At 37.2% G+C, this 144179-nt stretch overlaps 3 protein-coding genes and 1 long non-coding RNA gene across 8 annotated transcripts; 2 read left to right on the top strand and 2 right to left on the bottom strand.

Annotated features, from left to right (window-relative positions):
- The first annotated feature begins 8802 nt into the window (after positions 1-8802).
- On the top strand, positions 8803-31377 carry LOC147389040 (glyoxylase I 4-like). 3 transcript variants are annotated; one of them, XM_086417536.1, is made up of 4 exons: positions 8803-8947; positions 9050-9221; positions 9484-9589; positions 30963-31377. In XM_086417536.1, exons 2-4 carry the CDS (start codon positions 9064-9066, stop codon positions 31272-31274), a joined length of 576 nt encoding a protein of 191 aa, XP_086273662.1. In that variant the 5' UTR covers positions 8803-8947; positions 9050-9063; the 3' UTR covers positions 31275-31377. The 3 variants fall into 3 exon arrangements, with proteins under 3 accessions (XP_086273662.1, XP_086273663.1, XP_086273664.1); XM_086417537.1 differs by having other exon boundaries at positions 8890-8947; positions 9056-9221; XM_086417538.1 differs by having other exon boundaries at positions 8904-8947; positions 9050-9147.
- Positions 31378-41204: 9827 nt separating this feature from the next.
- Positions 41205-44257, bottom strand: HY5 (Basic-leucine zipper (bZIP) transcription factor family protein). The gene is made up of 4 exons (XM_086419603.1): positions 44079-44257; positions 43450-43621; positions 43185-43341; positions 41205-41488 (listed from the first exon to the last, which is right to left on the bottom strand). The coding sequence occupies exons 1-4, from the start codon at positions 44173-44175 to the stop codon at positions 41426-41428; spliced, it is 489 nt and encodes a 162-aa protein (XP_086275729.1). The 5' UTR covers positions 44176-44257; the 3' UTR covers positions 41205-41425.
- A 7155-nt stretch (positions 44258-51412) lies between these two features.
- On the top strand, positions 51413-92607 carry LOC147389042 (uncharacterized). Of its 3 annotated transcripts, none has more exons than XR_015170733.1 (3): positions 51750-51946; positions 52240-52905; positions 92128-92607. It is a non-coding gene; the product is annotated as an uncharacterized LOC147389042 (long non-coding RNA). The 3 variants fall into 3 exon arrangements; XR_015170732.1 differs by lacking the exon at positions 92128-92607 and adding an exon at positions 53218-54269 and having other exon boundaries at positions 51751-51946; XR_015170731.1 differs by lacking the exon at positions 92128-92607 and having other exon boundaries at positions 51413-51946; positions 52240-54269.
- Positions 92608-128297: 35690 nt separating this feature from the next.
- On the bottom strand, positions 128298-130544 carry LOC147389043 (uncharacterized). The gene is made up of 5 exons (XM_086417545.1): positions 129676-130544; positions 129206-129595; positions 128947-129126; positions 128794-128853; positions 128298-128710 (listed from the first exon to the last, which is right to left on the bottom strand). The coding sequence occupies exons 1-5, from the start codon at positions 129793-129795 to the stop codon at positions 128507-128509; spliced, it is 954 nt and encodes a 317-aa protein (XP_086273671.1). The 5' UTR covers positions 129796-130544; the 3' UTR covers positions 128298-128506.
- Between the last annotated feature and the right edge of the window lie 13635 nt (positions 130545-144179).

Below are 144179 nucleotides of genomic sequence, written 5' to 3' on the forward strand. Positions count from 1 at the left end.
GCGAGGGAGACGACCAAGAATGGAACAGACGGCGACGAGGTTTCAAGAGAGAGAGAGAGAGACCTCTGTGTTTTCCGACAAGGTGAGCGAAGGAGACGACCGAAAATGGAACAGACGGCGGCGAGATTTCAAGAGAGAGACCTTTATGTTTTCCGATGAAGTAAGTGAGGGAGACGACAGAGAACACGGCGGCTAGGTTTTGCGATTTTCAGACTTCCCCCAACTTCTATTCGATGGAGAAAGAGAAATAAAGAAAAGAATTGTTTTTTTAAAATCATTATATATATAATTATATATATATATATATATATATATATATATATATATTGGTTCGGATTTCGGATTGGTTCGGTTTGTTATATTCTTAATCCGGAAAGGAACCAAATTAACCGGATTTTTTTTTCGATCCGTACCCGAACCATGGGTGTGTTTAATCCGAACCAATCCAATCCAAAAGCTTCGGATTGGTTCAGTTCTCGGATTTACCCAATCTAATGTGCACCCCTAGGCATAGTGGATACTCCCCTTCTTATTGGGTTAAGCAAGTACGTCTCAATGTACGTGCGGATGGACTTTTCGACCCCTTATCCATCTAGCAGTTATATGGGCAACTAAAGGACTTTTATGCTGGATTTTGTGCTATTTACTAAGGACTTGAGGGGCCAGTTTACTAAGGTAGGGTTCGGAACGTTTTTGAGAACCCCATATTTCAGATTGGACAGGCCAATTTTTGTCGTGATGATGGAGCGGTGGTTCCCGGCCAAGCATACATTTCATACGCTTGAGACGGAGATTGGCACCAGGCCATCTGATGTCGTTGCTATCATCGGGATTTCGATTGAGGGTGAAGTTATTTTTCCTCACATGCTTCCGTTGGACGAGATTGCTAAGCTAATCAGAACTCCTTTTATCCCAGCTGCCAAGGTCAGCAAGCTACATAGGCAAGGCATGAGATTTTTGTGGTCTATCCTAGGCCAACGTGGTTGTACCATTAGACAGGGAGATGCCGATTTTACTGTCATTTTCCACCTCAGCTTTTTTACTTTTGTTGGGGAGCTATTTTTTCTTGGAGGATGACTCCACGGTGATGACTTGGTTTCTTCCCTTCCTCTGGAACATTCATCGAGTAACTATCTATGATTGGGGGAGTCTGATCTATGGCACCATCCTTCGTGGCCTGGATCACATTGTAGATGTCATTACTTCCCCATGAGGTAGGGGGATTTCTGCCAGGTTCTTTTGGCCTTTCATTAAGGTATTTTTCATTTCAAGTCTTGTGTTTTTGGCCCTTTGCTTTCCTTGATCGATTGATCTGATTTTGTTGTTTTCTCTATTTTTTCAGCTTTTTGTCTATGTACATTTTCTTTACTATCTCCCCACTATGCGCCACCCGAACGAGGATTATCCTCTTGGTGCTTTCTAGGCAACGCAAGATGGGCGCACTATCAAGAGCAACACTCGCAGTTTTTGGGCCCACTTCGATAGGTGTAGGCTTCATGAGGGGAGCAACTTTATTTTTCTTTGTAGAATTAGAGTTTTCTTCTGGCGTTTGGGATCTCATTGTTTTCTGTTATGCAGATATTCTCAATCACCTTCCCAGATCTTCCTCATTCTGTTCAGGAGTGCCGAAAGGTGTGGGCAGCCTTTGATCGAGACATGTGGCGAGACATCTATCGATCTATTCATGTTTCATCAGTAGTCTCTTCTATATATATTATTTCGGGGAACGGCTGTTCTTTCAACATGATCGATCTCTCAGTATCCTGACAGCTCCAATGATGCCTTCTTCAATGGATCTATTGGCTGAGGAGTACTTGGCCTAGGTCAGTGGGGTACTAGTGCGAGGGCTTCTAGTAGAGGGCGACTATATCATGTAAAATATTCAAGTTTGAGAGCCCCAAAGGCGAACAAAACATATTAGGGAACAAAAGAAAAAAAAATTTATCAAAATTTTCTTTTGTTCATTACATGGTGCTGTCGGCGTAGTCGTCAGGGGCGCCATAAAACACCGTCGAAACCGATGGCGCCTCCTTCAACTCCAAAAGGTGCCCAAAAAAAAATTTGTGTTTATTTTGGTTTTCGCATGTTTTCAACATGCAAAAAAACATTACCTACCCCATAACTCTTTAAATTAAGCTAGAAAAAAAATAAATAAAATTTTGTCAAAATATAAAATTTTCGAAAATTTGAAAGAGAGGCAACGAGTTGAAATTTAGAAAGTGAAGTGATAGAAGCTCGAAAATGAACTTAGGGGAGGTCTAGAAACCCAAATCTACCAATAATCCCAAGTTTGAGAGGGTTCAAGCATCTGAGAAAATGCTCGAAGACATAGTGCTAAAAAAAGACGTAAAAAATATTTTCACCCAAAAGAGGTCATAACCTCAAGTTTGTCTATAAAAACATAAAGTGAGTCTAAGTACTCAAATATTTACCAATTTTGGCTTAAATTTGGTGGACTAAATGAGTTCTGTGGTGCACACGAGCATCCGATCAATTTTTGACCCGGAGCAAAGATGCTTGAAATCCTCGAATATACCAATAAATGCACAAAAATGATTTTCACTCAAAATTTACAAGGTTGGTGCTAAAATCGAGAGTCAAAGATTGTCCAACATGTGTATGTTTAATTGGACAATGGTTGATGGGTAACAAGGAGGTTCCATCATATCCTTAAATGGTCTCATTTTAATAATAGTATGAGGATACATATATCCAAATTTACCAATAAACAACATGTTCTTGAAATAAGATAGATTTATGAACAACGTGGCCATAAGAAATTCACCGAAATGAGGTCTGAACCTCAAATATACTAATAAAAATACGTATACTCAAGAGTCTCAAACTCAAACTAAATTTTATGTCTAGGAGCAAAAAGTCTTTTCATTCCTCGAATGAGTCTATTTTAGAACAAATATGGGTCTACAATCCCAAATTTACCTATATGAACTTGGTTGAACAATAAAACATGATTTTGGAAAAATAACAAATATTGCTCAACTCAAATTTACCAATTTGGATCAACTTATGAGTTTTTTAGAGTCAGGAGTGGATGTCTCCAATAACTGTGAAGTTTTGGCATGAGAGACAGGGACAACGATGGGGAAGAGATCGAAAACACTTCTTCATCATTTGTCCTCGAATCATTAGAACCTATGTCCTTCGTTGGTTGATCATCAACCACAATATTGATGGACTATTGAATGGAGTTGGTTCTCTGATTGATGACTCGATAAAGACAACTATGAATATATCAACATATAGTTTTCCTATTTCTCAAATCAACCTTTCCCATGTTTTCATGGTCTCTAAAAATTATAAAATTTGTTGTTAAAGACCTCAAAAAACTTGACATTGGGAGAAAAACTATTCCACAGTTCATCGGTTGTTAATCAATCCTGATCTAATATATACAAATGGATAAGGTATCAGACAGTGCTTACAACCTTGACTAAAAAATCTTACTATGAAATATAACGAGCCATTTCCTGCAAAACAGAGTTGATCTTCTTAGCAACTCCATAATGCTAAGGGATTTATAGAGATGAGAATTTATGTTAGATCCTGTGATTTTAACAGAATTTAGTAAATTGACTATTCTCAAACTTTCCACCATGATCACTTCAGATCCATTCAACAATGGACTCTATTTTTTGTTTGAAATTGCTTAATAATATTCTTGAAACCATCAAATGTATCTACTTTTTTCTTTTAAGAATACAATCAAATAGAATCTGGAGTGGTCATCACAATTACAAAATGTTTCTCACTTCTTAGAATTTGAACTCTTATGGGATCCACAAGATCTATGTGAAATAATGCTAGAAGATTTTAGGTAGCTAGAATGTTTATTTTTTGTGGGTGCTACAAACTTATTTACCAATATGGCACTTCCCACGGATATTTCTAGCTTTATTGCCCAGCTTGGGCAACCCTCTTACTAATGCTTTTTGAAGCATGGTGAGACAAGTTCTTGTAGTAAACATGGTCAATATGTTGATGCCACAACTGGACTTCGTCAACTTGAACCACATTGCTTACACACGAAATGGTGGTTTTTTCGGTGTCTTTGATAACAAAAAGTTATCGGATGTGCGGAAGCCTCTCATGATCAATTTTCCTATTAATATCTAAGATCTCACACACCTCACGATTGAAGCTCATTTATTGTTCTCTACAGCATATTTGAGATATGCTGAGGAGGATATATTTCAAACCATCCATACGGAGGACACTTTCAACCTTGGGTTTTCCTGCTCTACTAACCGTGTCACGCCCAACAGTCCTAGTGATACAACTATCACTAAGGGTGATATAGCCTCCATTAAACTCTACTAAGTAACTAAATTAGTTTTGGTCACTAGTCTTGTATCTTGGGATAACCGCTATCCAAATACCATTGTGTGAAGTTTCTCACCTTAAGAAGGGTGTGAATCACGAGGTACTGGTTATCCCTAGATTTAACTTTTTAGTTTAAAACTGATTTGTGGGATAGAAGATTGTTTTTAGGAAGAGAAGGAATTTACCTAAAAATTTCATATTTCTCCTTTTTTGGTGAGTTTAAATTTAGGGACCTACTTTCCTTTGGTGATTTTGATCTTGAATAAGTCCCTCACAAAATTGTCCACTTTAAGAAGTGATGAATTCCTCACTTCCTTGGACATGGATTACTTTTCTTTCTCTACAAATGATTCATCTTTTTGTAAAAGAACCTATCTTAACCCATGCAACTTTTACTCTACCACTGAAGATATACCAATAGATATTAAGGTGGTTCTAGAGTAAATGGCCTTGTGTTAAATTTTAATGTGACTGATTTATCCATAGAAGTTGCAGGTGCCTACCTAATTCTTCTCATCAGAAAAAGAAGCTACTTGTGGGAAGATTAATTTACCAATACCTACTTATCCTCAACTTCATCCATAAAAGGGATGGATACCGTGGTGGATGCCATATAGATCCTGAGGTGTTACAATCTTTAAAATTTGAAAGTACTTATTCAACACCCTCTGACTCATTTGAGTCAACCCACATAGTTTGTGCAACCAGTTGTTCTGTTGAACCTAGATATTTGAAAATCGATTGTTCTAGGCTTCAAGAAATAAACTATAGAAAAATGGTCAATGCCTTCACAATGTTAGCATTCAGTATTATCCTTTGACATATATGGAAGTTTACTAATGGATTGTTTTTCTTCATCAAGATAACTCATTTTACTGAAGCTATGTGATCCTCTCTTCATATAGATAAAATTTGTCCCCATCAAAGTCATATCCTCAATATCTAGGTCACTCTCACTATTTTCCTCAAGAATAGTTTTACTATGAGTTTGGAAGAAGGAATGAGATGACATGGAATTTATCTATTTAGAAGATGGCATTAAAGAAGAGAATCAAGACTACTGTCTACCCCTTTTAGGGAGGACCTTTAAGATAGAACTCAACCATGGTGAGCAATCCAATGAGTTCTTCAACACTCATGGTTCACATCTTGAAACTACATTCGAGGTCGCAATGGGAACAAACCTTTTAAGAAGGGAATTAAGAATTTTCGTGTAAATTCTTCCTTACGGAACAAGTTATCCTAGGAAGTACATGGAAATACAATAGTCTTTAAGTTTTATATAAAGTTCTCAGACAAAATTATTTTATTCCATCGAAATGTTCTTAAAACAATTTGTTAACATTTGAAGTTTGAAGTTTTGACAACGTAGGTTTCTAAGGAAGCTAAACTTGTTTAGCCGACCGATATGTGACAATATGTTTGAGTTTACTTGGAGCAATGCCAACGTGTATAGAATTTAGTATTCTCATATTATGAAAACTATCAGTTTTTAATTGTTTGGGTGGCTCATACCCTTCCTCTACTAAGAACCAAAATCACAACTTAAGAGAATTGATGAAGATCATCATCCTCATTTACACATATGCATAATTGAGCTGATGGATAGATGAATGTTTAGAGGATGACCATTGTTGGACTTAGACATGGTTCAAAGACTTGGGATTAACTTTAGGATATTAAGCCAATCAAGAGTAACCAGATCTCATGACAATTGAAAATTTCAGACTTCGTACCATGTCTAGTCCTAGAGATGGGGTGAGTAAGATAATTAAAATTTATTTCAATTTATCCAATTTTAACTTAGATTGATCATTTGACTGTGTTCTAAGTAATTCACCTAGCCTTGATTTTGCATTCATGTCTCTAATTTGCATTTAATAAAAATACACTTGGAATTTAAACGTTCATTTAACTATGTCATTCAATGGCACATTCATATATGATTTACCAATTCAGTATTCATGGCATCTTATGAGATTCAAAACATTCAAGTGTAAATTGTAAAATTATTAAAATATGCACAAGACATAAGATATCTAATGGATTGGCAATATGCCTACATGCATTCTCATGACTAATCTCTAGTTTGCAATGCAATTGAAGTTCACTTAGAATCTAAACATTCATGGCATAACATAAATAACATAGTGTTCATTCATAACATGCATTCATCTAACTATAAATTGATAATGATATTTTGACAAACACGAGACAAACATTTTATAGTGGTTCGACAATGTGCCTATATCCATTCCTAAGATTCCTACCTAGGAACTTGGTGTTCACTATTAAAGAGGTTTATGGTTCACCCCGAACCTTTTAAATAGAATTTTTATACATAGGTTAAATTCTAAAATCTTAAGATCGAGAGAAACATATTCTCTCAAAATGTTGTGAGTTTTATACCTCAGAAACTCACGAACCTCTACTCTTATTGAGAATATTTGATTCCAAGAAGAACTTGATTTTTTAGGACTAAATCGAGTAACCTCATACATATATTTTTTAAATTAAAAAAAAAAATTAAAGACTCACTCAACTTTATAAGGTATGCCAATGACGATCTTGAGTTCTTCGAGTCCTTGAGCTCACAAGTACGTCTCGATGGTTGGATCTTCCAATTAAGCTTTCGAGTTTGTCGGCTTATTGTGATTATTTTACCATCATCTCCTTCTACTCCTTGTTCCATGAATATACCAATGTGTGTGCTAGGTGAGGTTTGATGGTTGAAGAGGGATCAAATGAGAAGTATAGGAAGGTTGAAAGGGTTCACCTAAGCTAGACTCTCATGAGAGTAGATAAGACTCTCAAAATGTGGAGATAGGAGAGGTAATTTTCACTAGAGATTGATCCAACGGAAGAGCATGGGTTGAGAGGATTTTCAATTAAGTTTGAGGCCTTCCATTATTAGAGAGAAGGTTAAAAGTGTTTGGAAATGAGAGACTTTCTTCTTTCTAACTTCAACCAACCCAGAGAAGTGAAGAGGAATGAGTTTTAAAAAGAAAGGATCAATTTCATGCCTCAACGGTCAAAAATATGATGGTTGAGCACTTGTTGATGGTGGTGCCGTCAGAAGCAAAAGAGGCACATTAGTAAATTACAAAAATACCCTTGGTTAGTATTTTGGCCATAACTTTCAAACGGAAGTTCCATTTCGCATGCTGTTCGAGGAGCAGATAGATATTACTATTTGTAACATTTCAAAACTACCACAAATGGGTAGGCCACGATAAAAATGGGTGAAATGATCAAAATACCATTTTTGCCATTTTTTTATCAAAACAAGCTTTCGGGAAGTCCGGCATCGAAACGATTCGAAGGTGTGCTAGATTTTACTTATATAATGACAGTAAAAAAATACCAATGATAGAAAATGATTTTAGGGTGGTCAAATCTTTAATGTCCCCTCTATGTCCATATTTGATTCTCGAAAGGTTCGATGAGCGAACAAGTCGAGGAAAGAGTTTTCCTAATTACTACAGGTCAACCTATCAATCATCTAAGTATTAGGAAATTGTCTTAGGTGGTCTCATTACCTGTTAGGCTTTGTGCACACACATAGGGGCTTTTTGTCAAGACTAGTGTGGTTGAGTAGCTTTCTGGAGTCTTCATATGTTTTCAATGACAAATCGATCTGACACTCAACATATGTCTCAAGATTGACAAAATATGAAACTTACAAGAATACATAATCAAATTATTCAATTTAAGTTAAAATTAGATAAATCGAAAGAAATTTTAATTATCCTATTTACCCCCCTTTAAAACTAGACACGATACGAAGCCTGGAAATTTCAATAACGCCATGTGTCGTCATTTGGTTCATCACAAAAAACATCCTCTACAGTAAACTTATAATATATAAATTTCAAGAACAAGATATGATTTTTATAAAAAGTGCAAAGTTGATGGATTTTAGTGTAAAAGCCAAAAACATAATTTTTATATTTCCTAAAATTTTCTCGATTTATTTATGAATATTTTTTAAAAATTTATCTAAATTAATGGAATTGAACCTTGCCCAATAATTGCCGAATTTGAACTTTGTTACTACATTTGGTAAGGCTCCTGGAGTCAACTTGTGAGTTGGGTGCAAAACCCGTTAACCCACGTTCTACTCTACTTGTTAATAACCCTTCCTTGGCTAGCCAATAAAATTAACAAATTAAAAAATTTGAAGAAAAAAATTAATGTTTCTAGCATTTTTAATTTTTTATTTGGGAAATTTCAAGGGAAAACCATTTGTACTCGTATCAAAAAACATATAGAGATTACCCATTAAGCTGATTTTTGGAATGTAGGTCCAACAAAGAAAGTTTCTGAACATCAAACTTTGCTATCTAATAGGGAGAGCAAAGTCTTTTACTCTAATGAAAACGGCAAAAATGTAAGACAGCGAAGTTGATAGAACCGAGGCTGTGGGCCGCCTCAGCAGGTCTGGCATCTACGTGTCGAAGGCATCCTTCGAGACTGGAACGTGGCGGAATAAGTGGGCAATCTACAAAGGAACCCTCCATAAATACGGCATCTTACGATCACCAAAGAGTGCCGTAAGGATCTCTAGCACTTTGTTTCGATTTCGATTGTTCAAAGATATTAAAAGGTGAATATCATTTTGATTTGGATTCTAAGTTTTCTATAATATATCATACTTCTTGTTGTATCTTTAGTCATGGTTTTTTATTTATCTAATATAAATTTTCAGATTCAGATTGGAGAATGGTGGGGAATATGGGGGGAGGTCCATTGCATCTTACATCACTGAATCATATCTCTCTAGTTTGTAAATCAGTGGAGGAATCGGTAAAGTTTTATCAAAATGTTCTTGGGTTCTTTCCAATCTGGAGGCCTGGATCTTTTGATTTTGATGGAGCATGGTAATTCTATTTTAAAAATAAAACTCATTTTCAAAATCAAATTAAAAAGATACCATTCTAGTTTTTTTTGGTTGTTTCTTATAATATTATCATAATATTCTTTGGTTTTTCCCAACCACTAGGCCTGGGTTTCTGATTTTAAGGGGCATGGTAACTTTAAAAAATAAAAATCCATATATTAAAAATCAAATTTAAGAGATATTATATAACTTTAAAAAAAAATTTGTTTTGGAGTTGATTTTTAATTTCTTGTTTAATTTAGGTTGTTTAATTATGGAATGGGCATACATCTCTTGCAATCTGAGGACCCTGAGAACATGTCTAAGCAAACTGAGATTAATCCCAAAGATAATCACATGTCTTTTCAGGTAATTTATCATTCAAATTCTTGGTGCCATCACTCATAATGTAATTAGGGTTTAACAAAGATCATATTTTTTTCTTCTTAATTTATTTTGAGTTGTACATTGGGAAACTCCCTTTTTAATTTGAAAAAGTATTTTAAGAGAACATCCATGAAAAACATCTACGATTCTATGAACACCTCCACATTAGCTATGTGTCTAAGTCAGTGTCCTACAGCTGGAGTCATTCTAGGAAATTTTTTTTTTTTCTTCTTTTCAAGTAAGGTTATGTCACTCCGGACGCCTATTTAATTTTATTGATTAGGTTTTTATAAACAAAAATATAATAAACAATTATTTTTTTTTATGATTTTTATAAAATTTATTTTTGACACTCAAAGCTGCCAATTACGTTTGTGTAATGGTGACGTTTAACAATTGTTTCTTTGTCACACGTGTTTTTATCTATGAAGTGAGCACTATCTGATAAAAAAGAAAATGAAAAAATGCAACTCAATTTCACAAACTGATCCCATGTCCTTGCCCTTAGGGACATTTAACTATTTCTAGTAGGTTTTTTTACTCCCCCCATGTTTAACTTCCTCTGGTCCCCAACTCATGACTTTTTCACCTCCTCAGGTTAGGTATATACCTAAAAGAAAATTGATCTTAGCTGCAATTTATTGTAGAGAGATTTAGCTGGCGGACCAATCAGTTGTAATTTTAGTACAAAAACTCCCTTATGTTATAAGTTTTTTACTTGAACAAATCTTACTTATTTTATAAGTTTTTTTGCTTGAACAAATCTTACTTTATAAATCATGCTACCATTAGTTACTGTGTAAGATTTCAAATCTTACTAAGGATCGTTGGACATGTAGACACCCCAATTTGAACGAGCCCTCATTCGAAAGGGCCCAAAAATATTAGTTTTTCAATAAACTTGGTCGACGGGCCTCGAAGGCCCGAATCATTGAAATGTGGCACTTTTGTTAAAATCGAGACCCCTAAGACCTCCTCGTGGTCTAACGGGCCCACATGGAAAGACCCGACATATTCCCATCTACTCCGCTCCACTCAAAACATCGATTCTTTGACAAAATTGGCCAACGGGCTTCAAAGGCCTAAATCACTAAAAAGTGACGTTTTAATCGAACCGAGGCCCCTAAGACCTCCCAATGGTCTAAGGGACCCACCAAAGGGGTTTGACCTATCTTACACTTGTCAAAACCTCACCGTTCCGCTCTTGCATAAAAAATACCCGATTTTCAATCAAATCCTCCAACAGGCCTAAAAAGTCCGATTTGCCAACACGTGGTATTTTTTATCAAACAAATAATTGCAAAAATCTCAAAAAAATTAATAATTTAAAAAAACGTAATACTTGGGACGCCTACCCCTCCTCTACTACCACCGCTCCGCCTCCGAATCCGCAAATACCCTAAACCCACCTAAGGCCCACAAGCCCTCAACTCTTTCCTAAATTCATTTCTTACCTTACCCCTAACCTAAAATTAATTCCATATCACCTAAACCTTAACACCTACCCTCCCTAAAAAATCCAACCTAAAACAAATCATAATCAATCCAAAATAACCCAAAATCATTTCTAAATCCCAAGCCCAACACTAAAAGCCCATAAGACTCTACCTATATCGAATTTATTATCCAACCCACAACCCTAACCCATAAACCATCACCCACATCAAACCAGTCACCAATCTAACACCAAAAGATGACACATGTCATCATCATTACTCACCTCCTTCATCTAATCACATACTCCCATCATCATTCTCTAAACAATTCATCACTTCTCTTCAAAATCACCTCAACCCATACCCTACCCTAACCTAACCTATCCCCATTCATCAACCACCCACATCACAACCCATATCCTACATACCCTAATCTATCCCCATTCTCTAACTCCATCAACCACCCACATCACAACCCATATCTCCTACATCTCACCCCATCTCTTTCCTTTAAAACACTCCAACAAAATCACCTCAACCCATACTTCCCACCATCATCATCAAATTAATCCATACCCTTATCTCTAATTAACCAACCACCATCACTAATCAACCAATCTCATCATCTCCCTATTTGCCACATGTCATCATCCCCCCAATCATCTGAAAAACTAATCAACCAACCTCTTACACTACCCATCCCCCCAAATCTAATACCTTGCATCTTCCATCAACCCAACACTCAATCAAACACTTAACACCTTACACCCTCATTCTCTCCATCAATCATCACTCATCTCATTTCACCAAACACTCTACCCAAATGGATTTGGGTAGGATCCAACCCATTTGGATCTAAACCTCACCTATTTCCACTCATTATACAATTACACTCACCTATACTCTAAATTTCATACCCTTCACTTCTAAAACCCATGGCATTCTCTATTATCCCAACTCTTCACCCCATTATACCCCTAAATATCTTCCAAACATTTATAAATACCCCTCTCCTCATCCCAAAATGGTTACCCACTATCACCAAGAAAAATCCTACCAATTCTTTTTACCAAGTCTTGCTAAAAAAAAAAATCAACTTTCTCTCCTCATCTCTTCTCCAATCTCACACTAATCTTCTAAAAAAAAAAATACACTTTCTCATATTCTACCAAGAACTCAAGAAGACTCAAAGAAGAAGAAGGAAGGAGAGAAAATAGGAAGCATCAAGGTGGGTGCAACAAATACCCCCTCTCTCCCTCTCTACCCTCTCATCCTCCCTCTTCTTCTATCCCTTCTCCCCTCCATTTTGTTTTAGATGAATTTAGGATGAATGGACCTCAAGGCTAAGGATCTATAAGGGTCATCTACATCAATGAGATAACCCTATGATCAAGCCAAAAATAAATCCATACTTAGGGTACAAATGCACACACATGGCACTTTATTTTCATTTCTTTTAAATCAAAATGATCGAGTTCTTTGAGGTTACTGTCACTTGACGGAGAGAAAATGGTGCCTAACACCTTCTATTTTCTCTAACTGAATCGTTTTCCCCGATCCTTAGGTTCGATTAGTTCCTTTATCCATTGCGAGACACTATAAGCCAAAAATATCATTTTTTGGAAAATGTACACCAGGTGACCATTCACACCTACTTATAACATGAATGGTGGAGACTCCAAACTATAGTAGGTGTGGCCGTTGTAATGATGAAAACCACGTATCTACAGCTGGCGAATCCACTAGGAGTCATGGTTCACCCCTTGTGACAACTCGGTTATTTTGAAAAAAAAAAAGATTTTTATTTACTAACGTTGTTCGTTTGTTGTTTCCTATGTTTCTTTTTTTTATTTTCTCACGTGACTACATTGTAATAGTTATTTACTTTCGTTGCTTGGATTGTATATTTGTAAGGAGGTCGATGAAAAGAAATGAAAAAAAAAAGAAAAAAATGGCACGTGCATTTGCGAGCATATCCCACTTCACAAGCCACCCCACCCTTAGTATACTTAGCCCCGATGCTTAGTAGTTTCACGGCTTGAGATCGTTATTTCAAGTGTCGGAAATGAACACATCAAACCCGATCATCAACCAACGACGTGCGTACTTAGGTATGCATCGAGGTTTGAAGATCGGATAGCTATGAAATCACCTACTAGCCGCTTGCATGTGCCCGATTAAACAATGACAGGACACACAAGTTTCAAGTCCACATCGACCCCCAAAGCTAAGTTGTATTTGTTTAGTTGCTATCGGGCCTCGAAGCCCAAGTAGTAAGCCTACGAGGCCAAGCTGTATAGGTTGGGTGTAATTTTCTTTATTTGCTTATTCCCTTGGAAAAGAGGGGAAAAACCAGCTTTTTTATTTATCATGCATATCATGAAAAATAAAAAATAAATAATAAATCAAAACAAAAAAATTGGAAAAATGAAAAAATGCAACTTTTTTTTTGCCCAAGCCAAAAACCAGAGGCAATGTGTCTCAAGTTGGATTAACAAACATTAAAAAAAAATTAGCCAAAATTTCGTACTGGTCCGTATTTTAAGTACGTTTCGGCGTATTTTATGCCCATCTGTATTTGAAATACACATTACAAAAAAAACAAATTTTTTTTGCTCATTTTGTTCCCGATATCAGTCTTGACAACTTTTGTCTCGGGATTATTTTTCTTTTGATGTTTAAGGCTTGAAAATGCTTAAATGAATTATTTTTAATTAAACTTAGGGCCTACTCCTCGTCGTTTTTCTTTGATTGATCAAAACAGAACTCGCAAATATTTTATCGATCAAAGTTGATCCTACCTTATGTGGTATATTATCAACCTCGCCTATAATCAAATTTGTTATCGTCTATCACCAATCATCAAAAATGGGTCCACGACCCATTTCCATTTAAATGGGTCAACGACCCGCACCACTCAGACTGGGTCCATGACCTAAATCCATGCAAATTGGGTCCACGATCTAGATCCATCTCAACTAGGCCCTCGATCCAAATCCATTTTAACTGGGTCCTCGACCCAGATCCACTTAAATTGGGTTCACAATCTAGATCCCATTTCAACTAGGTCTACGACCCAGATCCATCTACAACTGGGTCCATTACCCAGATCCATTCAAATTGGGTCCACGACCCAGGTCCATTCAAACTGGGTTTACGACCCAAATCCATTTCAACTGGGTCCATGACCTAGATCCACTACGACTGGATCCACGACCTAGACCCATTTTCAAACTGGGTCTACGACCCAAATCCATTTCAAACTGGGTCCAAGACCCAGATCCATATCCATTTTAATGGGATCCACGACCCAGATCCATTGTACACTGGGTCACAACCCAGATCCATACCCATCCAACTGGGTCCATGACCCAGATCCATACCCATTTCAACTAGGTTTATGACCCAGATCCAAATCCATTCAACTGGGTTTAGGACCCAGATCCAAATCCATTACAACTGGGTCTATGACCCAGATTCATTACAACTGGGACCACAACCCAGATCCGTTTCAACTGGGTCCATGACCCAGATCCATTTTCAACTGGGTCCACGACCCAGATCCATTTTCAATTGGGTCAACTAGGTTCACGGCCCAGATCCAAATTCATTTCAATTGGGTTTATGACCCAAATCCATTTCAACTGGGTCCATGACCTAGTTCAATTTTCAACTAGGTTTATGACCCAGATCCATTCAAACAAGGTCCACGACTCAAATCCATTCAAATAGGGTCCACGACCCAGATCCAGTTCAACTGGGTTCGCAAGCTAGATCCAAACCCATTTCAGTTGGGTTTAAGACCCAGATCCACTACAAACTGGATCCATATCAAATTTCAAACCAAGTTCATGATCTAACAAAGATAACAACCGATCTATTGACTCAAATGCATTCAACTTTCTCAACAAAAAAAAAATAAAAAAGATTTTAAAAAGTGCCAATTGCAGTCATTGATCAAAGTCGATGTCTAGAAAGATCTTATCCTATTGATATGAGGGGGATAGACTACGTCTATTCAGGGAATGAGGTGATTTAAGAGTGCCATTGTGCGCCTCCTCTTCCTTGGAGATCTGCCTGGCCGGTGTTGATTTCATAGAACTGAGTTGGAGGCTACCAAAAACATGGTTTATTCTAACTCGATTTATCTCAGAAACTGCTCTTTCAAAATATTTTATCGATTCCATGTCGATGCCAGCTCCGTGCTGATAAAACTATTTTTTCAAAATATTTTTCCAACTCCGTGTTGATGCCAGCTCTGTGCTGATGAAATTACTTTTTCAAAATGTGTTACTGACTCTGTGTCAATGCCAGCTCCATGCTGATGAAATTACTTTGTCAAAATATTTTCCCAACTTCGTGTCGATGGTAGCTCCGTGCTGAGAAAATTACCTTTGTCAAAATATTTTTCCAACTCCGTGTCGATGCCAGCTTCGTGCTGATGAAATTAATTTTTCAAAATGTTTCCCGACTCCGTGTCTATGTCAGTTCCGTGCGGATAAAACAACTTTTTCAAAAATATTTTTCCAACTCCGTGTCGATGCCAGCTCCGTGCCGATGAAATTATTTTTTCAAAATGTTTTCCCGATTCTGTGTCGATGCCAGCTCCTTGCTGATGAAATTACCTTTTCAAAATACTTCGTCGACTCCGTGTCGATGCCAGCTCCGTGCTAATGAAACTACTTTTTCAAAATGTTCTCCCAACTCCATGTCGATGCCAACTCCAAGCTGATGATAAATCTTTTTCAAAATATTTTCCTGACTCCGTGTCGATGCCAGTTCCGTGATGATGAAATTACCTTTTTTCAAAATGTTTTTTCGACTCCGTGTCGATGCCAGCCCCGTGTTGACGAAATTACCTTTTACAAAATATTTTATCGACTCCGTGTCGATGCCAGCTCCGTGCTGATGTAACTCATTTTAAAAAAAAAATTTACCAACGTCGTGTCGATGCTGACTCCGCGTTGATGCTAGTTCCATGTTGATGAAACTACCTTTTTCAAAATATTTTTCCAACTCCGCGTCGATACCAGCTAGTTACCTTTTTCAAAATGTTTTCCCGACTCCGCGTCGATGTCGGCTCTGTGGTGATGAAACTACCTTTTTCAAAATATTTTCCCGACTCCGTGTCAATGCCAGCTCCGTGCTGATGAAATTACTTTTTCAACAATGTTTTACCTACTCCATGTCGATGCCAACTCCGTGGTGAGATAACTTTATTTTCAAAAATGTGTTACTGACTCCAAGTCGATGCCAGCTCCGTGCTGATGCCAACTCCGTGTTGATGCCAACTCCATGTCGATGCTAGCTCCATGCTGAGATAATTCCGTTTTCAAAGCATTTTACCAACCCCGTGTTAATTCCGACTTTGTGTCGATGCTAGCTCCGTGTTGATGTAATTCTTTTAAAAAAAATAATTTACCAACTCCGTGTTGATGCTGGCTCTACGCCGAGAAATTACTTTTCCTTTAAAACTCATAATAAACAACTTTACCCGACCTAATAAAAGCATCATGCATCTTCATTTTTGTAAACAAGATAGTAACGCTTGGTCTTTTGTACCCATAGGTGGCCAAACGAAAGAAATATAAACAGCCAGAGGTACCTCCCTATTTTCTTAGATCATCTATAGTCACCATGAGTTGTTTCGAACAGGCACATCCCCCAGTGGCCGAAACGTCGGGTATCGATTCACAAATAGCAGCATTATTGAAATAATTGAGAGACAAGAAAAGATAGTCAATATTTTGTTAGTCAACACCAGCATCATACAAGCCCAAACAATACAACAACACGCGTCCGGATCAAATCAGGATTTACCCGAGCAACCTCCACAGGAACCACGGACCACCATGCCACCTGCAATGCCTGAATACCAAGGACCCCCGTTCTATATTCCCCAGAATCGACCACCCCCTGTGGTCATTTCTGATGACGAATGCGAGTATAGGGCCACAGAGGCCAAAAGTGCAACAGATAAAAAATTAGCTTAGCAAATCGAGTCTTTGCAGGAAGAGATGAGAAGAATGAAGGGCCTCAACACGATGAGTGAAACTTGATTCAAAGACCTCTATTTCTATCCCAATGCTCAACTACCGGTCAAGTTCAAGTATTTGGAGTTCGAAAAGTATAATGGAGTAGGGTGCCCACTATCGCATCTAAAGTTATACTGTGGATCCATGTGCCAATATGGCAAGGATGACAGGTTATTAGTACAATTGTTTCAGAGAAGTTTGACGAGGCCGGCACTCAAATGATTTTCTAGATTGGATCACTCACTCATTAAGAAATGGCAAGACCTAGCTGAGATGTTCTGGCAAAATTATCGGTTCAATACAGATGTTGGTCTAGATCGGAACGATATGGTCAAGATGACAAGAAAGCAATGGGAAACTGTGAAAGAGTATGCACAGAGAAGGCGAGAGTCAGCTTTACAAGTAAGGCCAGCAATAACCAAGCAATAGATGAACACCACGTTTATCTCGACACTAGGGCACGCCTTCTATACTCATCTTCAAATCTGGTACAGGTAGCAGATCGGGTCGAAGACGGGATCCGAACTGGTCTGATATTTGATTTTACAAGTTTAGGGGTGACAGCAGGAATCCCTTATCAGAGAAAGCCAATGCCTCCGGGAAAGAAGAGGGAAGAAACACAGGTCAACAACGTACAACCAAATCGACCCCTCTTCATCCCTTCACCTGCACCAAAATCACAAGCGCCATCAACTTCATGGGCACCTCCGCCAGTCTGGACCCCTGCACCTCAGAACCAATTTCGGGCAAACCCTCCACCTATTGTACCACAAGCACCATAGTACGGGTAGGGTCAGCAAGCGCGCCTTAACAGAGTTAACAGGGTGTTTACCAGGTTACCCATGTCGTTGTCAGAGTTGCTTCCAATACTACTCAGGGGAGAGTATCTCATGAAAAAACCACCAAATCCAAAGGTTGCAAGGGTACCAGGGTATAATCCTAGTTTGTTTTGTGAATTCCATATGGGTGCACCAGGGCATTCTATAGACCAGTGTTGGAACCTCAAGCATCAGGTACAAAACCCGATAGACAGGAAGGCTCTCATACTGGATGGACCATCGAACCCTACTCAACAATAGAACATCAACCAAAATCCCTTACCTACTCACAATAGAGAGGGAAATGGGCATAGAGTGAATGCCATTCTCGAAAAACCAAACTTTAATCCATCAGCTCTGATAGTTCCTGTTGGGTTAAAGATTAGAATCCAGTTTATCTAAGGACCAGAAACACCAATAATCAATACTGTCAACCAATACGCGCCCAACTAATCTCAACATTCACATCTACCACTCAGAATGGCTAATCTCACCATCCATCCTACTCATCAAAATACTGCTACCCGACCACCTTTAGTTATACCTTACGGATCATCAAACCATCAAAATTCGACCCGACTTCCTCTTGTTATACCTTACATACTACCAAATTCTCAAGGTTCAACCCGACCCCCCTTCATATACCATACACTTCATCCACTCGATCACCATTCATCAACCCCTATACTTCATTAACTCCTTCCATCATCATTACATCCAAATCATCACCACCACCCCTCATTCTCAATGTAAAACTAGATCCACCGCCAATGACCATACGTTCACCTAAACCATTCCCCTATACCTCCAACCAAGCCGTCCCTTGGAGTTACAAAACCATTATCACCACGACCACGGGGGTTGAGACCATAAAGAAAATAATGGTGGCTGATATAGACCATATGACAAGGATAGAGAGATGTCAAAAATACCAGAAAATGGGATAAGCATGAGGGAAGGAACAAGAGAAATCGCAAAAGAGACGACAGATGAAGAAAGGGAAGGAATAAAGAAGGCCACAAAAGAAGTGACAAATGAAGAAAAAAGGAAGACAAAGGGAAAGGGTAAGTTGTATAAAGATGACAAGACAGAAGAGAATGTGAAAGTTACAAACAAGGAGACTGCAGATTTTAGTAAGCTCGTTCGCAAAAGTGAGCATAATATAGTGGACTAATTGAACAAACAACCAGCTCAAATCAATATCCTGGGCCTGATGCAAAAATCAGAGGAACACTAAGAGGCATTACTGAGAGTTCTGGGGAAATCGCATGTACCTACAACTACCTCACTGGCACAAGTAGAGCAAACTGTTGGCCAGATCATGGCCTCCAATCCCATTATCTTCACAGAGAGTGAATTTGGACCTGAAGGGCGGAGGCCTATGGAACTGTTAAACATCATGGTCATGTGCAAGGGCATGATGGTGGCTAGGGTGTTAATCGATAATGGTTCAGCTCTCAATGTCTGTCCTCTTAAAACCTTCCGAAAACTTAACGCAGATAGGTCACATGTCCAGCCCAACAATAAGGTTGTCCGAGGCTTCGACAGTTCAAGAAGAGATTCTTTGGAAGAGGTGGACTTACCGATCACAATAGGCCCATGTATGTTCGAAGTAACGTTTGAGGTCATGAAAATACCGACGACATTCAACGTATTGCTGGGCAGGCCATGGATCCATATAGCAGGGGTTGTACCGTCCTCATTGCACCAAAGAGTCAAATTGGGGCAGAGGATGATATCAGTATTGGCAGAAAATCTTATTCCAGTCGGTAGAGCTTCAGATGTGCCGTTTATAGATATCGAAATGACAAAAACAAAGTGTTATACCATTCCTATCGATTTGCTGCTGTTAACCACTTGGAAAAAGGGAAGGAGAGAGTAAAGGCAGAACTATCAAGAACAAACCTGATGATTGGTCGGGTTTTGAAAAAAATCAGGTTACCAACCTGGACAAGGTTGGGAGCGGGAGGAAAGGGGAGAGCTACACCGATTGAAGCAAAAAAACACAATCCTTATTTTGGTCTAGGGTTTAGGCCCACGAAAAAGGATATAGCAGAAATAAACGACAAGAAGAAAGAACTTCAACTAGCGAGAAAGCAAAACCTGGAACCAAATGTCTAGAATCTGGGCAAAGTTCCTTACATCAGTGTTAGCTTTTCGAAGTCTCAAACTAGACCCAACAGTTTATTAGAACTGCTGCAACAAAATCAGTAAAGATGTCAAAAGTGGTAAATTTTAAACCTGTGCACATTCATGAAGACTCAGTTGTTGAGTCCCAGTCATCCTTCATAGAAGGCATTGATGTTTTATTCAATGGGAACTCCAACGAAAGTCTATCAGAGACTACCCAAGAGCCTGCAAAAGTGGAAATCACTACAAGTCAAGGAAAAGAATAACCCTTTCCCACTGGCATTGACTGGGCATCAGTCGTCATCCTACTGAGTTTGGAAAGGACTATGCCCCAATCTGACAAAGATCAATCAGAGATAATGGTTATCTCCGAACCATCGACCAAATCACCCAACAAATCACTCTCTCATCTCATCCACCCCCTCAGAAAAAGGGACGTTCTAAACAATTAAGAGGAATTCCCGTCAACCTTTAAAACTATTGAGGCATAAAAAAAATGCCATTAGTTGAATCTAGTTTGCCCGAGGATCATAACGAGCCCTTGTCATTGGGTAAAGACTGTTTTGTGGGCTCCCTATCTTTATTAACGAATTTGCATGGTTGTTTTTCTTATTTCGGGTATCCAAAAAAATAACAAAAAAGTAAATATTCCTCAAAAATCAAAAATTTCTCAAAAGACAAAAAATTAAAAAGCTTTCAAAATTGTAAAAAAATAGATATTTTTCAAAAACCAAAAAAAGAGTTTTCAAGGGATCTGTCTCCATCAAATGAGTACCTAGATAAAACAGAGTTTGAAAGGAACGAGTATGATTTCGATCTTGAACTTGACTTCGACCTCTTGGGAATCGAGGAAGAATCTAAAGATGAAATGGAATACCCACCTAAAGAAATCAAAGACTTGGTAGAACGTCACGAGAAAGGTGTTCAGCCAAACATTGAAGATACAGATTCAATCAATCATGGTACCGAAGAGGACCCACGAATTATCAAGATCGGAACCTTATTAACGTCGTAACAGAAAGAAGAAATGGTCGAACTCTTATGAAACTATCAGGATATCTTCGCATGGTCATACAAAGATATGTCGGGATTAGATACGGATCTCGTTGTACACAAGCTACCAATTGCCTCAGGAAGTAAACCGATCAAGCAAAAATTGAGAAGGCTAAAACCAGAATAGACTTTCAAGGTCAAAGATGAGGTCATGAAGCAATTCGAAGCAGGATTTCTCGCCGTCTCTACGTACCCTGAGTGGTTAGCTAACGTCGTCCCAATACCTAAGAAAGATGGAAAGGTACGCATGTGTGTTGACTATTGAGACTTGAACAAGATTAGTCCTAAAGATGATTTTCCACTTCCGCACATCGACACTCTAGTTGATAGTACAGAAGGGCACGACATGTTCTCGTTCATGGATGGCTTCTTAGGCTGTAATCAGATAAAATTGACAGAAGAAGACTAGGAAAAGACTGCATTCATCACACCATGGGGTACTTTCCACTACAAAGTTATGCCATTCGGGCTGAAAAACGCAGGGGCAACTTACCAACGGGTAATGACCGCATAATTCTACGATATGATCCATAAGGAAATGGAGGTCTACGTAGACGACATGATTGCTAAATCCAGTATTGAAGAAGACCATCTGGTGAATCTAAAGAAGTTGTTCAACAGGCTGAAGAAGTACAATTTAAGGTTAAATCAGATAAAATACGTATTTGGGGCAACATCAGGCAAGTTACTAGGGTTCATTGTTAGTTGAAGAGGCATTGAGATAGATTCGGCAAAAATCAAGTACATCATCGAGATGAAAGCACCCATTTCAAAGAGAGATGTTCGGGCATTTTTGGGAAGAATACAATACATTAGCCATTTCATCCCTCAACTCACGCATATCTGCGAATCAATTTTCAAGCTACTCAAGAAGTACACGCTAAAGAAGTAGAACAAGGACTGTCAGGAAACATTCGATAAGATCAAGAAATATCTGATCAATCCACCAGCCATAGTCCCTCCTACTCTAGGGCGACCGATGTACATCTCAATGCAAAAAACGTCAATGGGGTGTGTGCTAGGGCAACACGATGAATCAAGACGGAAGGAATAGGCTATCTACTATCTCAATAAGAAAATTACTTAGTATAAGGCAAAATATTCGACACTTGAGAAGACTTGCTATGCACTAGTCTGGGCATCTCAACGACTACGTCATTATTTGCTTAGTTACTCAACTATGCTTATAGCCAGGATGGACCCCCTAAAGTACATATTCGAAAAATCAACATTAACAGGTCATACAACGAAATAGTAATTATTATTATCTGAGTTTGACATCACCTATGTCACTCAAAAATCCATCAAAGGGCATCCCCGATCACTTAGCCGAGCACCCATTACCTGATTACGAGCCATTAAAGACAAACTTCCCGGATGAAGCCATACTATTTACCGAGATTAAGGATGATGACGACAAACCAGGCTGAAAAATGTACTTCGACGGAGCAGCCAATCATAAAGGAAATGGAATATGAGTAGTTTTAATCAAACTAAATGGGTCTCACGTGCCAATTGTAATTAGATTGAAGTTCTAATGTTCTAACAACGAAGTTGAATACGAAGCATGCATAGTAGGATTGAAAGTTGAGGTAGATGAGATCGATGTTTTCGGAGATTCAAGTTTAGTAGTCTATCAGATGACTGGAGAATGGAAGACCCGAGAGTAGAGACTGGTCCCTTACCACGAATATCTAGAGGAACTAAGCTCACGCTTTGACAAGATCTCATTCACATACATGCCAAGAGCTAAGAATCAGTTCACAGATGCACTAACTACGCTTTCTTCCATGATTAGTATTTCAAAAGATGGGATACTATTGGTCGACAATGGAGAGTGACTACTATCAGCATGTTTGCAAATGCCATCTATGCCAGATTTATGCCAACAAGATCAATGCTCCACCTTCAGAACTACATAATATGACTACTTCTTGGCCTTTCTCTCTCTGGGGCATGGACGTCATAGGTCAGACCTTGTCAAAAGCTGCTAATGGACACCGCTTCATTCTAGTGGCTATCGATTACTTCACCAAGTGAGTAGAAGCTGCATCCTATGCTAACTCACGAAAAAAAAATGTCTTGAAGTTTGTCAAGAATAACATTATCTGCAGATATGGGCTCTCCAGCGAACTAGTGACTGAGAATGCTAAGAATTTCAAGAACAAGGATATGATCAAAATGTGTGAAGACTTCCAGATCACTCATCACAACTCTGTACCCTATAGACCTAAAATAAACGGAGCAGTTGAGGCAGCCAACAAGAATATCAAGAAAATTATCAAGAAGATGGCAGTTACGTACAAAGACTAGTACGACATATTGCCTTTTGCACTCCACGCCTATCGAACCTCATTCAGGACCTCAACTGGGGCAACTCCGTATTCATTAGTCTATAGAATGGAAGCAGTCTTACCCGTAGAGGTCTGGATCTTAAAAGAAACAGAGTTGGATGAAATTGAATGGATTCAAGCTCGGTTTGATCAGCTGAATCTGATTGAAGAGAAACGCCTCGCAGCCATTTGCCATGGACATATCCATCAACGACGAATAGCTCGTGCCTATAACAAGAAGGTTAAGCCTAGAGATTTCTCACTAGGAAACCTTGTATTGAAGAAGATCCTAGCAATCCAAGAAGATGCCAGAGGAGAGTTTCGACCGAACTATGAGGGACCATTTATCGTGCAGAAGGTAAAGACAGGAGGAGCTCTGATCCTTACAGAAATCGACGGACAAGTCTTCCCGCAATCAATCAATGCTGACAAGGTCAAGAAGTACTATGCTTAAGAACTGGTCCTGAGATGACGAAAGGCCATCTTTGTTATCCCAAACTAACTATCATACCCTAGTTAACCTTTTTGAGCCATCACGTTCATTTTTTAACCTAAGACTGGGACAAGTCAACAACTACAAAACAATACAAAAAAAAAGAACAAAAAAAAAAAAGGTGACAAAAGAAAAGAAAATCAGAAAAATCAAAAGTATCAAATTACTTCTGGCCCACATGAGGATAAATTGTGAACGGCTAAAACTACAAAAAAAATAAAAAAAAATCAAAAACTCGGACACTTGATCTGAGCTTGACCCAAATCTCTATCCTAAACAAATTCAAGGGACGCTGGGAGGAGACACAGATCACATTTTCGAAACAAAAAGAGACGAACCCCATGTTTAATCCATTTTAGATAAACCCAGACCTTAACCTTTTTGTATCTTGCCATTACCATAAGCCTAAGCCAATGTTTCGTCCTACTAAAAGTCATTTTTGATAAGGGAATGTTCTAGGGTAACACAATGACAATGGCAGCACCAATGATCTTGCGACTTGGTCCGGACCTCAAAGTCTTGTTAGTCGTTGGAAGACTGGAGAGGGGAATCCAGGTCGGATATTAAAAAAAAAAGAGTACTCGAAGTGTAGAGTAGCCGATCTCGGGCTCAACTTGAGTTGTCGAACCACGAATAGTCGTCAGCAAACTCGAGAGGGGAATCTAGATCTGTTACTTAAGAAAGAGTGCCATTATAAGAGTAGAGTCGCCGATCTCGCAGCTCAACTTGAGTCACCAAGCCACAAAGACACAGAAACTCCGAGCAGAACTATAATGTAAAAATCTGAAAATACAAGTGTAGTATGAAAGGGCATAGTAAAAACCTGAAAGGGCGCTATGAGTAAAAGAATCAAACTATGACAAGATCAAAGCTACCAGCACGATGAAAATCCCAAAAAGGACGTCGATGCGTAAAATGTGGAAATCGGATCTGGTGAAAATCGTAATTGGCACTAGGAGGCAATAAGGAAAAAAAAAAACAAAAAAAAAAAAAAAACAAAAGAACTCCTGGCCCACAAGAGTATAAACTGTGAACGGTGAAATCTTTTTAAAATCCCAAGACCCAAACAGATAATAATCTTCCAATACCAGGGCACTGGGGATGACTCTAAAGGAACCAAAAGATAATTGGCGCTTGTATCCCCTGTGTTTGGCAAAAACACTGAAACCGTCACAACCAAAGATTTTACAAACTCTGAATTTATCATACTCATTTGATAAAGACATTTCACAAAATTTTAAAAACTACTATTTTGGCGGATGATGACAAATCTAGGACTTATTCAACAAAACTTCGTGTTTTCAAGAACAATAGATATACCTGAGGCCATGTAAGTACAAAACATATTTTCTTTGCATTAATCTTTCAACATTTTGCATATATTCAGGTAATGAAAAGAAAATACAAAAAAAGTGAATACAACGCAGTCAATCAAACATCATGATGAGAAATGAAAAAGAGTCAAGGCGTTTCTCCAAAGCACGGATCCAGATAGCCTGACTCATCATCACTTTCTCGGCATCGAAAACATCGCGACTCACCAAATATGCTGCAAAGTCTTCAAAATGAGGACACTTTACAAGTCGATCCCTCAACTCAGCGACTTTAGCTCGAAGCCTAGCCACTTCACCACTATCACTACATCCAGATTGGGTAAGGGCAGATGTCAACCTAGCAATCTCTTTCTGCATCTTCTTCTCGGATTTGAGTCAGATAGCCTGAATTCGACGATGATCAATTTGAGACTCCTTCACTCGATCTCGATAATCAAATAAAGATGAAGCACCCGGACGTGTTCGGGGAACTATTGACACCGGGGTCTCCCAGAAATGAGTTCTCGAATCCAATGTAAGTACGTCGGGAATAAGTGTGCTACGAAGATGGGTCGACTCAAAACCTCAACTCGATTCCATTCTTTCACGAGTTGACTCAGAAGTACAGTCGATAAAGGACCAGTTAACTCATCAAAATTCTCGGGGATGAGCACACCCTGATCATAACCAAATTGAAGAAGAACCCAAAGTGGTATGTAATGAGTCGCCCGGTGAAGACTAATCAAAACGAGAAAACGGGCACCATCAATACAATCACGGGAAACCCCAGAGGCTGGAACGGACCTACCCACCTCACTTATTCATCATTGAGGTTACCGATAAAGGAATACTACTCTTCTTTGCCATCTGAGACGAGGGGAACAACTCGTCTCGACATCATAAGTATGAGATCGGCGTTAACGCAAAATGGGCGATTAACAACTTCAGTTGAAGCCAGATGATCCATAAACCAAAGCTACAATAACAGGAGCATTCTAAACTTTAGAAACTAGTAAATTTAAGTTTAAATTTAAAACTAAGCTAAGTTTGGAATTTACCTGCAGAGGGGAGCACATCCTCAAAAAATTCGATCACGATCGAAGGAACAAGCTGTGAGAGATTGGAACATCTCGTTCAAAAGCATTGGGGCCAACCGACATCCCTCCTAGACTTATTGAATCACGTGAATGAGAGAAAGGTCCATGATATCTCCACTACCCGGAAATAAGAGTTGACTCACCACCATCAAAGTGAGGGCAATAAAATGAACCAACGATTTCGAGGGATCCGTAAAATGCTCAACCAAGAAGGATCTAGACATCGTCTTCAAGACCAATCTACCACCCGGAATCCTCAAAAACTTACGATACCCGACATCTCGAGACCTAATAATATTTCAATCTCCTTAATAGTGAGAATCATTCCATGCTCTTCAAATCGAAAAAGGTTGAGTTCGAGAACCCAACACGTTAACATAGCCTCGATTAAGCCTCATTGCAGCGAGACCTTAGGCAAAGAAAGTGTGAACACCAGCTTGTTTAAACCCCATTAAACCTTCTAAAAAAAATCAAACCCAAAACAAATCCTAATCAATCCAAAATAACTCAAAATCATTTCTAAATCCCAAGCCTAACACTAAAAGCCCATAAGATCCTACCCATATCCAATTCATTATCCAACTCACAACCCTAACCCATAAACCATCACCCACATCAAATCAATAACCAATATAACACCAAAAGATGACATATGTTGTCATCCTCACTCACCTCCCTTATCTAATCACCTACTCCTATCATCATTCTTTAAACAATTCATCTAACCCACATTACTTCTCTCCAAAATCACCTCAAACCATACCTTACCCTAACCTAACCTATCCCCATTCATCAATCACCCACATCACAACCCATATCCTACATACCCTAACCTATCCCCATTCTCTAACACCATCAAACACCCACATCACAACCCATATCTCCTACACCTCACCCATCACTTTCCCTTAAAACACTCCAACAAAATCACCTCAACCCATACCTCCTACCATCATCATCAAACTAACCCATACATTTCTCTCTAATTAACCAACCACCATCATCAATCAACCAATCTCATCATCTCCCCATTTGTCAGATGTCATCATCCCCCCAATCCTCCCAAAATCTAATCAAATAAACCTCTTACACTACCCATCACCCCAAATCTAATACCTTACATCTTCCATCAACCCAATACTCAATCAAACACTTAACACCTTACACCCCCATTCTCTCCATCAACCATCACTCATTTCATCTCATCAAATACTTTACACAAATGGATTTGGGTAGGATCCAACCCATTTGGATCTAAACCTCACCCATTTCCACTCATTACACAATTACCCTCACTTACACTCCAAATTTCATACCCTTTACTTCTAAAACCCATGCCATTTTCTATTATCCAAACTCTTCACCCCATTATACCCCTAAATATCTTTTAAACATCTGTAAATACCCCTCTCCTCATCCCAAATATGGTTACCCACTATCACCAAGAAAAATCTAACCAATTATCTTTACCAAGTCTTGCTAAAAAAAGAAAAAATCTACTTCCTCTCCTCATCTCTTCTCCAATCTCATACTAATCTTCTTCAAAAAAATACACTCTCTCATATTTTACCAAGAACTCAAGAAGACTCAAAGAATAAAAAGGAAAGAAAGAAAATAGGAAGCATCAAGGTGGGTGAAATAAATACCCCCCTCTCCCTCTCTACCCTCTCATCCTTCCTCTTCTACTATCCCCTCTCCTTTCCATTTTGTTTTAGATGAACTTAGGATGAATGGACCTCAAGACTAAGGATCTATAAGGGTCATCTCCATTAACGAGATGACCCTATGATCAAATAAAAAATAAATCCCTATTAGGGTACAAATGCACACACATGACACTTTATTTTCATTTAAAAAAAAAATCAAAATGACTGAGTTCTTTGAGGTTACCCCAACTTGACTGGGAAAAAAGGGTGCCTAATACCTTCCCTTTTATCTAATCGAGCCGCTTACCCCGATCCCTAGGTTCGATTAGTTCATTTATCCATTGTAGTCACTATAAGCCAAAAATATCATTTTTTGGAAAATGTACACCGGGTGACTATTCATACTCACTTACAACATGAATGGTGGCGACTCCAAACCATAATAGGTGTGGCCGTTGTAATGATGAAAACCATGTATCTACAGGACATATATGAATAATCAAAATATAAATCCAACAACATAGTCTTTGGAAAACTTTGGATTCAAAATAAAAAATTAGAAAAAAAAAAATCTTTTTTGAGCTTGATCATAGGTGTTGAAAATGGATGATTATCGAACTCCCAAATTTACAATTAACATTCAATGGTGAAAATTGACATTTTCTTTTTAAATTTTTTTTTTCTGAAAGTTCTTAATAGTTTTGTCCTTTATAACCCTAACACATCAGATCATGTTTTTGGATGCAACAATTTGATGGAGTTAGAATCCACTCTAAGGTATGTTAAGTAGTAAATTAACAACATAAATTTGAATTTTATGATGTGGATCTCCACTCTAGGGTTTGCTCGATAACAAATTTGATTAAGTGGGGTTTGGTGCTTTATAAATTTCATAAAGTAAGGCTCTCTTAAAATTGTCAAAACTCCGAGGGAAATTTTGTAATAAAAATACAACAGTTGGATCTGTCGGGTAAATCTCTCTTTATTATAAGTTCGAGAAAAAGATTAGAATTCAGCAATACAAGTACCAATGAAGTTGATTTTTAGTGTGTAGGTCTCCAATATCAGATATTGAAGGTGCCACTTAGTTAAATGGTAAAGGCTTGAGGTTAGTTGATCCCAAATCTTTTTCACCTCCATTAACTGCTATTGCATTGCTTGCTTGGCAAAAAATAAAAATAAAACGATCCCCAAAATATAAAGTGGATTTATGGTGTGTACTCATGGGATAATGAAGGGGCTGAAAAGTGCCCCAATTGGCACAATTGGGATGATGGGGATCTCAAAACTATGAAGTCAATGGAAAGATTGGAGATCCTGATGAGAGATCTTGTACTCTAAGGGGTTATGTTGCAACATGATCCCAGTCTCCTTTGGAGACCCACCAACTACGAATGTTAAACTCACCTTTATTAGAGCAACTCCAAGGTACCCTTCCCTCTACCCATCAACTCCCAACTGCCGACATGGGTAATAGAGACTGAAAATTTCAACTCCAAAATAGGACCCATCCCTCACTATTTTTTGGGTCTAGATATTTTCGCTATCAAAATAAAGTATTCCCTCGCTATTTTTTGGGTCTAGATATTTTTTGAGACTCCTCCACTCGATCTCGATAATCAAATAAAGATGAAGCACCCGGGCATGTTCGGGGAACTATTGACACCGGGGGTCTCCCAGAAACGAGTTCTCGAATCCAATGTAAGTACGCTGGGAATAAGTGTGTTGCGAAGATAGGTCGACTCAGAACCTCAACTCAATTCCATTCTTTCATGAGTCGATTCAGAAGTGCAATCGATAAAGGACCAGTTAAATCGAAATTCTCTGGGATGAGCACACCCTGATCATAACCAAATTAACGAAGAACCCGAAGTGGTATGTAATGAGTATCCCCGTGAAGACTAATCAAAACGAGAAAATCGGCACTATCAATACAATCATGAGAAACCCCAAAGGCCGGAACGCACCTACCCACCTCACTTCTTCATCATCGAGGTTGCCGATAAAGGAATACTACTCTTCTTTGTAACCTGAGACGAGGGGAGCATCTCGTCTCAACATCATAAGTACGAGATCGGCGTTAACGCAAAATGGGCGATTAACAACTTCAGTTGAAGCTAGATGATCCATAAATCAAAGCTACAATAATAGGAACATTCTAAACTTTAGAAACTAGTAAATTTAAGTTTAAATTTAAAACTAAGCTAAGTTTGGAATTTACTTGCAGGAGGGGAGCACATACTCTAAAAATTAGATCAAGACCGGAGGAACAAGCTGTGAGAGATTGGAACATCTCGCTCAAAAGCATCGGGGCCAACAGACGTCCCTCCTAAACTTATTGAATCACGTGAATGAGAGAAAGGTCCATGATATCTCCACTACCCAGAAATAAGAGTTGACTCACCACCATCAAAGTGAGGGTATTAAAATGAACCAGCAGTTTCGAGGATCTGTAAAATGTTCAACCAAAATAAAGTATTCCCACTTGGTTACTCATCTTTTTTAGGAGGAAAAAATCCAAGTACTTATGTTTAAAAAAAAAGTTAATTTTAGAAAATTTTAAATTTGAATTAAATTAAAAAATTATTAAATCATTTAAGAATAACACTGATGGATAACACGGCTGGAATGCATATCATATGGATACCCATAATTATTATCCACAATACCTAAAAGAATTACTATCCAGAATACGTAAAAGACTCATTTATGAGTATGGGTATGGGTAGAGGTTGTTGCGTTGGAGATGCTCTTAGAAACGTATATAAAAAATTAGCTCAATTGGTGATTTCATCCCATCCGCTTTAGTCATTTTATTTGGTAGGCATTATTATCAGTTACATGGGTGAATTTTAAGGTCATTATGAAAATAATCCTCAATCCAAGAGTTAAAAAACCATTAATCAAGCCAAACATTAGGTGGTAATGAGCCAAAAATTATGACAGCTTTCAAGTATAAAACAGGCGTCAGTTTGAAATGACCAAAAATGCCCTTTTGCAGTGTGAGAGCATGGTTGCAGTGGAGAAGCAGCTGAAGGAGATGGGAATTGAGTATGTGCAGAGGGCAGTAGTGGAGGAAGGCGGGATCCTTGTGGATCAACTGTTTTTCCATGACCCAGATGGTTTCATGATCGAGATATGCAATTGTGACAACCTACCAGTGATACCATTGGCAGGGAAACCTATTGGAGCCTGCATGCGAATCAATTTCAAGCAGCAGCAACAACAGCAACAACAACAACGAGAAGAAGATATTGTGCAACGAATTTCTCCTCTACATGTCCAGCAGGAAGACTACTTTCCTTGTGCTTGATAAAGGATCTCTGGTCCAAACTCTAAAGTTTTGTTTGGTGTAGTACATTTGCTTGTAATAAGGACCTTTTAAGAAGTAAAATGTGAAATAGTCATTCCAAACATTTTGACACTCTTGATGTACTTGGTACATGGTTAAATTAGCCTATTGCGTCTATAATCATGGATTGTTACTGGAACGTATTAGACCCAAAATCAAATTCAATAAACAATGACTATAATTTAAAATTTTATGAAATTATTCTAAGAGGAATCCAAGCAATCATAAATAGATCATTAAAAAAAAATAATCAATATTATAAAACACAAAATATAAAACTAAACCCATCTAGAATATGATTACATCAAGCACAATATTTGGGATAATTGGTTTCGGATTGAAAATTTTGCTATTATATTAGTGTTGTAATCATTCTAAAATAGTAGAGAAACTCGGTCATCTCTCCTATTGCATACATCATTACATTTAGGGATCCCAACTCGCACAAGGCCACCATAAGAGAAAATTAGAATCAAACAATCATAACTCAATGATCTTTCCTATTTTTTGTCCAAAAAAATAATAAAGACCCCATATAATAAGTTTTCAAATAAATTATAGATCAGCTTCAATCCAAAAATCTAATCCATTAGCAATCCTAACAACAAAACTTTCAACCATACCCAAAATCAAAGAACTAAAGAACTAGCACATTATATGTAGTGTAGTATTAAAAATAGGTGTGGTACTCTGTAAAAATAATCACCACATGAAGCAAATGCAAGCATGATTTGTAAATGAAGTCATCACTTAGACTACCAAAATTAAAATAATTTCATTTATTCAATTTATTTTTCTATATTAACCAGAATGGAACCTTTAACAATCTAAAAAATCACAAATCTAAGGTTTTAGATTACTCTACGAGGCATACCTATCGCGTGGATTTAATCCAAAAATGAGAAGGCAGATTTAAAATCTGTAGATTTGACAAAATGACAAGAACAAGCACAGAACGATGGATTTCAAGGGTATTCAAAGCCTTTCTTCTGAAATGCCTGAAAGATAAGTGAATTTGGTGTTCAATTCTACCTCATAAACAAGAAAAATGATTGGATTCCTAAAACAATATTACTTCTAAAAGAGAAATCTCTGTAAATTGGTATAATTCGTTTAGTTACTGTGCGGTCAGAATCCGATGAGCGTTGCTGATAGACTATACCTTACGGATCTGAAGTCGCTCCTGTCACTTCCGTCCTCATCCCGGCGTGATACCTGTCAAAATCACCCCAACGCTCAAGTTAAAGAAGCAGAGGAATCGTCTAAAGAATTGATTAGACCTCCAATCCACCAAAACATCCATTCTTTTGTACTCATTGTGTTATTTATGGATCTTTGCTGCTAATCAAAGTTTTCTTCTCTCACGAGAAGTGATCTCGGGGAATTCCCTGATTCTGTGGATCCACAAACGGAATGAGGATCTTCTGGATTTGTTATACTAAACTGGGGAGATCTCCTCCGAGATTTCTTGGCTTTACATACGCATATCAGGATTACAGGTATTCTTTGACCAAGTCTACCCTACTTGACAAACTAAGCTTTATTTAGTGTTGTGCTGCTCTTCTAGCTAGACTTGGGATACCCATCACCTTCCCTACCCTCCACCGCTCCACCTCTGAATCCGAAAATATCCTAAGCCCGTCTAAGGCCCACAAACCCTTGATTCACTAAAATGTATTTCTCACCTTACCTAAATTTAATCCCACATCACCTAAAACCCTACAACCTACCCATCCTCAAAAATCCATTTCCCAAATGACCCTAACCAATCCCAAATAACCTACAACTTTTCATAACCCAAGTCCAATACACTAAAAGCCCACAAACCATTATCTATATCCAATCCACCTCCATACCCATAACCCTAACCCACCAACCATTATCCACATCAACCAATCACCATTTTGATCATAAAAAAGACACATGTCATCACCCCATATCACCTCCCTCATCCAACTACCTATTCCCATCACCTTTCTCTAATAATCTATCTACCAATATCACCTCTCTATAAAAATCATCTCAACCCATACCTTTTCCTAACTTACCCACCTCACCCTTCTCTATGACAACCAACTACCCATATCACAACCCATACCCCCTACACCCTAATTCATCACCTTTTTGTAAACACCTCACCAACTCACATTACAACCCACACCTCCTCTCATCATCACTTACAAATCCATTTTTACAAATAAAACTCACACCCCTCATCTCCAATCCAACACTCCTTCTCTCTAATCAATTCATCTAAATCGCGTCATCTCCCATCTTTTTAACACATGCCATCATCTCCTTAACCCTCTCAAAAACCCAAATACATAATTCCTTGCATAACCCATTCTCCTAATCTAAACACCTCACCTCTTCAACCAACTTAACACTCCATCAACACATTACTCCCTTACACCCCCATTCTTTTAAACTAAATACCCATCATCTCACCTCACCCAACACTCTACCCAAATGGATTAGGTAAGATCCAAACCATTTGGATAAAAACAATACCTATTTACCTTCATTACATAATTACCATCTTTTCCACTTTAAATTTTATACCCCTCACCTTCAAAACCTATGTCATTCTCTACTCTCCCAACACTTCACCCCATTATATTTCTAAAGTATCCTCTCAACACCTATAAATACCCCATTCATTTATCAAATAAATCCTCCCACCAAGTCTCACACAAGAAAAATCTTCTCTCAACTATCTTCTTCTACTAATCTCATACTCTCATAACCAAAAAAAAAATTACATTTTCATAATTCACTAAGGACTCAAGAAGGACTTGAGGAAAAAGAAAAGAAGCTTCAAGGTATGGTTAAAGGATATACCCCCCTCTCTCTACCCTCTCCATATCCCTCTTCTACTATCCTCTACCTCTATTTAATTTTCATTTTAGAAAGTCTCTAAGATGTGATGTTTCCCCTCCCCTATCTCCAATAGATCAGACTTTAGGTCGGTTGAAAGTATAGAGATTGTAATCCCTTTTAAAACAAAATCAATTTTAATCCCCAAACTGTTTTGAAGCAATTGGCATTTAGATCCTTCTCAACCAATGAGAATGGATCTGTGACCTTAACCAATACTTTTCAAATATCGGTTATGTCCAAAGCTAATACCCATTGGGATCATCTCCTTCGATGAGATGATCCTTACAAGCTAAAGCCAAGATTAAATCCTTACTTAGGGTACAAGTTATCGACACGTGTTTATTTTGTATTTTTAATCAAAATGACCAAGTTGAGTTGAGGTTACCACCACTTAGTGGGGAGAAAAGGGTGCCTAGTACCTTTCCTTTTCTCCAATAGAACCGCTTACCCCCAATCTCAAGGTTAGATTGGTATCTTATCCATCGAGAGTCATTAAATGTCAAAAATGATAATTTTCCTAAAAATGTGCATCGGGTGACCATTTACACCCTCTTACAATATGAATGGTGACAACTCCAAACCTTCGTAGATGTGGTGCTCCTAATAGAAACCACGCATCTACATCTTGTATTGATATTATATTGATTACGTCCTTTGTCAAATACTAACAAAAAGGGGGGAGAATGTAGTTTTCACTCATGTGTATTGTTTCAATTGAATTCTATAGGTAAATCATTCAAGGGAAGCGAAGTAGTAAGAATCTTAGGCTTTTCTTTTTAAACACTTTTGTAAAATTCTAATCGGGTATAAGTTGTGTTAGTCATTCTAGGAATGTTTTCATATTTTTTTAATCTCGAGACATATGTTGAGTATCGGATCAATTTACTATTGAAAACATATGAAGACTCTTGTAAAGTTGCTCAACCGCACGCGTCTCGACAAACAACATCCATGTGTGTAAACAAAGTCTAAAAGGAAGTGAGACCACTTAAGACCATTCACTAACACTTAGATGATTGATAGGGCAACCTGTCGTAATTAGGTGGAAGTTTGGGGATATTCTACATAGTAAGATCTATTAGTTCCTTGAACGACATGCGAAACGGAGTTACCATTAGAAAGTTATGGTCAAAATACTATGCGGAGGCATTTTTGTAATTTATTAATGTGCCACCCTTGTGTTTGACGGTGCCACTGTCATCAAGTGCTCAACAGTCATATTTTTTACCGTTGAGACACAAATTTGCCCCATTTGATTTAAAACCAACTCCTCTTTACTTCTTTTGGTTGGTTGAAGTTTTAGAGAAGAAGTCCTCTTTCCAAACTATTTTAACCTTCTCTCTAGCCATGGAAGGCCTCAAACTTATTAAAAATCCTTTCAACCCAAGCCCTTCCCATAGTTGAACCTCTTCTTCCATCTACCTTGCTTGCACACACATTGACATACCTCATGGAGCTCAAAACACCCACTTGAAGCAAGGAGTATCTCTAATTGAAGAAGAACTTCTCAAGGACATGGCTAATTTGAGCAAGACATTGGCAAATCAATCTAGTTAGGTATGTCCTTGTGAGTATTTTGTCATTTTCTTTGGTTATTTGGTTCACCCCTCAAAAATCAAGCTCTTGTTCGAATCAAAGATTCATAATAAAAATAGAGGTTCATTGATTTCTGAGGAACAAAATCCACACATTTTGAGAAAATGTCATTCTCTCAATCTCAAAGGTTCGAATTTATTTTAGGATTAAAAAATTTGTGTAAGATTTCGAAGTGAACCAAAAACCTCCATTTGATAGTAAAACCCAAAATCTAAGATAAGGGTACTTGGTAGTGGATGTAGGTAAGTTATCGAATCATTATAAATCGAGTATCTATTTTTCGATTATGCGTTATACTTTATTTTACATGAATGACATAGAGGCCATGATATTCACCTCAAGTGTTTGACAAAATGTCTACCTTATGATTGTATGTTGTATGCTATAACTCAAAAGAAATTAATCTTGTACATCTCTATGTTGTTACATTAATTTTAGCATATTCGAGGGACCTAGTAACATCGTGGGGTGATTCTAAAATGAAAATTTTAATTAACCTATCCCCCCCCCCCCCCCCGCCTTCCCTCTAGGTTTAGATGTGGTACAAAACTTGTAATTTCAGAGGTCACCAAGCCAGTCAAAGTTTACATAGAAGGCAAAAAATTATGAAGATGGCCCAAGTTAGTGGAGTTGTCAAAATGGGCTGAGTTGAAAAATGTCCCACCCAAGAATTTATAGTAATAACCTTAAGTCAAGGAGAATCACACCAATTTCACTATCTCAAAGGCCAAAAGAATATTACAATGTTTTTAGGAAAAATTAGTTAAAGAGCTCTCGCAGAAGTGTTTGTTTCTAAATAGTCCCTAAGGCTATGTATGGATTGAGAAAAGTGGAGAGAAGAGAGATTCATTAAAGGAAGAGAATAGAAGAGAAATTTAATTTCTCTCTACCATGTTTGGATTGACAAGAGAGAAGTTGGGACAACTTCGACATTTTAAAATACCTTAACAAGAGATCTAGGGGCAGAGTTGGAACTATAAAATATTTTAAAAGTGTTTCTCTCCATTTCTTTATTCTTTTCTCCACTTTTGGAGTGAAAGAAAACTCATTATTTTTTTTCTCTCCTCTTCTTTCCAATTCTTGTCTCTTCTCTCCCTACTTAACAATCCAAACAAAAGAAATGGAGAGAAACTCATTCATTTTCTCTGCTCTTCTCTCCATTTCTCTCAATCCAAACACAATAGTTTGCGCGTTAACTTGACAGGACATTTAATAAAAAATTTCTTTCTTAATGGTCCCTCGTATTGTTGAGTTCATAATTTTTACTATCCAACTCGACACTTTTTTATTTAGTGTCGAGTTCACCATTTTTAAAAAATAAAAAGTGGTGACCTCGAAAATGGTAAAATCCACCCATTTTCAATTTTGAAGTTTTACCATCTAAAATACATGGAAAAATTAACTAAAAACTTGAGATAACGACTTGTTTAAATGATTCCAACCCAAAAGAACCATTAATGATCAATTTTCATCCAAAAACTAAGAAAAAAAAATGAAAAAATCCTAATTTTTTACATGCATCTTCAATATATTTGAAACAAACCTAGAAAATTGCTTCTTCTTTTTTAAATCCTTTCCGTCGGAATGGAGTCTCATAAACTCGATTGAGGTGTCAAAAATTCAATTTTTGGATAAAAACGATGAGTTCGAATAGCCTAGCATTCAATTGTGAGAAATGTAGGAGATAAGGTCTAGGGAACATTTAAAAAGAAAAAGTTTACTAAATGTCTTGCCAAGCAACCATTGAAAACTTAGGGACTATTTAGAAAACAGTCCAACCATGAGGGTCCTTTAAGTAATTTTCCCATGTTTTTATCACAGAAAACTATTATTTCTTGATCCATGGAAATTGTGGTTTGATTAACAATATTTTGTTGTTGGGCGCGATCATACCAGTACTAATGCATCAGATCCCATTAGAACTCTATAATTATTTGTTCTTAGGCAAGAGTAGTACTAAAATGGGTGACCTCTTAGGAAGTCATCGTGTTGCACCCTTCGTCTTGGGCTTAGACCCAAAGCTCAATTTGTTAGACACGCTGAAAAGTGACTTTGAGGTCATGGATTCAAGTCCAGCTTACCCATCAAAAAATAGTACTTTGCAGTACAACAATGCTATCAGACTCCACAAAAATAAAGCTTTAATGTCACAGAAGTAGGAGTTGTAAGTGTGGACATAGGAATTTCAACTCTTTTTTGAAACATCCCTCCACTTTGGGGTGTTTTGGAGTCGCCACCACTCATGTTTGGAGATGGGTGTGAATGGTCACCCGATGTCAAATTTTTGGAAATTATGTCATTTTGACATTTGATGACTCTCGTAGGATAAGGCACATTGGTCCAACCTTTAATTCAAGGGTAAGGGAGTCCATTTATGGAGTAGGGAAGGTGTTAGGCACCCTACTCCATCCACCGTAGGTGGTAACCTTGGATTCGGTCTTTTAAAATAGAAAGAAAAATAAAATCTAAAAGAGTCGATATGTGCCCTCGAGTATAAGGGGATTCAATGTTGATTTAATCTATTGAGGGCACCCTTATTGAAAAAGGGGCCCTTAAATGACTCAATTCATTGTGGTGTGTGCAAAAGTGTAGAGAAAAGGGTGAGTAGAGGAGGGGAGTTGGAGGGGGTGTTCTTCTTTGAAACCCACCTTGATCTTGAGTTGATCTTCAAAGGATAAGTCCTTGCCTTGATCTTGACTTGCTTGAGAGTGTAGAGAATTGAGTTGAGTTGAAAATTCTAGAGAATTGAGAGTGAAGTATTGAGTATGGGATGAGAGATAATTGAGTGTAGATGATTGAGATTAAGATAATATTTTTTTCAAATTTTTATTAGTTGTTGTGAGGGGAGAATGGAGGGGTTTTTATAGTGGTTGGGGGGTAATTTTAAGGGTATAATAGGATGAAGGATTGAAAGAATGGATAATGACATGGATTTTAGAGATGAAGGGTATGAAATTTGGAATGTAAGTGAGGGTAGTTTTGTAATGAGGGAAATGGGTTGTGTTTTGACCCAAATGGTTTGGATCTTACCCAAATCCATTTGGGTAGAGTGTTTGATAGGGTGAGATGAGTGATGGTTGATGGGACGAATGGGGGTGTAAGGTGTTAGGTGTTTGATTGAAAGTTGGGTCGATAGAAGAAGTAAGGTGTTAGATTTGGGGGGATGAGTAATGTAAGAGGTTAGTTGATTGGATTTTGGGAGAATTGAGGGGATGATGACATGTGACAAATGGGGAGATGATGAGTTGGTTGATTGGTGATGGTGGTTAGTTGATTAGAGAGAAGGGTATAGGTTAATTTGATGATGATGGTGGGTGGTATGGGTTGAGGTGATTTTGTGGGAGTATTTTAAAAAAAGTGATGGGTTGGGATGTAGGAGAGATGGGTTGTGATGTAGGTGGTTGATGGTGTTAGAGAATGGTGATAGGTTAGGGTATATAGGATATGGGTTGTGATGTGGGTGGTCGATGGTGTTAGAGAATGGAGATAGGTTAGGTTAGGGTAGGGTATGGGTTGAAGTGATTTTTGGAGAGAAGTGATGTGGTTGGTTGATTAGATGAGGAAGGTAGAAGGGGGTGATGACATGTGTCATTTTTTATGACAAATTGGTGATTGTTTTGATGTTGATGATGGTTTATGGGTTAGGGTTGTAGGTTGGATAATGAATTAGATATGGATGATGTCTTGTGGGCTTTGTAGTGTATTGGCTTGGGTAGTGAATTGGATTAAGGAATGGTTGGATTTTAGGTAATGGGCTTAGGTTGGGTTGGGAAGTGTAGAATAAGAATAGGTTTGGGCTTATATGGAGTTGAATTTAAGAATGTAGGAGGGTGGTGAGGTGTTTGGGTCCGTGGGCCACGTGAGTAGGTTCGGGCCATTTATTGAGAGGGAAATAGGACTTTTGTAGGTATGGGCTTTTGAGAGCTCAATACGATTTTTATTATTATTTTTGGGTATTTTTACGTTGAGGACCTGCTCAAATTTGGGTGTCTACAGTAAGGATATAAGGGTTCATAAATTAAAAAGTCGCTTGTTCTCAGAGCTCTTTGAAGAGGAGCATTTTGTGATGGCTTGCTTTCAGATGGTGGTGATATTTGATTTACAAACTTTAATGAAGAATATCAAACAATTCCCCTAAGATGAGAAAATGGTATTGGTGCGGTCAGCCGTTCTTTGGAGGTTAGAAATTTCCCATTCATGGTTTGTAAATGATTTATGGGATTTGGATTGCCTAGTGCTGCTTCTTGCAATTATTATTCTCTTGATGTATTGTTTTCCATGTTTATCAGCCTTAGTAACATCAAAAATTGCTATTGCTGGTTGGAATGTTTGAAATATATGTTCGATTGCATGGAAAATGATTTTCCATGAAAAAATATATGTTTGAAATTTCATTGTTTGATTTTTACTTGGATAAAATCATGAAAAAAATATCTGAGGAAGAAGAAGAAGAAGAAAGAGAGGAGGAGGAGAAGGGTAGAAAGTGTGAGAAAGAGAGAGAGAGATTATCGATAACGGAAATGGCGATGGTGTGACGACAACAACGATGGACAAAGTGAATGAGATGGTGACTATGAAAGTGATAGTGATGGAAAAGAAGATATGGAATCACAATATTAATTTAGAATGAAAAATATGTGGATTTCATTTTTCCATCTATATAAGTGGGAAAATGAAATCCAACAACATTTGTGGGATTTTTAGAGGAGGGTGGAAAATCATTTTTCATGTAAAACTAAAATCAAACACATGAAAAATGTCATTTTCCATGAAAAACGATTTTTCACCATATTTTCCTGTACAATCAAACATACCCTAAGTCTCTACTAAACTGACCCAACAAACCCGAGCACCACGTACTCCACCTGCCTCACAGACATTAACCACTTGCATTTCTGAAAATTGGTTCCATTATTAAAAAAATCTATTGATCCAATGAGTAGATATTTTCATTTGTACCCGGCAGACAAGAAATAAAAAACTAAACGATTGGATTCTTCAAGGAAACCAATTTTTGCTTAGACAATTATGGTATGGAGAAAAAGAAATTTAAGAAAGGAAAACCTTAAAAGTTATGAAATGGAGTAATTATTTGTGATTGAAATTGAGGAAGAATGGGGAATATGAATGAATGCTTATGAAAAATATAATCTACATTTTCTTCACATTCAAATTTTATACCAAAAATAATCATTTTATTTAATTATTAATTTCCTTATAAATATGCTAGAAACCCACTAGTCCGTTATCGAAAGTATACCTGAAGGAGACCTGCAACCCATATCGAGTATCCCAGATATCTACTTAAAACCAAACCGAAAAATGATCAAGTCCATGATGGCAGACCCAAAACCGATAAATCAGTTTCGGGCTGATTGCGTACCCATCAACACCTTTAGTTATAACCAACTCTCAAATAAAAAATGAAAAGTTTCTAATGAACTCAAATTCGAGTTGGAACTCTACATGACAATAACGATGAAGTTTTGAGCAGTTAATTGTTGGGTTTTAGTGGAGACACCCTTTTTCACATTTTTTATAATAATTATTCCCCTAAGCACCCTCAAACCATAAAAAAAAAAAAAACACAGAAATGAAAGAACAACCTCTTCCACTTCCATCTCCATCTCCCTCTATCACAGAGATCCATCTGCATTGGCACCACTCCCTCTCCTGTTTACTGTAGTATTCTTCAATATCTGCAAATTAAATAAATAAAGATATATCAATACTGCAACATATTCAAAATTAAAATTAGCACTGTAATGGATTCAACAAACCCCCAAAAGATGTGAGAGAATGCATGAAAATTAAGTGGATTGAGATGGTAACAAAAGATTTGAAGTTATTCCCAACAATGAAAGTATAAGGATAGAAGCATATTGTAGCATGGTGAAAACCAATTCCCATTATTAAATCAAATAATTTAGGATAAGGGATTAATGATCATCATAGTTAATAAAAGAATGTTGTACTAAATCCCTATAATTGAATTGGAAAAAAGAAAATCACCATATTAGGATGTTAATGAAAATATTGGTGCCTAAAAATATCCCAATATTCCCCAATATCATCTATCCCTTTTGTCGATCAGTAAATGATTGAAAAAGAGAAACAAAGGAGTATTTCATAAATGAGACTAATTTACTTTTAATATCCTTCAGAACATCATTCCCTCCACCAAAATTCTTTATTTGTGATTTGTTTCTTTATAATTATTAAGAATCACTTTCACTATTCTTCTAACATATATCATAATATCATTATAGCCTTTTGTCTCAAAGTTATAATTTTCTTCCGTCATCAATTTATTTGCAAGTGATACTGTTTTTTCTTTTTTTCTTATTATTTGGTTCAATTCATTTGTACCTTTTCATTCACAACTTTCAACTTTTAATATGCACATCTAAGCAACTAACCTATGTAATGTGTCCAAACTCTCCCCTAGAATAATCTTATAGTCCTCACATTAATAACACATTTCTCCATAATAGAAAATATATGAATTTTATTATTTCCACTCTTGAAATAACTAAATATTAATCACTCAATTTAAAACATCACAAATTCAACAATAATCATACTTCACATTGCATTTATTTTTTTCAAAATTCAAGTCTGCTTTGCATCTTGTATATAGTTACTTTCTTTCCCTACATGACCACTAAAAATTTTCACCTCCAAATATATATTCTCACTCCATACAATTTTTTTTATAAAATGACTTCATTTGTAACTTCCCCGATTCGTGTCTTAATGTTTTCCTCTAGTCCAACTTGAAGTATATTAATTATAACTTTTCTAATACTAGTTTCGAAACTAATAATTCATCATACGTTCTGTCCACACCGGCAACATTATTCTTAAATCTAAATCTTGTTATGACTACACTATTTTTTCTTCATATAACAATTGATCTTCATCACCACAAGTGGAACTTCGATTCCAATGATTGGGTTTCTATAAGATATCCTAATCTACCCCATAGTAACCAAGTTTGGATTCAACAATTATTTGTCAGGTGTCAATTCCATAAAATTTGGAAATTTTTAGGAAAAATTCTGGAGGCGAATAGGCCAAAATAATTGAGGGAGAGAGAGAGAGAGATCAAAAATCACTGTTTTTCAAAAATAATTGATGATTAAATTATATAAAAAATTGCCCAACTATTATGAATAATCAGCAATTATTAGCAACGAGGCAATTAATTTCCAAATTTTTGCAAAAATTTGGTGAACTTGGTGACTATGATCCACCCTTACCTACTCAAACAATGGTGGATCTACCAATGGATGCATACATGATGGGTCTAAACAAATAAATTAATTAATTAAAGGGGAAAAAAAAAAACACAAATATAGAACATGTGGTATGATAGTGATGGGGGATGCATACATGTCTAAGCATCTGATTCTCATTTTGCAAAGTGGAGAGTTTCTCATCAAGCTCAGAATTTTTCTTCTCCAAGTCTTTGACTTTGACCTCCAATTCACTTAAGTAGGCCTTCTTTCTCTCTCTCGCTTGCTGAGCTGAAACTCTGTTCCTTAGCAACCTTTACAAATACCCAAAAAACCAAAAACAAATTGTTGAAATTACGATAATACCTACGACTCCAATGCTTAGAAAATGACGAAAATAAAATCGAGATCCGACAACGTACCTTTTCAATCGTTTGTTCTCTTTGTCAGCTGGACTTCTCCCTCTCTTTCGCTGACCCGTTTCTGCTGAGGCTTGAACCCGGTCTGGACCGGTGTATTGGCTGGATGTTGATGGACCAGGTCCTTCATTTCCGATTTCAGGCACTCTCCTGATCTCATCATCGCTCTCCACCCCTTCAAAAGCCAAAAACAAATTAAACCCACTTTTAGAGAGAGAGAGAGAGAGCGAGGAAAATTCGATTTTTTTTTTTGTTATTGTTTAGGGAAAATCAAACGATGTAAGATCTGTTTTCGATAAAAGAAAGAAACCCATAAGATAAATTATCACTACATGAAACTCGGAAAAGAAAAAAACGAAAAAGGGAAATCTCAATCCACCCCCCCAAAAAAAAATAATAATAAATAAATAAACAGAGAAATGAGAGATTTTGCGCCAAATTCAGCAAAACTCTCACCATTTCTTCCTAGGAACGAAAACCCAGAAAATCAAATCTATTATCCTTCAGAATCAATAAAAATTAAAAATTAAAAATTAAAGAAAATTTGTGTAAAAAATGTGACTTTTTTACATATATGGTAGTTGAAAAAACTATTTTTAATTAAAAAAATGAAAATGAGGAGAAACTCTTACCGTCTTTGATTTCAAGCTGAAAAGCAGAGCTCGACGATCTCTCGCTACTTGAAGGTAGCGAGTTTGCTGCAAGCGAACTCGTCGCTTGATCTTGCATCTCCGATCCACAGTGAGAGAGGGAGAGAGAGGATTTTCTTTTCGGGGTTTTTGAGAGAGGAAATGAGCGGGTTATTATTGCAACACTGTTCGTAAAGAGGGTTTTAAGAATATATTAACACCGTTGGATTAGAATTCATCCAACGGGTTTAAAGAGTTGAGCGTGGAAGTCTGGGAGCCATATAGGTTGTGCGTGGATCCAAAGGTGTAAAAGTGAGGAACGTGGTCCGTCGGAAACTGTTAGATTAGAGAGAGATCTTATGGACAACGAGATGGATGCAAATGAATAGATCCATAATACCTGCTCCCTCATGATTTGGTTTTGTGTTGAGATTACTCAAATACCCTTCTTTTGTATTGTATCGTGGCTCTGGATGGATCTCGATTGTTTTAGATAGAGCAAGACTAATCTTACTATGAGTAAGATTTCAAATCTTACCTTGTGGCATTCAAAAACATGATCCGACGTCACTGAATTTTTATAAGACAAAATTCTATGAACTTCAAATATTTTATTTTTTAAATAAAGGTATTTTTCCCTGTTGTATTTTAATTTTAAATTTTAGATTTCGCTAAAAGTTCTGTAGTTATCTATTTCTAAAACCTTGGATCAAGCCAAAATAAATAAAAAAATTAACTTTTTTATCTGATTTTTTCTGTGAAATCTAAATGTATGTGGTGTTGGACTCCCTTTGAGTTCAATGATGCTTAGTAAGATTTAAAATTTTACTTAAGTTAGTGATGAAAGTATTTTCTTTTAAAAATATAATGTACAGCGTAAAATATAACTTGACCCATTTAATTTATGATATTTGAAAGAAGAGATAGCTAGAGAAATTTGAAATTGATTTGATTCTTTTAGATGAATACAATGAATCTTAATAAGATTCATATATTGAACAAAATAATAAAATTCATATCTAATCAGATCTAATTAGATTTAATAAGATCGTGTCCTAATCAAATCTCAATCTAATCTTTATTATATGTTGCAGATGATCTAGTGTATCAAGATATATTTTATTACAATTCATCATAAAGTAATATTCTAACACCCTCCCTCAAACTCATGGTACATGGGGATCAAAAATCAATGTGAGTTTGTTGAAATCAATGGCCTCAAAGAACAAGATCGTTGAACAAAAGTCGCCAAGGCAATATGCTTGTTATTGATGAGATTATGAGTCACCGTTGAACTTTGCATTGCCAAATATATAACATTGTAAGTGTCCTACCCATGAAATTAATTGTTGAATCCAAGTGTGCTGCCCATGAAAATGTTGGTAGAAAAGAGAATGATGAGCAAATAGCACAACTCAAATGGACCATGATTCATCTATAATCGGTTTAGGCCATATAGAAATCCATCGGATTTTAATCCTAAAATTTAAACGGGCCTCTATGAGTATGAGTTTGATCATGAGAGATTCAAAGGCTAAAAAATGATAGGGAGCTAGATTATTGTAGATTCATAGGTTCGTTAGAGTAAAATGAGCTTGATAACTTGGCTTTAGAGGCTCAAGTTAGGGAGCTTAATTACTATCAATTCAAATGTAATTTAGGTTAAATGTATGGAGCTTGCTCATTATGGATTTAGAGGCTCGTTGTGATAAGTATGATTTTTTTCCATTTTTTAACACAAATAAGTGTTAGTCATCAAGGTTTGGGCTCATGGGTTTGGTTTCAAAGACGTAAGCTTGTGGTTTGGAGAACCTAATTATGATTCCTTTAACAAAAAATAAATAAAATCTATCCATTAACATCCCGAAATCTAACTAAGCTCTAATTAAAGGAGTGGCAACCTCGGGATTGACTTAGAATCATATCAGAAGAGATGGGATCAAAGTGTAATTTGCCTTAACATAAGAAAGTATAGATGCACATTCCAAGAGAAAATTTCTAGTTTGGATCAACCTGGACCAAGATCCCACTCTTGGAATTAAACCCTACATAACCTTAAACGATAGTTGGAGTTAGATTTGTTATCTATGATTTACATTTTCAAAATAAGGATGGCTCTAACACATTGTTCAAATGTGCTAATTTCCATATTTAGTATTGCGTCCCTCATTGAAAATGTCTAATCATCCTCCTTAAACTTTCTTCCTAAGAACAATTTTAATTACTAGTGTAGACATCCCAATTTGCATTAACCTATTAAGAATTTTTAAAAATTTCAAGTTGATTTCAATTAAAGGCCTAAAGCCCATCAAATGGCCCACTTTGTATAATAATTGTCACTTGACATATTTCTTTATGCATACATGCATACATACATCATTTCATATTATTTTGCATGTCTAAACCTTATACCTAGTCCAACCGTAATCCAACCCCATCCAACTTCATAACTCATTTTCGATCCAATTCCATAACCTATTTTCGACCTAATTTCATATTCACTTCCCAATTCCATACCCACTCTCCATGAATCAATTCACAATTTATACCCTAACCTAATACCAAGTCCACATTTAAGCCTATTCCAAATATTCAAACTTAAATCATTCTAAGCCCAAAATCAAAATTCAGTGTCAAGCTCATTCTCTTATACTTCTCCCTAAAAGAGAATACATAGTGGTCTTTCATAAGTCACAATGCCCAATACTCCAACCTAATTGAAGAGTCAACTCTCTTGAGAAAACCCAAGAATACCTTTTTTTTTTAAAGTGAGGTCAAACTAAAAATATACTTTGATCTTTGGTAAAAATTTCTAAGCTTAGGAGAACTTCCAATCCTATTCTCAAAATGTAAGAATCTTTAAGTATATACATGAAGCTCTTCCATTAGTCTATTTCAAAAATATATATCCATTCTTGTTTTATGAGTTATTTACAAATGATCAAAGATCTATTTTTTACCAACCACTTCACTTTTATACATGTCACTCTCCTACTCACACTCCCAAAAGCACTTTTGTTTTCTCACCTTTATTTACCAAAAAATTAAAGACTAAAAATATTTTTAGAATTTCTTCTCATCAATTCCACCTTTACTTTCATAGAGATAAAAATTCTCAAAAGAAATAACAAAAATCTTATGTCCATTTTCTTTATTTTTAGGGCTGAACCACTCATCCCCAAAAGTTTTTCAAAAGCTTTATAAATAGCCTCATTTCTTATGAGCAACTTATGCTCTCAAGCCTCCATCTCTCAATCTCAATCTCAAGCTCTTTTCAAATCCCTACTCAAACTCCTTCAACCAGCTCTCAACCTTTAAGCTTCGAAACAAAAATCATCACCCATCTCTTACCTTTAACTCTTAATCAAAGTTTTCAACTTCAAGTTCTTTTACTCAAGAAAATCTCATTCAAGATTATTAAGGGATAAGGTGGGTTAGGGTTAGTTTTAGTTCAAGCATTTGCATTATCTTTAGGTGAATCTCAACCTTAGACATAGAATTCTTGAAGTGGTTTGGCCGAAAGGATGGAGATTGAAGTCATTTTTTTAATCTACTTATTTCTCATGCATCATAATGTACACTATACACACACACACCACACATGCTTGGTCATGATTAAAAAATGTGTAACTCTCTTGATAGGGTTGAAACACTAAGTTTCTAGCCAAGCATACATGCATCAAGGTTATGGATCTAAGAGAATTTCATCCATAGAATCTCTCTAAAATCCTAAACCAATAATCCAACTCATATAAAATGTGATGAGTCTATAAGATATTTCTTATGTCAACACTAACATTAAATCATCTTTCAAAGAAGTACATACCTACCATATGCAAACACCCACTTCATGCATCTTATACATTTTTGTTATTTTGTTAAGTATTCAAAATGAACAAGTTTAAAAAGGTAACCACCCTAGTAATGAAGATCAGATTGATATTCCCAAGTCTTCTAAAACATCATTACAAAGAATTGGCTAGGTCAAGGATAAAGAGGTTGGAAGAGACTTTACAAGCATTACAAGACTTGATTGTGGAAATACAATACAAGGAGACCGTTCTAGAAGATTCTAAGAGTTAAATTGGAGATATCAAAGCTTCCTCAAGGATGGTCAACTATCTTTTTATGCAAATGATCGATTTGGAAGATCAAGTGGGATGCGAGGGTTAATTGAGAATTTTATATTCTAATTATCCTTAGTTTTGGTCTTTTATTTCCTAAGGACTACTTAGACCCAATCTTGATCTAATTTATCTATAAAAGGGTACCTCATGTTGTATTTGAGACACAATTTGACAATTTACATTTTATGAGAATTGAAGTTTCTTCAAGAAGTTTGCCTTATGTTCATGTATTCTTGTTTTGAGTTCTTTATGAGTTTTTGATCGAGTGCATGAATCTTCGACTTATCAAAGGAGTGATCATCCTTTGTGGTGTCTTAAGATTGGGGTTTCAAGGACTTAGTTTCCTTGGGGTTCTAATCCGATCATCATCATCTTTTTTTCCTAAGTAATCTAACACGTTTTGAAGACATTGAGTTCAAGGGTTCCTAAAAGAGATCATCAAGAGATCTTCAAGAGGGTTCATATCATTCAAGAGGGTTCACATCACCTAAGTAGAGAAAATGTGGTGCCTAACACATTCCATATTCTCTAACCGAATTTCCTTACCTAAATCTTAGGTAGACTATATATTTTTCATGAACGAGAATCACTACAATGTTAAGAAAAATAATTTTCCTAAAAAATTAATTTTGGTGCCCATTCATACCCATTTTCAAAAAAAAAAAAAATGGTGGCGACTCCAAACAACATAGTATTGAGATTGTGATGAGCACTATTTCCCTTTCTATCGATTCAAGAAATGCCAATTATTTATGGATACAATGAAGATGAGGCCCCAAATAGGCAATGGCTGGTTCCATTTCACATGGACCAATGCAGGATAAAAGATATATCAAAAGATAACAAATGGTCATTCTAATGGATTCGAAAGTCGCAAAACGCATTGGGTATGATGTGCAACCTACAAACTTAGTATCTGTTTTTGTAGTCGATGGAACAAAATTGACAAGTACTGTAATATGTCGACAACTTCAATGGGTTACGCAAGGAACCATTTTCCAAACAGATATGTACCTCCTTCTACTAGGGCGTTGCAACATGGTCTTAGGATTTCAGTGATTGACCACGTTAAGTATAATAATTTGGGACTTTATGCAGTTAAAAATGGAGTTTAGAGCTATGGCGCCATGTCCAATGAGGAGCCCAAAAAGTTTTGTTAAGGTGGTGGATTACAAAAGAACGCAAAATTTTTTTATCAAGAAGTCTATATCTGGAGTGGTTGGTCATTTATGCCTCGAACCCAATTTAATCACTGTCGACAATAAATTTCTACGGATCTACCTCGAGATCCGTGAAAAATAATCATAAATGATTTTATTGATTTTTGATGAAAAGCAGATACAGATCCCAGTGTTTCCTCTGATTAATAGTCAAGTACAAAAATAGTGATGATGACGTATGTAGCCTTTTCTTCTCTCCGGGCTTCGCACTTTATCGGTTGAGAATGATGCTTTGACGTTGGTTTTGCTTTGTGTTTGATCTTCTGTAAAGGCTTCTGTAGATCTTCTTCTCTCCGGGTTTCGCGCTTTATCGATTGAGAATATTTTTTTCTTGACTTCTAGAGAAGGCCTTTATGCTTGATCTTCTCTTTAGTCGGAGTCCGGATTTCTGAAGAACCTTACTTTGTCTCTGGAGGAGGGCTTGAGAGCTTCTTCTTCTCTAGAGGGAGAACTTTTATCTTCTGAGAGAAATTGATCCCGCTCCCCCTTTCAATGAGAGAGGCTCTTGTATTTATAGACTTAAGGTAATTTAGCTTTCTAATTATACCCTAACTTAAAGAGGTTTAATTGATTTATTTAAAAGGCTAAATTTGTCCAAATCCAATTTTAAGGATTTAATGGATCATTATTGGGCCAAATTCATTTGTTTGGGTGTAAAGCCCAATATTTAATGTGCGGATCACTTAATTTTTATTTAGATCATAGGCTTTATCTGCAAAACCCCAAATCCAGACTTGTAAGAGGCATGTTCCCATTTAATGGACTCAATTTGGATTTGAGGCCCATTATGAAATTAGGGATTTTTATTTATAAAATTTGTAAAGGCCTCCTCAAAATTTTGGTGCCTACAAATGCCCCCTCAAGGATGCATCATCGAATGCGAGGTTGAGGCTGAGGTATCCTTGATTATGTCGGCTGACATGTGAAAGCTTCGAGTTTAGAAGAATTTACCACTTGTCTTTGCAACCTTGTAGTAGGATGTTTTTTTTTTTTTTTTACTAAAGGATGGGTGATCCTTGAGAACAATTTAACCCACATGAAGATGTATAACCCTAGTATACTTACCTTTCCCATAGTTGAGATACATGAGATAAAATCCACGTGTTTGGTACATGCATGTATCAGAAGGTAGTATCAATACTTCATTCAAAGCACTAGGAAATAATTGTTGGGCTGCTTGATTATGAATCCCTCCTGGTTTCAACATCGAAAGATTTTGGACGAGTATTTACTGTGACGATCTTGTCGATGAAGATCAAACTAAAATTGATCGTGACGCACAATAATCATTGGTCATGATATTTCTCATTTAAACTCCATCCAATGCAAACCAATGTGGCCCATGTATTGGCTTTCAAAGCCCACACCTTGAAGACTACTTCATTGGATAATTTCATTTAAGCTCACAAAAGCAAACCAACATGACCCATGTATTAGCCTTTGAAGTCCACAAGTTCAAGACTACATTTTTTTCTTTCTTCCTTCCTCATGGGCTATACCATAACGGGAAAGTTAATCCCATCAACGATTTCTTTGAACCCAATTATTTAGCCCTCAAAGTTGGGTGTGCCATATGTGTGAACTCGACAATAGTAAGATTTGAATCTAGCAAAGAAAACTTCTCTTGGTTTCACTGCAATATAGGAACAATAACGCACATACTAGCCCAATGGGCTTTTACACCTCATTGCTCTTATGCTTTGATGTTATTAGGCCCAATAGCCATATATCAAGAATTGTTTTCGGGCCTTAAAACAACTACATTGGTTTTGGGCTTGGCTGTTGTAAATAGTGGCGAGTCATGTACTAGGTTGGGCTTTATCACAATTCAAATCTTACTAAGTTAGGAAGATTAGTTTTATTTTATTTTACCGAATTTTTTTTTTCACGCCTCCAACATAGACTCCTTTTTCTTCTTTTCTTCTTCCTACCCATTATTCCTCTAACTGTTCTTCTTATACAATCCCACTTCTTCTCAAACTCATCTTCTCTTCAATCCTTTTCCAACACCACCTCTTCTTTTCTCTATTAATTATCTTCTCTCTTTTGTTTTTGGTTACTTTTGCACAGCCGAGAGAACAACGAAACAGGCAGACCATTCCAACTTTGGTTATTTGTTTTGTTTTTTTGCAAAGCTGTGGGAACAAAGAGGCAAGAGGTGTGACCTGATTGCCACAAGAGACAATTGTTTTAATTTTTAATGAATAATGTGCTTTGGTTGTACATTGTACATGTGTGCTTCAAAGCCTTGAAGTTGGATTTAGATGTCCTCTAAAGGAGCCAACGTCCCTTAGTAAGATTTGAGTCTTACTAAGTTAGTAAGAGTAGCCTTGCTCCCTTATGTACCTTCTTCCACACGTCTCTCCTCCCCAACAACACTAATCCTTCTCCAACTTCATCACTTCAGCTTGTTACGTTCTCCTAATCGAACTCGATTTCCTCTTCCTTATTTATTTATTCTATGTGAGCACATAAGATCGTCACACAAACACCATGAGGGTCTCATAGCTAAGATCTCACACGGGTGAGTAACCTTTTCTAGATCATGATTTTACTCTCTTATTTTTTTTTTTCAGAAAAGAAAAAAAAAATAAGTGCTGCTGCCACCAATTCGCCATAGCTCCATACTTTTCCTTGATTTCATTTTTTTTATTTTGCTGTAATTAGGACGTTTGGAAATCTTTCCTCTCTAATTTTTTTTCAGAACTTATGTATCCGACAACTTGAATTTCCCCTTTTTTTTTTTTACCACTGTTACAGGGCCCATTCATCTCTTTCATGATCTTTATTTATTTATTTATTATTTTTTTTTTGCAGGGGTAGGATTTGTTGATCTTTGCAAGGAGCTCAAAGGTTGCCTCAACTTCAACCATATCCCTTGGATAAGGTTTCAAAGGCACTAATTTGGTTCTGATTTTGATTTCCTTCTAAGCCGTTTCACGTAAAGATCACTACTTCCAATCTAGTTTGTGGTGCTTATGACGTTGACAACTCTGTTGTCATGGTGACAACTAGACTCTACTGTGTTACCCTCATTCAAACTAATTGTATCGGAGTTTGTTGCAACTATTTCAGAGCCATTGTCTTCAATGCTAACATCATAAACAAAAGCAGCAGAATATCTAGGTGACTCCAGATTATGCCAAACAAAGTTATCTGGGGATTTCCTGATTTGTTTTCTCCTGCTTATGGATTCTTCCTGCATTACATTAGAGATTGAGCCATCAGGGTCAATTATTGATGTATTTGTAGACTTTTGAATTGCGACCCTTTTCTGTGGAACATAGCTTTGAAGTGGGTTGTCTCTAGATCTCTTTCTTAAATATTTAATAACACCCAAAGTGTTTTTTTTTTAAATGACCAAGAGATGACGTAGTTTCCATTGAATCCTCAGATAGTGTCTCCATATCATTCAGATCAACAAATTCCTTTGAAGCAGCAGGAACTTCAATGGGATCGTGAGACAATTTCTTTTCAGCAGAGGTACACAAGTTTTTTTTTTGACGTAGGAGAGGGTATTGCAACTGAATTTTGCGTCTGGACTTTTTTCCCTTATTTGTTGCCCATGTACTCATTAAAATTCTTAGCATTTGAGACAACACCACCATCATCACCCAAGTTTTTTTTTTTAACCTGATCATCTTGGTATATTGTTTTTTTTTTTTGTTTTTTTTTACATGATGCCTTGTAACAGGAAGCATATATCAAGATAGTAGGAAGTCATATTTATCCGCTAATTTTTATAATGATTATATTTGTTAATCATGCTTGGGGTGAACATTGTTGATTTGTCAGAAGAGTTGCGTGATGAGAGATGTACACGTAGAAGAGCCATGCGACGATATATTTGTACAGTCAGTTGGCCAATCTCTAAAACAACTATTCATCAGTAGTGCTTAAGAGTGGACAATGTCAACTAGCTGACAAACGTCAATTGGCCAGAAGAATCACGGGATGCAAGATTGGCACACATAGAAGAACCATGCGACAAACAATTTGTTCAGTCAGTTAGCCAATCTCTAAAGCAACTGTTCATCAGTAATGGTTAGGAGTGGACAACATCAACTGTCTGACAAACGTCAACTAGCTAGAAGAACCACATGATGTAAGATTTGTACATGCAGAAGAACCATGCAACGAACAATTTGTCCGATCAGTTGGCTAATTTCTAAAGCAGCTGTTCATCAATAGTGCTTAAGAGGTGACAACGTCAACTGGTTTGCAGAATCACTGGACGTAAGATTTGTATACGTAGAAGAACCATGTGACGAACTATTTATCCAGTTAATTGGCCAATCTCTAGCGCAGCTGCTCATCAGTAGTGCTTAGGAGGAGACAACGCCAACTGGTTGACAAACGTCAACTGGCTTACAGAATCACGGGACGCAAGATTTGTATACACAGAAGAACCATGCAACAAACTATTTGTCCAACTAGTCGGTCAATCTCTAGCGCAGCTGTTTATCAGTAGTGCTTAGGAAGTGATAACGTCAATTGGTTGTCAGCATCACAATGTCAATTAGCTGACAAACGTCAACTGGCTAGAAGAACCATGCAACGAATTATTTGTCCAGTCAGCTGGCCAATCTCTAAAGCAGTTGTTCATCAATAATGCTTAAGAGTGCACAACATCAACTGGCTGACAAACATCAACTGGCTAAAAGAACCATGCGACGAACTATTTGTACAGTCGATTGGCCAAACTCTAGTGTTAGAGCATTATTGAGCATGATTTTTTTTTTAGATTGATGTGGTTGAACCTGAAGTAATTTTAAGGATGCCTACGTACCCAAAATGGGATCAAACCATAATGTAGTTCAAATGGATGATGCTCTAAGTTTTGCCTAGATCGCCCTCTCGGATTTTCAATCTAGCGAGCTCAAAATTTTATTTATTATTTTGTTTGAATCGTTCATAGTTTTAACTCATGCGGGTCATGAGTATCATGTAGTTTAAGCTCGTACGATAATGAGCATTGTCAAATAGTTTAGGCTCATGCCGATGAGCATTGTCAAACAGTTTAGGTTCGTGTTAGGGAGCATTGTCAAACAGTTTAGACTTGTGTTAAGGAGCATTATCAAACAGTTTAGGCTCGCAGTTTAGGCTCATGCTGGGGAACATTATCAAACAGTTTAAGCTCGTGCTGGAGAGCATTATCAAATAGTTTAAGCTTGTGTTGGGGAGCATTATCAAACAGTTTAGGCTCGTGTTGAGGAGCATTGTCAAATAGTTTAGGCTAGTGCTGGGGGGCATTATCAAATAGTTTAGGCTCGTGCTGGGGAGCATTGTCAAACAGTTTAGGCTCATGCTGAGGAGCATCATTCTTTTAAGCATAGTATATTTTGAGGAATTTTTTGTTGATTGGATCAAGACGTAATCCTTCTGGTGTTACAAGAAGGTATGCACCATTAGTGTATACTTCTATCACTACATGAGGCCCATCCCATTTTGGATCAAACTTCTTTCTAGACCGGTGTGAGAGGATGATTGGTCATTGTACAGCGAGAACTAAATCGCCAACTTGAAAAGAATGTAGTCGAACTTTCTTATTGAATGCACGTGATAGACGGGCTTGGTAACACTCTAGTCGTTGTTGTGCTTCCAATCTTTTTTCGTCCAATGCTTCAAGTTCAGCCAGACGTAGCTTGGCATTCTCATCGCAAGTTAGACCTTCTTAGATTGCAATCCTTAATGGAGGTATCTGACATTCCAAAGGGAGAACAGCTTCAACTTTATAAACCAATGAGTAAGGTGTGGCTTGTGTGGGGATACGGTATTGAAAGCGCCCTCGATCCGCGGGGTGCGCGGATCCGCTTTTGACACTTGAGGTTTGGGAGTCGCCACCTAGTTATTACGGTCTAGGAACCGATCAATGACTCTAAACGGATAAAAAAAAACTAATCTAGAACCAAGAAAAGCTGAATTCGGGGATCATGTTACGGGGTTGGAAGGTGTTAGGCACCAACCCCGCCCGGCCAAAGCCGGTTTCTACTAACTTCCCAAATAAATTACATTGCTAACAACCTAGATAATAATAAATAAATAAAAAAAAGTTACACCTTTCCGATAGCAAATACTTTGTTCCCTCAGATCCGACAAAAATAGCTCCTTGTACCGTACTCCCTTGCTTCGTTCTGTCTCCGAATTTGATTTCGGATCTCCGAGGCAAGGTATCTCCTTATTTTTGGATCTGGACTCTTCGAGTTTATTATAGATTTTGAAGGGCTTTTGGGTGTTCTTTAGGCTAAAATCGAAGGAGGGATGTTAGGTAAGGAGTTGGGGCTCTAAAACTAGGGTTTATGAGAGGCTAGGGGGGCTTTTAGACCTACTTCTCTTAAGGTTTATGATTTGATACGAAAATAGAGTGTGAGCACCTCTATTTATAGATTTTTTAGGGGTTGATTTTGATAGAGTTAGTGTTTAATTAGAGTTCTTTTAATTAGAGTTGTGTTTTAGTTAAACTTGTTTTAGGTAGAATTGTGTTTTAATTAGAATTGTTTTAGGTAGAATTATTTTTTAGTTAGAACTCTATTAGATAGAGTTATTATTTAATTAGAATTCTATTATGACTTTTGGTCTTATTTGATTGACTTTTAATATTTTGACTTTAGTCTTAATTGATTGACTTTTAATATCTTGACTTTAGTCTTGCTTAATTGACTTTAATTTTGACTTTAGTCTTGCTTGATTGACTTTAATACCTTGACTTTAGTCTTGCTTGATTTACTTTTAATTTTTGGAGACCCCTCCTCCATTATTTCTTTAATTCTTTGGACCCCCAATGGAGGGGTCCTTAAAGAAATATCTCACGAACCCTCAACAATTTTCCATGAGAGCCCGATTGATCGATTTCTTTGGTTCCAATTTTTAAATTAATTTAATTAATATTTCACTTTAATTATTTAATATTTTATTTATTAATTTCAGAATTTTTAATTATGAAAATTGTGAAATTACCGTTTTGCCCCCGGAGAGGACTTTTCACGTTTTAAGTCGGTTTTTAATGTTCTAGGATGTTTTAGAATCGATTTTTCGTAAGAAATTCAATGGAAATATTGGTTTGTGTTATTTATGAAATTTTTTGTGTGAAATGGTCGTGAACTTTATGAGGGGTATTTTCGTAATTTTGTCGAATTCTGTTAAAATTGGTGAAATTATTTATTTGATTTCGATTTGTTATTTTATGTGTTTGAATGGGTTTTCCTAAGCGTAACGTAGGCTCTAGGATTATTTTGAGATTAGGGGTATTTTGGTAATTTGATTAATTTTTAGTGATTTTTATCGTGAAGCTTCTTTTTCTAGCGTAGCGTGGTTTCTAAGGTTTTGTCAATTCGAGATACCTCATCCGGATTTCTGAAACACATCTGGTAACAAAATAAAGCAATGGAATACACATCCATCATTGGGAATCATTGCGATCGGGTTGACGAGTTGATTAATCAGGCGAGTACAAAAATGGGGTGTCTACAGATGCCCCTCTTTGGCAGAGGGTTGAAGCAAACTAGATAGAAAATCTATTTTGGTAGATAGTGCGATATCTGAATGCCAAAGCTAGTGATAGTTCATTTTGCAGCCTTATTTAGCAATTCGTCGGGGTGTTCGGATCCTTGAGGGTAAAGCACTCCCCGAATTAAAAGGTTGTCAGGTCCTTGAGCGCAAACTCTCACTGACAGTGTCAGATCCTTGAATTTTAAAGAATTCTCCCTGAAAAAGTGCAAATGTGCAAGTGTGTGCACTGTGTGAAACTGAGTAAAATCTGAGTATAATTTTAGCATAATTTGAGTATAAACTGAGCATAATTGAGTAAAACTGAGCATAATTTCGAGAAAACCCTCGATGGTAACTGAGCAAAATCCAAGATAACCTTTGGCGGCATCTGAGCAAAATCCAAGATAACCCTTGGCGGAAACTAATCAAAATCCAAGATAACCCTTGGCGGCATCTGAGCAAAATCCAAGATAACCCTTGGTGGCAACTGAGCAAAATCCAAGATAACCCTTTGTGGCAACTGAGCAAAATCCAAGATAACCCTTGGTGGAAACTGAGCAAAATCCAAGATAACCCTTGGTGGCAACTGAGCAAAATCCAAGTTAACCCTTGGCGGAAACTGAGCAAAATCCAAGATAACCCTTGGCGAAAACTGAGCAAAATCCAAGATAACCCTTGGCGGAACCTGAGCAAAATCCAAGTAACCCTTGGTAGAAACTGAGCAAAATCCAAGATAATCCTTGGCGGCAACTGAGCAAAATCCAAGTTAACCCTTGGCGAAAACTGAGCAAAATCCAAGATAACCTTGGCGGCATCTGAGCAAAATCCAAGATAACCCTTGGCGGAAACTGATCAAAATCCAAGATAACCCTTGGCGGCATCTGAGCAAAATCCAAGATAACCCTTGGTGGCAACTGAGCAAAATCCAAGATAACCCTTTGTGGCAACTGAGCAAAATCCAAGATAACCCTTGGTGAAAACTGAGCAAAATCCAAGATAACCCTTGGTGGCAACTGAGCAAAATCCAAGTTAACCCTTGGCGGAAACTGAGCAAAATCCAAGATAACCCTTGGCGAAAACTGAGCAAAATCCAAGATAACCCTTGGCGGAACCTGAGCAAAATCCAAGTAACCCTTGGTAGAAACTGAGCAAAATCCAAGATAATCCTTGGCGGCAACTGAGCAAAATCCAAGTTAACCCTTGGCGGAAACTGAGCAAAATCCAAGATAACCCTTGGCGGCAACTGAGCAAAATACAAGTTAACTCTTGGTGGAAACTGAGCAAAATCCAAGATAACCATTGGCGGAAACTGAGCAAAATCCAAGATAACCCTTGCGGCATCTGAGCAAAATCCAAGATAACCCTTGGCGAAAATTGAGTAAAATCCAAGATCATCCTTGGCGACAACTGAGCAAAATCCAAGATAACCCTTGGCGGCAACTGAGCAAAATCCAAGTTAACCCTTGGCGGTAATTGAGCAAACTAGCAGAGGAATGGAGGAACTTTTGAAAAGAATGAATGAATTTGGGGAAGATTAATTGGAATGAATCGGAGAATGAATAAATCTGGAAGATAATGAATTTGGAAGAGAAATGATCGATTCCAAGAATGATTCGATCTGGGAAAGAATTTGGAGAACGAAAGAATGCCATATCTCCTATGTGAGATCCAAAATGCTTTTGTTTGAACCTCAAGGATTTATCAAAAAGTTTTATGAATTTAAAACCTGAGTTTGTATTTCTTTTGAACCTCAAGGATTTTTCGAAAAACTGTTATCAAGAGGGTAACCTTAAATTTGGGATTCCTATTATTTTTTTTAGGATTAACATTGCTCAAAGACAAAATGCCCCTAGTTTGACAATGTATGTGACATTGAAGATAATTGAACACATCATGCAAAGATTAAAAAAATGCCCCTAGTATAAGGGGGAAAAGTTACATTAAAGAAAATGCCCCTTGTATGAAGGTTTGAAATATTTGATTACCACAAGCGCAATAAAGATCCAACTTTTAATTTTGATTTTATTAAAGATTTTGAGTCAGGCTCAAGAGAACAAAATATTTCCTTTTTGGGACTCATCATAGAATTCACCCTTTTCTCCATTGGTTAACTCGGGGAAGTAAACATTTTCAGATCGATTGTAGACAAGATACTTGTGGCTTCTGAGTCTATGCTTGGTTTAAACTAAGTATTGAACTTGATTATTCGGACTTCTGATGTTTCAGCTTGGACCGCTCTCAGCTTGGGATTTTCTTCTGTTTTTCTTTGTTGCTCTAACTTTTGCCTAGATCGCCTTTTCAGGTTTTCAATCTAGCGAGCTTTTTTTTTTTTTTTTCTTGGCTCTGATTGTTGTCAAAGTTGTCCTTTCAGATTTTCAACCTTGTGAGCTTGCCTTAATTTTTGCCTAAGTCGCCCTTTTCAGATTTTCAACTTAGCAGGGTTTTTTTTAAATTTTTTCTTTTCTTCCTGTCTGAACTTCTGGAGTTGCTGTCTGATCATGCTTTGCTATCTTTCTTGACTTTTCGCACGTTACTTAGGAGGACTTTCATGGGTAGGCTTAGGATTGGGTATAAAAAGAAAGGAATTTTGAGGCTCAAAAACCCAAATGCCCCTTGTGTGGCATTTCCTTTTAAATTATTTCTTTTTCTTTAAATTTTCTTCCCCATTTTAGATGATATTTCTTTTCTTTTGAATTCTTTCTTGATTTTTTTTTATTGTGTGGGAAATATATTTTTTTATTTTGATGTGGTCGGGCCTGAAGTAACTTCTCAGGTTGCCTACGTACCCTAGAATTTTGGGATTAGACCAAAACGTAGTTCGAATCTTCCCTCCCCTAGGTTAGGTGATAGGGCTGAGAAAGAAAAATGCATAATTTTCCTTTTTGAAAAGGCTGCAAAGGGGTTGAGAAAGGATATGTTGAACTGGGTAACTAGGTTATATGAGAATTGATTCGGCCAAAGATGGCCTCCTTAAATATAGTACCGTTTGATTTGGTCAAGGTTGGTTGGTTCTGGTAATTCGATTCCATCATGATCTTGAAGCCTGACAGGTTTTCCCGGTAATATTTCCTTAACGATGAACGGACCCCCCCAAATTTGGTTTGAACTTCCCTTTAGGGTCAAAGATAGGTGTCCGATTTTCTTTGAGTACGAAATCCTCGACTTGTAAGTGACGGGCCTTGATCTTTTTGTCAAACGCATGGGCAACTCTTATTTGATAAGCTTGCATGTGATACAAAGCTCTTAGTAATTTTTCTTCGATCAAACTTAATTCTTCATACCGTTGACGAACCCAATTTGCTTCTGACAATTGACTTTCCTTGAAGGCCTTGAGATACGAGATTTACATTTCAACAGGTAAAATTACTTCCATATCATACACTAGAAAGTAGGGAATAGCTCCAGTGGAAGACTGTATTGAAGTATGATGTGCCCTTAGTGTGAATGGTAACTTCTCTAACTAATCCTGGTGTGATTGACACATTTCCTGATGATTGTTTTGAGATATTTTATTGGCTGCTTCAACCTTTTCATTAATCTGAGGACGGTAGAGAGATAATGTGATGTCGATTCTCGAACTTTGAACACAAAGTGATAACCTAAGATTTGATGTACGACCCATTATCAGAGATCAATACCGCTTCAACTGTTTCATAATCTGATAATGGTAATCTATTCTGGGAGCTCTACCATGTTGAGAAGTCTAGCACTAATACATTTTGTAAGATCTTCTTTGATATTATTTTATCAATTCAATATCTAATCCGTGTCAGACAACACCCAAGCTTGTACCTAACATATCCTCATAGGCCCACGTGAACAAGTCTTTGAAATTTCTGAGAAAATTCATTATCCCCTTGTGTTCCTCTAGAGATAAGATGATTTCTATTTGAATCTCTTTAGGAATTTATTTTTGTTCCGAGGTCAATGACCTTTGCTTTCTTGAGCCCGACTCTTATCTTCTTGCTCAGGAGAAAAATATATCCTTGAAGTCAGATTAGTAGTTAATTCGTTAATGCACTCGAGGTATTCAAACATTTCCTTTATCCAATCAAATTCAGAAGGGGCGACAGATACCTCTATATACTCAACGAACTAACTTGACTCAATAGGAAAGAGTAGACTCAATATAAGGAAGACATGACCTTGCTGGAAAAAAGGACTCGAGCTAACCCAAATGACTCATGAAAACTCAAGACAAGTACCCACACGAGTTTGATTAGGACTGAGGACTGAGATATTGCTTATAACCGGTAGGATTGAAGCACTATGATCTTCAAAGAATAACTGGATGATGTTGAGAAATTTTGAGGTCATTTCTGACTGTTGACTTGATATTGACGTTTACTCTAACTGACCGGATTTACAATCCTAGCTAGACGATGGACGATTGAGCTTACATACAATGATAACCCTTAAAACCTCTTTGAAGGTGAATTTAACCAATTTCAGTGTCACCCCCTTGATAACATTTTAAATAAACCCTGAGATTTTATTGAATTTTGTGCACCAATCCATTAAACAATTCATCCATTCAATGATTATTCAGAAGGAAAATAATTTTATTACACTCTTGAAAATAATGTTTTTATTGAATAACAATTTTCACAATTCTGATTATTTTTTACAATCATTTTCTTTTTAGAAAAACATAATTTGATAATTTTACAAGGTCCATGCAAAAAATAGATTTTTGGTAAAAAACATATTTCAAAAATTTTCCATGCAAAAATAGATCTTTTGTAAATCATTTTTCCTTCATTTTCTTTTCTTTTGGAAAATATTTTCTTCTGAAAAATAGTATGTTATTTGGAAAGCATTTTCTCTTGGAAAATCTTGTTCTTCTGGAAAACACTTTTTTTTAGAAAACATTATTTTCTAGAGAATAACACTTTTTCTGGAAAACACTTATTTTGAAAAACACTTTTTCTAGAAAACACTTTCCCTTCGTAAACCATTTTTCTTCTTTGAAAATTTGATTTTTATTTCAATTTAAATGGCCCAACCCACCATGATTATTGGATCGGGATGGACTGGGTCATTATTGTAAAAGAATGGATTCTTTATTGGGTCGGTGCACCTATTTTAATTTTCAAAACAAATTTTGATCCTTGAGGACAATCATACACTTTGATCTCATCATTCACATCATTCACATATATTCATCGATCCAAAGGTTCCATTCAATAAACAACCCGGGAACACCCACGATAAGTTCGAGTTGTGACCTACTGGGAAGGTTTCTAAACTCTAAGCTTACTACGTGCAATGCATTTTTATCTGGCCACCCTTGCCCAAGCACACCTATATAATTTTTGATACGTGGTGACTTGGTTTGATATACCGTATAGGTGATAATCTAAAATCTCAACTCACTTCTCTGAAGCCAAAAATAGCCAGTTCGATCTCTAGTTGAGAGGTGGCGCACAACGCTGAGCAAAGGCCCACTTAAATACCTCTCGTCTAGAATAGACATAGTCTATCCCCCTGTACAGTAGGGTACAGCGGGGCAAGATCTTGCTTAGGCACCGATTTTGACCAAGAAGTGCAATTGATATACTTAGATTATCTTTTACACCTACGGGTACGAGTCAAAAGTTGTAGCTTTCATAAATGGTTTGGCATCCCACGAGGGGACCGACCACGTACTAGTACTACGTTGGCAATCGGGACATGTGACTGTGTGGTTCACAATAGGTAAAAGGCTCAAGTCGCTCCAGCCTGGGTGCATCAATACATCTCTCAGAATCACCTGATCAGACGGTATTGATGCCCCAGTTTGATATACCCTAAGGTACGTGACTAGAGTTGTAGTTTTCATGAATGACGTCGCATCTCTGAAGAGATCGGACCACGCACTAGTGCCACGTTGGCTATATAGGACGTGTAAGTGTGCAAAACAGTAAACGTGCATGTGGTGTGTGCAAAACAGGGTGGGGTGTGCCTGGGACCTTTTTCAAATACATGGGCCCATGGGCCAGATTATGTCATCACATATGGATATCAAATGAATATTGATCAAGAAAATAATACAAAACCCATCACATCGAAATTAAGATGAAAGCAAACACATCACAAATATATCTGTAGAGATCATGGCACATTATATGGGCATATAACATAAATAATAATTAATCTGATCCAACATTAAAAAGGCCCACAAATTTGTTGTCTATGATCCAATCAAGGGTTACTTTTGGGTGATCCAAAATAAATTGAGATTCCAATAGATGTTACATTGATGATAGAATGACAATGGTTGAGATGAGCTCACTCTCAGAAACATTAATTGTGCTAACATTAGATAAATTCAGATTTTCTGTGAATTAGGAAAATACAATCCGAACTTGCATCGATGATATCTAAGGCTCCCGATAACGAAATCGAGTGAACTCAAGTTCTAAATTAATCTACTCGATGAGATCTACATTTTATTAATAGGTGCCCAGAATTAGTTCTCACTAGAATATTCTATAAAAACGTTTTAACATTGCTGTCCCAACCTTCATTTAGAAACAATTCCAGATTTACAGATTGAACTTGCATCGATGATATTTAAGGCTTCCGATAATGAAATTGAGTGAACTCAGGTTCTAAATTAATCTAGTCGATGAGATCTACGTTTTATTAAGAGGTTCCCAGACATAATTCTAACTAGAATGTCTTGTAAAAACATTTTAACATTGCTGTCCCAACCTTCATTCAGTAACAATTCCAGATTTAAATATTGAACTTACATCGATGATATCTAAGACTTCCGATAACGAAATTGAGTGAACTCAGATTCTAAATTAATCTACTCGATTAGATCTACGTTTTATTAATAAGTTCCCAGACTTACTAGAATATTTTGTAAAAACGTTTTAACATTGCTGTCCCAACCTTCATTCAGCAACAATTCCAGATTTACAGATTGAACTTGCATCGATGATATCTAAGGCTTTCGATAACGAAATTGAGTGAACTCAGATTCTAAATTAATCTACTCGATAAGATCTATGTTTTATTAATAGATTCCCAGACTTAATTCTTACTAGAATGTTTTGTAAAAACGTTTTAACATTACTGTCCAAACCTTCATCATTCCATCATTTTCATGTCAATTTGAATCTTTCATTATTTAGGGGTCATCAAAAAGTGATCATTAATTGGAAAAAAAAACAATGCCCAAAATCATCTACAATCAAGTCACAAAAATAAATAAACAAGAAAAATAAAATAAATCGAACTAAATAATAAAAAAAAAATTAGGTCATCTTCGCAATGCTCCCATACTTGGGGTTTTTCAAGTTTGATCCTCAATAGTCCCCAGCGGAGTCGCCACTGAAAGCGCCCTCGATCCGCGGGGTGCGCGGAACCGCTTTTGACCCTTGAGGTTTGGGAGTCACCACCTAGTTATTACGGTCTAGGAACCGATCAATGACTCTAAACGGATAAAAAAAAACTAATCGAGAACCAAGAAAAGCTGAATTCGGGGATCATGTTACGGGGTTGGAAGGTGTTAGGCACCAACCCCGCCATGCCAAAGCTGGTCTCTACTAACTTTCCAAATAAATTACATTGCTAACAACCTAGATAATAATAAATAAATAAATAAAAAGTTATACCTTTCCGATAGCAAATACTTTGTTCCCTCAGATCCGATAAAAATAACTCATTGTACCGTACTCCCTTGCTTCGTTCTGTCTCCGGATTTGATTTCGGATCTCCGAGGCAAGGTATCTCCTTATTTTTGGATCTGGACTCTTCGAGTTTATTATGGATTTTGAAGCGTTTTTGAAGGGCTTTTGGGTGTTCTTTAGGCTAAAATCGAAGGAGGGATGTTAGGTAAGGAGTTGGGGCTCCAAAACTAGGGTTTATGGGAGGCCAGGGGGCTTTTAGACCTACTTCTCTTAAGGTTTATGATTTAATACGAAAATAGGGTGTGAGCACCTCTATTTATAGATTTTTTAGGGGTTGATTTTGATAGAGTTAGTGTTTAATTAGAGTTCTTTTAATTAGAATTGTTTTAGGTAGAATTATTTTTTAGTTAGAACTCTATTAGATAGAGTTATTATTTAATTAGAATTCTATTATGACTTTTGGTCTTATTTGATTGACTTTTAATATTTTGACTTTAGTCTTAATTGATTGACTTTTAATATCTTGACTTTAGGCTTGCTTAATTGACTTTAATTTTGACTTTAGTCTTGCTTGATTGACTTTAATACCTTGACTTTAGTCTTGCTTGATTTACTTTTAATTTTTGGAGACCCCTCCTCCATTATTTCTTTAATTCTTTGGACCCCCAATGGAGGGGTCCTTAAAGAAATATCTCACGAACCCTCAACAATTTTCATGAGAGCCCGATTGATCGATTTCTTTGATTCCAATTTTTAAATTAATTTCATTAATGTTTCACTTTAATTATTTAATGTTTTATTTATTAATTTTGTAATTTTTAATTATGAAAATTGTGAAATTATCGTTTTACCCCCGGAGATGACTTTTCACCTTTTAAGTCGATTTTTAATGTTTAGGATGTTTTAGAATCTATTTTTCGTAAGGAATTCAATGAAAATATTGGTTTGTGTTATTTATTAAATTTTTTGTGTGAAATGGTCGTAAACTTTATGAGGGGCATTTTCATAATTTTGTCGAATTCTGTTAAAATTGGTGAAATGATTTATTTGATTTCGATTTGTTATTTTATGTGTTTGAATGGGTTTTCCTAACCGTAACGTAGGCTCTAGGGTTGTTTTGAGGTTAGGGGTATTTTGGTAATTTGATTAATTTTTAGTGATTTTTATCGTGAAGCTTCTTTTTGGTCTGCAAGATGATGATTTCTATGTTTCTGGGGTCGTATTTTCCTAGCGTAGCGTGGTTTATAAGGTTTTGTCAATTCGAGATACCTCATCCGGATTTCTGAAACACATCTGGTAACAAAATAAAGCAATGGAATACACATCCATCATTGGGAATCATTGCGATCGGGTTGACGAGTTGATTAATCAGGCGAGTACAAAAATGGGGTGTCTACAGGTATGAGGTTCTGTATGCCCATAATGCTTCTCCAATTCGTTCATGCCAATCTTTTTTAGATTTTGAGACAACCTTCTCAAGAAGCTTGCAGAGGGTTTTGTTGAAGGCTTCGGCGAGTCCATTTGCTGCAGCGTTGTATATTTTAGAACATCTTTGCTTAATGTTAAACTTTATGCAAAATTGATCCATCTGCGTATTGCTAAAAGATTTCCCATTATCTATCATGATATATCGTGGAATGCCGTAGCAGAGGACGATATTATTTTTTATGAAGTCGATTACCGTTTCTTTCTTGACCTCTCGAAGGGGAACTGCCTCAACCAACTTAGAAAAGTAATCAGTTGCGGCAAGGATATAAAGATGTTGTCTTGAGGATTTTGGGAGTGGTCCAACTACATCAAGTCCCTACCCGTCAAAGGGCCAAGATGCGATTGTAAGATGCAATGGCTCCGGTGGTTGACTAATGTAATATTCATGAAATTGGCAAGCTTTACACCTCTTTGCATGGTTTAGAGAATCTTTCACTATAGTAGGCTAGTAAAATCCCATCCTCTTCAGACTGTGATGGATTTTCTGCCCTGACTGATGTGAATCGCACACTTCAGAGTGTACTTCTTCTAAAGCATCTCGGATTTCATCATCTCTGAGATATCTCATTAAAATATCATCGAAAGAGCGACGATATAACTTATTGTTGAAATATAAAAATCGAGGTGCCCTACGACATATTTTGATTTTGTGCTTTAGATCGTTTGGCAGCTTCCCATGCTGTAAATAGTCGATAAGTGGCTGTCTCCAATCTGTGATTTCGACTATTTCGACGGTGTTTACTTCGTGTAATTCACCATTTTCCTCTATCAAAGGAGGTAGTACCCACCTATGGCATATAAGGATACTCATTGTCTCTCCTTCTAGCATAGCCAAACTTGCAGCAAGACTAGCTAAAGCGTCATCCTGCTTGTTTTCGGCTCTTGGTATGTGTTTGATGATAACGTCTTTAAACTGACTTAGAAGTTGTGTAGCATACTGGTGATAAGGTACCAACTCATGTTTTCGAACGTCATACTCTGTTGAGAGTTGGTTGATGACAAACTGTGAGTCCCCATACACATAGAGTTGGTGTAACTTCATTTCTAGCCCGAGTTCTAAACCAATGATCAGAGATTGGTATTCTGCAACATTGTTTGAACATATCTTCGTCAAGGCAAATGAGAATGGCAATATTTCATTTTGTGAGGTGATAAAAATTATACCTGCCCCCGCTCCATCTCTTCTAACAGCGCCATCAAAGAACATTCTCCAAGCTGGAAGCACATCAATAGAGAATACTTCTTTGTCTCAGGCAAGTCGTAAGACAATTCCCATTCAACCGGAATATGATGATCAGCAAGAAAGTCGGCTAACGCCTACCCTTTTACAGCCTTTTGAGGGATGTAAATAATCTCAAATTCTGATAAGAAAATGGACTATTTAGCTAGTCTTCCCGACAAGACTGGCCTTGTCATGATGTACTTGAGTGAATCAGCTCGCGTAGTGAGTCGAATTGTGTGCGATAACATGTAATGCCGGAGTTTCTTTGTGGCAAAGATGAGCGCTAAACATGTCTTCTCGATGGGTGAATAGTTTACTTTTGCTCCAACAAGAGTTCAACTCAAGTAGTAGAGTGCACCTTCTTTTCCTTCGTCATTTTCTTAAGCTAACAATGCTCCTAGTGACATTTCTTGTGCACTAATATAGAGAATCAGTGGCTTTTCAGGAATTGGTGCAGAAAGAACAGGAGGCTTAAGAAGATACTCCTTAATGCTTTTCAAAGCATTCTCACAAGCTTCATCCCATTCAAATGATGTGTCTTTCTTCATTAATTGACTAAAGGGATGACAACACCCAGCTAAGTTTGAAATAAACCTACGAATGTAAACAAGTTGGCCTTGTAGACTTTTGAATTCATGAATGTTCTTTGGTGCCGGCATCTTTTGAATGGCTTCAATCTTGTTTCGATCGATTTCAATACCGCGATGCCGAACCACGAATCCCAAAAATTTATCTGAAGTGACTCCAAAAGCACATTTTAATGGATTCATCTTGAGCTGGTACCGCCGTAATCTGTCGAAAGTATCACGTAGATGTTGTAAGTGATCTTCTCTTTTCCTGGACTTTACTACTAGGTCATCAACGTAACATTCCACCTTGTCATGTAGCATGTCATCAAAGATTTTCTGCATAGCTCGCTGATAAGTGGCATCAGCATTCTTAAGTCCAAAAAGCATAACTTTGTAACAATATATACCTTTTGGGGTATGAAAGGCTGTAAGTTCCTCGTCTTTTGACGACATTCGAATTTGATTGTAACCAGAAGATCCATCGATGAAAGACAATGCTTCATGTCCTGTAGTAGCATCAACCATAAGTTCTATGATTGGAAGCGGAAAATCATCTTTTGGACATGCATTATTCAAGTCACGAAAATCAACACATACTCGAATTTGTCCATTCTTCTTTCTTACTGAAACTATGTTGGAAATCCAGGTTGGATACTTTAATTCTCGGATGAAGCTAGCTTCTATCAACTTGTTGACCTCTGTCTCAATCTGTGGTATCAACTCTGGTCGAAAACGACGTTGTGCATGTTTTATTGGACGAACTCCGTGTTTAACTACGAGCTGATGAACAACAATCTTCAGGTCAATTCCTAGCATTTCTTTGTAAGTCCAAGCAAATACATCTCTGTACTCTTGTAGCAACTTGAGATACTCGGATTCTTTATGCTGGTTTAGAAGAGTGCTGACGAACGGGGGTCGCGGCTCTTCAATTGTTCCAAGATTTATTTCTTTCAAGTCGTCTACAGTGGCTTGTCTGCCTTCTTCAAAGACCGGTGGAGCATTTTCGAGTTCTTCATTTGACGACGTAGAATCTTCTTCAGGGAATTCCTCCATGGTAATATGATTTATAGACATAACATCTTCAGAATTGTCTGTTCCAACAGTTGAAGCTCGGTTGTTGTTCGTTTGGTTTGTGAGGATGATGGTGTGTCGCTTCACAACCAATGTATCTGATATCGAGACCTCTAAAGCCGTTTGTCATTTCATGCGAGATGGAATAGTGTTATGCAAGTCACTACTATCTTTATGCTCCACATGTTTATTTCTTTGCTTAAGTTGATGTCGTGATTCTCTTCGTATTTTTACTCCAACATTCTGACTAAGTCTAGATAGAGCAGACGCATGAGATTTATGAATTTGTACATCATGATGATCATCTAAAGCACCCAATCGATCAAATACCGACGTGGTCGAGATGTGGCCACCAATTCGATCAAAGACCGATGTCCGTGGAACTGGTGTTTTTACAAACTCATCAATGATTTCTACTGTTGTATGTTGTGAAGCAGTCGTCTTCATCTTAGAAATTTTGATTGGAGCTTCTGGCATATACCCTAGCCCCGCTCGTATGAATGAAAATTTTTTTCCAGCTCAAACGAGTTTGACCTGTGTTGCAGTTAAACCATGAATTTGATCAGTTGGTAGTAATTCACCCAATCGTACGGGTTCACCTTTTTCGTAACCAACAATTTCAAATAACTTTGAAGTTTTAAGACCGAACCAACTTTCAGACTCAACCTTCACGATGTTGTTCGTGATTGATGTAGCTAGGATAATACTTTTCACGGGTATCTTTACGACGTAAGATTTCTGAAGTAGTGTAACTGGTAGGGTTAACTTTTCTTTCAGTATCTCCAATTCGACTTTAGAGACAGAAGGCTTGATCTTTGAAGAAATCTCTTCGAAAGGTGATTGTTTTGGCTTTCGTTGCGATTGTGGCACGTAGTGAAGCATTGGGGTTGGCAATACAACTGTAGATGACGCGTCCACCATTGATTGACCCACCTTGATCTGTCGAGTTTCTGATTCTTGTTTCTTATTACGTTCTTTCTGAAGCGGAGGACTAGGAGAAATTTCCTTGGCATCCTTCGTAGTATGCTTTCCTTTGTTGGGTTTTTGCTTATTAGAAAAAGATACCGAAACTGAAAGTGCTTCTTGATGACATCCTCTTCAAAATAGAATTTCGCATCTGCAAAATACGTTTCTGCCTTTTCAAACGGTTGATCTTCAGTTATTACACATTTCTGCACACCATCTTGGTAATACTTGAAGCATTGATGTAATGTAGATGGTACTATCCCAGTTTCATGCAGCCACGGTTGGCCGAGAAGTAAGTGATATGAAGTTTTATAATCAATCACATGGAAGAGCGCTGTTGACTCCAAATCTGCAATAGAGAGCTTGATTCTTATCATGCAGATCGCTCTTTGACCTCCTAAGTTGAAGTCCTGAATCATCAACTTACTGCGAGTAAGTTGATCCGATGAGATGCCAACTTGTTTCATAGTACGAATTGGCATGATGTTAACCGCAGAACCACAATCCAGGAAGATTCTTTGAATTTTAGTTTCCCTCACATAACCTGTAATATAAAGAGGACTATGGTGAAGTCGAGACCCTAATTGGAGATCTTCGTCAGTGAAGGTGATTGTGGCCATACATATACTGTCTCGTTGTGGATCTATGTCAGGTTGAACTTCCTGTTTTGAATCAGTTGAGCTTTGCTTTGAAGTAAGCTGAACTTTTTGGAATTCACTGGACAAATCCAAGTCGACTTGTAAATCTTCTATTTCCGAGGTGCTATTGTCTTTTTCAAGTCGTTGATTTCCATTACTGGAAGTAGTAGGATGTTCTTCGGACCTATCACCGACATCATTTTCTAGCATTTCTACTTTCACTTGATGACATGAAACCGTGCAGACTTCCTTTAAGAGCTTCTTGGGTAAGAATTCTAGAAGTATGACCGGCATACGAGGAGGTTGCTGAAAGATGTCTTCGGGGTCTGCGATCGGAACTCGAAAAACCTTCTTCTTTGTTGCTCTCTTTCGTTTCTTTGACCCTGTACTTGGTTTTGACTTTCTTCTATTTCTCTTTGGTTTCGGAGTAGAAAGACTCAACACGTATGTAGGACGTCTTTTTCGACAAATGACAACTGTCCACCCTTCGTCATCAATTGAAGTAGACTGTGAGAAACTCAACTTTGAATTTGAAGTCGGATGAGATTGTGGTCCTTGTTGAAGTGAAGTGGGAAATGTGATGATTTTTCTTTGATTTGGCCTTGCCCCCAGTGTGGGATGGGCCTTTTCAACATCGGAATGTACAGATATGAGTTGTGATGGTTTAGGTAAAACTTTGGTGATCTGAGGAGATGAAATCTGCATAGCATACTGACTTGTCAAGAGTATTGGATCAAAAGATCCAAAAGTGACAAAGGTCATGTTGGAAGTAGCAACATTTTCGACACAGTCAAGTTCAATTTTCCCTTGACGTGCCAAATCCATAATCTTCTCTTTGAAGACGAAGCATTTTTCAATCGGGTGACTAATCACCCTATGATAGCGACAATATTTTGGATCATTATCGCGACTTGCTTCCACGGGACGTTTGGGCACTGGAAGTTCAATGAGCTTTAATTTCAATAGCTCTTTGAACATGCCCAAGACATCAGCATCAGGAAAAGGGTATTCCTTCTCCTCAAGTTCTTTGAGAGTTTTCCAAGTTTTTCCTTTTTCTTGTGTTGATCAGCTTTTGGCTGATCTTCTCTTCTCTTACCTGTGATCCTGACAGGTTTGCTGGTAGTGGTAGATAAGACTTCTTTAGTTTTGAAGGACTTGCCATCCTTCTTTTCATGCCTTCGAGGCTCGCTTGGTCATGGAGTCTGATGCACATTTATACTCTGCTCCATGTCGTGGGCTCGAATGGCTAGCTCTTCGAAAGTGTGTGGCTTGATTCCTTTCAAGATGCAAAGGAGTTGCCAGTGCATTCTTTGAACACACATCTCGATAGCAGAAGATTGAGAGAGTCGATCCATGCAGTTGAGGGAAAGATTTCTCCAACGCTCTATGTACTCGATGACTGGTTCATCCTTCCTTTGTTTGATGGTAGCGAGCTCCACCATACTTACTGATCTTTTAGTGCTATAGAAGCGGTCAAGGAACACTCTTTCAAGTTGATCCCAACTATTGTAGACACCCCATTTTTGCATCCGCCTGATTAATCAACTCGTCAACCCGATCGCAACAATTCCCAATGATGAATGTTATTTCCATTGCTTTATTTTGTTACCAGAAATGTTTCAAAAATTCGGATGAGGTATCTCGAATTACAAAACATTAGAAATCATGCTACGCTAGGAAAATACGATCCTAGAAACATAGAAATCATCATCTTGCAAACAAAAAAAAAGCTTCACAATAAAAATCACTAAAAATTGACCAAATTACTAAATTACCAAAATACTCCTAACATCAAAATAACCCTAGAGCCTACATTACACTTAGGAAAACTCTTTTGAACACATAAAATAACAAATTGGAACCAAATAAATCATTTCACCAATTTTCACAAAATTTGACAAAATTACGAAAATGCCCCTCATAAAGTTCACAACCATTTCACACACAAAAAACTTCATAAATGACACAAACTAATATTTCCATTGATTTCCTTATGAAAAATCGATTCTAAAACATCCTAGAACATTAAAAACTGACTTAAAACGTGAAAAGTCCTCTTCGGGGGCAAAACGGTAATTTCACAATTTTCATAATTAAAAATTTTGAAATTAATAAATAAAATATTAAATAATTAAAGTGAAACATTAATGAAATTAATTTAAAATTTTGAACTAAAAAAATCGATCAATCGGACTCTCATGAAAAATTGTTGAGGGTTCGTGAGATATTTCTTTAAGGACCCCTCCATTTGGGGGTCCAAAGAATTAAAGATATAATAAAGGGGGGTTCTCCAAAAATTTAAAGTTAATCAAGCAAGACTAAAGTCAAGGTATTAAAGTCAATCAAGTGAGACTGAAGTCAAAATTAAAGTCAATTAAGCAAGACTGAAGTCAAGATATTAAAAGTCAATCAATTAAGACTAAAGTCAAAATATTAAAAGTCAATCAAATAAGACCAAAAGTCAAAACCCTAATAGAGTTCTAATTAAATAATAACTCTATTTAATAGAGTTCTAACTAAAATATAACTGTACCTAAAATAATTATAATTAAAATACAACTTTAACTAAAATAACTCTAATTAAACACTAACTCTATCTAAATCAACCCCTAAAAAAATCTATAAATAGGGGTGCTCACACCCTATTTTCGTATCAAATGATAAACCCTAAGAGAAGTAGGTCTAAAAGTCCCCCTAGCCTCCCATAAACCCTAGTTTTGGAGCCCCAACTCCTTACCTAACATCCCTTCTTCGATTTTAGCCTAAACAACACCTAAAAGCCCTTCAAAAACACCCCAAAATCGATAACAAAATTTGAAGAATCCAGATCTAAGGAAGAGATACCTTACCTCGGAGATCCGAAATCAGATCCGGAGACAGAACGAAGTAAGGAAAACGGTACAAGGAGCAGTTTTATTAAATTTGAGGGAATATAGCCGTTGCGTTCAAAGGTAAAGTCTCTTTTATTTTTTTTCCTTTCTTTTTCTATCTAGGTTTTTGTTAGCAATGTAGACTTATTTGGGTTAAGTAGAGACCGGCATTGGCCGGACGGGATTGGTGCCTAACACCTTCCAACCCCGTAATGTGATCCCCGGGTTCAGTTTTTCTTCGTAGATTAATATATTTACTTTTTAGAGTCAAAATTTGGTTCCTAGACCGTAATAACTAGGTGGCGACTCCCAAACCTCAAATGACAAAAGCGGATCCGCGCACCCCGCGGATCGAGGGCACTTTCAGTGGCGACTCTACTGGGGACTATTGAGGATCAGACTTGAAAAGCCCCAAGTATGGGAGCATTGCCAGTAGAACCTAATTTTTTATTTTATTTTATTTTATTTTTAGTTATTTATTTTTTTATTTTAATTTTTATCATTCTTTTGGCTCTATTGGTTATCATTGATTGGGATGTTAAATATTTTTGTTATAGTTCAATTTGGGGACATTCAGAATGACCATAAATAATGCAGGATATCAAAGGTTGATGACATGAGGAATGACCTATTTTTTTATTTGAATTATTTTTAGTTCTGTATTATCCTTTATTAGTATCTTTTGGTTCAATTTCGGATACTTTGTTTTGGCACCTTTTTTTATGGTTCAATTTCGGATACTTTTTTTTGGTACTTTTTTTTTTATGGTTCAATTAAGTGTCACTTTTTGATGACTCAAAATAATGAAAGATTTAAATCGACATATAAATTGAGGATTGAATAATGTTAGCAGTAAATTGATAAGATATGAGGTGATAGTTTTTTTTATTATAAAAAAAATAAAAAATAAAAAAAAAAAACGTTTAAAAAAAAAAAATTTAAAAAATAAAAATAAAAAAAAATTAAGAAAAAAAAGAAGAAAACGTTTTTCAAATTTTTTTTTAAAAGAAAACATTTAAAAAAACAAATAAATAAATAAATGTTTAAAAAAAAACTGTTTTAAAAAAAACCATTCAAAAAAAAAAGAAGAAAACGTTTAAAAAAAAAAAAAATAATAATAATAATAAAAGAACGTTAAAAAAAAACAAAAACCGTTTAAAAAAAATAAAAAACTTTAAAAAAAAATAAAAAAATGAACTTAGAAAAAAATAAAAAAAATAAAAAACGTTAAAATAAAAAAATTAAAAAAACAAAAAATAAAAAAAATTAAAAACCTTAAAAAACAACAAAAAAACGTTAAAAAAAGGTTTAAAAAAACGTTAAAAAAAATAAAAATGCTTAAACAAAAAATTAAAAAATAAAAAACGTTAAAAAAAAAAATTAATAAAAAACAATAAAAAAAAAACATTAAAGAAAAGTAAAAAAAAAAAACGTTAAAAAAAAAAATTTAAAAAAATTATAAAAAAAAAATGATGTTTTTAAAAAAAATTTAAAAAAAAAAAAAAAAAAAAGTTAAAAACAAATAAAAAAAAAAAAACAAAAAACGAAAAACAAAAAAACGTTTAAAAAAAATAAACAAAAAAAATAAACAAAAACGTTAAAAAAAATTAAACATTAAAATTTTTTAAAAAATGTTAAAAACAAAACGTTAAAAAAAAACAAAAAAAAAAAAAACGTTTAAAAAAATTTAAAAAAAATGTTAAAAAAAGTAAACAATAAAAAACGTAAAAAAAAAATTGAAAAAAAAAACGTTTTCAAAAAATAAAAATAAATAAATAAAAAAGACATTTAACAAAAAACATTGAAAAAAAAAATAAATAAATAAAAAAAGTTAAAAAAAGAAAAAAACTTTAAATTTCTTTTAAAAATTAAAAAAAAAACGTTTTTTAAAAAAATTTTAAAAACAAATGTTAAGTAAAGTAAACAATAAAAAACGTAAAAAAAAAATTGAAAAAAAAAACGTTTTCAAAAAATAAAAATAAATAAATAAAAAAGACATTTAACAAAAAACATTGAAAAAAAAAATAAATAAATAAAAAAAGTTAAAAAAAGAAAAAAACTTTAAATGTCTTTTAAAAATTAAAAAAAAAACGTTTTTTAAAAAAAATTTAAAAAAAATAAAATATTAAAAAATTGTTTAAAAAAATTATAAAGAAAAACTTAAAAAAAATTAAAAAAAAAACATTTACGGAAAATTAAAAATTATTAAAAAAATAAAAATATTGTTTTTAAAAAAAATATATAAAAAATAATAAAAAATAAAAAAATAAAAAACGTTAAAAAAAACTTTTGAAAATTAAAAAAAAAACATTTAAAAAAAATTAAAAAAAAACGTTTTAAAGAAAATGTGTTAAAATAATCAAAAAACATTTAAAAAAAAATTTAATTATAACTCTTAGTCTCAACAATTATCAATATACCGTCAATTTAATATTCACAGAAATCTCAAATTATTTGGAATCGCCTAAAAGGGACCCTTGATTGGACTATGATAAAAAAAAAATTGTTTGGATTAAAAAAAATAAAAAATTCTCTTCCATGCTTATTCATGTCTTGATTCGATCTTGATGTTATGAATATTGTGTGTATTTCTTGATCAATAATTGGAATTCATACTCTTGTAATTGGGTCTGGCCTATAGACCCATTTATCTAAAAAAAAAACCCCGGGCACACCCCACCCTACCTTGCACACGCCACATACACGTTTACTGTTTTGCACACTTACACGTCTTATATAGCCAACGTGGCACTAGTGCGTGGCCCGGTCTCTTCGGAGATGCGAGGTCATTCATGAAAACCACAACTCCAGTCACGTACCTTAGGGTATATCAAACTGGAGCATCAATACTATCTAATCAGGTGATTCTGAGAAGTATATTGGTGCACCCAGGCTGGAGCGACCTGAGCCTTTGACCTATTGTGAGCCACACAGTCACATGTCCCGATTGCCAACGTAGTACTAGTACGTGGTCGGTCCCCTCGTGGGATGCCAAACCATTCATGAAAGCTACAACTCTTGACTCGTACCCATAGGTATGTAAAAGATAATCTAAGTATATCAATTGCACTTCTTGGTCAAAATCGGTGCCTAAGCAAGATCTTGCCCCGCTGTACCCTACTGTACGAGGGGGATAGACTACGTCTATTCTAGACGAGGGGTATTTAAGTGGGCCCTTGCTCAGCATCGTGCGCCACCTCTCAACTGGAGATCAAACTGACTGTTTTTGACTTCAGAGAAGTGAGTTGAGGTTTTAGATTATCACATATATGGTATATCAAACCAAGTCATCACGTATCGAGAGATACATAGGTGTATTTGGGCAAGGGTGACCAGATAAAATGCATTGCACGTAGTAAGCTTAGAGTCTAGAAACCTTCCTTGTAGGTCACGACCTGTAACACCCCGGATTTTCAACTCATATCTCGAGGAAATTAAATGGTGAGATTTGGAAGAAAATATCGAATGAAAGACTTAGAGTAAAATACTCGAATATTGCTATGATTAATTTTGAGGAAAACCGACTTTGCCATTAGATTCAAAAGGATCGGAATATATACATTAGCCTGTAAGCAAGTCCGAATTCGAATTCGGATAGAGAAGTTATAGAATCCTCGAATTTCGTGCTAAGTGGGACCCAAAACAGTGGAATTTCGTTAGAGCGAGAATCGAAAAGATTTGATGATACCATTAGATCCGTAGTGAAAAATTATTCGAAATGGTATATTCGTTTGTCATTTTCCGAGTCCGAATAGTTAAGTTACGATCGAAACTAGAAATAAGGGGGAAATTACAAGTATGCCCCTCAGCTTTATTATAAAAAGGGATCTGATTTCTTTTATTTCATTTTCCTCTTCTTCTCTAAGAAAACCCCAAACAACAGCCACTTCTCCACCCTAGGGTTTCGACCCATTTCCGTCAAGTTTGTGAGCGAACGAAGCCGAGTTGAACCTCGACGAAGAAGGCAAAGTTGTCGGCCACGACGAGGGCTACAACTTCACCACCTTTGGTTGTTCATTCTTGTTCGTTTTCTCCATCTTCCATCAAAACCAGTCGGGTAGCTCGAGTAAACCTCCACATCTTCCGTCCGAGGGCTTCATCGAGTTAGGAGCTAGGTCTATACTTCATTTTAGAGGAGAAGGAAAACGTCATTGTCGGATACCTTGCAAACCCTCGCTTGTTTCGCATCCAAGTCAGCCCAACCTCGACTCTCGAGCCACCAACCTTGATCATTGTGTGAGTTTATCACGTTCGACGTCCACAACCAAGTAAGGGACTTCCAATTCTTATTGGTAGCTTTAGATTTCTGAAATGTGCATTTAGGGTTTTAAAACAAAACTTATTGTTTGCATTTAAATCGTAGAAAGTTGTTGTTCGATTTCAAATTCATGGTAGAAGTAGGTGTTTTGCTTATGTTTGATCGAATTTTGATAACAAAATCGTGGGTGGGTAGAATGGTTCGAAGAATGAAAAAGGAAATCGAAAAAGGGATCGAAAAACCCAAAAATCGCGAGTGAGGTTCAGGCTGTAGGCGGGTAGGGTCGGTTCCACCGGCACCTACCGAAGGCATTCTGTCGGTCCCACCGACAGAATGTTGCTTCTGCCACCGACGAAATCAAGAAGCCGTCGAAAAAATTTGTTCTGTCGGCAGGACCGTCGGTCCCACCGACACCTGCCGATGTGTATACTGTCGGTTCCACCGACAGCATATTGATTCTGCCACCGACAGCCACCGACAGACACAGTTCTCTTCAGAACAGTGTTCTGACTCTTGGCTTGACCTCCTCACACCTTATACACTATTTCTCACCCTTTATTTCATTAAAAACATTTAAGTAAATGTCCTCTTTAATTAAAGAGGACATTTACTTTAAGTTCTTTAATGAAATTAAGGTTTTACCCCCCATTTCGGAACAATGGGAATGGTTTTAAGATCCAAATCTCAAAGGATCGAAATCCGAATTTTGGTTTCAAGAACAAAATGTAATTTTCGACGTTTTCGACAAGTTTTCAAAATGTAATAACTTTCGCGTAACTTTGAATTATATTACAAAAACTATATGGTGTCGAATATCGTGATCGAGACTTTCATTTCGAAAAACCCATTTTTAATTTCGAGAACTTTGAAATTTTGAGTTTCTGACACTTAGCCAAATTTCACCAGCTTTCATGATTTTTAGCAGCTTTTGTCCCGTGCATCATCGGGACCTTGTTTGTGAATAAACTTTGAAGGTTTTCAATGGAAAGACCAAAAGAATGACTTTGAAAGATTGAAAATGAATGGTTGATTTGAAAGGATGAAAAATGAGAATGTTGAGAGAATGGGAAAAGGGAATGAACGGTAAAATGTCAGAATCACACCCGCGGGGTGATGTCTACATTTTACATTGTATGTTGTGTGTAGGTTGGTGAAAGGATATCCAGGTTATTAATGAAAGGGTTGCATGTTTATTTCCGATTATGTTAGCGCTTGCGCTGAGTACTGTTATTTATTTTAGGCCGGGTGGCCACAGTTGCATGGTAGGAACTGGATATCCATTCTCAACCCTGTTCGGTTAATTTCTCTTTTTGTTTTAAATGAAAAATCATATATGTACGTAACTATTTTGTGAGCTGTTAAAGGGTTTGCGAATGCCTGAAGGGATAGTGTGTCACATCATTCGGAGGGGTACACTATCCTGGGATGTACGGTAGGGACCACCAAACTCATACGTGGTATGGGACGCGTATGAGAGTGGAGTCACAACTGGAATCCGGGTCTATTCCTTTCTTATCTTTACCAGTGAACGTGTATTGTAAAGGTGGTCGTATACGAGTGGAGTGTCATTTGGGAATCACATGCACGCCTGATAGGCATAGACGAAGATGATTAGTCAGTGATCACTAACAATCTAGTAGTAGTCGAACGTTCTGACACATCGAAAAGAGACCCATTGCTTATGGCCACGTCAAACGGCCAGCCTGAGCCAGATAAATGGTTCCGCAAGCGTGGTAGACACGACCAGCCACAAAATCAGGAACTACGACGTTATTGGGGAATATCATGTCCTGACTGGGAGCGATCCAGTCGTGAATCCCAACTCTTTAATTCCAATACTCCACCACTTGTATTATGTATCTGTTGTTATATTTCAAATTACAAACTGAGAAGCATGTCTATTATTTTAATGTTGTCAACATTATTTGCATAAAATGGAAAGTGTATAAGGAGTATGGATGATTGATGTTATGTGTAATTTTTAAACTGTTTAGTTGCTCATCCCTGGCTATATGTACCAGTTGATCGTATTTTATCTTGTAAAACCTTGCATGTATTAAAATGTTCAGTATGCTTTATTCGATCATACTTAGGAAGGGTTATTAGTAGGAATTGGCTGTGGACTTACTGGGTAACCATTGTTACTCACCCTTTCCTTCCTATTTTTTTTAGTTTCAGCACTTGCAGCTACCAAGGCAGGCGTAGAGTCAGTAATTGAGGAGTATCTGGTCGGTCAGATCGACGATCAGAGTTCATTGCCTGGTGAGCACTAGGGCTACATTTGTTAGAATTGTTAAGTCCAAGTAGTCCATCCACCCAGAAGGACCTTCTCTCTTTGTAGATAATTGTCCCTGAGTTTTCTTTAAGTTTCAATCCAGTTTTTGTCAGTCTTTAAATCTAGTAGTCGAGTTTATCAATCTATGTTTTTCAATTCCAATAAAATATAGAAGCTTCTGATTATAATGCGTGTAATAATGATTTGAGCATAATATCTAACATGAGAAATGCCTCAAAGCTCACTAATCAAACTCGATAAATATTGGAATTAAAGAGTACACTCAAGAAGTGCAAATTGGTGATACATTATCCTCAGGAGAATATGAGAATAGTAAACTTACTTGAGAAATTCAACAATGTTTCTTGCATGATTTCATAAAGATATATGGATGGATCGTATAAAAATATAGATCAAGACATAAAGTCAAGAGTGATTTCAAAGTCAGATTATTGATAAAAAATGATATAGCTGAAAGCATCGACAAAGACACTAAGACTTACAAGTGGATCTATCATGTTTCTCACTCAAAAGAGGAGAGTTTCATTCATAAGAAAATAAAAGATTTTCTCAAAGATTTAGAAGAGTTGAATAGTCAGAAAACTCAATCATACTCGATTTCACAAAAGAAGACCTTACTCGACAGAGCAATCTAGATATCAAATTCCTGAAATTTTGACCAAGTTGAGTAGCATTCATCAAAGGAGGCCTCCTTTGGTCGAACCATTTCCTTGTCCTACCGAAAAAAAAAACTTTCTTTAACACCTCGCAGCCTTTTAAAAAAATAAAAATAAATAGCCTCTTATTTCTAAATCACACCGACCAACCTTGGGAGGGAATCTTAGTATGAACTACGTTTTGACCTGATCCCAAAAGAGAAAAGAAATATTTGGGGTACGTAGGCAACCTGAGAAGTTACTTCAGGCCCGGTCATGCAAAGAATATGTGTATTCTCTTGTCATCTAAAAGGAAAATCCCCTATTGAAAAGTTTAAAAGAAAAGAATGTCAAACTAGGGGCATTAGAACAAAGAATCAAAAGAATTGATAAAAAGAAAAGAATGCCAAACTAGGGGCATTTAGAAAAAAAATCAAAATAATTGACAGAAAAGAGAGAATATCAAACTAGGGGCATTTTGGGAAGTTGAGCCTTATATCTTTTCTTTCTAAACCATATCCTAAGCCCACCTATTGAGTCCTCCTGTATGCTAATTGACTTGGTTAAGGTGCAGGGAACTGAGAATTTGTCGAGTTGGTTATACAAGATCATCAAGAAAAAAAAAGAAAAGCTCGCTAAGTCGAAAATCCGAAAAGGCGATTTAGGCAAAATTTAGGGCATAACCATAAAAAAAGAAAGCCTGCTAGGTTGAAAACTTGAAAAGGCGACCTAGGCAAAAATCAAGGCATTAGAAAAAGAAAAACAATACCTACTAGATTGAAAACCTGAAGAGGCGATCTAGGCAAAAATTAGGGCATCATCAAATGGGAGGAAAAGTCTCATCAAGAAGAAAAATTCAGAAGGAAGCTTGTGCAGAAACTGCAGAACCATTCAAGCCACAATATTTGTTTTTCAGCCAAGAGCTCACATCCAACGAAGACAATGTTGAAGTCGAAAAAAATCAGAAGTCATCTTGAACATTGTAGGATCTTCAATAGTATGTTTACTTGTTCAAGTGTTCGCTACTGGAAGATGTAGAATCATCAACCACTTTGAAGAGAAAGATCATCTATTCTAATATTTATCAAGATTTTTTAAGTCCAGCTCAAGCATTTCTCAAAAATAATAATCAATCCCTTATTGCACATATGATAACCTTAAGAGTCTTAAATTTAAAGGAATGTCAGTTCTTCTATCTGTCATACATCAGAGTCCATATTTTTCAAACATAATCCATTCCATCAGTCTTGTAGTCAAGTTTCAGTTAAAGCCAACCTTGAAACTAAGGGAATTTTTGAAAGTCAGTTAATTCTAAAGTTTTTGTTTTTAATCACATGATAAAAAGAAAATCTTACAAAAGCTTAAAAGTCCGACGAAGTCCAATGATAATTATGAATCCAAATGCATGATAAGCCAATAAAGGCCTGATCATTTAAACTTTGAGCTCTATTTTGAATCATAAAATGAATTAATAGAATTGTTTAAATTTTTATAAATCTAAGCTCGAGAAACGTGACTTAGTAAGTTCGAGTCCGAGAAACGAGACTCCAACTTTTTGAATCATAGAATGAATAGGCTTTTTGAAGTGCCTAAAAACCTAAGTGCGAGTCCGAGAAACTAGACTCTAACTTTTTGAATCATAGAATGAATAGACTTTTTGAAGTGCCTATAAACCTAAGTGCAAGTCCGAGAAACGAGACTCCAACTTTTTGAATCATAGAATGAATAGGCTTTTTGAAGTGCCTACAAACTTAAGTTCGAGTCCAAGAAACGAGACTCCAACTTTTTGAATCATAAAATAAATAGGCTTTTTGAAGTGCCTATAAACCTAAGTGCGAGTCCGAGAAACTAGACTCTAACTTTTTGAATCATAGAATGAATAAGCTTTTTGAAGTGCCTATAAACCTAAGTTCGAGTCCGAGAAACGAGACTCCAACTTTTTGAATCATAGAATGAATAGACTTTTGAAGTGCCTATAAACCTAAGTGCGAGTCCGAGAAACGAGACTTCAACTTTTTGAATCATAGAATGAATAGGCTTTTTGAAGTCCCTATAAACCTAAGTTCGAGTCCGAGAAACGAGACTCTAACTTTTTGAATCATAGAATGAATAGGCTTTTTGAAGTGCCTACAAACCTAAGTTCGAGTCCGAGAAACGAGACTCCAACGTTTTGAATCATAGACTTTTTGAAGTGCCTACAAACCTAAGTTCGAGTTCGAGAAATGAGACTCCAACTTATTGAATCATAGAATGAGTAGGCTTTTTGAAGTGCCTAGAAACCTAAGTTCGAGTCCGAGAAACGAGACTCCAACTTGTTGAATCATAGAATGAGTAGACTTTTTGAAGTGCCTAGAAACCTAAGTTCGAGTTCGAGAAATGAGACTCCAACTTTTTGAATCATAGAATGAGTAGGCTTTTTGAAGTGCCTATAAACCTAAGTTCGAGTCCAAGAAACGAGACTCCAACTTTTTGAATCATAGAATGAGTACGCCTTTTAAGTGCCTTTCGAGTCCGAGAAGCGAGACTCCAACTTTTTGATTCATAGAATGAATAGGCTTTTTGAAGTGCCTATAAATCTTAGTTCGAGTTTGAGAAACGAGACTCCAATAGGATTGTTTAAGTTCCTGTAAACCTTAGCCAGAGTCCGAGAAACGAGACTCCAGCTTTGTTTGAAATATATTGAATTAACAGGATTGTTTAAGTTCTTTAGCCCGAGAAACGTGGCTATAATAGGCTCGAGTTCGATAAATGAGACTCAAACTTTTCGAACTCTAAAAAAGAATTTCAAATAGGATTTAAAGAAGTTCCTACATTGTTATGACTCCAATTACCTTATTATTCGACCTTGCTATGATTGCTTTCGTTGCATAAACACATTTCAATTTTGAATCATTGTTGTCAGTGAGAGAAGATTTCTAGGACCTAACACATTTTTACTCAGTAAGCATCACACCTTTGCACACACGTGCACTTTTTCATTAGTCAGGGAGAATTTTCTAAAATTCAAGGATCTGACACTGTTAGTGAGAGCTCACGCTCGAGGACCTGACAACATTTTTTCGGGGAGAGTTTTACCCTCAAGGATCTGAACACCTCGGCGAATTGCTAAATCAGGCTGCAAAATGAACTGTCACTAGCTTTGGCATTCAGATATCGCACTATCTACCAAAATAGATTTGTTATCTAGTTTGCTTCAACCCTCTGTCAAAGAGGGGCATCTGTAGACACCCCATTTTTGTATCCGCCTGATTAATCAACTCGTCAACCCGATCGCAACGATTCCCAATGATAGATGTTATTTCCATTGCTTTATTTTGTTACCAGAAATGTTTCAGAAATTCGGATGAGGTATCTCGAACTACAAAACATTAGAAATTATGCTACGCTAGGAAAATACGATCCTAGAAACATAGAAATCATCATCTTGCAAACAAAAAAAAGCTTCACGATAAAAATCACTAAAAATTGACCAAATTACCAAAATACCCCTAACATCAAAATAACCCTAGAGCCTACATTACGCTTAGGAAAACTCTTTCGAACACATAAAATAACAAATTGGAACCAAATAAATCATTTCACCAATTTTCACAAAATTTGATAAAATTACGAAAATGCCCCTCATAAAGTTCACAACCATTTCACACACAAAAAACTTCATAAATGACACAAACTAATATTTCCATTGAATTCCTTATGAAAAATCGATTCTAAAACATCCTAAAACATTAAAAACTGACTTAAAACGTGAAAAGTACTCTCTGGGGGCAAAACGATAATTTCACAATTTTCATAATTAAAAATTTTGAAATTAATAAATAAAATATTAAATAATTAAATTAAAACATTAATGAAATTAATTTAAAAATTTTGAACTAAAAAAATCGATCAATTGGGCTCTCATGAAAAATTGTTGAGGGTTCGTGAGATATTTCTTTAAGGACCCCTCCATTTGGGGGTCCAAAGAATTAAAGATATAATAAAGGAGGGTTCTACAAAAATTTAAAGTTAATCAAGCAAGACTAAAGTCAAGGTATTAAAGTCAATCGAGTGAGACTGAAGTCAAAATTAAAGTCAATTAAGCAAGACTGAAGTTAAGATATTAAAAGTCAATCAATTAAGACTAAAGTCAAAATATTAAAAGTCAATCAAATAAGACCAAAAGTCAAAACCCTAATAGAGTTCTAATTAAATAATAACTCTATTTAATAGAGTTCTAACTAAAATACAACTCTACCTAAAATAATTCTAATTAAAATACAATTCTACCTAAGACAATTCTAACTAAAATACAACTCTACTAAAAGAACTCTAATTAAACACTAACTCTATCTAAATCAACCCCTAAAAAAATCTATAAATAGAGGTGCTCACACCCTATTTTCGTATTAAATCATAAACCTTAAGAGAAGTAGGTCTAAAAGTCCCCCTAGCCTCCCATAAACCCTAGTTTTGGAGCCCCAACTCCTTACCTAACATCCCTTCTTCGATTTTAACATAAAAAACACCTAAAAGTCCTTCAAAAACACCCCAAAATAGATAACAAAATTCAAAAAATCCAGATCTAAGGAAGAGATACCTTGCCTCAGAGATCCGAAATCAGATCCGGAGACAGAACCAAGTAAGGAGAACGGTACAAGGAGCAGTTTTATTGAATCTGAGGGAATATAACCGTTGCGTTCAAAGGTAAAGTCTTTTTTATTTTATTTTATTTTTTTTCCTTTCTTTTTCTATCTAGGTTTTTGTTTGCAATGTAGACTTATTTGGGTTAAGTAGAGACCGGCATTGGCCGGACGGGGTTGGTGCCTAACACCTTCGAACCCCGTAATGTGATCCCCGGATTCAGTTTTTCTTCGTAGATTAGTATATTTGCCTTTTAAAGTCAAAATTTGGTTCCTAGACCGTAATAACTAGGTGGCGACTCCCAAACCTCAAAGGTCAAAAGCGGATCCGCGCACCCCGCGGATCGAGGACGCTTTCAACTATCTATTGAATTGGGTTCCAAGTCGATGTACTAGTCAAACGCATTGCCACAGAGGAAACGAACGAATTGTTTCACCATGAAGTCACCGAATGTACCCGGCGTTATTGCAAGTTTCGATGAAATGGGCAATATGTTGCTTTGGATTGCCTTTTCCTTCGAACTGTTGGAATTTTAGTGGTTGATATCCTGCCGGAAGACGCATTTGTTTGATGTGTTGAGTGTAGGATTTGGAGTAGACTAATGAGGACTGTGGCATGCCCCCATACTGAGCACGAATGGTGTCAGTAATCATTGCTTGTAGTTGTTGAATAGAAAACAAAGTGACACACCCCTGTGGTGGATCTCGAGTAGCCTTTCGTGAATCAGAATAGTTTGCTCGTTGTTGTTCTTCATGCGGAGCCTCGTATGCTTTAGGGGTGATCTTGGAGGATGTGAGGGTCCAGCACTCGATTAATTGTCTTTGTCTTTCTGCTCCAAACGGCTAACTAGCGTTGCAATTTGGATATCTTTGTCTTCCATTGCTTTTGTTAACTTATTAATGGTGTCTGCAATCTGAGCAACATGTTCCTCCATCGTTAGCGCTCCAGCTGTCATCACTGCTCTGATGGATGTATGAGTTTGTGACGGAGAAGTGATCGACAAAGATCTAGACGATCCCTCGCTTGACTTCGAATCAGATCTAGAATCTGACGAGTCGTCTTCTATCACGTCCGCCCATGATTCCTTCGTGGTAAGTGCCATTTTTGTGGCATTTTTCTTGGAGTGATGCTGGAGAGGCTCCATTACCTTGATTCCACCACTTTTTATCATTGTTCGTGTCACATGATGATCGCGACTAATAACCTGATCAGATTCAAGATTGGAAGAAAGGATTTTCTTATCTTTCTCAGTAGCGGCAAATGCGATAGCGGTGACGTTGTGAGATGCCATCAATACTTTAGGTAATGTTCTTATAGTTGACTGAAAGATGAGAGGTTTAGAATGTCCCTCCAGGCGTGCCAGAAATTTATCGATAATAAATTTCTACGTATCTACCTCGAGATCCGTGAAAAATAATCATAAATAATTTTATTGATTTTTGATGAAAAGCAGATACATATTTCAGTGTTTCCTCTGATTAATAGTCAAGTACAAAAACAGTGATGATGACGTATGTAGCATTTTCTTTTCTCTAGGCTTCGTACTTTATCGGCTAAGAATGATGCTTTGACGTTGGCTTTGCTTTGTGCTTGATCTTCTGTAAAGGCTTCTGTAGATCTTCTTCTCTCCGGGCTTCGTGCTTTATCGGTTGAGAAGATTTTTTTCTTGATTTTCGGAGAAGGGCTTTATGCTTGATCTTCTCTTTAGTCGGAGTCCGGATCTCTGAAGAACCTTGCTTTGTCTCTGGAGGAGGGCTCGAGAGCTTCTTCTTCTCTAGAGGGAGAGCTTTTGTCTTTTGAGAGAAAGTGATCCCGCTCCCCCTCTCAATGAGAGAGGCTATTGTATTTATAGACTTAAGGTAATTTAGCTTTCCAATTATACCCTAACTTAAAGAGGTTTAATTTATTTAAAAGGCTAAATTTGTCCAAATCCAATTTTAAGGATTTAATGGATCATTATTGGGCCGAACTCATTTGTTTGGGTGTAGGGCCCAATATTTAATGTGCGAATCACTTAATTTTTATTTAGAACATGGGCTTTATCTGCGAAAACCCAAATCCAGACTTGTAAGAGGCATGTTCCCATTTAATGGACTCAATTTGGATTTGAGGCCCATTATGAAATTAGGGATTTTTATTTATAAAATTTGTAAAGGCCTCCTCAGAATTTTGGTGCCTACAATCACATTACTAAATAATTTTTTAGATATTTTTGTTGTGCCACAATTTAATCCAATTTCAGTGATAGATGAGATGGTCAAAGAATTACATGGTGCTAACCTTATCTAGAAGTTAGATTTACATCTTGGTTATCACTAGATCTCCTGATGTGCAAAAGACGACATTCAAATTTCATGATGAACATTAAGAATTCCTTGTCATGTTTTTTTAAGTTTGAGAAACGTACCCTCCACATTTCGATGGGGTATTTTGACCCTACTCACGCAAATTCATTTTTGTGTTTTTTGATGACATTTTGGTGCATAGTAAAACTTGGCAAGAACACGTATATCATCTACAAGCTAGTTTTGAATTATTCAGGCTACAACAACTCTATGCCAAGCGTTCCAAGGCTAGCAAAAATTGTAGTATTTGGAACACATCATTTCTAGCCAAGATGTTGCCGTTGATTATAATAAAAAAATCAAGGACATGACGAATTGGCCCAAGCCCAAGACTTTAAAAGCCTTGCGGGGTTATTTAATCCTATCTGGATACTACCCAAGGTCTGTGAAAGATTATGATAAGATCAGTCGTCCTCTTAGTCAAATTCTCAAGAAAACTCTTTTCAGTGGATCGAGGAATCTGAATGTGACTTTGAACTATTGAAAAAGAGGTGATGACCCATCGATTCTAGTCTGGCCCGATATTTCAAAAACCTTTTGTTGTCGAAAGTGACGCTTCAAGGGCTGGAATTGGCGATGCTCTAATGCAAGTGGGAAAGATAATTGTATTCATTAGCAAGTAGAGTTGTCAATGGGTACCCATTTAACTGAAATTAAATCGAACCCAGAATTGAAAATCCCAATTCTGGTTCCTTTTTTATTGGAATTGATTAGAACCGGATCTAAAATGGAATCGAACTGATAGGAGGGGAAACCATTAGGTTCTATCCGACGGGTACCCAAAATTGATTTATTTTGTCATTTCTTTTTATACTATAAGATGATTTAAGGTATTCTTTTATTTCAAAATGAATGCATGTTATATAAAATTCTTCTATTTTTCATATTAACTATGTATTAGAGCTTAAAACAAGCTATCTCTTCTAAAAATATATTACTTGTGGAGAAGATGAATTTTTATTTTTGAAAAACATCATTAACTTACATATATTAATATTTTAATTTTTAAAGAAAAAAAGTATATAATGACTTGAAATACTTTTTTTTCTCATTCGATTTTTGAGAATCGAAACTAATGGGTACCCGTGCTTTGTTAGCAATTCTGGTTCCGATTCCATTTATTTTGGAATCAAACCGTCAAGAATTGGAATCTAAAAAAATCTAATGGTTATGGTTTTAAGTAGGGATGTCAATGAGTACCCATTTAATCAAAACTGAACCAGAGCCAAAAACCCCGGTTCCAGTTCCCTTTTTATTAGAAGCGATTAGAGTAGGGTCTAAAATGGAACCAAACTGATAGGAACTAGAACGGTTAGGTTCTATCCAATGGATGCCCTTGGGTACTCGGAACCGATTTTTTTTGTCATTTGTTTTGATATCATAGATGATTTAAGATATATATTTTTTTTAATTTCAAAATAAATGCATGTTGTATAAAATTCTTTAATTTTTTATATATGTAGATACGCGGGCTTCGAAACCTTTGGGAAATGTTTGAACTCATCTACACGGGTTTAGGAGTTGTCACCATCCAATTAAAATGTGAATGGACATTATAAAAAATTATTTTCTTAAAATATGTTTTTTATCTTGTAGTGACTCGCATATCCAAAAGATGAAGGAAATGCTTTTCTTAGAGATTTATGATAAAGAGGTTCGGTTGAGGGATAAGAAATGTGTTAGGCACCTTGTCCCACCCATCCTAAGATGATTACCAATATACGACCATAGATGTGATTTTGAAATATTAACTTATTTAAAAAAAAAAAAACTAAGAAAAATCAACTATAGTTTTATTTTGAAAATGGACAAATCAATATGATGAGCAAGCCCTTACTAGAAGTAAGTACTTGCTGGAATTTTTTGTTAGCCTAAGATTTTAGTGAGAACCCATGAGGATTTCACCTTATTTTGGATCCAAAAGCTGTTTTAGAGGTAATGTGCTCACTTGGGAGCATTTTGATTGTTGGTTTAACCTTTGCAGGATGTTCATGAGTTTGACACCACCATAAGAAGGCTAAAGACCTTATGCATGCCATGTGTCCATTTTGAACTGTTCTTGTTAGCTTAGGGATTTAGATGTAGATCTAGGTAGATCCACACCATTGAACCATAATTATTTTAAAACAATGTGAATGTGTGCAAAGTATATGTATGTGATGGACTCATCAAGAGAAGATTACCTCCAAGGATGGTTTACTCTTTAACTCTATTGCCACCAAAGAAGTAAAATAAGAAAAATTAAGAAACTTAAAGTGCAAGTAAAGTAAAGAGATTATAACTTCTACACTATAAATTTAAATTGCATGGACATAAAACAAGAAAAGGAAAAAAAAACCTAAACTAGTACTCTTAAAGAGCTTATTAAGGGCTTATAGGAGGAGATTGCTTCTAGGAGGTCTTACTCTACTTCCTATCCTCACAAAACAAATATAAGATCTACATTATTATAAAGAAGGCAACTATGAAATAAACTTGCTAGAATGTAAAGAAGAGGGGGGTTAGATTGAAGGGGGAGTTTAGAAAGGTAGACAAGAGGGTTCGACCCCACCTTAGTTTTCTTATTTTTCTCTCTTTCTTCTTCTTCTTCTTCTTTCTCCTTGGTTTGAACTTCTTGGAGGTTTTCAAGAGATTTAAAGAGAATAAGGAGGTTTAGAGAGGTTTGGGAGAATTTGAGCAGAATTTTTTATCACATTTTTTTTCCTTTTCTTACCTTGAATAGTAGTCCTATTTATAAGTGTTTGAGAGACCCCCTTGGGGAGAAACTTGTCCCAAATCTTGGAGTTCCCAATTTTCTCAATAAAACCTTCATAGGAAATTCAAATGACCTCTACTTCCATTGGACTTAAAGGTCTTTCACTCACCTAAGGTCTCACCAATCATGATGAGGGTACGATTGTAGAAGGTCCTAGTTTATAACGACTTCTTTGAGGAAGGTAGAAGGGTTTTAGATTTTTGGCTTTGGGTCAAATCTTGGAAAATTAGGCTAGATGGCATATAAATAAGGATGAGGGTTTTGGGTATTAAGATCATCTAGTACAACTAACTCTCTAACAACCTAGGGTTAATCTAGTCTTTGCTTACAAGTTTTAGAGAATTCTATGGGTTAGGAAAAATTTTCAACACCTCTAGAACTTGATCTAATTACATTGATTCTCATAGAATTGAGGATAAACCTAGGGGGCGTAAGTGTAAACTACCTAGATTAGGTACTAACAACTTGGGGTTAGGGTAGTAATTACACTCATGTGGGGATCAAATTGACTAAGGGTCATTGTTAGAAGAAAATAAAAATTTACAAGATCTTGGTGGAAGGTTTGTTATGAGATTGAATTAAGGGTAAAATGGTAAAAATAAGGACTCTCTTGAAGGAAAAATTAATTAGAAAGTAGGTTAAAGGGTAATTAACCCTCACAAAATTCAAGTGCAAATGGGGTTCAAGATTGCCTAATAGAATTGGCTTTAGGTGATCAATGGGCAGTGCAAAATTTCCTTCTGGCCGTTGGTTACCTTCTTACTGTTCAAACTTTCCTTTGGCCATTGGTGACCTATATCCTAGCTAAAAATTAAGCTTGGCCATAGGTTACCTCCATACTATGCAAATTTATCTTCTAGTTATTGGTATCCTATGGACAGGTTAAAAAATAAGCCTGGTTGTTGGTTATTTCCATACCAGGTCAAAAACACAAATTTGGTTAGTCTCTTGGCTCAATGTGGGGCCCTCGCGATCATTTGAAAATCAAGTCTAATCCTTTCTTGAAAAGCTTTTGGATGCCCTCGAGCTCGGTCTAGGAAAAAATGGGGTATCTACAGCTAACCCTTTTTGTGAGAGTTGCATGTAGCAAATTACAAAAATGTAGATTCAAATTCCTTTTTGTTTGACCGAGCTCGAGCTTGCTTGCTTGTTCACATCTTACTTTAGTGAACTCAGATTAAATCTATTAAAATAAAGAGTTGGTCTTCCCAAGCTCTGGGTCTGACAAGGATTACACCTAAAATTCTATGCTTCTTGGCTCGATGTATGGCTCTTGAAGCTTTTGAAAAGAACAAGTTTCGTAGCACGATGTAGGACTCTTGAAACTATTTGGTAAAATATATAATTTTGAAAGTAAGGATTTCAATATGTGTTCACTTTGGTAGAAGTTGATTTTATAGTTGGATTCGATAAAACTTTTCAAGACAGGATTTGACTTAAGTATTTTTCGATGATTGCACGTCCGCAAACGAAGTTATGGAGTAAAGAGAATTTTACTTGAATTTCATATTTGAAAAGGTGACTTAGGTTTTGAACACACACCCTTTGGGGACCTCAAGTTCTTATTACTATGCCACACTTTTGTTGGGTTTGGGTTCGAATACTCGCCCATTGAAGGACTTCAAGCTCATCACTCTGTCACGTTTTCGATAGACAAGACACTACTCGATTCATCTTCAAGAATTTCTTACTCTTGACTTTTTGCTTTCCGCATGCTTGGATATGAATTCTTCCTTCCTTTTGAGTCTTGTTCCTGTGCCAAATATTTTTTTTAGCCATAAGTAAGGTACGGTCAGACTACACTTTTTTGCTTGGCATTTGGTTACATCCATACCAGAACGATTTTTTTGCTATATCAGGGAGCTTCTGGGAGCAGTACTCCTTATATTCCAGCTAGTACCTACCGGACACCTTATTACCTAGAGCCACCTATCGAGCCGCATCGGACACAATGCTACTTGGGAAGTAGCAAAGACTAGCCACACCGGGATTATAGACTGTTGACTTACGGAACCATCAAGGCCCCAAACCACTTATGTTGCTAATGAATCTGATTGTTCAGCTAAGCTAGAGCCAGAGCCTAAACCAGAAGTTGATAGGGAGACCGAGCCAGAACTTGAGCTTGAGGTAGAGCATGAGCCAACTACTGAGTTGGAGCCCGAGCCTCGACAATTCTTTGGCGAGATATTCTATCGCGATACCAAAAAGATTTCTTGGTTGAAATGAGCATTGTTTTTTTGTTGTTGTAGTAAACAGACTACATACCTTGTAAACTTGTATGTATTTGTAAGACCTTTTATTTTTTTTATACCTAGACCTGTCGATTTCATTTTGCAAAATTTGTCAGGTTAGGTCCAAAAATGTGAAAGGAAGGGGGGGGGGGAACTCCCTAGGGAATTTATGACCAAAATTATAGAAAAATAGCAAGTCATTTTTTTAATTTAATTTTTTTTTTGTTCTAGCTGTTGGTTACTAATGACCAATTCAAAATTTTGTTCTAACCGTAGGTTACTTATGGCCAGTGCAAAATTTTGTTTTGGCCATTGGTTACCTATGACTTGTGAAAATTTTTGCCCTAGTATGGGTAAGGTATGGACCATAACTTTTCTCACGTTTTAAAGTTCGAAAAATGATCTTTTGCATAAAAAAGTTGTAATTTTGTTAAAAAAGGACTTGTTATTCTTCTTTCGAAATTTGCTACTCTCTTGCCTTGAATCAAAGATGGAACACACCAATGAGATTGGGGAGGGATCTAATGTCTCAGGTCTCACTTTCCTTAATTTGAATCGGTATTCTATTGAAGAAAATCACATAACTCTATGGATTCAATCTATTACCATGGATGAATAGTTGAGATGGATTGGTGAGAACAAGTTAGGGTTTGTTCTTTCCTTATATGTGGTGGAAGTGAAATGGGATTTTATTGAAGTTATGATCGAGTGTTGGATTCCAGATTCTAATGTATTTCGATTTGGAGATTAAGAGCTTACGCCAACTATAAAAAAAGTTGAGAGGATTTTTGGGTTATATTTTTCACACAAGGTAGACTTCCCTCCTTTACGTCCTAGCTATAGGAATGAAGTAGCACAATTTCTTGGAATCCATCATTCTAAGCTAGAGAAGTTAGATGGGGATTCTACTTTAATTTGGTTATCGAAACCTTATACCTTTGAACACACTTTTTCAGGTGCTAAGCATAATGTCCGATTTAATGCTTTATCTTTGATGGTTGTGAATCAAATCTTGTTTCTTAGAAGTGATAACCTAATGGTCCTTCCTTGATGAGCATAATCACTCAAGTCCGTGAAGGTGGTCCGTTAGCTCCGATGATTCTGACTAAGCTCTATAGAGCTTTGACAGTTTGTACTGTTGAGATACGTCATTTTTTCTCGGGATGTGCACCCCTTTTGCAAGTAAAACAAAAACACACTTATTTTAAATCATTTTTTCAAAAAATTTATAAAATTTTAAATTTGTATGGATTTTTGTTTTAAAAATTTATTTTTAATTGTTATTTGATTATTTCCTTGTTCCAATGGAGCTTTGGCTTTTTGATCATCTTTTCTCTGTCGAAGCGATGGAACATCCTTTATCTTATAGTGCCAATTTGGTTTTCATGATGTCGACAGGAGAGTATCCGCTCTTCGTGGTGGGAAAGGAGAATTGGTACACTTATCTTCAATCTGTCGATGAAAACATGATTAGATGGGTAGGGTCTTTCCAACATTCTGTCCAACATTCTCTATCTTTTAGTAACTATCGATTCCTAGTCTTGATTGGTTTGTTGGGGTCTATGCACTATTTCTTATTTCGAGTCCTCCGTCAGTTAGGTCACATTTAGGGAGTCCATTGTCCAGAGGACTTTAGTGACTTGATTAGATATTTCGACTCTTCAAACACCCATTTATGAGATCAACTTTGTAGGCTCTAGCAAAATATGGAGATTCTTTATGCTCCTATTTTTGCTTCTCATGATTTCATTTGATACCAATCCTGGCTTAGATATTTGATGGGTGGTCGTCCTCTTCCTACTCCTAGTCCCCATCTTAGTCCATGCGTTTCTTGCATCCACGACTACTATGATAGAATTAAGAAGCTTCGAGTAGATCATTGTTGTATTGAGTGTATTTGGGTACAATCTGAGCAAAAGTTACAATCTCACATTGATTGCTTGAGTGTCGCTTTAAGCAATAGTGAGACTTTGAGACGTAGCGATGCTGAGAGGTACCAGACTAAGATTGATGATCTTAGGATGAGGCTAAGCTCTAGTACTCATGTTGACGACATGACATCATATCTAGTGAGTCGAGATCCCTCTGATGTAGACAGAGTGATTATCGATTTGGTGGCTAGAGTCTGTGATTTGAACTTCGCCTAGATGTTTCTTATGTTTCCTGTAGTTAGATGAAATTTTCTTATATTTCTATATCTTTATTTTCTGTACATTTGAGTGAAAGGATGTAAAATTATGCAGTGAATGGAAAAATAGTTTTTTTTTAAATATTATTGGCCTCAAATATATCTACATTTTGTTTTGAAAATTATTGTTTCCGCACTTAGTTCTTTCAATTCATATTTTCCAATATGGGGATGCCGATCCTTTTATAGATGAAAGTTGAAGGCCTAGAATTATTCTTTTAGTAAGTTTCATATCCATCAAGGTCTCTTACTAATTTTAAATAATATTAACAATTCTAATGATATTGGGTTCTTTAATATTGATATTCATTATACATATAGAATCCTTGTGCAATTAAATAACCAAAAACCGTGAAGTCAATGGGCCACACGTTATAGAATTCTAGCACTCTAGGTTTGTTGTAGCTACTCACCATTTCCACAAGAGTTTGGAATGATATGTCCATGGAATTTTTTGAAGGATTTCCACTCTCTTATGTTAAGAATATCTTTTTTGTTGTGGTAAATCAGCTAACTAAATATACTCACTTACTTCCATTAGTATATCAAGAAATGTTGCCCAGGCCTTCTTTGATAATGTCTTCAAGTTGAACATCACGCCTTCAACCATTGTCAATGAAAGGGATGTAGTAGTTTTCACAAGTAAATTTTGGCACAAATTATTTTAGCTATATGGCACTTAGTTGAAGATGAGCTCTTCATTTCATCTACAAACAGATAGACAATCTAAAGTTGTCAACCATTTTCTCAAGAATTATCTACATTGTATGACTAGAGATCGACCAAAACTATGTGCCAAATGGCTTTCCACTACTGAATGGTGGTATAATACCACCCATCAGTCTACTAGATTTACTCCATGTGAAGCCATCTATGATCAACCCCCAACCTACTCATATTAACTATATTCTAGGTGATTCTTTTGCAGCCATTATTGATCAAGGCTTGCTTTATCGTGAGGTTATTATACATTTACTACGTGAACATTTGTAGCAAGCATAAAATCAAATAAAGAAATAAGTTGATTCTTGTCGCATTGACCATGAGTTTCAAGAAAGTGATTAGATCTATTTGCGTTTCCAGCCACAACGAAAAAAACCCGATTGCTTTACGCCGAAATTTAGAGTTAGCTTCAAGGTATTTTTGCCCTTATCGTATCCTTTAAAGAATTGGATAGGTTGCCAATAAGCTAGAGTTGTCGGCCTCTTTTCCAATTCATATCATTTTTCATGTTTCCTTCTTAAAAAAGAAAGTGGCTAAATGAATGGTTCCTCATATTCAGCTTCCATTGGTAGGAGAGGAAGGACAAATTCGACTTGATCCAGTGGAAATTTTAGACTTAAGGCAAATCAATAGAAACAATCAAGCAGTCACTCAGGTTTTGGTTCATATCTAACTCCTTTGTTGAAGATGCCAGATGGGAAGATTGGCAATAGATTGCACGCAAGTTTCCAGCATTCCAACCTTGATACAAGCAAATTTTTATTTAGTTATTGAGGTTGATTATATTTACATTTTTTGTTATCCAGTTGTTGAGTCTTATAAGGTTTGCTTTATTATTGCTTAATAAGAAAAAAGGTTTGCTTTATCATCAAATTTTTAGAGTTCGATTAGGAGATGAAGTCCTACTAGTTTGTTGGAGTTATTAAGAGCCCATTTGCATAGAAAGTGGAAAGTACTTAGGAAGAAAATAACTTTTAGACAGTAAGTAGAAAGTAATTTCTGTTTGCTTTTTAAAAAATAAAGATTTTTAACTTTTTAAAAGTAGTTTTTAAAAATGAATTCAAATAGATTTCTTGTTAGGAATTTAGGGAGCGTACCTATTAAATGCAGTGGAAATCCAAACCTAGAATTGTGTCATATTGGGTCGATCGTTAGAGATCCAAAAGTCCAAACACTCGTTGCGTCAACACTACTAAAGTAGTCACAATGATTCCACGCCTTAAACCATTGGGTCCTTGATAGAAACTCAGAAACCTGTGAAACTTAGAGAGGTAAGGGAATTGAGAGAATTTCTGATTTTTTTTATTGATCTTTTTCACATATGATTTTACTCCTATTTATAGGGATAAAATAGATAATGAGATTGCAGACTCCTAATCAAATAGGGACTCAATTTTACTAGGACTCTAATTATTAAAAGTGTCCTAGCATACGTATGTAGACACCCAAATTTGAGCGGGCCCTCGAAGCAAAAATGCCAAAAAAGATAACAAAATTGCATCGGGCCCTCAAAGTCCAAACTTCCAAAAGCTCTCTCTCTTTCACTAAATGGTCCAAGCCTACTCACGTAGCCCATGGACCCAAAGCCATCTTTCTATACTCCTAAACTCAACCCAACATAAACTCAATCCAACATAAACCCAACCCAACCTAAGCCCATCACCTAAAAACCTAAAACTATCTTATTCTACAACCCAACCTAAGCCTATCATCAAAAGCCCAACTCAACTCTATCCAACATCACCACCAATCACCTTGATCATCTAGGTGGGAAACATGTCACCACCTCAACTCACCTCCCTTATCTAATCACCTACCCCCATCACCTTTCTTTAAACCATTCATCTAACCTATCACTTCTCTCCAAAATCACCTCAACCCATATCCTACCCTAACCTAATCTATCACCATTCTCTAACACCATCAACCACCCACATCACAACCCATATCTCCTATACCCTAATCTATCACTTCTCTAAAAAACCCTCCACCAACTTACATCACAACCCACACCTCCCATACTCTTATCTTTAATCAAACAACTACCATCACCTCGTTATCTCATCATCTTTGTAACATGTCATCATCCCCTCAACTCTCCCAAAATCCAATCAACCAACCTCTTACACTACTTATCCCCCTAAATCTAAACACCTTACCTCTTCCATCAACCTAACACTCAATCAAACACCTAACACCTTACACCCCCATTCTCTCCATCAACCATCACTCACCTCATCTCATCAAATACTCTACCCAAATGGATTTGGGTAAGATCCAAACCATTTGGGTCAAAATACAATCCATTTCCCTCATTACACAACTACCCTCACTTCCATTTCAAATTTCATATCCTTCATCTCTAAAACCCATGCCATTATCCATTCTTCCAATCTTTCCCCACATTATCCCCTAAAATAACTCCTCAACTTCTATAAAAATCCCTCCATTCTCCCCTCAAAACACCTAATAAAAAATTAAGAAAAATACTTTCAAAAATCACAACTCTCTCAACTCTCTACTCTTACTCTACTCACTAACAACCCTCAATTCTTCCAACTTATTAACTCAACCCTCAACTATCAAAAGTCTAGCTCTCCATTATATCAAGATCAAGAAAAGAAGACAAAGAAGATCAAATCAAGTTCAAGGTAGGAATGGATTACGAAAAAAGAGAAAAAGTTTTTCTCCCCCCTTTCACCCCTCCAACTTTCCCTATTCTACTCATCCCCTTTTTTCTACACTTTTGCACATACCACAATGGTTAGAATCACCAAAGGGCCCCTTTTTCAATAAGGGTGCCCTCAATGGTTTAAACCAACATTAAAGCCCCTCATATTTGAGGGCCTATATCGGATCTTTCTGACTTTTATTTTATTTTTTTGTTTTAATATCAAAATGGACCGAATATGAGGTTACCACCAACGGTGGATGGAGTAGGGTGCCTAACACCTTCCTTACTTCATAAATGAACCCCCTTATCTTGAATCAAAGGTTGGACCAAAAGTACTTTATCCATACGAGAGTCATCAAATGACAAAATGACATGTTTTTTTTTGAAAAATACAACTTCGGGTGACCATTCACACCCTTTTCGAAATATGAATGGTGGCGACTCCAAAACAACTCCAAAGTGGAAGGATATTTCAAAATGATGAAATTCCTGTGTCCACAGCTTGGCGACTCCACTGGGGACCAAGACTAGTAGGTCCGACCCTCTTTCAATTCGGTCATTGTTTCTAAAAAAAAAATGTTTCTGTTTTGCATTTGTGCTTACCTTCTAACATTTTTCATGTCTATTCTTTTTTATTTTTGTTATTGTCATTGGAGAATGCTTGTAATATTTACTTATTTCATGTTTTGTATATTTATTTTATTTTGTTAGACAAGGAATGTAAGGATGGATACATTTTTCAAAAATGCACACGCACATGCACATGCGATTCATAACCCAATGCACAAGCCACCCCAATTCTTGTTAAATTTCTATCCCCGGATGCCAGTATTCTCAACCCCCCGAGATCATTATTTTGGGTAGCGGGTGTAGACACCCCATTATTGCATCTGCCTAATTCGACAATTCGTCACCCGATTTTGGTGGATTCCTAATGATGAATATAAAAGAACTCGAAGCGCTTGTGAGTACTGCTTGGTTCCTTCTGTTTCTAGTTTCTTTTCATCCTCCCTACTCGTCACGACTTGACCTAGAAAAACGCACGCTTCTTAGGATCGCTACATCTTACACCCGACTTAACAAGTACGTACGCATAGGTTCGCTACACATTTCGATAATTTAGAGACCTCGCTACGCTAGGAAAATATGGATTGAGATTTAGAAACAAACACACAGGGACTGAAAGAAATCTCACGCAGAAATTCCTAAAAATTTTAAAAAATCATCAAAATGACGAAAATACCCTTCATAAATTTCTGATGTCCGCGAAAAGTCTCAAAAGTACCTCCATTACAGTCAGAACGTGATTTCGAGTCTAACGGGATCCAAATCGATGAAAACAGAAAAATTTAAGAAAAATCGTCAAAAATCGAAAAAAAATGACCATAACGCCCCTAACATCTAATCCTAACATAGAGACCTTGATCCCTAGGAAAATAAAACTCAAAATAAAAAAATTAAACCAAAATAAAATTTAAATTGAAAATTAAACAAAAATCCTAAATTTAAAATTAATTTAAAATCGTAAAATCAAATTAAATTTTAATACAAAATAAAAATTACATTGTCAAGAAACCGATTAAAATACAAAATCAAAATTAAAATCAAATTGAAAATCAAGTTAAAAATGACTCAACCAATTAAAATGTAAAATAGAATTAAAATTTTAAATCAATCAACCGAATCGACCAACCAAAAATGTAATTAACAAATTAAAATCCGTTCGATCACATTTAAATCGAAATTCAATCAACCGACCAATTAAAAATTGAAATAATTTTAAATTTCAAATTAAAATGCAAATTAATCAACCCGTTCCAAAATAAAATTAAAAAATTAAAATCAAATTAAATAATTAAAAATCAAATATAATCAATGAATCAAATTAAAATTAAATCAAACCAAGAAATCGATCTTAAAACCCACAACCAATTCCAACGATCGATTCAATTCATCCTCACCCATTTGCAACTCAAAAATTAACTCACCAATTGGACTTCTATTAACTCACTTCCCAATACATGCTCTAACACAACCATCACCCTAACCTAACTCAACTCAAACAAACTTTCTTTCTACACGTGCCCACCATTGCCATTTCCTCTAACCATCCTACTTTACAAATTTCTCAACTATCCTTTAATTTTCCCATCTCACCTTCCCACAATTTTCTCTTACAAATTACCCTCATTATCACCCACATATTTTAAATAAACCCCTCAACTCCCCCACTAACGTGTTGCACCATCCATGTCTCCTTCAAATCAGCCCCATTCACAACTTCTCTTCATAACCAACAACTCTCTCCTCTCCTCTCGAACGACTAGCTCGATCCCACATTGCTCTCTCTCTCTCCCCCATTGTTCACGTTGGGCAGCAGCAACTACCCCCACGTTGTTCCCTACTTCTTCTTCAATTCGTCCACCATCATCTCCATTAAAAAAACCAGCAACAAGGGTGAATCCTGGAAGACGTCTCTCTGACAACCTCTTCTTCCCTTTCATCTGCCAGTCCCACTTCATCTCCTCCAACATTTTTCTGCAACTCACTTGACTCTCTTCTTCATCTTGGATTAAATCTGGAGCATAGCAGGCTGTTGTGAAATCAGCAACACCCAGATTTGCAACTTCTCCTAGCTCTCCTCTTCTTCTCCAACACACCTCAACCCTCTCTCTATTCTCTTCCCCTTCATAACACCTATAATACAGCCACGTTTTAGAGAGGATCAACGATCATCTCTCTCACATTATTTCCAACCTTTTCTGTCATGCTCTCTACACCTCTCCAGCCCTCTCTTTGCTCTCTCTATTTCCCTCACATTCTCCAATCTAGAACAACCCATTGCTATTTTTTTTTTCCATCTCCATTAAACCTTAATCCATTTATAACGTTTTTCTCAACCAAGCTCCTCCATTAATGTCCTTCACAGCCATACCATTCCCCACCACTTTCTTCATCATTAAAGAGCAGTAGCCTCACTTCCATTATTGTTTTCTAAACGCCCCTACAACACAGCCTCACCCGTTTTCATTTTCTCCTCTTAAACGCCCCACGGTTCGGCCATCTTCGATCTCGGCCTTCTCCTCCAATTCCCAACAGCAGCAACGCCATTCTCGCCCAACTTTTTACCACCGTAACATTACACCTATCTTCTCTTGAACGTCCAAAACGGCCTCAGCCATCTCGTTTTAATTTTCCATCTTGTCCCATAACAGCAACACCCCATAGCGGTCATCATTTCTTCCTACACCTTTTGGCGCCACACGCTATTTCGAGGTTCTTTTTGAAGGAATCCAAGATTCCAAAATCATTAGGCGAAGGTAATTTTTTTTTTCTTATTTATTTATTTTTATTTTTGTTTATTTATTTATTTATTTATTTATATTCTTGATTGTGTAATTTCATGCATATAAATTAATTCATCGATTTTTCGGGGTATACGTGGCACTAATGGCCACTTTCAAATTTTCGAAATTGTCGAAATGTTAGTGGATCGATTCGCTCATTTTTTGGTTGATAGATTGATTGAATCAATTCGCTAATATCAAGTTGGTGAACCGGCTCATTGGTGTTAATGTTATTGGGTCGATTTATCGATTTTTTTATTTATTATTATTTATTAGTGGGCCAAATCATTAACATTGGTATTCATCGACTCATATATATATATATATATATATAGATATATATAATTATATATATATTTTATCTATATAAATATATCGATAAATATTTTTTTTTTTTTTTTTTTTTTTTTTGTACGAAAAATTTAAAATCGATTTTCCTCAATAAAAAATCAACGAGTTGACTCTTGGATTTTTGTGTGTGCATTGAAAATTTCCAATCGAATTTCATCGATTTTTAAAAAACATGTGGGTTAAATCACTATTTAATACATGTGGCGATTTTAAAAAAATCAAGATTATTTTGATTAACAAATTGCGAGTCGACTCGCTGATTTTGGTACATTGAAATTTGAATCGATTTTATTTTAAAATTAGGCACGTGGGTTAAATCACATATTTAATACATGTGGCGATTTTAAAAAAAAAATCAAAGATTATTTTGATTAACAAATTACGAGTCGACTCGCTAATTTGGAGACATTGAGAATTCAAATCGAATATTTTTAAAATTAGGCATGTGGGTTAAATCACATATTTAACACATGTGACTATTTTTAAAATAATCAAAGATTTTTTGATTAACAAATTACGAGTCGACTCGTTGATTTTGAGGACATTGAAAATTTGAATCGATTTTATTTTAAAATTAGGCACGTGGTTAACTCACCGATTTAATACACGTGGCAACTCAAAATTTGTGAGTTAATCCACTGAATTTAATGCACGTAATGGTTCAAAAATCGAATCTCTTTGATAAAATATCGTCAATGAGCCAATTCACTAATCTTATATACGCGGCATTAAAAATCGATTTTGTATTGTTCAAAATATGATCGAATTGATCCATTAAATTTTTGTGTCATGTATGCCTCATTAAATCATGTAATTATTTTAACCGTAGGATTTTTTTAATAAATCCGATGCAATTTGATGATGATTGGACCTTAGTTTGACTTTTAGTCTTTGAATGTTGACCGTAGGATATTTTTGGATCGCAGTAGAGACTGATCATCTTGATCAGGCGGGTTCGGTGCCTAACACCTTCCGAAATCCGTAACCTGACCCCTTACCTATCTCTCTGATCCACGGACCGACCCATATCCATTTGGAGTTAATTTTGGTTCCTAGACCTAAACTAGGTGGCGACTCCCTATTCTTTTAAAAATCCCCGAGATACGTAGATCGGACCCCTAATCCGCTATTTAGCGGACGGCCGCGGGGGTCGAGGCGATTTCAGTGGCGACTCCACTGGGGAATTTAGGGTCAAACTTGACCCGATCCAAGACTATCCTTAGGTTGACTTTTTCATCGAGTCAACCCAGTTGACTCAATGAGAATCTTAGATTAGGTTAGATTTTTTTTTTCTTTCATTGGCATGTGATTAGATATATTCAATTATTTATCTCTGTTGATTGGTTTGATGATTGGATGTATTTAGTTTGAATGGTTGGATATTTGCAAAAAACGCCCCGGGCGCACTTTGTCCCGTTGCACACACTCACGAGCATACATACGCATATTTGCATCATGTCATGTCCTTATAAACCCAGTAGCCGGATCTAAGCTAACCTGGTCCTTCGGGACACAGGGGATGCCCGTGAACGCTACAACTTCAGTACAGTACCTTCGGGTATATCAAACTGGAACACCACGTACTGCTTGACTAGGTAAAACTGGAATAGTATATTGGTGTTTCGGGCTGAAGTGACCTAAGCTTCGTCCTAACCTAGCCTCAATCATATAGAAAGCCTAGAACTTAGGCGCGGTCCTACTAGGTCACGACTCGAATCGACCATAAGTGCTCCCGGGTTGCTTTTCTCCAAACTAACCAAAGGTAAGTGGGTGGACCGATCCACACCGCTCAAATGGAACCCGCAATATCGGTCCAACCCAATAAATGTAATTGAAAAAGTTGTGTTGGCCAATCATTTTCCAACCCATTAACCCAATTGGTAAGTTGATCTTTTGGATCAATATACGAGCCGATTGAGTTAATTGGTTCAATTAAATGTCAATGAGGTGATGTATTGTTTTTTGAATCCATTGGATAGAATCGGTCCGAATGTGATAACTGAATTTTTTTTTGACTAATTCTATTCAATGGTTGAATCACATTAAAAATCGTACAAAAAAAAAAATGGATGGGGCTTGTTTTTAAATATGTCAGTAATAAGAGTTAGTTTCTTGATTAGATGGCTCATGGTGATGTACAATTGTTGATGGAAAGAGCTTTAGATGCATTCACCACCGTTGAAAAGTATAATTTTGGTGCATATGGACTTCAAAGCGTATTCTCTCTCAAGTCAGTAACTGTCAATTGGAACCTTTTATGTGCTGCGGCCAATTTCTGGGACCCGAATTACCACGTATTCCGTTTTGGTTCAGTCACACTTTGTCCAACTCACGAAGACTATTGTAATATTATGGGGATAAGCACATTGGGTCCGATGATTCGTCTTCCATCGAAATCCAAATTCACAAAAGAACTCTCGAAAGGGTTAGGAGTTAAGCCAAAAAAGCAAGAAGATTCACAGACCACGGTTTACTGAACATGCGGAGACTCCTAGAAGTACACCAAACTCCTGAACAAGAAAATCCTGGGGATTTCGCTCCAGAACCTCACAGGAAGGCCAGGGATTTTACTTTATGTCTGGGGGTATTGTCAACATATTTTCTGGTTTCATTTAGGATGGGTCATCAGTTACCAAGCTTCTTTGCAGATATTGCCGGACAACTTAAAAACAAGGTTAACCCAGTCCCCACAATACTCGCCGAGACTTTTGAGGGGTTATCAAATGAGAATGCACCAGGAGGGGCAAGATTTCGAGGAAGTCCACATTTGCTTTATCTGTGGTTATGTATCCGACTTCGCATCGCAGAGTTCCCGCAAATCAAGGAAAGTAAATGGGAAAAATTCACAAGAAAGGAAACATTGGTGGACTTTGCATCCATAGAAGACTGGAAGGACTGGCTCTCAAATTTGACTACACAAGATGTAAATTGGGATAGATTGGGATCAAGAATGGATGAAGGCACCGTGCTTGCTTCAAAAGGGTCTGATCACGTAATGCTCACTGGTTTGTTGAATACATCTTTTTTTGCCCAAGGATGATACCAAGACAGATAGGATTCCCTTCATGGATCCCAATGCTTCCGAGGAATCGACATCCTATTAAGGAGTTGACTGTGCACTTGGTAGAACACATAGCTACTGCTTGGGACAATCGGTTACTTATTGAATCAGAAGATCAACAAGCATTCAAGAAGCAAAAGAGAGAAGTAGAAGAGCATGCAGGGTCCTAGATCGAGTCATCTTTGCTTTAAGAGGAGAGTCTCCTCATTTCTTTTGTATTCGCATTTGTTTCATTGGTACGATTTTTAATGAGAAGTCTATTTTTTTTTATAAGGCCCTAATTAACAATAAATCACCTCATCAGACATAAGTTCGACCAGCACAACTTATCAATTATAATAATAAAAGTAAATGCTATCAAAAGGGATCAATTCTTAATTCACCTTTGATGGGGTTTCAGGATACTATTGCGCCCAAACTTAAGCGTCCGCCACCTGGTTGGAGTCGAGAGTCAGGTCGTTTGGAAAGAACATCAGTGCCAAGTGAACCATCAAAAATGGCTTCTGAATCTGAACTCGCGAAATTCGTAAGATCCTGGCAGTCTTTGCAATGGATATGAACAACATAAAAAACAAGGTAGAAGTGCTAGAACAGATTTGAGTCAACAAGAGACCAGCCAGATGATCAAAGGGGCAAGGGACCGGAAGGTAGCACAGCTAAGAATCTGGATGAGGTTTATGAGCTTGACGGAAATGAGGAGCATTTTAATGAGAATCCAATGTTAGCCAACAGAATGACTCAGTTGGAAACAGCCGTGAAAAATATAAAAGGGATTGATGAAATCGCGGCAGGAATAGAGGCTTTGAATCAAATCCCTAAGATCCGTCTGCCCGAGAAATTTGTTATGCCAGAAATGGAAAAATTCAGTGGAGTAGGTTGCGCAAAAACGCATCTCAAGGTATATGTCACCAACATGCGTACAATGGGCCTCAGTGATGAACAGATGACATTATTGTTCCAGCGTACTCTATCAGGATCAGCGTTGCGATGGTTGATGTCCCAAGACTCAGCTGTAATTGGGACATGGGAAAATATGTCAAGGATGTTCTGGCACCAGTACAAGTACAGCACTGAAATCGAAACTTCTCGAGGAGATTTGGAATCCACTAAGCAGAAGAGTGGGAAAACATTTACGATTTTATTAGCCGTTGGAGGGCTAAGGCTGCACAGATGTGGGATAGACCATCAGAAAAGGAACAAGTGGCAATTATCTTGAAAAACCTCTCACAGGGGTATGCCCAGCATTTAGTTGCCCAGTATCTCCCCACATTTGAATCCTTGTTACAAGCTGGAAGCCAACTTGAGGATGCTTTTGCCTCTGGGATTATTTCCAACTCTTCTGACAACAAAGCCAAAAAACCCTTCACTAATTCCAAACCCAACATCAACCATGCCTATATAGCCAATACTTCCACTACCCCAGTTCAACCTCCAGCTCGAACCAATAATCAGGCAAATTTGGGTAGAGCCCCCCTCGACAGTTCACAAATCTAGGGATGACCCTCACTGCAGCCTTCCAGAAACTATTAAAAAAAGGGCTCCTCACCCCTCTCCAGCCTCGACCTCTGCCAAACCCCCTGCCAACTTCACATAACCCTAACGTCTTTTGCGAATTCCATCAAAGCCCTGGTCATCATACTGATCATTGCATCTCTCTCCGCCATGCCATCCAAAATCTCATTGATGATAAAAAAGTCATCATTCCTACCCCAACACCACCAAATGTCAATACCAATCCACTACCTGCATATCAACCTCCGCCAACATTGAATATGGTTTCAAACACCCAACTACCATTCGACCCAGTCTCTCTCATCTAGTTATCCTCTTGTTGGAATAGCTTTCAATGATGAGGTCTATGCCACAAGCCATGAGCCATTTGATCTAACTGAAGATGAATCATACTGTCTATCCCCACCTCGTTATGATAGCCCATCATATACCAGTCACCTCTTGGCACAAATGATCTCAAAAAGCCCATTCTCTGTAACAGATGAAGATCCTTACCTATTGGCTGAAGAAGACGAGCCATTTTCACTCTCTTGTGATGAAGTCAAGCACATGACACGAGGAGGAAGAGTCTTTAAGCCACCAGAACTCAGTGTTGACAATCCAGCGGCCTTGGCAAGGAAGGAAAAAGTAGACCCCATTCAGGTAACTATTGAAGAGGATGATATCGTGATCAAACAGCTAAAAAAAGCGGGCGCCAACATTTCAGTTTGGGGTTTGCTCATGGCCTCCACAGCTCACAGGGAAGCTGTTCTCAAAGCGTTAAGCGCAGCCCAAGTTTCCCTCGACACATCTCCGGATCAATTAGCCAGTATAGTAGGGGCAACCTATGCTGAAAATAGTCTGTCTTTCTCAGATTCAGATCTTCCGAAAGAAGGACTGAGCCACACAAATCCGCTGCATATCACTGTTGACTGCAACGGAATGAGAGTCCCTCTAGTCTTGGTAGATAATGGAAGTGCATTAAATGTCTGTCCTCTGAAGACCGCGACTTGCCTCGGGTTCAAGACAGACGACTTCAAACCAACTAGCCAAGGCGTCAGAGCTTATGATAATACCAAAAGGGATGTACTAGGGACTTTGCAGCTACGAATATCCACGGGTATAGCAGACTTCCCTGTGGAATTCCAAGTCTTGGATATTCAGTCATCCTTCAACCTATTACTAGGGAGACCGTGGCTGCATCAGATCAAGGCCGTACCTTCTACTTTGCATCAGAAGATTAAATTCATCAAGGACGGTTTGGTGATCACACTTCATGGGGATGCCGAAATTATGGAGATTGTGAACGATATAGAAACCAAGGATAAATCGTTGTCTGAAATTCAACCCGAACAAAAAGAAATACAACTCAGCGGGTTTGAATTTGAAAATATTCATGCTGTTCAGTGGGACGATTCTGCAAAAGAGCTGGTACCTATCGATAATACGTTCAGTTGTTGTGTGGCCAGCATGTTCAAAAGCATGAGATTCTTCCCAGGCATGGGTTTGGGTCGTAGACAACAGGGGATCAAAGCTGCACCAGCCATTCAAGAAGTAGTTGGGACATTCGGATTGGGGTATGAACCTACCAAAGAAGATTGGGCTCGATATTGGAAGATCAAAAAAGATAAGGCAAACACGAGGAGACAAGGGCACGTCACCGATCTGATCAATATGAAGCCTTATCGCAAAACCCTTAATGGGCGCTTTGTGAAAGCAGGGGAAGATTTCCCTTATTGTGGTTTTCCAGAACCCTTTATCGACCACGTCACAGGTACTCGCCAACCAGGATTTGAAATTTTCTTTCGGATGGGTTGGCCTGACAAGGAAGAAGATAGAGCATCTGAAGAATTCGAAGGAGCAGATGATTGGCAAACAACTGTGGATTCACTCAATATTGCTCAGATGTTTCTCGAAGAAGGAAATGTGTCAGTCTTGTCAGTCAAAAGTGGTGCTCAAAACCCACAGTCTGTAATCAAACCTGCAGTCGGGTCCCTTTCCAATTACCATGTAATGAGTCCTTTGCTGTATGTCGAGTCTGGTCATGATGAGTCTGTCGGGTCTGTAGTAAGTCCTGTCACCCCATCTATCTTTAATGAAATAGAAGAAGTTTCTGATTACCCCGAGTGTGCAATAATGATTTAACTGATAATCTAACTTCGAAGGATGAATCTTTGATGATGAAGAAACTCCTATCGAATTAATTAAACAACTTGAACAAGAAGATGAACGTCGGGCTCAACCTGTAATGGAAGAAACAGAATTAGTCAATCTCGGGACTAAAGATATTCCTCAAGAGATTCAAATTGGAGTCACCTTATCTCCCGAGGAACGCGAAGGGATAGTGGATTTGCTCAGAAAGTTCAAGGACGTATTTGCGTGGTCGTATGAGGACATGCCAGGAGTAAGTACAAATATCGTCCAACATTGGATTCCATTGCATCCAGATGCTCGGCCAGTAAAGCAGAAACTCCGACGTATGAAGCCAGAATGGACTTTGAAGATTAAGGAAGAGGTCACTAAGCAGATCAATGCTGGATTCTTGGAAGTGGTGGAGTACCCAGAATGGATTGCTAATGTAGTCCCGTTCCCAAAAAAGATGGGAAAGTGAGAATGTGCGTGGACTTCAGAGATTTAAATAAGGCCAGTCCAAAAGATAGTTTTCCGTTGCCTCACATAGATGTATTGGTCGATAATACAGCAGGGCACGCCATGCTTTCTTTTATGGATGGATTTCGGGGTACAACCAGATAAAGATGGACCCTCGTGACATGCAAAAGACATCATTCATCACGCAATGGGGAACATTTTGCTACAAAGTCATGCCTTTCGTTTTTGAAGAACGCTGGGGCTACCTATCAGAGAGCAGCTACGACCTTATTGCACGACATGATACACAAGGAGGTCGAGGTCTATGTGGATGACATGATAGTGAAATCCAAAGAACGATCGGGACACATCGCTGCATTAGAGAAGTTTCTTACAAGGATCCAAAAATACCAGTTACGCCTTAATCCTCAAAAATGCGTATTCGGAGTGACTTCTGGAAAATTACTTGGATTCGTAGTCAGTCAAAGGGGGATTGAAGTAGACCCTGGAAAAATCAAAGCTATACAAGAAATGGCACCTCCTAAGACTGAAAAACAGATTCGAGGGTTCTTAGGCAGAATTCAGTATGTCAGCAGATTTATCGCTCAGCTCACCAATGTGTGCGGACCTATATTCAAGCTTCTCAAGAAAAACGAGCCCACAGTATGGAATGAGCAATGCCAAAAAGCTTTCGACCAAGTTAAGGAGTATCTCTCAAATCCACCCATTTTGGTTCCACCTACCCCAGGTGAACCTCTCCTCCTTTACTTGTCAATCACGGAAGAAGCTATGGGATGCATGCTGGCACAGTACGACAAAGACAATCACAAAGAGAGGGCCATCTACTATATCAGCAAGAAGATGTTAGAATATGAACAAAAGTATTCATCTCTCGAAAAGACTTGCCTAGCACTAGTATGGGCTACTCAAAGGCTTCGGCATTACATGCTCTCTCATTCAATCATTCTGTTATCTCGGATGGACCCCCTAAAGTATCTCTTCGAGAAGCCGGCATTGACAGGTAGAACTGCACGTTGGTTGTTGCTGTTATCAGAATTCGATATTACGCATGTCACGCAGAAGTCTGTCAAGGGAAGAGCAATAGCAGAATACTTGGCGGATCACCCAGTGGCAGAAGGAACAAGACCTATCGATCAATTCCCAGATGAAAATATCTTGAACCTTGAAGAAGAATTGCGAGATAAAGTATGGCGGTTATACTTTGATGGAGCGGCGAATCAGAACGGGTACGGAATAGGGGCAGTCTTATTCTCTCCTGAAGGATGTCACATTCCGATTGCTATTAAGTTAGCTTTCTCCAATACTAATAATACCGCTGAATACGAAGCATGCATTGCCGGGCTCGAGGCTGCTTTGGATCTGGGTATCACAGAAATTGAAGTATTTGGAGATTCAGCCTTGGTTATACATCAGTCGTTGGAAGAATGGAAAACTAAGGATGTGACACTGAAGCCCTATCACGAGTATCTGCTAAATTTAGTAAGGAAGTTCAAAGCCATTTTTTTCCAACATCTTTCAAGGGAAGAGAACAGATTCGCTGATGCTCTGGCTACGTTTTCTTCGATGATTCATTTGCCTTCAGGCATGGAACTAAGGCCTATTACAGTAGAAATCAAAGATAAACCTGCATATTGCCATCAGGTCGACATCGCTGCTCGACTCCCTGACGGAAAGCCATGGTACACTGACATCCAGAAAGTATTGGAAAGACAAGAGTTTCCAGTTTGAAGCATCAAGGAAAGAACGGCAAACCTTACAGAAATTCGCATCCCAGTTCATCCTGTGCGCAGGAAACTTATATAAGAGGTCTTATGATGGAATTCATTTGTCATGTGTTGACGAAAATCAAGCTGAACAGTTAATGGAAGAGTTGCATTCTGGAGACTGTGGACCGCATATGAGTGGAAAAATGTTAGCCAAACGAATCATGAGACAGGGGTATTATTGGCCAACAATGGAAACAGACTGTCATAACCTGGTCAAGACTTGCCATAAATGTCAAGTACATGCTAACCTCATACATGTACCTCCATCTCAGTTAGTTGGGTTGACTTCGCCATGGCCATTTTCTGTCTGGGGTATCGACATAATTGGCAAAATCACACCTAAAGCATCGAATGGACATGAGTACATTCTCGTGGCTATTGATTATTTTACAAAATGGGTGGAGGCCACCTCATATGCTGTTCTCACTGCATCCAAAGTTGCCAAGTTCGTCCAAACACATATTATCAGTCGATATGGGGTACCTTCTGAACTGATCTCTGATAACGGGTCACATTTCAAAGCTGAATTTATTCTCCTGTGTTCAAAGTTCAAGATCCGACACCACAAATCATCACCCTACCGTCCCCAGACTAACGGAGCAGTTGAAGCAGCCAATAAGAATCTCAAGACAATCATCAGGAAGATGTGTCAATCTCATAGGGATTGGTCTGAAAAATTACCATTTGCACTCTGGGCATACCGTACCTCGATACGATCTTCCACCGGAGCCACCCCTTATTCACTAGTGTACGGAATGGAAGCTGTCTTGCCAGTTGAAATGGAAATCCCGTCCCTCAGAATTCTAATGGAAAGTCAATTATCTGAAGCAGACTGGGTTCGTCACCGGTACGAAGAGTTGAACTTAATCGATGAAAAACGACTTAAAGCGTTATACCACGTGCAAGTCTATCAGAGAAGAGTCGCTCGGGCATTTGATAAAAAAGTTAAAGTTCGCAACTTACATGCTGGAGACCTCGTACTTAAAGAAAATCGAGCACCCATCTTTGATCCTAGAGGCAAATTCAAGCCCAATTGGGGAGGTCCTTTCATTGTCAAGGAGGTACTGCCTGGGAAAGCTGTCAAACTCCAAGATCACGATGGCATCGAATTACCAGAACCGACAAACCTTGACCAGATCAAGCGGTATTACATTTGAGGAGGCCATCTTCGGTCGAACCAATTTTTCTGTCACCCAATTAAATATCTCCTTTTCAGCCCCTTGCAGCCAAAAAAAAAAAAAAAAAAACTTCTCTTCTTCTTAGCCCGTTCACCTAACCTAGGGGAGGGAAATTTTCGAACTACGTTTTGGTCTGATCCCAAAATTCTGGGGTACGTAGGCAACCTGAGAAGTTACTTCAGGCCCGACCAGTTCAAAAAAATATATATATGTTCTCCCGTAAAGAAAATTTGTCAAAATGGGGAAAGAAAAGAAAACTATTTTAAAGGAATGCCACACAAGGGGCATTTGGGTTCTCGAGCCTCAAATCTCCTTTCTTTTTTTAACCTATTCCTAAGCCCACCTATGGAAGTCCTCCTAAGTACCGCATGAAAAGGTCGAGGAAAATAGTAAGCGTAATCAGACAGTAACTCCAGAACTCAAAAAAAAAAAAAAAAAAAAAGCCTGCTAGGTTGAAAACCTGAAAGGGCGGCTTAGGCAAAAATTAAGGCAAGCTCGCAAGGTTGAAAATCCAAAAGGACGGCCTTGGCAACAATCAGAGTAAAGAAAAAAAAAATTTATAAGCTCGCTAGATCGAAAACCTGAAAAGGCGGTCTAGGCAAAAATTAGAGCATGCTCGCTAGATTGAAAACCTGAACAGGCAATCTAGGCAAAAGGTAGAGCAATCGAAAAAGAATCTCCATCGAGCCGAAAATCTGAAAAGACGAGCCGAGTCAGAGCGTCAGAAATCTGAAATGACCAAGCTTCAATACCCAGTTTAAGACAGGTAAAGACTTAAAAGACACATGTATCTCGTCTACGACTAATCTGGAAAAGTTTACTTTCCTAAGTGAACCAAGGGGAAAAACCGTGATCTCCAAGATGAATCTCAAAAGTGAATATTTGTTCTCAACAGATGAGCTTGACTCATAATCTTCAATAAAATCGAAATTAAAAGTGAATCCTTATTGCACTTGTGATAATCTAAGACTTCTAATTTTCATATTTAGGGGCACCTCTCCTTTTGTTTGGAAGCGTATTTATTTTCCCTTTACAGTAGGGGCACGACATTTCAAAATATGTTCAATTATCCCCAGTGTAATGTCTTATCAAACTAGGGGCATTTTTTTTAAGCTTGATCAATTCCAACCCCAAAGGATAAGGAATATCTGAAATTAAAGGTCACCCTTTCGATAGCATTTTTTTGAAAACCCCTGAGGTTCAAATGTTGACCTGACCATCTAAAAAAATAAAAAAATAAAATAAAAATGATTCCTGTGGAGTGAGATTTTTATCCGGTATTTTACTCAGACCTACTCAGATTTTGCTCAGACCCGCCGAGATTCGTCTCGGATTTGCTCAGATGCCGCCGAGGGTCATCTCGGATTTTACTCAGACCTACTCAGATTTTGCTCAGACCCTCCGAGATTCGTCTCGGATTTGCTCAGATGCCGCCGAGGGTCATCTCGGATTTTACTCAGACCTATTTAGATTTTGCTCAGACCCGCCGAGATTTGTCTCGGATTTGCTCAGATGCCGCCGAGGGTCATCTCGGATTTTACTCAGACTTACTCAGATTTTGCTCAGACCTGTCGAGATTCTTTCTCGAATTTTGTTCAGATACCGCCGAGGGTCATCTCGGATTTTACTCAGACTTACTCAGATTTTGCTCAGACCTGTCGAGATTCTTTCTCGGATTTTGCTCAGATGCCGCCGAGGGTCATCTCGGATTTTACTCAGACTTACTCAGATTTTGCTCAGACCTGTCGAGATTCTTTCTCGGATTTTGCTCAGATACCGCCGAGGGTCATCTCGGATTTTACTCAGACTTACTCAGATTTTGCTCAGACCTGCCAAGATTCTTTCTCAGATTTTACTTAGATACCGCCGAGGGTCATCTCAGATTTTACTCAGATCTACTTATATTTTACTCAGACCTGCTCAATTTATTTTTAGATTTTACTTAGTTTATCTGAATTTCTGCAAAAACATGTTGCACGGATTTTATGTTGACCTTACACAGTTTGCTATCCTCTCAGCATGAATGTGCAGAATGGAGATGCGCATTTTCAAAATCATCACTACACAATGGCACACACGTGCACCCACATTGCATTTGCATTAGTCAAGGAGAATTTTTTTCAAAATTCAAGGATCTGACATTTTTCCAAGGAGAGGTTATTCTCAAGGATCTGGACACTTTGACAAATTGCCGAATCAGGCTGCAAAATGGACTGTCACTAGCTTTGGCATTCGGATGCCGCACTATCTACCACAATAGATTGGGCATCTAGTTTGCTTCCACCCTCTGCCAAAGAGGGGCATCTGTAGACACCCCATTATTGCATCTGCCTAATTCGACAATTCGTCACCCGATTTTGGTGGATTCCTAATGATGAATATAAAAGAACTCGAAGGCTTGTGAGTACTGCTTGGTTCCTTCTGTTTCTAGTTTCTTTTCATCCTCCCTACTCGTCACGACTTGACCTAGAAATTTACGCACGCTTAGGATCGCTACATCTTACACCCGACTTAACAAGTACGCACGCATAGGTTCGCTACACATTTCGATAATTTAGAGACCTCGCTACGCTAGGAAAATATGGATTTGAGATTTAGAAACAAACACACAGGGACTGAAAGAAATCTCACGCAGAAATTCCTAAAAATTTTAAAAAATCATCAAAATGACGAAAATACCCTTCATAAATTTCTGATGTCCGAAAAGTCTCGAAAGTACCTCCATTACACTCAGAACGTGATTTCGAGTCTAACGGGATCCAAATCGATGAAAACAGAGAAATTTAAGAAAAATCGTCAAAAATCGTAAAAATGACCAAAACGCCCCTTAACATCTAATCCTAACATAGAGACCTTGATCCCTAGGAAAATAAAACTCAAAATAAAAAAATTAAACCAAAATAAAATTTAAATTGAAAATTAAACTAAAATCCAAAATTTAAAATTAATTTAAAATCGTAAAATCAAATTAAATTTTAATACAAAATAAAAATTACATTTTCAAGAAACCGATTAAAATACAAAATCAAAATTAAAATCAAATTGAAAATCAAGTTAAAAATGACTCAACCAATTAAAATGTAAAATAGAATTAAAATTTTAAATCAATCAACCGAATCGACCAACCAAAAATGTAATTAACAAATTAAAATCCGTTCGATCACATTTAAATCGAAATCCAATCAACCGACCAATTAAAAATTGAAATAAATTTAAATTTCAAATTAAAATGCAAATTAATCAACCCGTTCCAAAATATAAATTAAAAAATTAAAATCAAATTAAATAATAAAAATCAAATATAATCAATGAATCAAATTAAAATTAAATCAAACCAAGAAATCGATCTTAAAACCCACAACCAATTCCAACTCGATTCAATTCATCCTCACCCATTTGCAACTCAAAAATTAACTCACCAATTGGACTTCTATTACTCACTTCCCAATACATGCTCTAACACAACCATCACCCTAACCTAACTCAACTCAAACAAACTTTCTTTCCACACGTGGCCCACCATTGCCATTTCCTCTACTCATCCTACTTCACAAATTCTCAACTATCCTTTAATTTTCCCATCTCACCTTCCCACAATTTTCTCTTACAAATTACCCTCATTATCACCCACATATTTTAAATAAACCCCTCAACTCCCCCACTAACGTGTTGCACCATCCATGTCTCCTTCAAATCAGCCCCATTCACAACTTCTCTTCATAACCAACAACTCTCTCCTCTCCTCTCGAACGACTAGCTCGATCCCACATTGCTCTCTCTCTCTCCCCCATGTTCACGTTGGGCAGCAACTACCCCCACGTTGTTCCCTACTTCTTCTTCAATTCGTCCACCATCATCTCCATTAAAAACCAGCAACAAGGGTGAATCCTGGAAGACGTCTCTCTGACAACCTCTTCTTCCCTTTCATCTGCCAGTCCCACTTCATCTCCTCCAACATTTTTCTGCAACTCACTTGACTCTCTTCTTCATCTTGGATTAAATCTGGAGCATAGCAGGCTGTTGTGAAATCAGCAACACCCAGACTTGCAACTTCTCCTAGCTCTCCTCTTCTTCTCCAACACACCTCAACCCTCTCTCTTCTCTCCCCTTCATAACACCTATAATACAGCCACGTTTTAGAGAGGATCAACGATCATCTCTCTCACATTATTTCCAACCTTTTCTGTCATGCTCTCTACACCTCTCCAGCCCTCTCTTTGCTCTCTCTATTTCCCTCACATTCTCCAATCTAGAACAACCCATTGCTATTTTTTTTTTCATCTCCATTAAACCTTAATCCATTTATAACGTTTTTCTCAACCAAGCTCCTCCATTAATGTCCTTCACAGCCATACCATTCCCCACCACTTTCTTCATCATTAAAGAGCAGTAGGCCTCACTTCCATTATTGTTTTCTAAACGCCCCTACAACACAGCCTCACCCGTTTTCATTTTCTCCTCTTAAACGCCCCACGGTTCGGCCATCTTCGATCTCGGCCTTCTCCTCCAATTCCCAACAGCAGCAACGCCATTCTCGCCCAACTTTTTACCACCGTAACATTACACCTATTCTCTTGAACGTCCAAAACGGCCTCAGCCATCTCGTTTTAATTTTCCATCTTGTCCCATAACAGCAACACCCCATAGCGGTCATCATTTCTTCCTACACCTTTTGGCGCCACACGCTATTTCGAGGTTCTTTTTGAAGGAATCCAAGATTCCAAAATCATTAGGCGAAGGTAATTTTTTTTTTTTCTTATTTATTTATTTATTTTTATTTTTGTTTATTTATTTATTTATTTATTTATATTCTTGATTGTGTAATTTCATGCATATAAATTAATTCATCGATTTTTCGGGGTATACGTGGCACTAATGGCCACTTTCAAATTTTCGAAATTGTCGAAATGTTAGTGGATCGATTCGCTCATTTTTTGGTTGATAGATTGATTGAATCAATTCGCTAATATCAAGTTGGTGAACCGGCTCATTGGTGTTAATGTTATTGGGTCGATTTATCGATTTTTTTTATTTATTATTATTTATTAGTGGGCCAAATCATTAAATGGTATTCATCGACTCATATATATATAACATATATATATATATATATATATATTATATATATATATTTTTTTTTTTTGTACGAAAAATTTAAAATCGATTTTCCTCAATAAAAAATCAACGAGTTGACTCTTGGATTTTTGTGTGCATTGAAAATTCCAAATCGAATTTCATCGATTAAAAACATGTGAGTCGACTCACTGATTTTAGTACACGTGGCGATTCCAAAAATCAAGATCCTTTTGATTGACAAATTGCGAGTCGACTCACTGATTTTTGATACATTGAAGGTTTGAATCGATTTTATTTTCTAAATTAGGCACGTGGGTTAAATCACATATTTAATACATGTGGCGATTTTAAAAAAAAAATAATCAAAGATTATTTTGATTAACAAATTACGAGTCGACTCGCTAATTTTGAAGACATTGAGAATTCAAATCGAATATTTTTAAAATTAGGCATGTGGGTTAAATCACATATTTAACACATGTGACTATTTTTAAAAAATAATCAAAGATTATTTTGATTAACAAATTACGAGTCGACTCGTTGATTTTGAGGATATTGAAAATTTGAATCGATTTTATTTTAAAATTAGGCACGTGGTTAACTCACCGATTTAATACACGTGGCAACTCAAAATTTGTGAGTTAATCCACTGAATTTAATGCACGTAATGGTTCAAAAATCGAATCTTTTTGATAAAATATCGTCAATGAGCCAATTCACTAATCGTATATACGCGGCATTAAAAATCGATTTTGTATTGTTCAAAATATGATCGAATTAATCCATTAAATTTTTGTGTCATGTATGCCTCATTAAATCATGTAATTATTTTAACCGTAGGATTTTTTTAATAAATCCGATGCAATTTGATGATGATTGGACCTTAGTTTGACTTTTAGTCTTTGAATGTTGACCGTAGGATATTTTTGGATCGCAGTAGAGACTGATCATCTTGATCAGGCGGGTTCGGTGCCTAACACCTTCCGAAATCCGTAACCTGACCCCTTACCTATCTCTCTGATCCACGGACTAACCCATATCCATTTGGAGTTAATTTTGGTTCCTAGACCTAAACTAGGTGGCGACTCCCTATTTTTTTTAAAATCCCCGAGATACGTAGATCGGACCCCTAATCCGCTATTTAGCGGACGGCCGCGGGGGTCGAGGCGATTTCAGCGGGGACGAGAACATCCACCCCATTCACCAACCTAAGACATGGACACTCCGATGTCCATCGAAGTTTGAAGAATGGGTATCCGAAAAACTACCCATAAACCCGCATGTATCGAAGCGTAATTAATAGACAAAGGACACTAAGGTTTTCAAAAATTAATTCTGTATCCATTCCACGTGTGTATGTTGTAATTTTGTTTTATTTTCTTTTTAGCCCATGAAGGCAAGTTGTATAGATTTGAGGAAATTTTCACAATATTTTTATTTTTATGTCCCCTTAGGTAAAAGGGGGAAATCTGTTTTTTTATCCTTTGCATCATCAAAAAAAAAAAAAAAAACTTTTGTAGCCCAAGCCAAAAAACAAAGGCTATGTGCCTCAAAATCCAGAAATTTTGGGCCAAAATGGGATGAGGACAAAAAATAGAGTCATTTCGGAATACCAGAAAAGCTTTTGGTCCGTGTTTGAAGCACATACTCAAGAAAAATGGTAAAGTCCGTGCTTGAAGCACGGACCAGTGAGAAAGAAATTTTTTTTTAAAAGGTCTGGTCTGTATTTGAAGCGCGGACCAACATAAAAGTGTATGGTCTGTACTTGAAAAACGAACCCCAAAAAAAAATATTTTAAGGTTGTGGTCCATATGTGAAGCACGAACCAACATAAAAATGTTAGGTTCGTACTTGAAAAATGGAATTAAAAAAAAAAAAAAAATTTGTGCTCATTTTGTTCCTTACATCAGTCCTGACAATTTTTCTTCTGAACTTTATTTTTATTTTAAGTTTTAAGGCTTGAAAATGATTGAACGACTCACTTTACCGTTAAACACAACGCCTACCACTTAGAATCGATCCCGCTTAGAATGAATTTTGCCCAACGTGGTTCACTATCGATTTCGGTCATAATTAAACCCATTATTATCCTTCACTGAGTATCCACTTCAAAATGGGTCAACGACCCATATCCATTTCAAATGGGATCCACGACCCATATCCGCCTCAAATGGGTCCACGACCCATATCTTGCTCAAATGGGGTCCACGACCCATATCCATATCCAAATGGGTCCACGACCCATACCCATTTCAAAAATGGGTCTACGACCCATATCCACTTCCAATTGGGTCCACGACCCATATCCATCTCGAAATGGGTCTACGACCCATATCCATTTCTAATTGGGTCTACGACCCATATCCATCTCGAACTGGGTCTACGACCCAGATCCATTTCAACTGGGTCCCCGACCCAGATCCATATCCATTACAACTGGATCCACAACCCAGATCCATTTCAACTGGATCCTCGACCCAGATCCATTTCAACTGGGTCCTCGACCCAAATCCATTACAACTGGGTCCACAACCTAGATCCATTTCAACTGGGCCCGACCTAGATCCATTTCAATTGGCTCTCCGACCCAGATCCATTACAACTGGGTCCCCGACCTAGATCCATTTCAAATGGGTCCAGCCCAGATCCATTTCAACTGGGTCTCCAACCCAGATCCATTTCAATTGGGTCCCCGACCCAGATCCATTTCAACTAGGTCCCCGACCTAGATTCATTACAATTGGGTCCACAACCCAGATCCATTTCAATTGGGTTCGGCACAGATCCATTTCAACTAGGTCCCCGACCTAGATCCATTTCAATTGGGTCCCCGACGCAGATCCACTACAACTAGGTCCACAACCCAGGCCCATTTCAACTAGGTCCACGACCCAGATCCATTTCAAAGCGGGTCCATGACCCACATATTTTGATTTTGATCCAAACTGTGACTCGTATGCACCTATCAAGATTACCAAGGGGATGGTCAATCTAAATGAATCCAACTATTTTCAAAAAAAAAAAAAACTTAAAAGCACAATTACAATTCTTGATCAAAGTCGGTGCCTAAGAATGATCTTGTCATGTTGATACGAGGGGGATAGACTATGTCTATTCGAGAAAAGAAGGTGATTTAAGAGTGCCATTGTGCGCCGCCTCTTCCCTGGAGATTTGACTGGCTGATATTGATTTTAGATAATTGGATTGGGGGTTAGCAAAAAAGATATTTTTTCAACTCGACTCGTTTCAATGATCTACTTTTTCAAAATATCTCTGATGCCAACTCCGTAATGATGAAATTTCATTTTCAAAATGCTTTATCGACTCCATGTTGATGCTAGCTCCGTGCTGATGTAATTTCTTTTTCAAAATATCTTACCGACTCTGTGTCGATGCCACCTCCATGCTGATGTAATTTATTTTTCAAAATTCTTTACCTACTCCGTGTCGATGCCAGCTCCGTACTGATGAAATTTTATTTTCAAAATGCTTTACCGACTCCGTGTCGATGCCGACTCAGTGTTGATGCCAGCTCCGTGCTAATATAATTTCTTTTTCAAAATGCTTTACCGACTCCGTGTCGATGCCAGCTCCGTACTGATGAAATTTCATTTTCAAAATGTTTTATCGACTCTGTGTCGATGCCAGCTCCGTGCTGATGTAATTTCTTTTCAAAATATTTTACCGACTCCGGGTGATGCCAACTCTAAGCTGATGTAATTTCTTTTTCAAAATATCTTACCGACTCCGCGTCGATGCCAGCTCCGTGCTGATGCAATTTCTTTTTCAAAATACTTTACCGACTCCGTGTTGATGCTAGCTCCATGCTGATGTAATTTTTTTTTCTTATCGACTCCGTGTTGATGCCAGCTCTGTGCCGATGTAATTTATTTTTCAAAATGATTTACCGACTCCTCGTTGATGCCAGCTCCATGTTGATATAATTTTTAAAAAAAATGTTTTATTGACTCCATGTCGATGCCAGCTCCGACTGACATAATTATTTTTCGAAATGATCTTCCAACTTTGTTAATGCATGACTGCTCTTCTTATTTCAGGTGTCCGGAAAATAGCACCCAAAAATCAAAAAAATCAAATAGTCTTCAAAAATCAAAAAAATCAAATGGTCTTCAAAAATCAAAAAAATCAAAAAGTCCTTAAAAAACAAAAAAATCAAAGAGCTTTAAAATCTCAAAAAAATAGAAATATTCTAAAAATCAAAAAATGAGTTTTCTCAAAATTTAAGGGATTTGTCTCAATCAAATAGACCTTTAGACAGAACAGAATATGAAGGGGATGAGTATGACTTCGATTTTGAACTCGACTTCGATCACATGGGAATTGAAGAAGAGTCTAATGACGAAATGGAGTACCCTCCTAAAGAAATTGAGGACCTTTTAGAACGACATGAAAAAGGTGTTCAACCAAATATTGAGGATATAGACTCAATTAATCTCGGCACTGAAGATGACCCACGTGTTGTAAAAATCGGAGTCTTGTTAACCCCTCAACAGAAAAAAGAAATGATTGAACTACTATATCTTCGCCTGATCTTACAGAGATATGCCCTGCTTAGACACAGATCTTGTTGTTCATAAGCTGTCAATCGTTTCTAGGAGCAAGCCTATCAAGCAAAAGTTAAGAAGGTTCAAGTAGGAATGGACACTCAAAGTTAAAGATGAAGTAATTAAACAGTTCCAAGAAGAATTTCTCGCAATCTCCACGTACCCCGAATGGCTAGCCAATGTCGTTCCGGTACCGAAGAATGACGAAAAAGTACGAATGTGTGTTGACAATCGGGATTTGAACAAAACCAATCCTAAGGATGATTTTCCACTACCTCATATCGACACTCTAGTCGATAACACAGCAGGGCATGACATGTTCTCATTCATAGATGGGTTCTCCGGGTATAATCAGATAAAAATGGCAGAAGAAGACCAAGAGAAGACATCATTCATCATACCCTGAGGTACATTTCATTACAAAGTCATGCCGTTCGGGCTTACAAAAGCTAAGGCAACCTATCAACGTGCAATGATGGCTTTGTTCCACGACATGATCCATAAGAAAATGGAGCTTTACGTAGATGACATGATTGCTAAGTCTAGCCTGGAAGATGATCATTTGATAAACTTGATAAAGTTATTCGATCGATTAAGGAAGTATAGTCTAAGGTTCAACCCGGTAAAATGTGTCTTCGGGACAAAGTCAGGTAAATTGCTGGGCTTCATTGTCAGTAGAAGAGGCATTGAGATAGATCCAACAAATGCTAAGTACATTCTTGAAATGAAAGCACCGGTATCAGAAAAGGATGTCCGAGCATTTCTGGGTAGAATACAGTATATCAGCAGATTCATTGCGCAACTCATGCCTATCTCTGAATCGGTATTTAAGCTACTAAGAAAGAATGTGCCAAAAGCATGGAACAAGTATTGTCAAGAAGCCTTCGACAAGATAAAGAAATATCTGCTCAATCCACCAATTTTGGTTCCTCCTACGCCAGGGCGACCCTTACTGATGTATATCTCGGTGCAAGAAACATCTATGGGCTGTGTACTGGGGCAACACGATGAGTCAGGTAGAAAAGAGCAAGCCATTTACTATCTCAGTAATAAGTTCATTGATTATGAGGCAAAGTATTCGGCACTCGAGAAGACTTGTTGCACATTGGTCTGGGCATCTCAGCGATTGCGCCACTACCTCCTCAGATACTCAACTATGCTTATCGCTCGAATGGACCCTCTCAAGTATCTCTTCGAGAAGCCAGCACTAACAAGTTGTACTGCAAAATGGCAATTACTATTATCTGAGTTTGACATCACCTATTTTACTCAAAAAGCCATCAAGGGGCAAGCCATTGTCGACCATTTAGCTGAGCATCCATTGCCTGATTACGAACCACTGAAGACAAACTTTCCTGACGAAGCTATATTGCTCACTGAGATTGAGGACGATGACGAAGAACCAAGCTGGAAAATGTACTTTGACGGAGCAGCAAATTAGAAGGAGAACGGAATAGGGGCAGTCTTGATCAAATCAGATGGGTCCCACGTGCCAATTGCAATCAGACTGAAGTTCCAATGTTCTAACAACGAGGCTGAATACGAAGCATGCATAGTAAGGTTGAAGGCAACACTAGATCTCAAGGTAGATGAGATTGATGTTTTCGGAGATTCAAGCTTAGTAGTTTATCAGACGATTGAAAAATGGAAGATCCGAGAGTAAAGATTAGTCCCTTACCACGAGTACCTAGAAGAACTAAGCTCGTGCTTTGACAGGATTTCATTCACATACATGCCGAGAGCTAAGAATCAGTTTGTAGATACATTAGCTACGCTTGCTTCTATGATCAGTATCTCGAAAGACTTAGTCATTGACCCCATTGAGATTGGAATTCAAGATGAACTAGCTTACTGTCTACCTATCAAAGTAGAAGAATCTGAAGAGAAGCCATGGTACTCAGACATCAAAGCCTATCTCGAAGATCAAATCCTCCCATCAGATGCAATGCCAAATGATTGAAGGAGTATTCAGAAATTAGTGGGACAATTCTTCTTGAGCAACGGTATTCTATACAAGAAATCGCACCACGATGTGTTACTTGTTGTGTGGCAGAAGTAGAAGCGAAACGACTAATCGAGACTGTACATGGTGGAGTTTGCGGACCCCACATGAATGGTTATATGCTTGCCAAGAAGATCATGAGAATGGGATATTACTAGACAACAATGGAAAGTGATTGTTATCAACACGTCCGTAAATGCCATCTCTACTAGATTTATGCAAATAAGATCAATGCACCACCTTCAAAATTGCACAATATGACTACTCCTTGGCCCTTCTCACTCTGGAGCATGGACGTTATTGGACAGATTTTGCCAAAAGCTTCAAATGGGCACTGTTTCATCCTAGTCGCTATCGATTACTTTACCAAGTGGGTAGAAGTTGTATCATATGCCAATGTCACAAAGAGCAGCATTTTAGAGTTTGTCAAGAACAATATCATTTGGCGATATGGGTTTCTCAGTGGATTAGTGACTGACAACGCCAAGAACTTCAAAAACAAGGATATGATCAAGATGTGCGAGGACTTCTAGATCACTCATCACAACTCTGTACCCTATAGGCCCAAAATGAATAGAGCAATTGAGGTTGCTAACAAGAACATCAAATGAATCATCGAAAAAATGGTAGTCACCTACAAAGATTGGCACGACATGTTGCTTTTCGCCCTTCACGCTTATTAGATTTCATTTCGAACTTCAACTGGGGCAACTCCGTACTCATTGGTGTATGGAATGGAAGCAGTCTTGCCCATCGAGGTTGAGATTTCCTCCCTTCAGATCTTAAAAGAAGCAGAGTTGGATGAAACAAAATGGGTTCAAGCTCGATTCGATCAGTTGAATCTGATAGAAGAGAAACGACTCGCAGCTATATATCATGGTCAAATTTACCAATGGCGAATCGTACGGGCCTACAACAAGAAAGTCAAACCCCATAATTTCTCACCAGGAGACCTTGTCTTGAAAAAGATTCTACCAAACCAAGAAGATGCTAGAGAAAAATTCAAACCAAACTACGAGGGACCATTCATTGTGCAAAAGGTAATGACGAGAGGAGCTCTGATCCTTACAGAAATGGAAGGATAAATTTTCCCTCAACCGATCAATGCTGACACTGTCAAAAAATACTATGCCTGATATCTGATCCTGAGATGACGAAAGGCCATCTTTGCTATCCTAAAAACAACTATTTAACCCTAGTCAGCCCTTTTGAGCCATCACATTCATTTCTTAACCTAAGACTGGGGCAAGTTAACGTTACAAAACAAAATAAAAAAAATAAAAATAAAAATAAAAATAAAAATAAAAAAAAGTCAAAGCATCAAGTTACTTTTGGCCCGCATGAGGATAAACGGTGAACGGCTAAAAATACAAAAAAATCAAAAAATTCAAAAATTCGGATACTTGATCTTGAGCTCGACCCAAATCTCCAGCCTAAACAAGTTCGAGAGACACTGGGAGGAGACATAGTTCACCTTTTCGAAACAAAAATAGACGAACCCCATGTTTAGCCCACTTCAGATAAACTTGATAAACGTAAACCTTAACTTTTTTGTACATTTCCACTACACTTAACCTTAGCCAACATTTCGTCCCACCAAAAGTCATTTCGGATCAGGGAATGTTCTAAGGCATTATAATGACGGTAGTAGCATCAATAATCTTGTAACTTGATATGGACCTCAAGCCTTATTAGTTGTTGGAAGACTCGAGAAGGGAATCCAGGTCGGATATTCAAAAAAAAAAGTACTCGAAGTGTAGAGTAGCCGATCTCACGGCTCAACTTGAGTTGTCGAACCACGAATAGTCGTCAACAAACTCGAGAGGGGAATCTAGATCTGTTACTCAAGAAAGAGCACCACTACAAGAGTAGAGTCGCTGATCTCGCAGCTCAACTTGAGTCACCAAGCCACAAAGACACAGAGGTTCCAAGCAAGATTTGTAATGTAAAAATCTAAAAAAATACAAACATAGTCTGAAAGGGCATAGTGAAAACCCGAAAGGGCGCTATGAGTAAAAGAATCAGATTATGGCAAGATCAAAGCCACTAGCATGATGAAAACCCAAAAAAGTGTCGATGCACAAAAATGTGGAAATTGGGTCTGGTAAAAACCGTAACTGGCACCAGGGTCAATAAGGGAAAAAAAAACGAACAACAACAAACAAACAAAAAAAAATTAATAAAGAACTCTTGGCCCGCATGAGTATAAACTGTGAACGACGAAAATTTTCCAAAATTCGAAGTCCCAATCGATATTCACCGAGTACTTGGGAACTGGGGATGACTCTAAAAAGAACCTAAAAACTACTGACATCTATATCCTCAATAGTTGGCAAAAGCACAGATATCATCGAGACAACAAAGGTTTTTCAAAAGTCTTCATATTTTGGATCTATAATATCTATTCGATAAAGACAAATCACCAAAAATTTAAATGTTTTCAAAACTACTATTTTGGCCAATGATGAAAAATCTAGGACTTATTCAAACATCATATTTTCAAAGTAATAGATACACCTAAGGCCAAGTAAGTAAAAAACCTATTTTCCTTTTATTTAAAAAAAAGTTTCACATTGCATTTGGCAAACGAAAAAAAAGTACAAAAAAAAAAAATACATGGTGCCAATCATACATCTCGATGAGAAATGAAGAAGGAATCGAGTCTCTCTTCTAAGGCACGAATGCGGGCAGCTTGCCCCATTATTACCATCTCAGCGTCCGAAGCATCACGACTCACTAGGTAAGATGCGAGGGCATCATAACAGGGACCCTGAGTAAGTCTCTCCCGGAGATCATAATCTCCGCCCTTAAAATGGAAGACTCATCGTTCCTCAATAACTCAAGCCGAGCTATCTGGATCTTCAGATTATTCTCAGAACACAACCAAATCTTCTCAATCAGCTTATGAGACACCTTCATCCCGTTAGTTGATCACGGTGGTCAAAGGAACAAGAACCAGAAGATTTCCCTTGAACCAAGGCATGGCACAAGCCCTCTCAATGATCTGTTGTTGCATTCAAAGTTGATAGTTCGAAAAAGAATAACCAAGAAATACAAGGTGGTCAAGAGTCACCACGTTCTTCCAAGCTTTCTCTAGTCGATCACGCAATTGCTACTAGGGGGAGAAGGAGAAAATGACCCGACCAACTCTCCGAAGTCTCCATGAGTCACTATGCCCTATTCTTCACCAAATTGCCTCAACATACGAAGAGGGATGTAGTGAGTAGCCCCAGTCAAACCAATCAATATGGTAGAGCAACTCCGAGAAAAGGAAAGAATGGGTGAAGTCGAAGGCTGGAAGGTGCCTAACCAACGTATCTCCTCATCTAGCATACCTTGCAAACCTACAAACCAACCCAACTTCCACCAGAATGGATAGGGGGCTTCTTTTTGTTCATCAAAACCACTAAATCAGCGTGGACATTGAAAGGATGACTAATGGGCGCAATCAAAGCCAAGTGATCGAAGAACCAAAGCTGTACAAAAGGGAAGTCAATTCTAATAATAATGCTTCAAAATTTGAAAATAAAGGTTTCAATTCTAATCATGATGTTTCCAAACTTGAAACAGACAAAAGGGGGACCTTACCTGCAACAATGGAGCACACCCATGATACACTCGCTCTCTCCCACTCAAACAAGTCGTGAGGGACAAATAGGTTTCCCCTAGAAGCATATGAGCTAATCTAAAACCTTGTCGAAGTTGGTCAAATACACTTATCAAAGCTGGATTCACATACTCATCGTTCCGAGGGAACAAGAGTTGATTCATTACCACCAAGGTCAAAATGTCAAATTGCGATAGGGAATTCACATCCTCAAGCCACCGAAGCAAAAATTCCTTGGAAACCTTGAAAAGATTAGAGTTTCCATCAATCCACTATAATTGTTGTTTTGGAACTCCAAAGAATCCCGACACTTCTTTTCTATAGCTTTCACGCAAGGATCGTATGACCACCCGAGGTGATTGGCAAAAGACAAGTATGCGTTCAAACTCTTCAATCGTAGGAGTCATTTCTTTGTCTCCAAAACGAAACAAATTGAGCTCCGGGATCCAAAATCCCATAAAAGCTTCTATCAAGTCCCACATGATAGTGACCTTCGACAAAAAGAGAGTAAACCCAAGCTTGTTGGAATCCCACCTAACCCTCTCTTCATGGATCATGAAGCTAAGTCATTAATGCAAAAATGGGTCTACAACTTCTTATCTTTTGAGATTTGGAAGGTTGAGATTACCTTCAAGAACGGGAGATGAGCTTTTGGGCGCAAGATCGAAGTTGGTTGAATCTTCCGAAGCATGAGTGGGCTCCATTGATGCCCTAGAAAGTGTGAAACTTCTAAAAACGTGGAAGAGAATGACCAAATGAAGTGTTGTTGAGTTAAAAACAAGGGAAAAGGCTTATGGTCCGTACATGGAGTACGGAAAGAGTAGAACTATTTGGGTCTGTACTTCATGCATGGATCGGAAGAAATTAAAACATTCCGTACATAAAGCACGAACCGTTTAGAACATGGGCAGTCCGTGCTTTATACACGGACCATAACATTAAGAATTTGGTAAAATTTGAAAATAACACTAGAATTAATGAAAAGGGGTCCCACATACCCCGGCCATTCGATGTTATTGATTCCAAGCCCAATTACCTAATGGTGGTTACAATAAGTCCTATAAGACCTCGATGTCCCAATCATGATCAACTAGGGTGTCTGAAATCCTGATCACACCTACAAGGCCTTTGTAGGCCCAAATAGCTCATAACACGTGACGCGGGGTTCTGAGAGACCCTTATAAAAAAAATGAGTCGACTAGGAGTCATGGACTTGTGAATTCAAACACCCTAAAGGCCTTATAATTTTACAAAGGGATCTCGAATCCAAAATGAAATAAACACTGCTATATATAATCGAAAGGGGTTATACAATGTACACAAAAGACAAAAAAATATATACATGTGTTCAATGTTCATAAATACATCCTAAGATCTATCGTCATATGATCCAGGAGCATCACGAGTAGTAGAGTCAACGCCAGATAGATCTACGTCCCTCAGACCAGAGAAAAAAAAGTCGGTACCCGAAGAGGCAGGCAGATCGTGCATCCCTAAGCCCATATCGAAAGTCTCCGAAAAATCTACAGTGAAAGCTGGGGGTCGGGTAGAAGGTCCGGCACCATCCGAAGCCTGAAAAGACAAACAGAGGCAATCAAATGACAAGCAAATATGCAAGCAGGCTAATAAGAAGAAATGACGAAAATTAAATATACCCGAGTAAGAGGGGGTGGATGAGCAGATGTGCTGGCCCCGTCATGACGTCGACGATAGTCCTGAAACCCCACAAGAAAGCAAAGCAATAGAGAAATCAGCTTACATTGATAAAAATACTGAATTCAAAGAGGTAAGGGAAAAAAAGAACATACCGTCTCAGCCTGTGAATGAGACTCTCTCATAGCCAGTATCATCTCTAACTCATGGATGCGCTCTGCCTGAGCTGCCACCTCTGCCTGAACTGCTCTCCACCTATCCTCGATTTCAGCACAACGGGCTGCCTGGGCCTCGATCACGCTGTATCCTTCCCAGAGGCGACGTAGATCATCAATCTGAGGAAGAACCATAAAATTAGACATGAATAGATATAACGAATCAAAAGGCAAGAGAAAGAGAAAAGTCAGGACTCACGGTATCATTATGCTCCCAGATGAAGACTCCACCGATTTCAGTGATCTCGGCATGCATGGGCATAGCAGGCATCAGGCAACCAATGGAAGCGGTCCTGAACCAGCTGATATAATCACCCTCCACTAGAAACCCTCGCACTGGTACCCCACCGACCTGGGCCAAGTACTCCTCAGCCGATAGATCTGTAGAAGACGACATCACAGGAGCTGTTGGGATACTGAGAGATCGATCATGCTGAAAGAACAACCGCTCCCCAAAATAATATACATAGAAGAGACGACCAATGAAGCAAGGATAGATCTCCCGTCGCATGTCTCTATCGAAGGCTGCCCATACCTCTCGGAGCTCCTGGGCCGAATGAGGAACATCTGGAAAGGTGACTGAGAATATCTGCACAACAGAGAACAATGAGATTCTAAAAATGCCAGAAGGAAACCCTAGTGCTACAAATCGAAACAAAAGTTACTCACCTCATGAAGCCTACACCTATCAAAGTGGACCCAAGCACTACGGGCATTGCTCTTGATAACGCGCCCGTCTCGTGTCGCCCAGAAAGCACCAAGAGGGTAGCCCTCATCCGGATGACGCATGGTGGGAAGATAGTAGGGAAAGTTTACATGTACAAAAAGCTGGAAGAAAAAAAAAGCAACAAGGTCAAACCAATCAGTCAAGAGAAACAAAATGCTAAGAATCCAAGACTTGAGAAGAAAAATACCTCGATAAAAGGTCAGAAGAAGCTGGCAGAGATACCGCCACCTCGTGGGGAAGTGATGCCTCCACAATACGATCTAGGCCACCAAAGATGGTGCGATAGATCAGACTTCCCCAGTCATAGGTAGCTACTCGGTGGATGTATCGGAGGAAAGGGAGAAACCAAGTCATCACCATGGAGTCGTCTTCTAAGAAAAAACAACTCTCCAGTAGAAGTAAGAAACTAAGGCTGAAGACTGCAGCAAAATCAACATCTCCTCGCCTCATGGTACTACCCCCCTGGCCTAGGGTCGATCACAAAAACCGCATGCCTAGCCTGTGCAGCTTGCCGACCTCGGTAGCTGGAATATAAGAAGCCCCAATCAACTTTGCAATCTCCTCCAGAGGCAGCATATGGGGGAAAATAGCCTCTCCCTCCATGGAGATCCCAGTGATAGTGACAAAATCTGATGGCCGAATGCCAATCTCCGTCTCGGGCATATGGAAATTATGTGTGGCCGGGAACCAACGCTTCATCATCGCAACAAAAATCGGTCGATTCGATCTAAAGTATGGGATCCACAAGAATGCGCCAAACCCACCCCGAGTAAACTGGCCCCTCAAATCTTCAGTGAACATGGCAAACTCCAGCATAAAAGTCCCCCCAACTACCCCTATAACTACTAGATGGATAAGGGGTCGGCACGTCCATCCACACGTACATCAAAATGTGCCTACTCAACCAAGTAAGAAGGGAAGTATCTGTCACGCCCTCTCGAACCTCTGCTGGTATCGAAGTACGAGTTCCCTTAACCCCTCTACCACTACCTCTACCATGGCCACCACGACCACCCCTGCTGGCCGCCTCGCTTGTCCTGCTCCTCCCAGGCACCAGTCGAACGGCAGCCCGACGTCGAGAAATACTAATCTCCTCCTCACTCCCAGAAGATGAATCACTCGATGAAGACTGAGTTGTCTCCTCCACAGGTGACTCCCTAACAGTCTCCTGCTCATACCGAGCCCTCGCAGCTGACCTATCTCCAGACTCACCGATCAAAGCTGCCCTACTCCCTCCAGTACGCACCATCTACAAGAAAATCCAATTACTTGATAAAGGCATCCCACAAAAACCAGATCCAACCTACTATCAAAACCCCGACCCGGACTGAACCAACCCCATAACCCAAAACCTTGACCCAGCCAAAGGAACCCCTTCCAATCAAACCCGACAAACCCAAAACTTGTCCTAAACTACACTTCACCATTTCTAACCCCGTAACCCATCAAAAAGGCCCGAACTCCCTTAAAATCCCTCGAATCATTCCACTCAACAGCCTAATCATTCCTCCAATCATTTTCAAAATCCATCGCCATCTAACTACACCTACACCTAAGAGACCCGCCCCAACGTCCAAAATAAATCCTATGGTTTCTAAGAGAGCATATCCGAATGTTAAACATGATAAATGACGAAAGCATACAAAGCAAAATGAATAAATCATAATAGCCATGCCACGAACATTCCGTATTTAAAAGCACGTACGATAAAGACATCCAAAAGAGCATGAAAAACAAAATAAAATCACAATGCACAAACAACAAGATTTCACGATCACATGTGAGTAAGCAAGGCAAATGAAATATCTGAAATGAGCATACAACCAGGTTTTCATAAAATAGAAGTTTCAAAGAGAACATGGCAAAGGCATGAAGAAAATTATATCCTAAGAAGCATATGTACAGCAAAGTTGTGTGTTCATCATGGATTGTTCGAAACAAGTGGTCATGCGATAGAGATTTTGCAAATTAAAAATAAATTAAAAAGAAAGGAAAAATGACCAACCTCAATCCAAGAAAAGAAATGCTACAAGTGCTCCAAATCCGAATCTCCATGAGCAAATGTCTACGCAAAAGCCTCCTCCACCACCCAAGAAACGCAAAAGAATAGGAAAAAAGGAAGATAGAGAACCAGAGGAGAAAATGAAACGAAAATGGCCAAGTGAAACGTCTTGGCGAGGCATTACGATTTTTAAAAGGTTTTGGTCCGTGCATAAAGCAGGGACTGAATTAATTTTGCTTACCAAAAATTTTTAAAACAGAGTCCGTACTTGAAATACGGACCGAATAAGGTTTAAAGAGTCCATGTTTCAAGAACGGACCATAAAAAAAAAATCAAAAGCCAAAATGATATTTTTGCAAAAGCCAAATTCAATTGCTTAAAGACTCGTTTAAAAATACCTATTTCAAAGTTTTCACCAAACCATCACAAATCCAAGATCTCACACGAGCCTTGCGCCATGAGGTCGAGGAAATAAATAGCATATGTAGTATGACTCACGTGCTATGATGAAGCTCCTTAAGAGTTCGTCAACTTCAATACCATATGGATCTAAGTCTAGTCGCACTGTGAGCGCCTTCCAATTGCTTATCAAAACACCTGATTAAAGTTCACATCCGACTTTCCTAGGTTATATGATTATATAAGTCTATGAATCATGTTTGATTCCTATGAATCTCATCTTGATAATATTCAAGGTGATATTAATACAATTATCAAGCTCGCAATCATTGAACCTTATAAATTAGTTCAACCCTCAGGGTTTAATTGTATAAACAATTTGTCTTCCTGCTCGCAGTCTATGTGCTAGGGCAATCATTGTGTGAGTAAATGACCTTAAGCTGATGATGGAAAAGCAAGTCCATATTAAAAAACACGGTTAAAAGTGTGGGCATGAGATAATCCATAAAGAATGCAATATAAAGATGAAATAATAAAATGAAATGAATAAAAAAAAAATCTAAGAGTGACAATAAATCTAGAAGTCTACCAAAATTACAAATCAACACATACGAAGTCCCAAACTCCTAACATGAGTTTGATAAATGTCTTGGGAATGGACTTAGTTAGGGGATTTACTACCATTTGACCTATAGAAATATGTGACAAGACTATCTTATTTTGCACAACCATGTCTCAAAATATAGTTGTAATGAATGTCGAAGTGCTTCGATTTTCCATAGAACTTAGGATCCTTCGTATATGCTAGTGCTACCATGTTATCACAATACAATGATACATGATGTCTGGCACTATGCACTATACTGAATCAAATAAGAAACACTCTCAATCACAAAAATTCTTGAATCACAACACAACATGCAATATATTTGGACTCTATTGTGGATAAAGAACCATAAGATTGTTTCTTGTTAGACTAAGAAACAATACCACCTCCAAGCAAGAATACATAACATGATGTAGATCTACGCTTACTAGATCACTAGTTCAATTCGAATCACTATAGCCCTGTAATCGAAAATCTGCTCCTTGATAACATAGTGTATAATCTATAGTCTCACGCAAGTATCAAAATATTCTCTTCAGTACCTTCTAATGAGCAATTCCTGAATTACTTTGATAATGACTGACCAATCCTACTGCAAAGTAAATATCTGGTCTAATACACATCATAGCATACATCAGACTTCCAATTACATTTGTATAAGGCACTTATGCCATCTTTTCCTTTTCTGCATTCCTCTTAAGACAAATACCAATATGTAAGGAATGTTCTTTCTATACTAGAGTATCTACATTCTTACAATTTTACATACGGAAATGCTCGAGCATTTTTTTAATGTAAGTCTCTTGAGACAAACATAGAAGTCTTTTGGAGTGATAGCAAGTGATCTTAATTCCAAATACAAAATTTACTTCACCAATATACTTTATTTCAAAATTTGAGTATATCCACTTTTGAATGGCGATAATTAACTCCATATTATTTCCAGCCAGCAATATGTCATCAACATACAAAGACAATATTAAAATTTTTTTTTCACTCCGTTTAACTTACAATGTTCTTCTTCCATCATCATAAATCCATTTGAAATGAATCGATGGAATTGAAAGTACCATTGCCTGAATGATTTTATCAAATCATATATGGATTTTTTAAGTTTGCAGACTTTACACTTATTTCCTTCTACTTTGAAGTCTATAGGTTGATCTATATAGATCTCATCCAAATCTCCATTAAGAAATATCGTCTTAATGTCCTTTTAGAAGAGTTCTAAGTCTAAATGTGCGATAATGGCTAAAATGAGGCAAACAAAGGTGAGTCTCATTACCTTACTACTAGTGAGAAAGTTTTCTCATAGTCAATACCCTTTATTTTATTATATCATTTCGCAACCAAATGAGCTTTATACTTATCAATAGTTCCATCAGCCCTTCGCTTGACTTTTACAACGCATTTGTTTCCAATAGTTATGCATCTAGGCAGAAGATCAATAAGTTTTCAAACTTGATTCTTCATCATAAAACTAATTTTATCTTACATAGCAGTTATAAGTATAAGATCAACAAGCTCTCAAACTTGGTTCTTCATCATAGAACTAGTTTTATTTTGCATAACAGTTATTCATTCTTTAGAAGTAGATGATGACAACACCTCCTAGTAATTCGTTAGTTTACCATCATTTAGGACAAACATGAATGATTCTTCTTTAATATCAAATTGACGACTAGGTATAGTTCCATGTTTACTTTTACGAAACTCAAGATTATCAATAAAAACATTTAATGGTACACTGAAATTGACTGGTACACACACTATTCTCGATGATCATCAAATCATCAGAAAATATAGTTTCCCCACCCTCGTCTGTAGACACCCCATTTTTGCATCCGCCTGATTAATCAACTCGTGAACCCGATTGCAATGATTCCCAATGATGGATGTGTATTCCATTGCTTTATTTTGTTACCAGATATGTTTCAGAATTCCGGAAGAGGTATCTCGAACTGACAAAATCTTAGAAACCACGCTACGCTAGGAAATACGACTCCAGAAATATAGAAATCATCATCTTGCAGACCCAAAAAGAAGCTTCACGATAAAAATCACTACAAAACTACCAAATTACCAAAATACCCCTAACATCAAAACAACCCTAGAGCCTACGTTACGATTAGGAAAACTCATTCAAACACATAAAATAATAAATCGAAACCAAATAAATCATTTCGCCAATTTTAACAGATTTTGACAAAATTACGAAAATGCCCCTCATAAAGTTCATGACCATTTCACACAAAAAATTTCATAAATGACACAAACTAACATTTTCATTGAATTCCTTACGAAAAATCGATTCTAAAACATCCTAAAACATTAAAAATCGACTTCAAACGTGAAAAGACCTCTCCGGGGGTAAAACGGTAATTTCACAATTTTCATAATTAAAAATTTCGAAATTAATAAATAAAACATTAAATAATTAAAGTGAAATATTAATTAAATTAATTTAAAATTTTGAATTAAAAAAATCGATCAATCGGGCTTTTAAGTAAAATTGTTGAGGGTTCGTGAGATATTTCTTTAAGGACCCCTCCATTTGGGGGTCCAAAGAATTAAAGAAATAATGGAGGAGGCTTCTCCAAAAATTTAAAGTCAATCAAGCAAGACTAAGGTCAAGGTATTAAAGTTAATCAAGTAAGACTAAAGTCAAAATTAAAATCAATTAAGCAAGACTAAAGTCAAGATATTAAAGTCAATCAATTAAGACTAAAGTCAAAATATTAAAGGTCAATCAAATAAGACCAAAATTCAAAATCATAATAGAGTTCTAATTAAATAATAACTCTATCTAATAGAGTTCTAACTAAAAAATAATTCTACCTAAAACAATTCTAATTAAAACACAATTCTACCTAAAACAATTCTAACTAAAACACAACTCTAATTAAACACTAACTCTATCAAAATCAACCCCTAAAAAAATCTATAAATAAAGGTGCTCACACCCTATTTTGGTATCAAATCATAAATCCTAAGAGAAATAGGTCTAAAAGTCCCCTAGCATCCCATAAACCCTAGTTTTGGAGTCCCAACTCCTTACCTAACATCCCTTCTTCGATTTTAGCCTAAAAAATACCTAAAAGCCCTTCAAGAATACCCTAGAATCCATTAACAAACTAGAAGAATTCAGATCCAAGAAAGAAGAGATACCTTGCCTCGGAGATCGGAAATCAAATCTGGAGACAGAACGAAGCAAGAAATACGGTACAAGGAGCAATTTTTGTCGGATCTGAGAGAACAAAGTCTTTGCTATCGGAAAGGTATAACTTCTTATTTTTTATTTTATTATTATCTATATTTTTTTATCAATGTAACTTATTTGAGAAATTAGTAGAGACCGGCTTTGGCCGGGTGGGGTTCCCCGTAACATGATCCCCGAATTCAGTTTTTTCTGTTCTAGATTAGTCCTTTATTCGTTTAGAGTCATTGATCGGTTCCTAGACCGTAATAACTAGGTGGCGACTCCCAAATCTTAAGGGTCAAAAGCAGATCCGCGCACCCCGTGGATCGAGGGCGCTTTCAGTGGCTACTCCACTGGGGACTATTGAGGATCAAACTTGAAAAATCCCAAGTATGGGAGCATTGCCAAGATGTCCTAGTTTTTTTTATTATTTAGTTAGATTTATTTTATTTATTTTTTCTATTTATTTATTTTTTTATCTTGATTGTAGATGATTTTGGGCATTGAATTTTTTTTTTCCAATTAAGGATCACTTTTTGATGACCCCTAAATAATGAAAGATTCAAATTGACATATGAAAATGATGGAATGATGAAGGTTGGGACAGTAATGTTCAAACGTTTTTACAAAATATTTTAGTAAGAATTAAGTCTGGGAACTTTTAATAAAACGTAGATCTCATCGAGTAGATTAATTTAGAACTTGAGTTCACTCAATTTCGTTATCGGAAGCCTTAGATATCATCGATGCAAGTTCAATCTGTAAATCTGGAATTGTTGTTGAATGAAAGTTGAGACAGCAATGTTAAAACTTTTTTACAGAATATTGTAGTGAGAATTAAGTCTAGGAACCTTTAATAAAACGTAGATCTCATCGAGTAGATTCATTTAGAACCTGAGTTCACTCAATTTCATTATCAGAAGCCTTAGATATCATCGATGCAAGTTCAATCTGTAAATCTGGAATTGTTGCCGAATGAAGGTTGGGACAGCAATGTTAAAATGTTTTCACAGAATATTCTAGTGAGAATTAAGTCTGGGAACCTATTAGTTAAATTTAGATCTCATCGAGTAGATTAATTTAGACTCTGAGTTCACTCAATTTCGTTATCAGAAGCCTTAGATATCATCGATGCAAGTTCAATCTGTAAATCTGGAATTGTTTCTGAATGAAGGTTGGGACAGCAACGTTAAAACGTTTTTACAGAACATTCTGGTAAGAATTAAGTCTAGGCACCTTTAATAAAATGTAGATCTCATCGGGTAGATTAATTTAGAACTTGAGTTCACTCGATTTCGTTATCGGGAGCCTTAGATATCATCGATGTAAGCTCGAATTGTATTTTCCAAATTCACAGAAAATCCGAATTTATCTAATGTTAGCACAATTAATGTTCCTGAGAGTGAGCTCATCTCAACCATTGTCATTCTATCATCAATGTAACATCTATTGGAATCTCGATTTATTTTGGATCACCCAAAAGTAACCCTTTATTGGACCATAGACAACAAATTTGTGGGCCTTTTTAATGTTGGATCAGATTAATTATTATTTGTGTTATATGCCCATATAATGTGCCATGATCTCTACAGATATATTTGTGATGTGTTTGCTTTCATCTTAATTTCAATGTGATGGGTTTTGTATTATTTTCTTAATCAATATTCATTTGATATCCATATGTGATGACATAATCTAGCCCATGGGCCCATGTGTTTGAAAAAGGCCCCAGGCACACCCCACCCTGTTTTGCATACTTACACGTCCTATATAGCCAACGTGGCACTAGTGCGTGGCCCGATCTCTTTGGAAATGCGACGTCTTTCAATAAAATCACAACTCCAGTCACGTACTTTAGGGTATATCAAACTGGGGCATCAATACCGTCTGATCAGGTGATTCTGAGAGATATATTGATGAATCCAGGCTGGAGCGACCTGAGTCTTTTACCTATTGTGAGCCACACAGTCATATGTTCCGATTTCCAACGTAGTACTAGTACGTGATCAGTCCCCTCGTGGGATGCCAAACCATTTATGAAAGCTATAACTCTTGACTCGTGCCCATAAGTATGTAAAAGATAATCTAAGTATATCAATTGCACTTCTTGGTCGAAACCAGTGCCTAAGCGAGATCTTACCCCGCTGTACCCTACTGTACGAGGGGGATAGACTACGTCTATTTTAGACGAGAGGTATTTAAGTGGGCCTTTGCTCAACATCGTGCGCCACCTCTCAACTGGAGATCAAACTGGCTGTTTTTGACTTCAGAGAAGTGGGTTGAGGTTTTAGATTATCACCTATATAGTATATCAAACCAAGTCACCACGTATCGAAAGGTATATAGGTGTGCTTGGGCAAGGGTGGCCAGATAAAAATGCATTGCACGTACTAAGCTTAGAATCTAGAAATCTTTCCTATAGGTCACGACTCGAACTTATCGTGGGTGTTCCCAGGTTGTTTATTGAATGTAACCTTTTGATTGATGAATGTATGTGAATGATGAGATCAGAGTGTATGATTGTCCCCAAGGATCCAAAATGTTATTTTTGGAAATTAAAATGGGTGTACCAACCCAATAAAAAATCCATTTTAAACTTGACCCAGTCCATCTCGATCCAACGATCATTATGGGCCGAGCCATTTGAATCAAAATGAAATTCAAACTTTTTTCTAATTCGGATTTTAAACTCATTTTAAAAGAAGAAAAATATTTTCCAGAAGAGAAATGCTTTTCAAAAGTAAAATATTTTCCGGAAGAATAAGATTTTCCAAAAGGAAATGCTTTCCCAAAAATTTTTCTAAAAGAAAATGTTTTCAAAAAAAAAGAAAAGGAAGAAAAATATTTTTTTAAAAAAATGGTTTACAAAAAATCTATTTTTGCATGAAAAATTATTGAAATATGTTTGTGGAAGCTGTTATTCAATGAAAACATTATTTGTCAATATTTTTCAAGAGTGCAATAAAATTATTTTTCTGAATAATCACTACATTAATGAATTGTTTAATGGATTGGTGCACAGAATTCAATAAAATCTCAGGGTTCGTTTAAAATGTTATTAAGGGGGTAATCCTGGAATTGATTAAATTCACCTTCAATGAGGTTTAGGGTTGTAAATCCGATCAGTTAGAGTAAATGTCAATATCAAGTCAACAGTGAGAAATGACCTCAAAATTTCTCAACATCATCCAGTTGTTCTTTGAAGATCACAGTGCTCTAATCCTACCGGTTGTAAGCAATATCTCAGTCCTCATCAAACTCGTGTAGGTACTTGTCTTGAGTTTTCATGAGTCATTTGGGTTAGCTCGAGTCCTTTTTTCCAGCAAGGTCATGTCTTCCTTAGATTGAGTCTACTCTTTCCTATTGAGTCAAGTTAGTTCATCGAGTCTATAGAAGTGTCTGTTGCCCCATCTGAAATTGATCGGATAAAAGAAATTTTTGAATACCTCAAGCGCATTAACGAATTAACTAATAGTTTGATAGATTTCTTTTCTGAACAAAAAGATAAGAGTCGAGCTCTACCTTTAATCGAGAAAGAAAAGGTCTTTGACCTCGAAACATAAAATAATTTCTAAAGAGATTCAAATAGAAACCATCTTATCTCTAGAGAAACACGAGGGGATAATGAATTTACTCAAAAATTTCAAAAGACTTGTTCGTGTGATCATATGAGGGTATGCTAGGTACAAGCTTGGGTGTTGTTCAACATGGAATAAATACTCGTCTATATCGATGGAATCAAAAAAGATGTTATAAAATGTATCAATGCTATCCTCACTACATCTTGAGTTGCAAATCACATATTATCAGTCGATATGGGGATACCTTTTGAACTGATCTCTGATAATGGGTCGTACTTCAAAGCATAAGTCATTACTCTGTGTACAAAGTTCAAAATCCGGCATCGCAAATCATCACCCTACCGTCCTCAGTTTAATGGAGCAGTTGAAGCAGCTTGCAAGAGTTTCAAGATAATCATCAAGAAAATGTGTTAATCACACTGGGATTAGTTAGAAAAATTACTATTCACATTAGGGGCACATCATACTTCAATGCAGTCCTCTATTGGAGCTATTCCCTACTCTCTAGTATATGATATGGAAGCAGTTTTGCTAGTTAAATTGGAAATCCTGTATTTCAAGGTCTTGATGGAAAATCAATTGCTAGAAACAGACTAGACTCGTCATTGGGTATGAAGAGTTAAACTTGATTGAAGAAAAACAACTTTGGGTGCCAACTTATCAAAGAAGAATCGCTCGCACGTTTGACATGAAGGTTAAAGTTTGCTACTTACAAGTCAAGGATTTAACTATCAGACTTCAAAGAAAACTAAGTACTCCTCCTCGACCATAGGAGGAAGTCTGAACTTAATTGGAGAAATTCATCTATCAGCAAGAAAACACTACTTTGAAAAACCATCAGATTTCAAAGAAAATCGAGCACCTATCTTTGACCCTAGAGGAAAGTTCAAACCAAATTGGGGAGGTCCGTTCATCGTCAAGGAAATATTACTAGGAAAAGCTGTCAGACTTCAAGATCATGATGGAATCGAATTACCAGAACCAACCAACCTTGACCAAATCAAACGGTACTACATTTAAGGAGGCCATCTTTGGCTGAATCAATTCTCCTATTACCCAGTTCAACATATCCTTTCTCAACCCCTTTGCAGCCTTTTCAAAAAGAAAAATTATGCCTTTTTCTTTCTCAGCCTAATCACCTAACCTAGGGTAGGGAAGCTTCGAACTACGTTTTGGTTTGATCCCAAAATTCTGGGGTACGTAGGCAACCTGAGAAGTTACTTCAGGCCCGACCACATCAAAATAAAAAAATATATTTCCCATACAATAAAAAAAATCAAGAAAAAAATATCTTCAAAATGGGGAAGAAAATTTAAGAAAAGAAAAAGAAATAATTTAAAAGGAAGTGCCACACAAGGGGCATTTGGGTTTTGAGCCTCAAAATTCCTTTCTTTTTATACCCAGTCCTAAGCTTACCCATAAAAGTCCTCCTAAGTACCGTGCGAGAAGTCAAGGAAGATAGAAAAGCATGATCAGATAGCAACTCCAGAAGTTCAGAGGAGAAGAAAAAGATAAAAAATGATGAAGCCTGCTAAGTTGAAAACCCGAAAAGGGCGACTTAGGCAAAAATTAAGGCAAGTTCGCAAGGTTGAAAATCTGAAAGGATAACTTTGGCAACAATCAGAGCAAGAAAAAAAAATTGTAAGCTCGCTAGATCGAAAACCTAAAAAGGCGATCTAGGCAAAAGCTAGAGCATGCTCGACTGAAAACCTGAATAGGCAATCTAGGCAAAACTTAGAGCTATCAAAAAATAAAAGAAAATCTCCGTTGAGTAGAGAAGCTGAAAAGGTAGCCCGTGCTGAAATATCAGAAGTCCGAATGATCAAGTTTCAATACCCAGTTTGAACCAAATATAGACTCAGTGGATACAAGTATCTCGTCTATGATTGATCTGAAGAGTTTTATGTCCCTAAGCGAACTGACGGGGAGAAAGAACAAATTCTATGATGAATTTCAGAAAAAAATATTTTGTTCTAATTTCTTTTAAGCCTGACTCAAAATCTTCAATATAAAAAGTCAAAATTAAAAGTTAAACCTTTATTGCGCTTGCGATAATCAAGGATTTCAAACTTTCATAACAAGGGCACTTCCTTTTTCTAAAGAGTACAGTTTCCCCCCTTACACTAGGGGCATATATTTTCAAATTATGTTCAATTATCCCCAGTGCAATGTTCATTGTCAAACTAGGGGCATTTTTGTTCTGATGCCTGGTCCATTTCAACCCCAAAGGATAAGGTTAATTTTGAATTAAAGGTTACCCTCTTGATAACAATTTTGAAAGCTCCTCAGATTCAAAGAGAGTTAAAATGTTACCGGACTTTCATAAAATCAAACTTTTTATAAAAAAAAAATAATAATAATTCAAGTGCGAGGTTAATCCCCTGTTTGTTCCCTCAAAGCTTAGTTCATTACTCTTTCACCCTGGGCAGGTAGAGTGGACTCCCAAAAAAAATTAGTTCATTACTCTTTCACCCTAGGCAGGTAGAGTAGGACTCCAAAAAAATTAGTTCATTACTCTTTCACTCCGAGTAGGTAGAGTAGAACTTCCCAAAAAATTAGTTCATTACTCTTTCACCCTGGGCAGGTAGAGTAGAACTTCCCAAAAAAATTAGTTCATTACTCTTTCACCCTGGGCAGGTAGAGTAGGACTCCCAAAAAGCTTAGTTCATTACTCTTTCACTCCGAGTAGGTAGAGTAGAACTTCCCAAAAAATTAGTTCATTACTCTTTCACCCTGGGCAGGTAGAGTAGAACTTCCCAAAAAAATTAGTTCATTACTCTTTCACCCTGGGCAGGTAGAGTAGGACTCCCAAAAAATTAGTTCATTACTCTTTCACTCCGAGTAGGTAGAGTAGAGCTTCCCAAAAAAAAAAAATTAGTTCATTACTCTTTTACCCTGGGCAGGTAGAGTAGGACTCCCAAAAAATTAGTTCATTACTTTTTCACTCCGAGTAGGTAGAGTAGAACTTCCCAAAAAATTAGTTCATTACTCTTTCACCCTGGGCAGGTAGAGTAGGACTCCCAAAAAATTAGTTTATTACTCTTTCACTCCGAGTAGGTAGAGTAAAACTTCCCAAAAAAATTAGTTCATTACTCTTTCACCCTGGGCAGGTAGAGTAGGACTCTCAAAAGGCTTAGTTCATTACTCTTTCACTCTGAAGTAGGTAGAGTAGAACTTCCCAAAAAAATTAGTTCATTACTCTTTCACCTTGGGCAGGTAGAGTAGGACTCCCAAAAAAATTAGTTTATTACTCTTTCACTCCGAGTAGGTAGAGTAGAACTTCCCAAAAAAAAATTAGTTCATTACTCTTTCATCCTGGGTAGGTAGAGTAGGACTCCCAAAAAAATTAGTTCATTACTCTTTCACTCCGAGTAGGTAGAGTAGAACTTCCCAAAAAAATTAGTTCATTACTCTTTCACCCTGGGCAGGTAGAGTAGGACTCTCAAAAAAAATATAAATTCATTACTCTTTCACTTAGAGTAGGTAGAGTAGGACATTCAACTTTCTCCCAACTGTTGCTCAGATTTGTCTCAAATCTCATTCAAATTTTCTCGAGTTTTGTTTTACTCAGTTTCACACAGTGCACACACTTGCACATTTGTTTCATTAGTCAAGGAGAATTTTCTAAAATTCAAGGATCTGACACTGTCAGTGAGAGCTCTCGCTCAAGGACCTGACAACTTTTTAGTTCGGGGAGAGCTTTACCTTCAAGGATCTGAACGTCTCGATGAATTGCTAAATCAGGCTGTAAAATGAACTGTCACTAGCTTTGGTATTCAGATATCGCACTATCTATCAAAATAGATTTGCTATCTAGTTTGCTTCAACCCTCTGCCAAAGAGGGGCATCTGTAGACACCCCATTTTTGCATCAGCCTGATTAATCAACTCGTCAACCCGATTGCAATGATTCCCAATGATGGATGTGTATTCTATTACTTTATTTTGTTACCAGATATGTTTTAGAAATCCGGATGAGGTATCTCGAACTGACAAAACCTTAGAAACCACGCTACGCTAGAAAAATACGACTCTAAAAATATAGAAATCATCATCTTGCAGACCCAAAAAGAAGATTCACGATAAAAATCACTAAAAAATTATCAAATTACCAAAATACCCCTAATATCAAAACAACCCTAGAGCCTACGTTACGATTATGAAAACTCATTCAAACACATAAAATAACAAATCGAAACCAAATAAATCATTTCGCCAATTTTAACAGAATTCGACAAAATTATGAAAATGCCCCTCATAAAGTTCATTACCATTTCACATAAAAAATTTCATAAATGACACAAACTAACATTTTCATTGAATTCCTTACGAAAAATCGATTCTAAAACATCCTAAAACATTAAAAAACGACTTAAAACGTGAAAAGTCCTCTCCCGGGGTAAAACGGTAATTTCACAATTTCCATAATTAAAAATTTCGAAATTAATAAATAAAACATTAAATAATTAAAGTGAAACATTAATGCAATTAATTTAAAAAGTTAAATTAAAAAAATCGATCAATTGGGCTTTCAAGTAAAATTGTTGAGGGTTCGTGAGATATTTCTTTAAGGACCCCTCCATTTGGGGGTCCAAAGAATTAAAGAAATAATGGAGGAGGCTTCTCCAAAAATTTAAAGTCAATCAAGCAAGACTAAGG

This window comes from Akebia trifoliata, chromosome 12 (assembly GCF_017979445.1).
Source record: "Akebia trifoliata isolate Shusen 1 chromosome 12, ASM1797944v1, whole genome shotgun sequence".
NCBI lineage: Eukaryota > Viridiplantae > Streptophyta > Magnoliopsida > Ranunculales > Lardizabalaceae > Akebia > Akebia trifoliata.

What these genes read in the sequence shown, in the direction of transcription:
- LOC147389043 (XM_086417545.1), bottom strand. Translation starts at nt 129,795, where the DNA reads ATGCGTCATCCGGATGAGGGCTACCCTCTTGGTGCTTTCTGGGCGACA. An exon ending in ATAGGTGTAGGCTTCATGAG is followed by an intron (nt 129,596 to 129,675) that starts GTGAGTAACTTT and finishes TCTGTTGTGCAG; the next exon opens with ATATTCTCAGTCACCTTTCC. An exon ending in TCTGGGAGCATAATGATACC is followed by an intron (nt 129,127 to 129,205) that starts GTGAGTCCTGAC and finishes GTTCTTCCTCAG; the next exon opens with ATTGATGATCTACGTCGCCT.
- HY5 (XM_086419603.1), bottom strand. Translation starts at nt 44,175, where the DNA reads ATGCAAGATCAAGCGACGAGTTCGCTTGCAGCAAACTCGCTACCTTCA. An exon ending in GAGAACAAACGATTGAAAAG is followed by an intron (nt 43,342 to 43,449) that starts GTACGTTGTCGG and finishes GTATTTGTAAAG; the next exon opens with GTTGCTAAGGAACAGAGTTT. An exon ending in AGAATCAGATGCTTAGACAT is followed by an intron (nt 41,489 to 43,184) that starts GTATGCATCCCC and finishes TTTAATTTGCAG; the next exon opens with ATATTGAAGAATACTACAGT.
- LOC147389040 (XM_086417536.1), top strand. Translation starts at nt 9,064, where the DNA reads ATGGTGGGGAATATGGGGGGAGGTCCATTGCATCTTACATCACTGAAT. An exon ending in TTTGATTTTGATGGAGCATG is followed by an intron (nt 9,222 to 9,483) that starts GTAATTCTATTT and finishes TGTTTAATTTAG; the next exon opens with GTTGTTTAATTATGGAATGG. An exon ending in ATAATCACATGTCTTTTCAG is followed by an intron (nt 9,590 to 30,962) that starts GTAATTTATCAT and finishes GCCCTTTTGCAG; the next exon opens with TGTGAGAGCATGGTTGCAGT.